This window comes from Panthera pardus, unplaced genomic scaffold, assembly GCF_024362965.1.
Source record: "Panthera pardus isolate Hobbes unplaced genomic scaffold, ASM2436296v1 HiC_scaffold_6, whole genome shotgun sequence".
In the NCBI taxonomy this organism is placed as follows: domain Eukaryota; kingdom Metazoa; phylum Chordata; class Mammalia; order Carnivora; family Felidae; genus Panthera; species Panthera pardus.
Genome location: NW_026526991.1, coordinates 93,174,002 through 93,276,291, shown reverse-complemented (window position 1 = coordinate 93,276,291; position 102,290 = coordinate 93,174,002). Strand labels below are relative to the sequence as shown.

At 39.2% G+C, this 102,290-nt stretch overlaps 1 protein-coding gene and 1 pseudogene across 4 annotated transcripts; one reads left to right on the top strand and one right to left on the bottom strand.

Moving 5' to 3' along the window:
* Window positions 1-18,360: 18,360 nt before the first annotated feature.
* Window positions 18,361-100,598, bottom strand: GUCY2C (guanylate cyclase 2C). 4 transcript variants are annotated; one of them, XM_019452049.2, is made up of 29 exons: window positions 100,486-100,596; window positions 88,947-89,153; window positions 86,736-86,900; window positions 80,150-80,262; window positions 78,726-78,790; window positions 75,951-76,166; window positions 74,737-74,858; window positions 72,954-73,050; window positions 70,792-70,909; window positions 68,478-68,613; window positions 61,817-61,902; window positions 59,255-59,366; window positions 52,668-52,749; window positions 49,442-49,547; window positions 46,513-46,575; window positions 45,870-45,941; window positions 45,299-45,403; window positions 40,642-40,728; window positions 39,423-39,555; window positions 37,216-37,353; window positions 36,370-36,458; window positions 34,597-34,688; window positions 31,692-31,850; window positions 27,582-27,774; window positions 25,918-26,092; window positions 23,367-23,465; window positions 21,622-21,716; window positions 20,107-20,183; window positions 18,361-19,006 (listed from the first exon to the last, which is right to left on the bottom strand). In XM_019452049.2, the coding sequence occupies exons 3-29, from the start codon at window positions 86,893-86,895 to the stop codon at window positions 18,832-18,834; spliced, it is 3,165 nt and encodes a 1,054-aa protein (XP_019307594.2). In that variant the 5' UTR covers window positions 86,896-86,900; window positions 88,947-89,153; window positions 100,486-100,596; the 3' UTR covers window positions 18,361-18,831. The 4 variants fall into 4 exon arrangements, with proteins under 4 accessions (XP_019307594.2, XP_019307593.2, XP_019307595.2 ...); XM_019452048.2 differs by lacking the exon at window positions 88,947-89,153 and having other exon boundaries at window positions 100,486-100,598; XM_019452050.2 differs by lacking the exons at window positions 86,736-86,900; window positions 88,947-89,153 and having other exon boundaries at window positions 100,486-100,597.
* Window positions 29,635-29,751, top strand: LOC128775207 (5S ribosomal RNA; annotated as a pseudogene).
* Window positions 100,599-102,290: the final 1,692 nt, after the last annotated feature.

Sequence of the window (102,290 nt, the reverse complement as noted above, 5' to 3'; positions counted from 1 at the left end):
GCCAAGTTCCTGACAAATCTCCATTCACTGTAAGCCAAAGGATAGTTAAAAATCAAATCTACTACACCGGAGTTTCATTTCACCAAATATGTGTGAAGTGCCTACCGTATTCCAGGCTAGGCTCTGTGATGCGGAGATGAATGAACCATGGTCCCTGCCTTTGAGTTCATGGTCCGAATGCACCTAGAAAGTAAACAGTTCATCACAACAGTGTGGTGAGTGCAACGATACAGGTAAGCACAGGTGTTTGGGGGGCACAGATGATGGACGTTAAGCACATGTCGGAGAAACTTTCCTTCTACCCTTAGTAATTAAACGGACACAAAACAGGTTCACAAGGGAAAAAACAAATTTAATTTTGTATGTATGGGGCGTCAAAGATACAACGCCCAGGAAGTGACCCAAACAAGATGTTTATATGCCTTGTATACAAAGGAACAATAAAGTGGTAAAGAACTACAAGACAAAAACTTTAGCTTGGATAATAATTAATGAAGACACTAAGCAGATGTTGTTTACACAACCCTCTTGGCCTTGAACTCCCTATCTCTGGCGATAAGGATGTCTCTCAACTTCTGGAGGCAGAAAGGAGCGGGGGACAGACAGGAGGGCCTTCTTGCACTGGCTGTCCTTCTTGCACTGGCTGTTTCTCAAGTAACTTGAATTCAAAATAATCAATATGCCAAAGTACCATATTGTGGGGTGCCCTGCCCTGAACCCCAAAACATAGTTTCAAAACATGGAAGGAAAGGGGGAGGTCAAGGAGTCCTTCAAAAGGAGGTGGTATCTGAGGTGAATCTCAAAGCATAAGTGAAGAACGTGGGAGAGATTTGAGAACAGAAGACCCCACTACTAAATTAAATTATGACTTGTTATTCTTATTAAATTATGATTATTACATTATTATTTATTAAATTGTTCTTTTATTATTACTAATTACTAAATTATTATTATTATTTAATGTTTTATATATTTTTGAGAGAGAGACCGAGCATAAGCGGGGGAGGGGCAGAGAGAGCCGGAGACACAGAATCCGAAGCAGTCTCCAGGCTCCGAGGCATCAGCACAGAGCCTGATGCGGGGCTCAAACTCACGGAGTGTGAGATCATGACCTGAGCTGAAGTTGGACGCTTAACCCACTGAGCCACCCAGGAGCCCCATAGTTTTTTGTTTTTGTTCATTTTCTTCCCCATACCAGTTTTCTTCCCATTGGGGCGCTCACAGACCGGTTGGTGGTGGCATATGGCATGCACACATGCAAATGAAGCAGATAATCTGGGAGCAATTTGAAGGGGCGGCCATGTTTGGGGAGATGGTAGTTTTGATGTGCACATGGCAGAGACCTTTGGTCTGTCAGGGCAACGGGAGTGGGGCTTCTGGCCATCGGTCCTTGAGGGCATAGGGGCCGGGCAACAGGACACTGTGGTGTTTTGCTGAAATAGTTCTCTGTTGTGACAATCCAGGTATCATTCCTGCAGTCTCTTGGTTTTGTGGCCTCCTAACTCATTTCTTGTGCTTTTTCAGGGACCAGGAAAGTCTCCTAATAAACTCCTTTCTTTTTAACTGGTTTGAATAGACTTTCTTCCCTGTAACTGAGAACATGACTGGTTAAAAGGGCTTTCTCACAGGGGAAGACATTCACAAGCAACAAGGCAGGAAGCTCTTTCTGGGGTGACCTGGAAGGCCTTCCTGAGAAGTCTGGGTGGGGGGCTATGGGGCTCCTTGCTCTCATGGTAAGTGTGAGTCATGTGCCCAACTTGCTGCTCGGGACTCACTTTCTCGTCCAAGAGGGACCTGTGCATGTCCAGGCATAGCAGCCTTTGTTCTGATGTCTTTCTGTCAGTCACCACACGCCTCAGGGAGAGGAGCCACAGATGGTGAGACAGGTCAGGACAGGCACAATTCCCTCTATGCCCAGTTCCCTGGAATCCTATGAACGCTGCACTGTAAGGACACACTGTCCATGCTCTTTGAGCAAGTGCATCAACATACAGAATCATTGAAGTACTATTGTAATAGCACTGTAACTGGTCTTAAGGGCTAACTTGCTTCGAGCTCATGCACTCCTTGCTTGCTGACCTCAGTCCCTTGGTCTGCAGCTGAACTAACCTACTTTCCTCGAGATTTGCAGACTGCTGACCAAACTTTCCCAGCTGATGAGGCCTGCCTACGCTTACAAACAGCTACTGCAGATGCCAGCAAGTCTGTTCAGGGTCATGTCAACATGCGACTAACCACCTGGGTACATGCACCTCCTGGGTAGCTCCCTACCCCGCCCCATTTTCCCCATGACTTCTCCTCTAAAACCCTCTGGATTCACCTGGACAGGGAAGATGGTCCTGGAGACGTTAGTCCACCATTTTCCCAGGTTGTTGGCTTCCTGAACAAAGCAACCTGTCCTTTCCTACCATCACTTATCTCTCAAGTGTTGTTCTGCGAGTGGTGAGCAGTTGAACCTGAGTTTGGAACCGGTTCTCTTTCTGGTAACGCTCTGAAGATCCCTTCATTCAACTCTCTTCACGTCAGATTGAAACCAAAGGCTGGAGAAGTTAAGAATAATTACTATGGATATAGTTCTCTTCTGTTTACAAAGCTTTCATCTATAAAAAGTTCTTTGGTCCTCACAGCACTCAGTGAGTTTAAGCGACTGACCCAAAGGCTGCGAACTCTTGTTACCAGTCCCCATAAAGTACAAAGTTGAGAGTGTTTAGAAACTTTTATGGCAAGTGAACATTGTCGCAACATCCAAGCATGTGATTTTGTGTTCCGTAAAGGTATTCTGAGATCGATTTGAAATGAAAAAAAAAAAAAAAAAAAAAAGTCCTTTTACCACATGAGAAATACTGCTCTGTACTACTTTTGTTCCCAAGCTGAAAGGGTGATTGGGTAGCCTAGGGTCTCTTTAGAGGATGCAGAAGGCTCTTGGGCAATTCCTACTCTTACAAAACATCCCTTCTTTCACAAACTACAAGATCTGATTTATTCGTTTTCAAAGCAATATAGAAGTAAACTCAGATTTAGAAATATAGAAGATAACTCATATTTTTGGTAACAAATGTAAATTGTGATTCATGAATCTGCCAGAGAACAAGCCAGGAGCATATCACTTGTGTCTCCGTCATGAGCCCTATCTACCCATGGTGTTGGGTTAACACATCAAACAATTCAATATTGGAATAATCTCCACAAGGTTAAATTGCTACTATTTAAAAGTATAAGAGGGGCGCCTGGGTGGCGCAGTCGGTTAAGCGTCCAACTTCAGCCAGGTCACGATCTCGCGGTCCGTGAGTTCGAGCCCCGCGTCAGGCTCTGGGCTGATGGCTCGGAGCCTGGAGCCTGTTTCCGATTCTGTGTCTCCCTCTCTCTCTGCCCCTCCCCGGTTCATGCTCTGTCTCTCTCTGTCCCAAAAATAAATAAAAAAACGTTGAAAAAAAAAATTAAAAAAAAATAAATAAATAAAAGTATAAGATAAAATGTATTTGAACTGGGATTGCAGTGTATGGTATATGTGTATGTGTAGGGACATGCATAAAGCTTTCTTTTCTATAAAAGTCCAGGAGAAAGATAATGACATTTTTAGCAAATGTGAAAACAATGTGCTGTGTCTGCAGATACAAGTCATTCTCCATGAATTCTAGACTGGAAATTCTTTTTTTTTTTTAAATGTTTATTTATTTTTGAGAGAGAGAAAGAGAGAACACGAGCATGGTAGGGCAGAGAGAGAGGGAGACAGAGAATCTGAAGTGGGCTTTGCGCTGACAGCAGAGAGCCCAATGAGGGGCTCGGACTCACGAACCGGTGAGATCGTGACCTGAGCCGAAGTCAGATGCTTAACCGACTGAACCACTCCGGCACCCCTAGAGCGGAAATTCTTATCTTTCTGGAATGGTTATCACCACTTAATGGAACAAGGTTATTTTTAGAATACATCATCCAACACTGGTTTGTCATCAGCTGGGTGAATAAAAATTCATGGGACTCGGGCACGAAAGGAAAATTTTCCCACATTACTTTTTTTTTTTTTTTTTTTTTTCCAGTTACAAAAACAAAAGCTATGTGGTCATTAAAAAGATTCTCTCAGAAAGACAGAAGTGGATTAGGAGGGTAACAGGTTTTTTCATAAAAGCGAAAACCTTTGAATTTCCTTTGGTGAAAACAGGAAGTAATATGGGAAGTCTTTTGTAAAAGCAAGTAGCATTAACTCAAACTTTCAGGAAGTGTGGGATGCCTGTACTATTGTTTCTTGTTTTATCAACTCAGACATTATCTGATTTCCTACTAACATAGATGGAAAATTTGACTCACTTAAAATACTGTCTTGTTCTCTTGCCTCCTATTAGCAGTGATATCAGTGCCTGTGTTGGTCATCACTGTAACTTCAAACATATTTCGTTTCTTAGTCCTTCAACCTAAGAAAGAGTTTCTTATAAGGTACATTTCTTAGGATTTCACTCTTTCCTCCCATTTTCTTTCTAGCACTGATTAATGTCCCTCTAGAACTGAAAACGTCCCTCGGCTTGAGTTTGTGTGATGTGTTTCTCATGATTAGATTGAGGCTATACTTTAGGGAAGAATATCGTCTATGTGATGGGACTCTCAGTGCATCATATCTGGGGGTACATGATGTTAATGTGTCTTAAGACTGGTGAAGTTAGTCTTAATCATCTGGTTAAGGTGGGGTCTGAGACTTTTCCACTTTAGATCACTATTTTTTCCTTTGTAATAATAAATACTTAAAGGGAGATACTCTGCAACTATGCAAATACTCTATTTTTCTTTAAATTTTCACCCATCAGTTTTAGCATTAATTGATAGATCTTGCCTGTAACAATTATTACTCTGGTGTTCTCATAGTCATTTTTAATTTTCTTCACTTCTTCTACATTTATTAATTGGATTCTCTTATAAGGAAGAATTGTCTCTTCTCCATCATTTATTTATATATTTAGTCACTTATTTATAGCAGTATGGAATTATGGATATTTACTTTATTCTTTAAGTTATAATCAAAATCTTCATTGTTTATTTTAGTGCTAAATTTCTTGCAGGTTTGACTATTGGGAGTTCCTTTATGTTGGTTGCTGTGCCATTTTGACTTGCCCACAACTTCTTTTTTTCAACCCCCTGAGCATTTCATTACTTCCTGGCAACACAAAGTCCTCTAGGCTTATTTTATATTTTTTCTGCTCTACATTTGAAATCACTCACTGCTCCAAGAAGCCCTGGTACCTTTTGTGAATAGTGTTTACAACCCATTATCTGGACACTAGTAGTGTTCATAGTTATTGGGGTGTCACTACTTCTAGGTCCTATCAGTTGGTTAATATATAGACACATATACATCTATCTATCATCTATCATCTATCTATCTATCTATCTATCTCATCATTATCATCTATCTTAAAAATCAACATGATTCAGGGGCGCTTGAGTGGCTCAGTTAGTTGAGCATCCAACTCTTGATTTTGGCCCAGGTCATAATACCAGCATTGTGGGATTGAGCCCCATGTTGGGCTTCATGCTGAGCAAACAGCCCGCTTAAGATTCTCTCTCTTTCTCTCCTCTGCTCTTGTCCTCTGCTTGCAATCTCTCTCTAAAAAACAAAACAAAAAACCCCCACAAAAAACAAAACAAAACATGATTTGTAGTGATACCTCTGATCCAATCTAGCTCTTCAAGGTTAATTCTAACATTCCCTCCTCATTTCTAACTTCTTTCTCTGAATGTGAAACCTGTTGTTCATATCTAAAATATATTTCCTTGTTTATTTAACCTTAGTATCCTTCAAAGGAGTTTCAAAATTTCTTGCCCATGCTTTTCTAGGGAAAGACTGATCAATTAGACTACAATGTTTTGTACAATCTTTTTGTTTTTAGCCTTAGAATATCCATTCAAAACACTGTTTTCTGAAGTTACTCATGTAAGCTCCTTTATTTACCACCTTCTTTAGTGAGATTATGCCATTCTGTGTAACAGATTCGTTTGTCTCAGTCTGCATTCACATATGGTTGCTTTTTAAAAAATTGCTCATAATAAAAGTCTTTCCTTTGTGCAACATAGTCCTAGGGTTTTGACAAATGCATAGAGTCATGTATTTACCACCACAGTAGCAAATAGGACAGTTACATCACCCTCGCCTTCACTCCAGTTCATTTGTTCTATCTCTTTGTGGTCAAATTCCCTCTCCACACAATTGACAATCACTGATCTGGTTTCTATCCCTGTAATAGTCTCTTTGTGGGGCACCTGGGTGGCTCAGTCGGTTAAGCGTCCAACTTCAGCTCAGGTCATGTCCTCACGATTTGTGAGTTCAAGCCCCGCTCCGGGTTCTGTGCTGACAGCTCAGAGCCTGGATTCCGCTTCGGATTCTGTATCTCCCTCTCTCTCTGTTCCTCCTCCAGTCTAACTCTGTCTCACTGTCTCTCTCTGTGAAAAATAAATAAAGAATAAAAAAATTTAAAAATAGTCTCTTTGCCAGAATATCATATGAATGAAATCATATAATAGTCTTTTGGATCTAGTTTCTTTCACTTAAAAAGTTGCACTTTAAATTCATCCATGTTGTTATGTGAAATAGTAGTTCATTATTTCTTATTGCTGGGTGCTATTTCATTGAATGGCTTTTCCATAGTTTCTTAATCAATCCACCTATTGAACAAATCTCAGTTGTTTCCAGTTTTGATACTTATGAATAAAGCTAATAAAAACATTCAGAAACATGTATTTGTGTGAATGTAGTTTTCATTTCATTGGTATAATTATAAATTACGAGTGGGATAGTTGGACCCTATGGTAAATATTTAACATTATAAAACCTGACAAACTATTTTCCAAAGTTTCTGTACCATTTTACATTGTTTCCAATGTGTGAGAGTTATATTTGTTCTGAGTCTTTGTCAGCACTTGACATTGTCATATTTTTAATTTTAGACATTTTAATAAGTGTGTAGGGTTATTTCATTGTGACTTTAAGTAGCTTTTACTAACGACTAATGATGTTGAATATCTTTGCATATACTTTTTAATTTATATATTTCCTTCAGTGAAAAGTCAAAAAGCAAATCAAAACAAAGTGGCAATTTTTCTAAATCTGTGCTATCCAATAGATCCAACAGAAAACTGAAAACAGAAGGTAAATACAAGAGTTTTAAAACAATTAAAAATAGGAAAAAAATTATGTACTTTTATATATTGCATTTCCAATACTCCTCATTTCTTTTTGAAGATCCAAGTTTCTATCTGGTATCATATTCATCTAACATGTATTGTAGAGGAGAAGAGTTTGGATGGTGGAGTAGTAAGCGGATCCTGGACTTGTTTTGTCCCTCAGACCCAGCTAGACCAACATCAAACCATTTTGAACACCTAGGAAATAGATCTGAGGATTAACAGAACAATCTGCATAATTTAAGGGAGAGAACATGGTAGGTATGTGGTGTGGAGAGGTAAACTGGGGGAGAGAAGAGCTGCAGTGCTGCAGAGGGGAGGGAGCCATTTTCACAGAGAGTAGAAAGAGTTGGGGGGAGAGAGAGCAGTATATCAGGTTTGTGCAAGAAAGCACCCCTCCTGAAAGCAGATAGAGAGAAAGAGTGAAAACATGCACAGGGGACTGACTGCACAAGAAAACTGATCCCCAAAACCATTGATGCAGAAAAAGGAGAGGGTTTCAATTCTGCCAGGTTTTTATAAACAGTGGAACACAGAGTTGAAGTTTTAGAAGTCAGCCTCTGGTGGTGCTCTGGCAAGGAAGCAGGGCCAAGCCCCCCCGGAGTGGGCAGCATGGTCTGAAGATCTCCTGGGGCATATGGGGAGAAGCGCTTCCCCTGCTTGGAGGGCATTTGGTAGAGGTGATATGGCCTCTCTACAGGCAAAAGACCCAGCAGGTGCCATCAAGCCACCCATATAGGAACAAAGACACCAGCTAAGGGCAGCAAACCCTGGTGCCGGCTGTGTGTTGCAATTTACCATAAACTCGGAGCTGTTGCTGCTATGTGGTGGTAAGACTGGTTACTGGAACAAGCCAGCCACAGTGAGGCAAAATCCTCCACCAGATCACTGTGGGTCTAAACTGCAAGACTGTCTGAAGTGTGAGGTTTTGAAACACAGCCGTACCTGAGATAAAACTATGGAGAAAGGCGCTCCCTGGTAGGCAGATAGCTCAGACACAGATGGGGAAGACAGGGAGCTGATGGAAGTTGGGGACACAGGAGGAGTGATTGGGCATCTGTGAGGGTATGAACTTCCTGCTCTGGAGACTAGAGAGCAAGGTGAAGCCATTTTCACTATTAGCCCAGCAACATTGACTGACCCCAGTGAGCTAAACAGCACCACCAAGTAGAGAATGGAATCCTTATTATACCAAAGCCTTCCCCCCACCTCCTCCCCCCCCCCCCCCCCCCCGCTATTTCCAAGAGGGAAAGTCTCCTGGGAATCAGAGCAGCAGGCCACTTCCTCAGCCAACCGGTACAAATCCCTTCCGCTGGCTTAGTCTAATGATCATAGAGTTGCTGCAAAGTTTCAGTTCTAGGGGAAACTGGATCTAGTTTTATTTGGGTTTTTGTTCATTTGTTTTTTGTTGTTGCTTCTGTTTTGTTTTGCTGTTATTGATTTTTTGTTTGTTTGTTTCTTGGATACAGAAAGAGCAAATTTTTAATTTCATTTAATTTATTATTTATTTTTAATTTTTAATTTTTTTCTCTTCTTTTCTCTTTTTTCTATCCAGGTTCTCTTAACAAGAAGACCAAAACACACCTAGGATCTGGCTTCCTTTATTTAATTTTTAAAATTTTTTTAAATTTTTATTTCATTCTATTATCATTATTGTTGGATTTGTTTTTTGTTCCTCCAAAATGACAAGATGGAAGAATTCACCTCAAAAGAAAGAACAAGAAAAAATGACAGTCAAGGATTTAGTCAATGCATATATAAGTAAGATGTCTGAACTAGAATTTAAAACAACAATTATAAGGATACTAGCTGGGCTTGAAAGACAGTATGGAAGACACCAGAGAATCCCCTTCTGCAAAGATAAAAGAACTAAAATCTAGTCAGGGCAAAATTAAGAATATTATAACCAAATGCCATAAAAACAAGGATAAATGAGGCAGAGGAGTGAATTAGTAATATAGAAGATAAAATTATGGAAAATATGAAGCTGAAAAGGAGGGAAACAAAGATCGGGGATATGAAAGCAGACTTAGGGAACTCATTGATTTACTAAAACATAGTAACAATTGCACCATAGGAATCCCGGAAGATGAAGAGAGAGATAGAAGGGGCAGACGGTTTATGTGAGCAAATTATAGCTGAAAACTTCTCTAAACTGGGGAAGGGCCTGGTCATCAAAATCCATGAAACACACACAACTCCCATTAAATTCAGTAAAAGCTAGCCATCGCCAAGATATATCATAGTCAAATTCACAAAATACACAGACAAGGAAAGATTCCTGAAAGCAGCAAGGAAAAAAAAAATCCTTAACCTACAAGGGAAGACAGATCAGGTTCACAGCAGATCTGTTCACAGAAACTTGGCAGGCCAGAAAGGAGTGGCAAGATATATTCTACATGTTGAATGGAAAAAATATGCAGCCAAGAATACTCTATCCAGCAAGGCAGTCACTCAAAATAGAAGGAGAGATAAAGAGTTTCCCAGACAAACAAAACCTAAAGGAGTTTGTGACCACTAAACCAGCCCTACAAGAATTTTAAGGGGGACTCTGGAGGAAAAAAAAAAAAAAAAGACCAAAAGCAACAAAGACTAGAAAGGACCATAAAGCATCACCAGAAACACCAACTCTACAGTTAACACAATGGCACTAAATTCGTATCTTTCAATAATCACTGTGAATGTAAATGGACTAAATGCTCCAATCAAAAGACATAAGGTATCAGTATGGATAAAAGAAAAAGATCCATCTATATGCTGCCTACAAGAGATTCATTTTAGACCTAAAGACACCTGCAGATTGAATGTGAAAGGATGAGAAACCATCTATCACGCTAATGGATGTCAAAAGAAAGTCAGAGTAGCCATATTTATATCAGACAAACTAAATTTTAAAAGAAAGACTATAACAAGAGATGAAGAGGGCATTGTGTAATAATGAATACTTCAAGAAAAGCTAAGAATTGTAAATATTTATGCCTCCCCCACTTGGGACACCCAAATATATAAATCAATTAATGACAAATATAAATAAATTCATTGATAATAATACAATAGTACTAGGGGACTTTAATACCCCACTTACAACAATGGACAGATCACCTAAAGCAGAAAATCAACAAGGAAGCAATGACTTTGAATGACACACTGGACCAGATGGACTGAACAGATATATTCAGAACATTTCATCCCAAAGCAGCAGAATACACATTCTTTTTAAGTGCACATGGGACATTCTCCAGAATAGATCACATACTTGGCCACAAATCAGCCCTCAACAAGTACAAAAAGATTGAGATCATACCATGCATATTTTCAGATCACAACGTGATGAAACTTGAAATAAACTACAAGAAAAAATTTGGACAGCCCTCAAATACATGGAGGTTAAAGAACATCCTACTAAAGAATGAATGGGTTAAAGAAATTAACAAATTAAAAAAGAAATTAAAAAACTCCATGGAAGTATATTTAAATGAAAACACGACAGTCCAAAACCTTTGGGATGCAGCAAAGGCAGTCCTAAGGGGGAAGTATATTGCAATTTAGCCCTATCTCAGGAAGCAAGAAAGGTTTCAAATACACAACCTAATCTTACAGCTAAAGGAGCTAGAAAAGGAACAGAAAGTAAAGCCTAAAGCCAGTAGAAGAAGGGAAAGGAGCTAGAAAAGGAACAGAAAGTAAAGCCTAAAGCCAGTAGAAGAAGGGAAATAATAAAGATTAGAGCAGAAATAAATGATATAGAAACAAACAAACAACAAACAAAACCCCAGGAGAACAGCTCAATGAAACTAAGAACTCGTTCCTTGAAAGAATTAACAAATTGATAACCCCCTAGCCAGACTTATTAAAAAGAAAAGAGAAAGGACCCAAATAGATAAAATCATGAATGAAAGACGATAGATTACAACCAAAACAACAAAAATACAATTACAAGAGAATCCTATGAAAAATTATATGTCAATAAACTGGGCAATCTGGAAAAAATGGACAAATTTCTAGAAAGTCACAGACTACCAAAACTGAAACAGGGAGAGATACAAAATTTGAACAAGCCCACAGTCAGCCAAAAAAATTGAATCAGTAATTAAAAATCTCCCAACAAACAAGAGTCCTGGGCCAGATGGCTTTCCAGAAGAATTCTACCAGACATTTAAAAAGAGTTATTACCTATTCTTTTCAAACTTTTCCAAGAAAATAGAAATAGAAGGAAAACTTCCAAACTCATTCTATGAAGTCAGTATTACCTTGATTCCAAAACCAGACAAAGACCCCACTAAAAAGGAGAATTACAGGCCAATGTCCTTGATAAAACTGGATGCAAAAATTCTCAACAAGATTACAAAATCCAATTCAACAGTATATTAAGAGAATTATTCATCACCATCAAGTGGGATTTATTCCTGGCCTGCAGGGATGGTTCAATATTTGGAAATCAATCAGTGTGATGCACTATGTTAATAAAAGAAAGGATAAGAACCATATGAGCCTGTCAAAGATGCAGACAAGGCATTTGACAAATTACAGCATCCATTCTTGATAAAAACCCTCAACAAAGTAGACATAGAGGGAACATAACTCAACATCATAAAGGCCATATATGAAAAACACACAGCTAATACCATCCTTGATGGAGAAAAGCTGAGAGCTTTTCCACTATGGACAGGAATAAGACAGGGATGTCCACTCTCACCATTGTTATTTAACATGGTACTGGAAGTCCTAGCCTCAGCAATCAGATCACAGAAAGAAATAAAAGGCACCTAGATTGGAAAAGAAGAAGTCAAACTTTCACTATTTGCAGATGACATGATACTCTATTTAGAAAACCCAAAAACGCCACCAAAAATTGGTAGAACTAATCTATGAATTCAGCAAAGTCACAGGATGTAAAATAAATGTACAGAAATATGTTGCATTTCTATACCCCAATAATGAAGCAGCAGAAAAAGAAATCAAGGAATTGATCCCATTTACAACTGCACCAAAACCCATAAGATACCCAGGAATAAACCTAACTAAAGAAGTAAAAGATCTATAATCTGAAAACTATAGAACACTTAAGAAAAAAATGGAAGAGGACACAAAGAAATGAAAAAGCATTCTATGCTCATGGATTGGAAGAACACACATTGTTAAAATGTCTATACTACCCAAAGCAATCTACACATTTAATTCAATCCCTATCAAAATACCAGCAGCATTTTTCTCAGAGCTAGAACAAACAATCTTAAAATTTTTATGGAACCACAAAATATCCTGAATATCCAAAGCAATCCTGAAAAAGAAAAACAAACTGGAGGCATCATGATTCTGGATTTCAAGCTATGTTACAAAGCAAGAGTCATCAAGACAGTATGGTACTGGCCAAAACACACAGATCAATGGAACAGATTAGAAAATCCATAAATGGACCCACAACCATATGGCCAACTAATCTTTGACAAAGCAGGAAAGAATATCCAATGGAAAAAAGTCTTTTCAACAAATAGTGTAGGGAAAACTGGACAGCCACACACAGAAGAATGAACATGGACCTCTTTCTTACACCATACACAAAAATAAACTCAAAATGGATAAAAGACCATTTGACCCCAGAACAACGACCTCTTTAACCTCAGCCACAGCAACTTCTTACTTGACATGTTGCTGAAAGCAAGGGAAATAAAAGCAAACATGAACTATTGAGACTTCATCAAGATAAAAAGCTTCTGCACAGAGAAGGAAACAATCAATGAAACTCAAAAGCAGCCTACAGAATGGGAAAACATATTTGCAAGTGACATATCTGATAAAGGGTTAGTATCCAAAATCTATAAAGAACTTACCAAACTCAACACTCAAAGAACAACCCAGTTAAGAAATGGGGAGAAGACTTGAATATATACTCTTTCAAAAAAGACATCCAGATGGCTAACAGACACATAAAAAATGCTCATCCATCAAGGAAATACAAATCAAAACTATGATGAGATACCAACTCACAATTATCAGAATAGCTAAAATTAACATTACAAGAAAAAACAGGTGTTGGCAAGGATGCAGAGAAAGAGAACCCTCTTGCACTGTTAGTGGGAATGCAAACTGGGGCAGCAATCCTGGAGAACAGTGTGGAGAGTCCTCAAGAAACTAAAAATAGAACTACCTTATGGTCCAGCAATTGCACTATTAGGTATTTACCCAAAGGATACAAAAATACAGATTTGAAGGGGTACGTGAACCCCAATGTTTATAGAAGTATTACTGACAATAACCCAATTATGGCGAGAGCTCAAATATCCACTGATTGATGAATTGATAAAGAAGATGTGGTATATATTATACAATGGAATATTACTCAGCCAATAAAAAGAATGAAATCTTGTCATTTGTAATGACATGGATGGAGCTAGAATGTATTATGCTAAGTGAAATAAGTCAACCAGAGAAAGATAAATACCATCTGATTTCATTCATATATGGAATTTAAAAAACAAGACAGATGAACATATGGGATAGGGGAGGAAAGAAGAGAGGGGAAACAAACACAAGAGACTCTTAATGATAGAGAAAAGCTGTGATAGAACAAACTGTGGGTGGATGGAGAGAGGTGGGTAGGAGATAGGCTGGATGGGTAATGGCTACTAAGGAGGGCACTTGTAATGAACACTGGGTATTGTATGCAAGTGACGAATCACTAAATTCTATTTTGTGAAACCAGTATTATACTGTATGTTAACTAAAATTTAAAAAAAAAGAAAAAAGAAATCTGTAATGTAGAGTAGGACTACTGGCAATAAATTTTCACATTCTTTTTTTTAGAAAGTCTATTTTTTATTCACTTTTGAGTTTTGGGGGGGTACAGAATGCTATTTTTCTTCCTTCGACACTTTAAAGATGCCATTTTATTGTCTTTTAGTTCATGTAGTTTCAGAAGAAAAGCAGGTTGTATGTTTAAACTTTGTTCTTCCGTGTGTCATGTGTGTTCCCACCTCCACCAACCACAGGCTATTTTTACAATTTTTTCTTTATTTTCAGCAGTTTGAATGTAAGTGTAGTTTTGAGCATTTATCCTGTTTGATGTTCTTTGATATTCTTGGATCTGTAACTTGGTGTCTGTCATTACATTTGATCGATTTTTCGTCATTATTTTTTCAAATGTTTCTTCTGCATTGTTCTATAACTGGGATTTTACTTACATACCTGAGGCTATTTGATATTGTCCCCCAGTTTTTAGTAGTTCTATTTCAGTTTATATACTTCTTTTTCTAGTTTGCATGATTTCTTTAGTGCTACAAGTACACTGATTCTTTCTTCAGCAAGTCTAATTATGAGATATTAGGCATTCTTCCTCTCTGTCACTATGCTTCTTATTTGTAGTATTTCCATTTGATTATTTCCTTTTGTTTCCGACAGTATGCTGAATTGCCCATCTGAAACATGTTACCCATGTTTTCCTTCAGAACTTTTATTTTTTTTTTAATTTTTAACGTTTATTTATTTTTGAGAGACAGAGAATGAGTGGGGGATGGGCAGAGAGAGAAGGAGACACAGACTTTAAGCAGGCTCCGAGCTGTCAGGACAGAGGCTGGCACGGGGCTCGAACCCACAAACTGTGAGATCATGACCTGAGCCGAAGTCAGACGCTTAACCGACTGAGCCACCCAGGCGCCCCTTCCTTTAGAGCTTTTTATATACTAGTTACAGTTGTCTAAATTTCCCCATTATGTAGTTTCAACACATATGTCATGTGTGTATCTGGTTGTCTCTTAAGAGAGTGAACAAATCCTCTTACTCCCTCTCTTAATCTATAATTTCCTTTCCCTTCTTTGAAAAAGAATATCCTCCAGTTTGTGGCATTCTAAAGTGGTGCTGCCCAATTAGTAATGACTAGTGGTATGTGACTATTAAGCACTCTAAATATGACTAGTTTGAATTGAGATGTTCTGTAACTATAAAATATAGACTGTTTTTAAAGACTTACCACAAAAAATGAAAAATATCTAATAATTTTATATTGATTTCACGCAGCAATGATAACACTGGTTTACACTGGTTTAATTAAATATATTATTAAAGTAAGTTACCTGTTTCTTTTTACTTTTTAAAAATATAACTATTAGGACATTTAAATTGCATATGTAAAAGGAGAAATAAATAAATGGCAAGATATACCATGTTCATAAACTGGAAGACTCAACATAGCCAAGATGTCAATTCTCCCCAAATTGACATATTGGTTTGATGCAAATTATATCAAAAACCCTAGCAAGTTTTATTATAGCTATATACAAGCTTATTCTAAAACTTATACGAAGAGGCAAAAAACTGTAATGGATGAAACAATTTTGTAAAAGAAGAATAAAGTGGGATGAAGCACTCCACCCGATTTTAAGATTGATTATATAGCTACAATAATCAAGACTATGTGACATGGGAGGAGGGATAAATGCCTGGATCAATGGCATAAAATAGAGAACCCAGAAGTAGAATCAGCCATGTATGGACAGCTGATTTTGACAAAGTTGCAAAGTAGTTTTGTTGATTGGTTAAAAGTCTAAAAATGCTGGGCCTGGCTTGCCTCATTTTGTTGGGTAGAGGGAAGCAAGACACTCTGTGGCAATGTTGTTCTGTCAGTCTTGATGTCCCTAACAAGTCTGTTTTCCTCTTCCCATCCTACTGGGTTCTCCTTTGATTGTGACTTGCATTATATTACGGATTTACATAACATTTAGAGAGGACATTTACATGTATTTAGAGAGGAAGATCAGGGAGAAATGTGTCTATGCCATCTTGTACTGTCTCTTGTACTATTTTTGCAACTTCCTATGAATCTGTTATTTTTTTTCAAAATAAAAATCTAAGAAATGTACATGTGAGGCTGACATATTTCTATTAGACTGCACTGAATGTTTCCATTGAATGGTTAATGTAATTCATATCTGAGCCTTTTAAAATTGCTACGGAAATGATTGTCTCCCCCTCCCTCCTTCCTCTGCTTCACTTCTGGCATCTCCTTCCAGTGGAATGGAAGGTCTTCAACATAGTTGAAGTTGAAGATCTTATGTCAACATAATTTCTATTTTCTCTGCCATTCTGAAGCTTTCAAATATTTAGGGTCATTTCCTGCTTGTTGGCCTAGATCTGTCTTGAGATCAGCCTTTTAGGATGTAATGTTAACTTTGAGGGAAATCTCTTTCCTGCTTGAGGTCTTGAGGAAGTAAGAGCTGGCTCAAGGTTTCTCCCTTATTTTTTTCCAGATGACAGTTATTGAACAGGTATGCATTTATGTGTTATATATTTTAAAATTGCTCATCTTTAATTGAAATTGAAGTTTAAAATCTTGAGTATTTCTTGCTTCTTTAGTTGTCTCCTCTATAGTCTGTTATTTTCATTATTTTCTAGGGGGTTATAAAAAAGGAGAATAAGGTAAAATTGCCTTTCTCACTTAAATCCTAATTACTTTTTTGATACTGGATAGCTGGTACTAAACAGACAAAATGGATAGCTAATTGATTTAGTTGTATTATTATTTCAATACTTGTAAGTCCTATCTTTAGTTTTTAAGAGGAGTATACATCAAAGGTATAAAAGCATTGATTTTAGCATTTCCTGTATTCCTCTTGAATTTCTTTCCTGTTTAACAGAGTACTTCCTTTTGTACTTTTTTTCACATGGAATTCATGGATGGCAAACTTTCTGAACTATCTTGCATGTATGAGAATTCTTGCTTTACAAGCATACTTTTTTGTAATTGTAAAGCCAATGAGGTAGAGTGCTGAGACACAAGTTGTAAAACTCCAGATTCCAGGTTAAGGACCCATGCTACATATGAAGTGCTAAACATATAAATCAGAAGACTATATATTTTACTATTTTTGGTTTTATGTTTTTCCAGGTGATGGAGAAGACATAACATGTTTCCTAATCTCTGGAGTGGTTTTTGTGGTAGAGGCTGGGGTAGGAGTAATATGGTCGAAGCACTTGATTTCTGAAGGTTAAGTGGCAGAAGTGTTACATACTTGTTCTTGCCTTTGCCGATTCTACTCTACTCAACACCAGCTGTCTTTTGTCTTTCCCCCCGAGATTTTAAGCAAATGAGTCATGTTGGGGTGCCAGGAAAAGGGGGGAGAAGATGGCTGCTGGATGGCAGGAAGGGGATAGTTGCAGAGTTTAAAGTACAGTAAAACTTTGGTTTGCAAGCATAATTCGTTCTGGAAACACACTTGTAATCCAAAGCACTTGTATATCAAAGAGAATTTCCCCATAAGAAATAATGGAAACTCAGATGATTCGTTCCACAACCCAAAAATATTCATATAAAAATGATTACAATACTGTAATATAATACAATAAAGAAAATACAAAATATAAATAAACTTAAATTAACCTGTTCTTACCTTTGAAAACCTTCGTGGCTGGTATGAGGGAGACAAGATAGAGAAAGCCGATTGTGTAGGACGATTTTCACTATCAATAATGGATTCACTGCTATCTATTGGCTCAATGGAATCTTTTTCTTTGTATGTAACTTTAACAAGAAACCTATCCAATGACCTAGAATAAAGCAAAGCATTCCTAAGTTTACTCTTGTATGGAAAAGCAAAGGACTGTCCAAAGGTGCTTTGAAGTGACAAAAAAATATACTAGTGCCAGTTGTGGGCACCTTCCAATGTTCTGAAAAAGTCACTGATTTCTGCCAAACACTGAGGCCTGAGACTGAGCATCCAAGCATGGGGGACGGTCACCCACAATCCTGCAATGAGAGAGAGAGAGAAAAGAACCGTTGGCTCAGTTGTGATCAGGTGACATTGGGTGTCACGTACTACTTGTATTGCAAGACATCTCTTGTTTATCAAGTTAAAACTTATTAGAAATGCTTGCTCATCTGGTAGAACACATGCAGAACAAGTTAGTCACAATCCAAGGTTTTACTGGACTTTGTGTTTGCCGGGAAGTAACATTTGATCTTTGTCTCAGACCGGAGACAACTGTAGGTCCCGCCTCCCGTGGTAGAAGGCTAGATGTAAAATCACCTCATGTGGAGCAGGTGATACTAACATCAAGGTTTTTGGCCCCGAGCAACAGTGCTAGTTTTGCCTGACTTCAGTGCTGGGGAATTTAGCAAGCACAGTTTTTCAGCAAGCACAAGACGATGGCTGTAGCATTTCAGGGAAATGGCTGGAGCAGGTGGAAACACATTCACAGACTCAGTAAATTTTTAACTTTTATTCCTGCCTAACATGTAGCATACTTTCTGCAAAAATTATGAGTTAAATATAGTTTAATGGAGAAAAGTTATTTAAGATATAATTGTGACAATTTAAAAAACTTCTCTCATGAATACAGAAGGAAAATGAGTCAGTAAACAAAACAAAAACGAAAACAAAACAGATGAAGAACACAATCTCTTCAACCTAGAGATAGTACATCCATTCCTCTTCTTTCCCAGGTGGAAGCTCCCTGGAGTCACTGTTGAGGTCAGACTCCAGAGTAAAAGGTAATTTTTGTGCTGAGAGCGCACATCTGATTCATAGAGGCAAGTCTGTGTTCCAGACAGGGCAGCCAAGGCGAAGCAGAGTGTAGTATCTAAGTCTTCTATTGCATTAGGTCTCTGGGACACTTGAGGCCGCTGTCTAAGTGAGGCTGTACTTAATTTGCGGAGTCCTGGGACTTCATTTTGGTTTAAAAATGGGTGCTCTCCTTGTCTGTTGTGTTCAGTTGCAAGTATTCCAGAGTGCCTTTTTTGTAGCTGGCCACCCGTGTTGGTTTTCGGCTTCTTATCCCCGCCGCCTGTCTTTTCTGCAAAGAGTTGGCAATCATGTCGGAAAATTCGGCTTGCAAGCGCTGCTGATTCTCCCTGGAAAGAGAGTGGGGAGAAAAAATGGCACTTCTCAGCAATTCACACAGAATATTCCTTAGCTCCAGAACAATCAGTTCAGTTTACACAAAAGAATGCTTATTTTATCGAATTCTTATTCGGAATGCTTATTCTGCACCAAACACCGGGAGTCCGGAGAATACAGAATGAGCCTTGCTTTTGACAAGTTTAAAAGAGCTGCCATCCCTGCTCTGTGTAATTGGAGAAAGAGCAGAATATATTTTGAGCGGAAAATTATATTTCAACTTCAAACTGAAACAACACGCTGCTTGATTTGGAAGTGCAGTGAGGTTTACGCAAGCCACCGCAGGGAGGAGAAAAGAAGCCACGACAATGCAAGGCCCCTGCAACATAAGCCTGAGGACTTGGTCCCACACATCCTGGAGCGTGGCTCTTGTCTGAGGAAGGCTTAGAAGGGATGGTGGGTTTCAAGACTTTGAAATGGACCTGGGGCCCAGAAAAGATCTGGGTTGTTTTGGCTTCTCTTCAGGCTGGCCGTCTATGTGGGTCCAGCATCTAGGGGTCTGCAAGACAGAGTCTCTGTGCCATAGCAAAAGCCACAGTAACAGCTGTATGACTTATTGCAGCAACGAAATGTGCAATTGGATGGTCATTTGAGTCATCTTCAAGGGAACTGAAACCTGTTCGTTAGACCTGAAACCTCATCTTCCTCCTCTCTGGGAGAACCCAAGCTCCACCTGAAAACGCAGAACTGCAGTCCTGGGGCTGGGAGAGGGCCCGTTTCCAGCAGCCCAGCAGAGAGCCGTTGGCAGTCGTAGAGAATAGGGTGCCTCTTTGCCCCAGCAATGCTCCACTCATGCCTGAACCTGTCATGCAGGAGGTGAGCGGTCAACTACCCTCTGTTCTGAGCATGCCTGAAACACCCCATTTCTGGCAGCCAGAGGGGGAGGTTTCTAAACTTCTCGTGTATGTAGTCCCTGGCCTCTTGTTCAATAGATCATTGCCACTAGCCAAGCTTTTTGCCCACAGTGAAATTCCTTGTATGTGGCACAGCTGTCAAAGCCAAGACTTCCACTCGCCTGTCCCCTCCCCACCACACCCACCCCCCAGCAGCTTACACAGTAGGAGGTGTTGGCAGGTTGTACTCCCGGTCCTTCACCCCCGTCAGCCAGTAGGTAGTCTCGGTTCCTCTTCCCTAGGGAGGCAAGCAAGGTGAGTGCCACAGAGGCCAGGGAGACAGGTCAGTTCCAGCCCACCATTCTGACAAATAGTCATTTCCAAGAGACCTTTCCCTTCCATGTTTCTTATCACTGCCTACATTTCAGCACAGCACATGTTCCCGATGTGATTCTCATCCTCTCTAGACAGATCTTCATTTCCAAGTGCCTTTTTGAAAATAAGCCTCTCACCCCCTAGACATGTTTGTTTTTTCCAAAGAAGAGTTCTCTTTTTTTCCCAAAGACATTTCAAAATGTCACTACAGGAACATCTTAAGAAGTCTAAATTAAAAAAGAAGGAAATTGAGGTACAATCCTGCTTCACCAAGAAATTCAACTGGTTTTCATCACCTACATTTTCTTCTAGCCCTTTTCGCCACAAGATTTTGTCACAAAAACTAGCCCTTTGCTAGTTACCCACCTTAAGCTTAAAAAAAATTAAAAATCACTCGTCTTTCAAGCCAGTAGTTTGCTGGCTGTGTTTGGACCACAGTAATCTAGACACCGCTTCTACTTGGGTGGCAATGTTCTGTATAGAAAGTGTATTTACGGAGGACTCAAAAAGTAAGTGTGATATTAGGACACGTCTACACGAAAGGAGGCTTTTCCAAGTTGCAGTCACAGTGTAAAGGCCAGAAGCACTAGGGCTCCTGGAGACAGATCATTTTAGAGTTGGTAGTTGGCTTCAGACCAATCGTGAAAAGATTCTAAGGACCTTTGAAAAGTGGCCTGAGAGCCAAGTGGAGACATCTGGTGGCTCTGGAGGGCAGCTGTTCTGAATGTGAGGAACATCGTGGAGAGGAGAGACGGGTGGTTCTCAAACTTTGGTGTACGACCGGATCACTGAGCACACTCATTAAAAATACAGATTCCTGATCTACATCCACAGAGGCCCTTCCGCAGCAAGCCTGGTGGAGAGTCTGGGCATCTATATTTTAGAAAGCACCCAGATGACACTGGATCAGAAGTCTGGGGACCACAGCTGGTCCACAGCTTCAGAATGGTAAAGCAATTCCTGGAGAGGTGGTTTTAGAGAGAAGCAGCATCTTGCAGTGAAAGCCTGGAAGTGAGTGAGGAGATGGGGGCTTTGACTTAAGTTAAATAAGTCCCGTCCCACACCTTAGCTCTCGGCTTTGCAGGAGGACTTGGGGACAAAAGTTGGATGCATGTGGAAGAAATGATGGTGACATTTTATAACATATTGGCCCTAGTTCAAAATATTTAAAGGGTTCTGAGTTCACATTCTTTGGTGGTGGCTTCTCCTACAGGGGATCATGGGTGATCACTCTGGGGAGGGCAGAAAAGGATTCTTCATCTTCATTGAAGATGACATTATTGACCACTGGATGTCCATTCTCCAAGGAGGTGGGCCAAAGTGAGTGCTTTTTCTGGGTCTTCTGCCTGCGGATCCCTTACCTTTAAATATGTTTCCCCTCTCACTTCATATAGGAACTGGCATTCAGTTCTCTTCAGGATGGCTATTGTGGAGCCGCTCACATGAATTCTCAAGGCTGGAAATGCAAAACTGATCAATGAAAATCTCAACCATTTTAAAGAATATTATACAAACACATTTGTTTCCACTTGATTCAGGACATTTGTTACAGATGTTCTTGACAGCTGAGATGGTTTAGTGAAAGAACACTTAAAAATACAATCAGTGAGATAAATATCACACATGGGATGAAAGAGGGTCTGGCACTGCTTTTTGGGGTGCTGAGTGACAGGGTTCCTCAGGTTGTGCTCCACAGGTTCTCACTCTAGCACAGAGAGGTAGTCCCTGCACCTTGTCTTGGGTTTAGTTTGTGGTACGGAACTTGACAGCTGGAATTTGGTTTTGGGTCCCTGTGTATAAGTTCTAATAAGCAGCTTAAGTGTGGGCAGCAAGGTAGAGACTCAGGAGGGAGTTAGAGGGTCATGATTTTCTTAAGTTTTACCCTTTGAGGATACTATTATCCTTCTCATAAATAGTTGGTGAAGACATTCCCCGTTGTGGTCCACCATTGGTGCAGCACTTTCCCTCAATGGGTGCCACAGACAATGACAATAGTACGAATAATCGCAATCCTATGTTGTCTGCCATGTATCAGAGGCTTAGCATACATCACATCAACTCCTTCCAGAAACCCTCCCAGCAAGCTTGGTATCCCATCCTCGATTTATTTCTTCAGCCTTCCGATGCCTAGAAAGATGAGGTAGATTCCTCCCCAGCTTAGATAATGACTTCTGTCATTATAATTATAACCAAATCCGTCTGGCCCCAACCTTATTCTTTCCTTTATACCATGATTTTCTAGTACAAATCAGTAGCAGGCTGTCGGTGGACTGCCCAAATACCACTCTACCACCTGTGTTTTTGTAAGTTCCACCCACGCCTATCAAAGCTTTCTTTCTCTCTTTTTTTAAATTGTATTTTTGAATACTTATTTATTTTTGAGAGAGAGCATGAGTGGGGGAGGGGCAGAGAGAGAAGGAGACACAGAATCTGAAGTAGGTTCCAGGCTCCAAGCTGTCAGCCCAGAGCCCGACGTGGGGCTCGAACCCATGAACCGTGAGATCATGACCTGAACCAAAGTCGGATGCATAACTGACTGAGCCATCCGGGCACCCCTCTTTCTCTCTTGTATATGTTTCTGTTACTATCGCTGTCACCAATATTTATGGAGCATCTACTGCATGTAGCTCATGGTGTCTCTGCCCTGCCAGGCAAATGCAATATAGGCTTTTGCATATAATAAATACTTACATTTTTCTTTACGAAAACCAATTCTTGGGAAAACTAAATTGGAATAGGAAAGTGAACCAGTGTATGCTCCATATCTAGCCCATTGAATCTTTTTTTTTTAACTTGCATGGATCTATGCTAACTTTCATAACTATTCCAAGTAGCGCATACCTGAATGCATTTCAAATGAACCAAAACTAATGAAATAGCCTACCACTTAGCTAAAAAGTAAGAATACAATAATTCTCAGTATATGGTAACAACAAAAGCAAATGCAGCAAGGACTGTATTGACACAGGCTCACGTCCAGTCATTGTGAAAGGTCATTCCTTCATCTCCCTTGTACTTTGTATGTCCCTATTGTGCATTTTATTTTGTAATTCCCCTCTGCTGGAAGCCACAAGCTTCCTCTAAGAAAAGCAATCTCCTTTCTTACGGAGGCCAGTGGATTCCATCCTAGAGGCTGTGTTGACGGTATCTCCAAATAGGCAATAACGAGGCATCTTGATTCCCACAACTCCAGCAGCACAGGGACCTGAAATGCACAGAAAGCAGGAAGTGGAAGCGGCAGAAATCACAGTGTGGAGTTAAGGTGGGTAAGCCTCTTTCTCAGGCACAGTGCCGAATCCTTCATTTTACGTAGAAGTGGATGGCAGTATGAAAAAGGAGCTGTGGCTTTTGTTTTAAATGGATGTATTCAATGAGGAAAATATGGTTGGAACAAGACAAGCTTCTAGAAGGTGTTCTGCCCTAGCACAGAAAAGTACATTTGCACAACACAAGAAGATATCCAGAGATCCAGGCTGCAAATGTGGGAAGTTGTTTTTAGTATTTTCAATAGAAGGCTCTCAGGAAGAATGGAGACTCTCCCACACCACACTTCCCTGAGCTCTGAAATGCTGGAGGGCCTGGTACACTGGAAGGCTCAATGGCCAAATTTTGTTTTAGTTTATTTTTATTTACTCAGAGTAGCATTTCTTGGCCTGGTGAGCCAATGATGGAGAACCCGGAAGACAAGGACTTGGCATAATCATCTCTGAGCACTTCACACATCACGTGAAATGCAGTGGGATGGGGGTGGGGAGGGCTGTGGCACAAGGGCATCCTGACAAGAACAGAACCCAAGGCAAGACTGGGCACAGCAGGATGTTAGGCAGGGAAGAAGGGTTGTTCATGAAGCATTTGTGTGAAATGACTGAATGTAAGGAGTTACACATTTTAGAAGTTCAAGATGAATCTAGAAACTGCAAAACTGGATTTTTGGATAACGGTAGCTATTGATTTTCTAGTTGGCTTATTGGGTTTTGATCTGTATGAGTTCCTTTGTAGATTTATCCTACAAATTCTCTGACCACACACATTGAAAGAGAATAAAAATACTGGATCTTCCTTTGAGTGCCGAGCCCTTCTTTGTTAGGTTCAATGCAAAACAGCACAAAATAGCCAACCGAAAAACAAACAAAAACACACGAAAACAGAACAACCTACAGAAGGCAAGGAGCAACAGAGGCTGCGACTTGGTCAGGAGATCTCTGATCTGTGCCTTCGGTGTGCTATGTCTAATTACAGGTGACTCTTCACTTCAGAAATGGAGTAGATAAAGCTGGGGAAGGGCCTGGTAGCAGGAAATTCCTGCAGATATTAAGTCTTGTTTTCAATTATCAGTATTTAACCACAACCTCCTAATTTCTTAGGCCTAAACCTCTCCAGGTATGTGTGCCTAATATCTATTATCATTCCAGCCCAATGTGGTGGCATGTGGGCCCAGGCGCTGAGCTCAGACATTGAGTTGGTCACAGGGGAAAAGAGATTGGGCCAGGAACCAGACTTGGTTGACTTGGTTCAGTCAGCCTCCTTGACTTGGTTCAGTCAGCCCTGCTGCTGTCCCTCAGGCCTGGCATTTGTGATGGGTCAGAAAAGGGACCCCGTGCTGTTGCTGGCTAGGGAAATGCTCGAGAAGTCCCCTCCTGTGTACACAGAAACATCCCTAATACATGGTTGTGGACATGATTGGGGAAGAGTGAACATGGCAGAAATTTTTAACTTCCATTTACTGTTACTTTGAGAATATCACTCGTTCATTACTAAATCAAGAAATATTTACTGCCAGGCTCTGTGCTAAGCACTGTGGATACAGGATGACATTCGCAAATGCAGTGGTCTGGTTCTTGCCACAGAGTCTGGAGTGATCTTGGGTTTTCTGTAATTTGAGTCTTCTGTGAGCCTTGGAGGGCAGAAAAAAGCAATAGCAAGAAAGTATAGGGAGGTGTGATTTAACACAAGGAAAGACTGTTAATCATTTTAACTATTTAATGATGGAGTGAGTTGGCTTTGGAAACTGAGTTTTGAGGGACTCCTGGGATTATTCTAAAAGTAGCTGTATTATTACTTGTCTTGGAACGTATAAAGATAATTTGTGCCCAATAAAAGATTAATCCAGATGACTTCTGAGTCCTCTCCAACTATATTTTTCTATAACATTTATAGCTCATGTTCTCAAATCTCTACATTCCTGGCTGAGTATCTTTCATGGTCTTTGAAGTGATCCATGTACTTTCAGTACTACTGAGGGGGGTGAGGCAGACATAAATGCCTTTCATTATAGGAATTTTACCAGCTATTTTTTCCCTGTAGATAATCTAATCCATGAAAGATACTCTAAAAGTTTAGTGGGAAAAAAATGTGCAGAAGTTGGGGGCAGGAGACGGGAGGGATGGGGAGGAAATAAATAATATATATGAGGACTTAGGAAGAAATCTGGAGGCTGTTACTTCAGTCTGTGGTTGGTGTTTAGCATTCCAGGAGTCAGAGGTGCTGTAAAAGGTGGTGTTCCCTAGAACTCTCAAAGGATTGTCTCATTATATGATATGTCACGGGATGAACTTCATGTGAAAATCAATCACATCTTAAGACCCTTTATCCTTTCTTATTTAGTTGGTGCACAGAGGTTTATATGTTCCCATTTGCTACAATGCTTAACTCCATACCAGAATGAACGCCAATGCGAATCCATATTGGGAGACCGGGAAGATGCTCCAGCTCGAAGGTCCCCATGAAGCTGAGGATATCCAAGGCCATCTTGGCAATGTCTATTGCGTGCCTATTGCCATTCCTCTTAGGCAAACCACTGGCCACCATGTAGGCATCACCAATGGTTTCCACCTGTGGAAATAGTTTCTCATTAGTGATTCTATCCCTTCAAAAGGCACAAGAAATTAAAAACAAGTAGTTGACTACGTATCAAAACAAAAGCTTTTGAGAACCCAGTCGGAGCATAGCCCTATACACTTTTTCTGGGACTAGTTCAAGACCAGATCTATGCAAATTTCTTCACGGTTTTATAGTCTAGTTAAATGAATGATAAGTAATTTTGACCATATGAGAGTACTTTATAATAACATAAGTAATCTAGATGTGGTAACAATTCTATAAAGTTTACATTATAATCTGAATGATGGCGTATAACATTTAATTACCAGAAAAGTCACCTTTAGCACTTAACATTTTATTTTTGATATCCTTTTGGACAAAAAAAAAATTAATTGTAGGTTCCTCCAAGATGTAATGCACATTCTTATAGCATGGTGATTCTAAACACTTTTCTTGTAATAAGCAAATTTGTATCAGCAGTATCCTACCAACATTATTCTTTGTAAATGACCTCTCTTTTAATGTTATTGTCATGGTCATATAGTTCACATTTGTTGACTAGTTAACTTCTCTTTGCCAACCGTCTCTGCAAGGCATAACCATTTTCTATCCAACAAGAACTGTTGTTAATATGGCTTTCTGGCCTACATAGGGTGAAGATGGGGCTAGGACAGACCCTAAAAGGGACACCTCTATGTGGGTAATAACCATTATGACAGACTGTCACATGAGTGACCTTTAAACTTTACTTGTAAGGATACAGTATTTCAGGCATATGGTTTATTTCAATAGTCTTCACAATAACCCACTGAGTTAGGTGTTAGTATCATCCCGTTTTACAGATAGGTAAAATTAAATGTATTTTATGAGGTCGCAGTTAGGTAGGGCCAAGTGGGATTTGAATGAAGAGCTCTATTTCTAAAGTTATTTGCTCCATATGCTCTGCTACTTTTCCAACATGAAAATGGGGGAATTCAATTGTCCTTTACTCTTCTGACTCAGGCAGTATTAGCCCGAAACTGGTCAGCCCACTAGTCAGGTAACAGATCCAGTTCTGAACTTACAGGGTGTTCTCCCTGTTTTCCTTTAATCTTCTTTGAATGATGCTTGTTCTTTCAACAACAGCAACAACAACAACAACAAAAACAGATTCCTATTCTACTTGTTGTAACTCCAGTGTCTTCTCCGCTTCATTTGCAATCAGTCTAAACACTGTCCATTTCTTTAAAAGGTGATTTGAGAATACTAAATTTATTAGCTAAAATTCATTCCTGATGACCTTTATGTTGTTTCCTTCACAGTGCTTCTTAAAGTCATGTGGGCATTTTGACTTCTGACCCTTCTTATTCTTTCACTTCCCTTCACTTTTAGCTCGTGTTCAACCACAAATTCATTAAACCTTAGAGAGGATAAGAGCTGAGTAATAATAGGAACCAATCAACTCGGGCTCTGCTGACATGGGGTGGTACAATCATTTCAGCCTGGGAGGTCATGTGGTTACCTTGTACACATCGTGGTGATCAAGAATGTGGTCAAAACTCTTATAGATGTCATTGAGCATGTCCACCACTTCCATGGGGGTGCTGTATTTGCAGATGGTGGTAAAACCTACAATGTCACTGAAGTAGATTGTAACTTCCTCATACAATTCAGGCTCCACAATGCCTTTCTCCTTCAGAGACTTGACCACCAGCCTAGATGAGAAAGGGAAAAAAATGCCTTCAACTTCAGTAATTTTTTTTCTTATCTCGCATAAATCTGTGAGACAGTAGTAATTGTCCACAAAGCATCCTAGGATTTGGGATTTCCACTGAAAGGAGTGACTAGGAAGCAAAGATAGGCTGCACATACTGAATATAGGAATAGAATATATACATACACATATGATACATGTATTTGAACTCAGATGTATATATGCAGGTTTAGCATTAACTTAGTACTTGGCTATTAACCCTTATATGCATGTACATATAACTCTAGTACCTATGTAACCCTCATATGTATACATACTTGTCCACTTTTTACCACTTTGTTGATTGTCAGCTTCTTCTAGATGTTGCTCTACATCCAGAAGCTGAGGAGAGTGTGTCGTTAATGTAAGAGCTTAAATCACTACAGCTGTCAGATCTGGCTTTTTCATCAGAGCCAAGGGTTTTGCATCCCAAGCATATTTAACATGGTATTGTTTCATATCACTATAAAGGAACAATGCACTTAAAAATTAACTTTGATATGTTCTGAATGAGAACTTCTTTGATATATTTTTGGGTCCTTTAAAAAGCAAAGTCAGTCACCATGTAAACACATGTTAAAATTATGGCAAAACTGCAGAAGTCAAATAAAGCAACTTAGAATACCTCTGTTGCAGAGATAGAAGGAATGGTATATCAGACTCAGAATTAAGACAGAACCATAAGAAGGAACTGCACTTCCTTGATGTGCCAATTGCCTTTTCACTGAGAAAATGGAGTAGGACCGACATGAGGCTGGGTGCTCCCTGTCTGCCCTTGGGATGGCTCTGTAAAGGACTCAAGTATGGAACCATTAGAATAGAACATGGCTGCTGGGAGGTGCCATAGAGGTCACTGATAACCCTGAGGCTTAAAAAGTATGACTTTCACAAGGTCCCACAGCCAGTAATGGCAGAAGCAGTATTAGAACTCAGCAACATCCTCCCGCCTTTCAGTCTTTTTATTGCACGGCATCTCCTCCACGACCCAGACCTTGGATATTCATGGAGATGGGGATGATCTGGAAGCATGCCAATTGTGTCCAAATAGCAATGTCTTCCATTCCCCCAGAAAACAGCTCATTAACCACAAGGACAGGCAACATTCCTTTTGAGAACCTCCAAAGCATCAAGGGAATTTTTTTCTATTGGTGTGATGACAAAGCCTGGGACCTTTAAGAAACACCCCTTTGGTGTGGCTGATTGGATTCTCAGAGGTCACTTCTGGGGTGGTTTTTCTTGACATGCCCAATATAAGGGTGCAAATTTTTTGAAGGATACATAAATGTAATCATAAAATTGGATATTTCACCGTTTTTGCCCTTCATATTACTGCTTATATCTGAAAAGTCATATAAGCTTGGGAAATAGTACGCAAAGAGAGGAACGAATGTTGGTAGATAAATGAAGGGCTGTGAGTTTTGGTAACAAGCTGTTGCTGACACAGATTAGCGAACACAGTAAATGTCTTAGAAAGGCCTCCCACAAGAAGAAAAAACTTCTATTTTAACATCTCAAAAGCCAAGAGGCACTGTTTAAGTAAGCAGTTAAGTAGAGTCTGGTTCCTACGTGCAGTCTTAGTTTATTGACAATCTTGCTGTAAATATTTCTTTTTGATTCTTCTAGGTATTGTTCATGTACATTTTAATTTTCTTTTACAAATATATTTTTACATAAATTACCAGACAGTTGCACTGGAATCATGGTGTACTGCAGCTAGTGAAGAGATCTGTGTTATATAACCTGTGGCAATCCGATAAAACATCTACCCCTGGAGATGAAAAGTAGAGCATAGGGAATATAGTCAATCCTATCGTAACAATATGTCTACGGCCATACCACCCTGAACGCGCCCGATCTCGTCTGATCTCGGAAGCTAAGCAGGGTCGGGCCTGGTTAGTACTTGGATGGGAGACCTCTCGTGACCATAACGCTGTATGGTGACAGGTGGTAACTTCGCTTACTATGGTAAGCACGGAGTACTACACAGAATCTCAAATCACTCTGTCCTACACCTGACGCTGGTATAACATTGTACGTCAACTATATTCAAAAGTTAAAACTACCATCTAGTGATCAAAGTGGCACATTACAGCAAAGGTGAGATAAAAATCTGAGGCAGCGAGCCAGCCGTTTCAAATCATTTGAGTAACAGTATTGGTTAAAACCACGGATGATGACACCCTGGGAAAGGCAGCCAGATTGTCTGGATGTTGTTTTTGTTACAACTCAGCACTGAAGGCCAGGCAAGGAATTATGCATCTTAAACCTAGCATTTATGAAGCTCTGACAGAAATTGCAATCTCTGATGGGAATATTAAGGGCTCCAGCCTATTACCGGGGCACCATTTCCAGGCTGTTCTTTGGCATTCTGAGGGCACACAGGTCCTGCAGTAGGCCTCCTTCAGGCACAGATGACTGAACAGAGCATGTTGGTAACTCCTACCCTCGTCACTCGGGTTTGTCAAAGAGAAACTGTTCTATTGAGAGAACAGCTCATACAATCTCAAAATCATCCTTTTACTAACATAGAGCTGATACTCTAAATGAAGCATGGGTTCAAAATAAAACAATAATGAACACAAGTTATATTTAAAAGTCATGGCTATTATGTATGATAATAACAGCCATGGACATTCCAGACTCTGGGCTAAGTACTTTATATCCTGAGCACTATTTCAGGAAATTCTTAGGGCTAGCCTGTGAGGTACAAAAGAAACTGAGGCTTAGATCATGTAGGTAATTGTCCAAGACTGTACATTGGTAGTCAGTGGTGGGAACACAGTTTGAATTCAGGCCTAGCTGACCTCAGCTTCCATGATTTCACCCAATGCTGGACTGTCTAGCTTAGGCTTCCTCTAACAAAAGTTTATTCTACTTGAACGAGAAGAGAACATTACCGCTCACTTGTGACAGTTAAGGGCCCCTTGGCCAAAGTCTGTTTTCTAGCTCCATATTTTAACTTCTTGCTTCTCTTAACATTTCTTTGTTATTATCTGAGTACTAACACTCACAAAACTTTAAGCTGTATAGGGATTTCAACCTTACTTCCTTTCTCTTTATGTCATGGCTGTGATACTGTTTCACAAAACAGACGCCAGCCCACAGATGCCTCTGTGATGAGGCATCTGATATGTGGCCCCCACCTCCTCCACTAATGACTGTTCCTACTCCTTGTAATTTGGCTTCTACTTTGAGGTGAAAAGAAGAAAAGAAATGGGTAGTTAGTGCCTACAAGTGCCTTATGGCTCACAGAATCCAGAGGAAAATTTTAATTTCCATTTTGAGATTAGGGAGAGACAGACAGTGACCTGCCACAGGTCCCAGACTTAGTAAAAGTGGCAAAGTGTTAGAACCTTGGCCGTGCTAACTCCACTGCCCATGCTCTTTCTGGGGCAACACACAGCCGCTTGCAAATAACTTTTTTTGGGGCGCCTGTGTGGCTCAGTGGGTTGAGTGTCCAACTTTGGCTCAGGTCACGTCATGGGTTTGTGGGTTCGAGCCCTGCATCAGGCTCTGTGCTGACAGCTCAAGAGCCTGGAGCCTGCTTCAGATTCTGTATCTCCCTGTCCCTCTGCCCCTCTCCTGCTCACACCCTCTCTCTCAAAAATCAATAAACGTTAAAAACAAAATTTAAATTTAAAATAAAATAATCTTTTTCTTCTAGATATTTACAGTACAAACCAGAACAAGTCTTAGCAAGGTATGTGTATTTTTTTTAACCGAATAATCTGTTGAAGAATGTGCAAAAGGGAACAATCTTATGTAGATACAAGGGAAACAAAACAATACTAGAAGAAAATGCTGACGCTTTCAGCTATAAGAAAGAAGGCATGGCTGTGGAATCATGAGAAACTACACCAGCAAGAGGACCTGCCTTACCTTGGAAGCAACATAAAATTGAGTCTGTCAGCTCTGTCCCTCTCTGCCTTGTACAGCTGCGTCCTTTCCTCCACCAGATGTTCCAGGTTTCGAGAATACAGCTGTAGACGTCGGATCAAGGTGTCCATATAACTTTCATTTTTTTTGTCGTGAAATAGGCTGTAGGTAGTAATAAAGAGTTGCTACAAATTATTAAAGCATAAACATCCAGTAAAATAGTGGACAAATGTGATTAAAAAGTTATAAAGCAAAAAATAAAATAAAAACGGTCAACACACGTTAAAAAAAAAATTAGCCTCAGGAGAAATTAAAGAAATAGAAAGAGACATAAGATATATTTTTAAAGTTTATTTATTTATTTTGAGAGAGAGAGAATCCCAAGAAGGCTCTGTGCTGTCAATGAGGAGCCAGACGCGGGGCTCAACCTCATAAACCGTGAGATCACTACCTGAGCTGAAACCAAGTCGGTCGCTTAACCGACTGAGCCGCCAAGGCGCCCCTAGAAATAGACACAAGATTTTTAAAAAAGAAAACCAAATGTTAGAGTAATGGTAATAGTGGAGGTAAGGAGGAAAAACATCCACTATGATCTTCCTGGAGGGCAGTGTGGCAAAATGTGTCACAAGCTTTAAAAGTACACACACTGATCAGTTCACCAGCACTTCTTCTAGGAACTAGCCACAGGAAACCACAAGAATGTGCTGAAAGGTAACTTCAGAAAAGTCACAGCAGTCTCTATAACAGCAAGTGTTTGAAAGTAACCCAAACGAGTAACAAAACGTAACGAAAATATTACGACACGAGGGAATATTCATGCGTTGTATAAAATACAAATTAGAACAGTTAAAGATACAGAAAGACGCTACCTCTATATTAAGTAGAAAAGTTGATAAAACAGCAAAAATTATAATTTTAATTTTTGAAAACCAGTAGCCATCTATTGATAAATAGGTGATGTTTTTCCTTTGTTTGCTTATTCCTATTTTCTAAAATTAAAAAATTTTAATAACGATTTACAATAAAGGGAGAATCTTTTTTTTTTTAAGGCGCTAGAAGTGATAAATACAAGTATAAGAGAAGGACTGAGAAAAGCAAAGCTGAGCCTTCTGTTTTCTCCTTAGAACAGAAAGCTTGGGTCCTCTGCTTTGGATTCTGTGTCTCCCTCTGCCAATCCCCCTCTCACATTCTCTTTCTCTCAAAAATAAACAAACATTAAAAAAAAAGAAAAAAGAAATGAAAAAAAAAAAAAAAAAAAAGAAAGACTGGGTCCTAAAGCACAAAACCTAACTCTGGATGATCTTGTTAGGCCAAGGACACTTCGACAAGATGCAAGCTTTCTTCGACGCTGGGACACATTGCAAGCCTTGGTGCAGAGCTCAGTCAGGAGGTACATTGTCTGTCTGTAAGGTTGTTCAGTATCGAGATAATGTTTATACCATCTACAGCACCATAGAAGGGGTTGAATAAATACTACTATTGCATTATTACAACAACGATTTAAGTTACCACTTCTGCCCTCAAGGAGAAGGAGGTGGGGAGGGATGTTTGTTAAAATTTCAATACAATTCTGAGTCTACCTCAGACCTACATAACTGGAAACCGCTAGGTCTGGGATTATGAAACAGTATTTTTTAACAAGTTCCCCAGGGAGTTCTCCTTGAAGCCACCAGTATAGAGTCTAGTTGGGTGAGGGAGCAGGTGTAAGGAATAAAGATAGATGATCTCCCTTTGTGATGAATTGATTCAATTAAAACAGTTTTCTCAACCCTGACTGCATATTCTAATCACCCAAGGAGCTATTATCAACCCCTATGCCAGCCTGCACCCCAGACCAATTACATCAGACTCTCTGGGGCAGGACTCAGGCACTGTTGTTGTTTTTTTTTAACATTCCTGCCCCACCCCCTGCTGCCTGGTGATCTCAATGGACAGCCAAGTTTGAGAACCACCCTATTAAAGGCTATGTATCAGGGGCCCAGTTTATCTTCATGAGTTTACATTTCACTTATCACATATACAGTCTCATCGGATCTTAGTAAAATGTCTGTGAAAAAATAAAAAAATGAGCAAGAATTACATCATTTGTTATTTTCTGCTCCTTCCACACAAATGACAGATTAGATGTACCCTTCAATGACCACTTTCATGATTTCACTTGACCTCATCTCAGCCCTGGGCTTTTAGGTTCAATAAGTATCTGAATCTTTGACTTAATGAGAAGTATGGAAAATAAGAGCTGGAAGGAATTGCAGAAATCATCCTATTCAAGTCCAGTTTTAATAAAAAGAAAATTGACATCCAGTTAGGGTAAGCATTTTGCCCAATGTCCTACAGCAAGCTATTATCAGACCCTCGTCTAGAAGCTGGATCTCCTAATCTCTTCACTGTTATTTTTTTCACTCTAACTGAAAACACGGAAAATCTAGAATTCAACCTTACTGGATAATTGTGTGCTTTTTTTGTTTTTTTTTTTAAATTTTGGATCCTGAATTAAAATCTGATTCATGGCACAAGGCTTAAGCACCTAGGGCCAAAGTTTCTGATTTTAAGAGCTTCTTGATCTTAAGAATGATCGAGTGGCTTTGCAAATACTCAGGACTCGTGCTAGACTTCTAATTACCTCCAGAAGGGTCAGGGAACTAGATTTTTAACAGACATATTTATGATCAGCCAGAGTTTATATATTAATCAGGCAAGTTTTGCCCTTGACTGTTTAACTTTTCAAGTGATTATTCCCTAAGAAAATGGTCTGTTGGTCTCCATCTCATTTTAATTTTTTTGAGACAGGGGTTGCAGTCTGGGGTTTTTCATTAGAACAGGCATTCCATTCTGAGGTGCCACTGGATGTCAACTATTAATAGAAAAATCTGAAATAAGTGAGGAAAAGCAAAAATTTCAGCAATACCCAAATATCTTGGCCAACGTAGACTCAATTTTCTTGAAATCTGGTCTCTTCTCTGGATCTTCCTCCCAGCAGTTTTTTACAAGTAGATAGACCTGGAAGAAAGAAGGGGTTTGCTCAGGGGGTGGTATCCTCTCCTATTCTCTACCCTTGATGGGAGTAATTGAGGCAGGGACTATTTTTTTTTTTAAGTTTTTTTACTTTGAGAGAGTGAGAGCCTGAATCCAGGGTGAGGGGCAGAGAGAGAGAGAGATGGGAGAAGAGAATGTGAAGCAGGTTCTACACTGTCCGTGAGGAGCCCCACGCAGGTCCGAAACCAACAGTAGGCCACTTAACCCGCAGAGCCACCCAGGCGCCCCGAGGTAGGGAGTATTTTTAAAACATCTCAACTCTGACAATGAGGCTGAGATTGCTTAGTTCCCCTCAGTCTGTCTCCACACCACCTTGCCTCACCCGTCCCTTGGGCCCTAAATTAATGAAAAATGTGATATGGGTTTGGATCGGGCTGGACTGTCGGCAGAAAATGCTTTACAGAAGTTTGCAGGGTTTATGTGCAATGGGTATGAGGCAGTGACTCTAATGTGAATCTCTTCCGCAAGGGCTTCCAACCACAGCGACCAGCGGAATCACCCCGAGAGGTTTCCAGTTTCCTGTGCTCACGCTCCACCCCAGAAGATTCCAATTCCCAGCAGTCCCGACTTGTCTGAGTCAACCATGGTCTGGAATCAAACGATCCTACTGCTGACAAATCGTCAGAAGGTCCATAGTAACCTAGTGAAACCTCACAAGGCCTGTGCGTGTGTCATTCACCTCACTTCATCTCGTCACGTGAGCACTTGATCATCTCACATCATCACAAGAAGGGTGAGCACAGTACAAAAGGATATTTTGAGAATGAGACCATGTTCACATAACTTCTATGACAGTATATTGTTATATTGTTACAGTTGTTCTATTTTATTATTATTCTTGTCAGTCTCTGACTGTGCCTAATTTAGAAATTAAACTCTCTCAAAGGTATGTATGTCTAGGAAAAAGCCTAGTATATAGAGGGTTCAGTACTATCTGCAGTTTCAGGTATCCACCGGGGGTCTTGGAATGTATCCCCTGTAGATAAGGGGGGACGACTATATACTTTTCTATTATTTTTAGATGTGGGCATATTCATTTTTTAATCAGTAGGTGGTATTTATAAGCCTAAGAAGTATATGACATGGACATCTTAATCTTTTAGCTCCTAAGAATTGAGAGGGCGATATGTGCTTCAGAAGCCAGATCTTGAGTTGGGAGAGGTGGAAAAGGACATGGAGCTGATGACGGTGCCCAAAGAGAATGTCTGAGTCCTGGCCCCTGGATCCAGTGCATGTCACCTTATTTGGAAAAGAGGTTTGTGCAGATGTGATTCAGTAAAGGACCTTGCAATGGGAACATTATTGTGGACCACCTTGGTAGGCTCAGTGTAGTCTCATGAATCCTCATACAGGAGGGAGGTAGAGGGAGAATAGACAGAAAAGATGAAAATGGAACCATGGAGGCAGAGATTGGAGTGTTGTGGCCACAAATCAAGGGAAGTCAGTAGCCATCAGAAGCTTCTGGAAGAAGCAAGAAATGGATTCTCCCCTAGAGCCTCTGAAGGAAGCATGACCTTGTTGACAACTTATTTCAGACTTCTGGCCTCCAGAATTATAAGGCATAAATTTCTGTTGTTTCAATCCACCAAGTTGCTGGCAATTTGTTATGGCAACACACAAAACTCATGTAGGGAAATGCACTCACTTCCAGTTCTTTCTCCTCTGCCGTTTCCAGGAACAGATCTGGGCGGAAGGGTTTTACTCCATTGGAATTCTCTACTCTGAAAATCTTCTCTGATGGGATAAGAATTATGCAAATTACAAGAAAGAATACAGCATGAACAAATTTTAGCAGCAGCCAGACCCTGAATTGGTTCACCCACCCTGGATGGGTACCCAGTGAGAATACGGCAGAGAACAGGCAAGCACTCAAAGAATGAATGACCACCAGGCGAGGGGTCTTATACCCACTTATACCCAGGGGGTTATTAGCTTAAGTTAAGGTTACTATGTCTCTGAAACTTAACTTGAATACCTTTAGTACGTTTCCTCCAAGAGTCTAGCCTGCCCTCTCTACATCCCTTAGACTCCCACCCTCCAGAGAGTTAAGACCTGGGACATAATAATTACACAGTAAGCAAGGGTTGGATGACTGGAAGGAAGCATTTCCCCCTTGAGAAGACCTGTGACAAAAACTTCTCTCAGTAAGAACTAAAATACAGATGTTGTGCCACTAGAGTGATGTTGCTCAGGTGTTAAATAGACACACATCTTTTCTTAGAATCAGAAAGGAAGGGGGGAGACCGTAAGGCAAGAGTCTTCAACCGACAATAACACTGACAGTAACGACACCTGGTATGTTATATGCTTTTCAGAGCATTCTAACATTCTTACTGTCAACCCCTCCAATACCCCTGTGTGACGTGCAGTGGAGATATGCCATTACTTCTGCGGATGAGGGGACTGAGCTGTGGTCACAAAGAGATGAGGGTCTTGGTCAGCCTAGAATGCAGGCTCCCAGAGAGGGCAGATGGTTGAGTCCAACTCTTACCATTCTCATCCCGGCAGCTCAACGTGTAGAAGGTTTCTCTCCGCAGGATGATCTCCTGGGCAATGATCCCGTAGCTGTACACATCTCCTTTCTGGGAGATGCTGGCCTGGCGGAGGTGCTCTGGGGCTGTCCACAGGTCTGTGAGTTCAGCATTGAGATTGCAAAGTTGAGGGAGCTGAGTGGCTCGTAGGTCTCCAACCTGTTTTTGTTCTTTAAGTCCCTATCCCATGCACCCTGAATATGAGTGGCCCTGAACTTAAACGTCCCAAACTTTTGAGGGGTTAATGCTAATGCTGGTGATAGGGAGAGAATGCACACTTGCCTCTTGAGCTGACTATATAATGCCAGGATTTGGGTGAGGTCACATGGCAATGTGGTCCCTAAAACTTCTAGAATCATAGTCCTGAAAACCCTCGAGCCTACCTAGAATAGCACTTGGTGTATAGGAGTGCTCAGCAAATATTTGTAGAATGACTACAGTAGAATATGAAAGGCTGAGGATTTAATAGCTTGTGGTACATATGGCATAAACCTACGAAAGCCTTCATAAATAAAAAATACATAAATTTATATTTTTATTATAAAATATAAAATACGTATACTATATGTATATTATGCAATATGGAACATATTATGTATAACATATATGCATACCCATTGAAACACATTTAAACAAAGAGCCTATCAGTGATATTTTGCAGGTTGGACATACTCACAGCCTCCAAATCAGCTATTGGCCACAGATGTGTTTTCTTGTGTTCCCACAGTATTCTTGAAAAAATAATGCATACAGTTTTCTCGCATTTTACTCTGTGCCTGCTACTCATTAATGCTTCACACAAGTGAAGTGCTCCTGTGTTCTGTGCTTGGTTCCTAGAGACACTTGGGTTTTGGACCCTATCACCTAACTTAAATAGTAACACCAAGGGCATACATTCAATTTCTCTCCATCCCTTGCAAGTTTTCTAGGATCACCTAACTCCTTCTAAACTTTCTGAGATTTTCTTTTTCAATGAAAAAAATCTTTAAATTCATGTTTGAGGTATGATACACTTATGCTGAGGCACATTTCCCTTGTTTGGTTTTCCATCCAAATTTCCCTTGTTTGGTTTTCCATCCAAATGTTCATTGCCTTTTTGAATTTATGTCTTGTTAATTTGTGTGATTTGTGATTCATATACAATTGATCCTTGTTGGTTTGGGGTAGAGGACAGGTAAGTAGATGAGCTTACATTAAAACTTCAGGTAACTGACAGCACAGATTCGTAGGTATAACTGAGTGATGTTTAAGAGGATAGCATTTGATCGGCAATTTATCTGATTTTGTGTCGTGGTGAGTCATCTATTAAAGGAGACTTGTTCCACCACAGATGAACCATGCTTGACACATGGTAGGTCTTCATCAAGCACTTATTGGATTGAGTCCAATGTCATCCTACGCTTGACGTGACTGAAGAAGTAGGGGCGGAATTGTAATTTTACTTTTATTGAGAGAAAATGAAAGGATTGCAAAGTAGAATTAGAAATCGAATTTAGGTTTTTCGATCTAGGTGGTATTTTGAGGCTTTTTGGGAGTGCTAGATTTCTGAGGCTGTTTAACCCCGAGTTATAGTAAAGAATGGGTAAATGTTCAACATGAAAAGCTCTTTATACAAGATAAATCACTTTTCTTTGTGTTTCTCTTTTGGCCCTTATAACAATCCAGAAAGGGATAGGTAAGAATATATTTTACTAATAAGAGTGGTTTTTTTCCCCATTATCATAATCACAGATAAATGAATGACAATTTGGAAATAGGTCTTCTGCCTTGTATTCTATCTTCTTGGGCAAATCTCAGCCTCTGAGCCTCAATTCTGACTTATACAAAGGAAGAGAGTTAGACTAGATGATTTCTAAGGTCTCTCACTACCCTCACCTTCTCTATTTTTTCACCCTGTTCTGCTTCCACAGTCAGTAAGTTCTTCATGATTTCCTCACTGATATCAAGAAACACATGGATGAAGGAAACCCACAGAAGAGTTCAACTCAAGAAGCACTTGTTGAAAACTGACAAAAACTGACAAGGGTGTAGTGCTGGAGAACGAGCCAGCTGTTTCCTCTTGTGGCTCCAAGTGTTCATTTTCTGATCAGTATCACCACTCCCTGACCACTTGTGAGAATTTTTTTTTTTAAGTGGGGAACTAGTAAAAATGTCATTCCTTACAGACCTTTTGTTGGAGGCAAAATGGAACTGCAGCCAAAATCAGTGATCTTTACCACCATTCTACTGTCTACCACACAGTTGGTGGATTTCAGACGGCCATGGACTTCAGTCTTACTGGAGTGCAGGTATGACATGCCCTGTAATTTTTCAGATGGCAGGGAAACAAAGAGATATGACACTCTTCAGCTGCTTGATTATTTTAAAGAAAGTAATAACATTTTGAAAGCATTTCAGCATGCAGACAGGATCACACCACTAGAATTTAAATTTAGTTCCATTAATTCTACTTTAAAAATACTGTTAATGCCCTAATACTTGCCTAAGTACTGTATCTTAAAAGGCAACTGTCTAAAGACTCTGGTTAAACAGTTATGCAGAATATGAAACAAAGGGTTGATTCTAATTTTTTAAAAAGTGTTTCTGCTTACCACTTAGTCTGTGATCTTGGGTGTATTTCTGGTTTTCTACCTCAATAAAAATACAGACTTGCCCTTCTGAAGGAAGGGGCAATTGAATTACGAAAGGGCAAGCCTCCCCAACCCCGACCTTTTTTTTTTGGTGTGGGGGGGGGGGGGTGGGGTGGGGTGTGGTGCTGCTGTGCTTCCCTCTGGTGGCCAGAGGTGTCACTGCAGAAATTGGTCTTCAGCCTGGATCACAGGAGTGAAAAGTGGCAAAGAGGGTGGGTATCGTACAATACTTTTTAAAACCGATTCTGGTCCTAGATGACTTTCAGGCTATTTAAGGCTGTATCAAACAGCTCAATCTTGGGATTGACTTGTCTTCGTTCTTGAATGAGGCCGCTGGCAGCCACTTCCTTTTTCATATACTATCTGGGAATACACATGTCCAAATTCATTAGTGCCTTGAGCAAGAGGGTTGCCTGTCCTGAACATTTTCTCTTAAAAAGATTGTTGTCTTGCCTGAAGCGTAATATGATTTTGATTTCCAGCAAGTCTATGAAAATGTGTACCCCAAGCTCAGAGCAGGAAAAACATAATAATAAAAAGTAATAGCTTGGATATCGAACATTTATTTATACCAAATATCACATGAAGTACGTGCATTATTTATGAAATCCTCACAACAACCCTCTGACATAGGTACTATTTTTATTATCATTTTATGGATAAAGAAACCAATGCTCAGAGAGGTTGAAAACTTGCTAGACCTGTTTTCCTATGTTTAATTTTCATAAATGTCTCTTTTGTTTGTAGGTCTCTTACCTTAGCAATGTCATACAAGACCGAGATCTTAAACTCCCAATCCATGAATGTACCATCAGGGTAGGAGATGGTGTCATTTAAAACTTCCTGAACAGCAGAAAAAGAAAAGGAAGAAATTGTTGGAAGGAAGGATCCTGTGGAGATTGTTATAGGCTAATAATGATCTTCTAATCATGAGGCCTGGGGCTCAGAAACAAACTGAAATGCCATTGTCCTGTTTTTCCTGAACATGTATTTCTTTCCTTTCCTATGAAACATCAGGTGGCTGTCACCATAATAAAATGAGCAGGAGATAACTCATCGTATTCCAAATCCTGGTTCTTCCGCCAGACAGGGGGAAAGGAATGAGCAGACACCTGCCTGGAGAATGGGCTATCACAAGTTGTGGGCTGCAGGTTCTGTTTCTCCGAAATCACACTGGTGATTAGCAGGAATTGCTATTAGGGAATCTCGTCCTCTTTTTTCCCTCACGGGATCAATTGCGTCCATTGGCTGACAGCTCTGAGTTTTCTTTACATTTACCAAGTACTCTGTCAATAAGAGCGAGTTCTTGGATTTTGTGTGAATTGTACCACCTAGAAATTTGAACTTACTATTTTAACACGATGATGGTTCTATGAAGATGCAGGGTTGTAGCTAAGCAATAACTATTCTTCACAGTAAAACTCTAATAACCTAATAATAGTTTCCTGTTTGGGGAAAAAGCCCAATTTGACCTTTAGTTTTAACTCAGGAACTGTATTAATGATTTCCAGTGAAGGGTGTGTAGTCATTAATCATTTCAGATAAGGCTGGTTTAGCTGCGGCTATCAGGCCCGGTTAAGGGAGGGAAATTATGGGCAGACAGTCTCTGAAGTAATTCTTTCCCTTAGCACATGATATATTTTATATTTTTTATTTATTATCTCTTCTCCCTATGGAAATGTAAACTCTGTGATACTTTTTGTTCTGTATCTTCAATACCTAGTACAGTATCTGGCATATCTAGATGTTTCATGAGTATTTGTTGCATAAATGAATCAATTGTTCCTAAACAAGGTTAGCCAAGGTTGTTATATATTTATAAGATGGGAAGCATATTGTCTTTTATCTAGGGAAACACTTGCCCATTTGTTTCCTTACAATAGTAGGTTCTAATGGGATTTGCCAGGGACTGAAGCCTGGGGGCAGGAGGGGGATGGGACTGTAAAGTTTGCCCTGGCACAGCCTTTGCTTTGAGATTCAAGACACAAAGGAGCAGTTTCCTGTAGAAGCTTCTGTCCAACATGATGCTAGAAGGGGGCCCCAGAGCACTCAGATAAATGAAGTTTCCTGTCTTACACCAGAGAGCCCAAAACACTATCTAAACATTGACTGGGCATGTTAGGGATTAAAAGGCCATGTGAAACCCTTTGACCAGGCCCTATTAATTGGTATTCTAAAATTTCCTTTCACTGAAATCGAATGATCAGATTTGGTCTAGGCTTCATATGAAAAACCTTTCTTTTTGTTGTTGTTGGTTGTTTTAAAGTTTATTGATTTTGAGAGAGAGAGAGAGAGAGAGAGAGAGAGAGAGAGAGCACGTGTGCACATGTAAGCAGGGGAGGGCAGAAAGAGAGGGAGAGAGAATCCCAAGCAGGCTCTGCACGGTCAATGTGGAGCCCAAGGCAGGCCTCAGTCTGCAATCATGACCTGTGCTGAAATCAAGAGCTGGACACTCAACCAGCTGAGCCACCCAGATGCCCTGTCCGGAAAAACATTTCTATAGATGGCTCCTGACTTAAGATGGATTGACTTGCATTTTTTTTTTAACTTTACAATGGTGTGAAAATGATACGCATTCAGTAGAGATAATACTTCAAATTTTGAATTGGTATCTTTTCCCAGGGCTGGCAATTATGATGCTGGGTGGGCAGTGAGGCTCAGCTCCCAGTGAGCCACTGGATCAGGAGGGTAAACAACCAATATACTTACAACCATTCTGTGTCCAAACAACCACCCTGTTTTTTACTTTCAGTACAGTGTTCAGTAAGTTACATGAGATATTCAACACTGTTGTAAATAGGCTTTGTGTTAAAAGATTTTGCCCAACTGTAAGCTAATGTAAGTGTTCTGAGTGTGTTTAAGGTAGGCCAGGCTAAACTCTGCTGTTTGGTAGGTTAGGGGGATTAAATGCATTTTTGACTTAAAGATTTTTTTAACTTATGGCTTTATGGGGACATAAGCCCATTGTAAATTGAGGAAGATCTGTAATTTTGAAAGACTTGAGATTTTATTATTAGGAATGTGTGTTTATTTTATATCAGCACCAATTTGAATGATAATTTTCAGCATCAATTACAATGATTATGAGTTTTCTATGACCTTTTGATATGATGCATTATAGTAATATTTTTTCCTTTCATAGAATTAATCCTATATGATTATATTATGGTTTTTATATACAACTGGCTTAGAGTTACTAGTATTTTATTTATATTTTTTCCATGTAATTTCATAAATATAGTTAGTCTTTAATCATATTTTACTATCAACTTTATGCTACCTTGTTGAATGCTAAATGAATTTAGAAGATGTTCATTTTTCATTTAACATTGCAATAGTATTTACGTAGACAGTAAGGATTATTTTTTGAGGCTTAAAACAATTAAGCTGATTTGGTATTATCTGTAATGGAAATTATAATTTCTTGTATCATTATTGTCCTATTTAAGTTTTTGTTTTTTGAGTCAAATTTTCATGATTATATTGCCTCTGAAAATATTCCTTTTTTAAGATTTTATAATTTAAGTCAAATGAAGTATTCTTTTACAACTGAAAATATCTTTTTCACAGCTTTATTTTTTATTCTCACTTTTTTGTATTTTTGTTTTAAAAGTTTTAATTAGAAGTATGAGAGGCTTTTATTTTATATTTTAAAAACCTAATGAATGCACCTTAAAATTCTACATTTTTTAAAAAAAATTTTTTCATGTTTTTATTTATTTTTGAGGCGGAGAGAGACAGAGAATGAGCAGGGGAGAGGCAGAGAGAGAGGGAGACACAGAATCCGAAACAGGCTCCAGGCTCTGAGCTGTCAGCACAGAGCCCGACGCGGGGCTCGGACTCACGGACCACGAGGTCACGACCTGAGCCGAAGTAGGACGCTTAACCGACTGAGCCACCCAGGCGTCCCTACATTTTTTAATAATAATTAATTTTATAAATTTCCTTTCGTTAGGCCATCGTTATTCTTTTAAATTTTGGCATTGAATACTTAAATTATTTTTTTTTAAGAGAAAATAGCACTTAGAGCTAGTATTTTTTTTCCCCTGGAGGATACATTTGAGTTTATGCCGTACATTTTGAAAGCTACTATTCTTTTAATTGAAGGCTATTGAAAAAAAATCTAAGTGATTAATTTAAAATTTTTATTATTTTAAAATTTTATTGTATTATGAATATTTAGATTTTTGAAGTTGCTACTGCACCCAAACTTGGTAGTTTGGCTTTGTTATAGGGAGGATATGGAGGTGATTAAGAAATACTGGGTCTGAAAGTAGCCCAAAGGCAGAGTGACCACACATCCTTCTTGATTGGATCCAATTGCTTTCTATATCTGCTATTCTGACCTAATTGTTACAGTACCCCTTTCCTTCTCAAAATACCGTGATAAATTATATGCTCATTTCAAGGCATTTCAAGGACCAAAAGCTCTCATAACATATGCCCAGACAGTGCACAAGGTGAGGTGCAAACATTTCAATGCTCTTTGAACCAGTTGCCCTGGACTCCTTTCTGCTCCTGCCCATTTCCCATTTCTAGTCCTGTTTCTGCTTGAAACCTCACTTTGTTTCTTGTACTTAATGGTTCTGTGTATGCCTGCCCTTCTGGATGACCCAGTGATTTGATATTCCTAGCTTGATGCTTGGTTCTCCCTAAGAACTCATCCCTATCTTACTTTCTCTTTCTGCTGGACTTGCTCAGCCAGAATGCCCGGCCACATCTGGCAACACCTGGGCCAGTCTCAGTCTCTCCCAAGGGAGAGAAGGGCAGGAATTTAGAATGTAGCAGAACCAGGACTATGGACAAGTCTCTAATGCTTATTTGGTGCTATCATAAGGACTATCCATTTTTCTTTTAATGTTTATTTATTTTGAGAAAGAGAGGGAGAGTGTGTGTGAGGGGCAGAAGGGCTGAGCAAAGGAGAGAGAGGGAGAGTGAGGGAAAGAGAGAGAGAGAGAGAGAGAGAGAGAGAGAATCCTAAGAAGACTCCATACTGTCAGCGCAGAGCCTGACATGGGGCTCGAGCTCACGAACTGTGAGATCATGACCTGAGCCGAAATCAAGAGTCGGATGCTCAACTGACTGAGCCGCCGGGTGCCCCTCCATTTTTCTCTTAACACAAAAAGAAGTGTGCGAGTAAAATAAAGTGAATTTATAAGTTATCACTCACTTTTCCACATCTGTTCTCTGTTTTTTCAAGTCTATGCTCTTGACTATTTTTGTGTTTTTTTTTTTTTTTTGTAAAATTGTAGTTAAGTTTGGTTGACAAAATCTAAGTGATCTAGTTAGTAAGCATATGGACGTAATAATTCTCTGATGTTGTTTCACGGGTAAACATTTAAAATTTCTATGAAATCTTTTTTTTCCCATACGGTGACCAGTTAGGAAATTGGAAATGATCGTGGCTCCTTACCCGGAGGGATCCTCTCTCACAGTACTCGATCACCCCAAAGATCATGGTATCAAGCTTCACGGTGCCGTAGAACTTGGTTAGGTTGTAATAGTCCATCTGAAGCAACTAAGATAACATGTTTATTTACAAAGCAAGTCAGGCAGGACGGAGCCCCACAGTACAAGTAATATGCTAATAAAACATGTCATGTTTTAGGTCTTTGGGAAGATGTATTGTTCTTGATACATTTGAATGTCAGTACATTTCTTACTGACGCTACATCGTACTCAACAGTTTTGCTTTTTTCAGCGAGGAGACTGGAATATGAACCTTTGACTATGCTCAAATCCTATCAGGGCCATTTTCCAGGACATGCTAATAGATTTCTAATATGTTTTATGCCATCAAACACCATTCTTCCACTTCTGCTGGTAGAATTTTCAACCAAGAGGAGTATAGTCACCCATTTCTTGGTCTGAGGGCTTATTTGTCACCATCCCCAATAACATCTTGTGCCACTGGAGACTTTGGTGCTTAGGCAAGATGGAGTGAGCTATTTCTCACTTAAGGATTTCAAGTAGGAGACACATACCTTGTTCAATTCTATCTTCTGTTTCTCAGTGAAATTGCCATCATTGTGCTTCAGATCCTTTAGAATCACTCGCTACAAAAATCAATTGAATTAAGGAGATAATGTTGTAGCATGACCACCAATATGCATATTATAATAATTTGCTGTGGGTCTATCTTCCCAGCATACTGTAAGCTCTTGGGAGCAGTGACTATTTTATTGATATTTATATCTCAGGTGCCCAGTGCCTGCCTTAGGCTCAGGTTTGAATGTTTCTTTAAGAATAACTAAATGAAAAGGGAGGGAGGGAGAAAGGGAGGAAAGAAGATACAGAAGTCCCACATGGGACTGTTGTATTCCCACTGCAATGCGCCAAAGTAGAACACTAGGGTAGTTTGGACTGCTCTGAACTCTTCTATTTTTTCTTTTCCTTCTTACACTCTATCACCTCTTAAAAATTCTATCTGTCTTTCAATTTTCCCACCATTGTGAGTTTGGTACCCTTGAAGCAGAGCCCTGCCCATCCCTGTGATAAGCTCCAAGAAGAGCCCCTTGGGCCAGCCCCCACCATTGCACTGCTACCATCAGGAGCCAGGGGAATGCTGGGCAGCAGGCCTGGAACATAGCCTATTGAGAGTTCAGAGAAGCAAAGGAGACTAGTCACCTTCTTGTCGTATTTGCACTGTCGGAGTCTCTGAATTGTGTCTCGTCTCTTGTCATCATCGATCTGGCACAAGAAAAGGCTAATTATTATAGAAACTTCGTATCTTGTCCCATCTACTGCCAAAGGCAGAGTGACTCTACCAGGTGGGCCCTATCTATTGGTTCACAGCATGCTGGGCAGGCTCCCTGTCACTACTCACATTCACTCTCCAACAGGGTCTTCTTTCCAGGGATCTGCTTCTCAAGCTTAACTCTGGGTCCTCCACCCTTTACCTCCCTGCTTGTGGCCTACTGCAGCCAGGGATTTCCTTTGCTTCCTTCTCTTCTGGCCCATTCTACTGGGAACCTTGGCCTGTAGCTATAGACTGGTGCTCTTAGGGAAGTGTGTTGTGCACTTGAGTTGCAAACTCGTGCCTCAGGCCCAATTAGCAATGCAAGTGAGGATGCTGGGCCGGGGGTCTAAGGAGGGCAGCTCTGGGTTCAGCCTAGAGTTGCCAGATCATCGATTTGTCAAAAGAAGCTGGTAATGTGGATTCTCCTGTCCCATTCCAAAATTTTTATATTTGGAAACTAATTTGAAAAAATGTTAAATATTAAATGAACACACACACACACACACACACACACACACACACCCCTACAGGCTAGATATGGCTCTTGATCTGCCAGACTTCTGGTCCAAGGGCAGAAGAAAGATTGAAAACTATTGCCTCTTTCAATTTGGTTTCCATAAAAACCTGTGATGTATTATAATATTGGTTACAACCTATCTCATAGGACCTTTTGAAATGTGAGTGAAATAAAGTACATCAAATTCCAAGCATGATGCCTGGCACAATGTAGATTAATAAATGTCAGTTGTCTTCTCTTCCTCTTCTTATTTTACAAATGAGCTACATAAGGGTTAAATGGCACTAAGTGTCACATACGGACAGACAGCAGTATGTGAGCTTGCTGTCTGGTGTCATATTCTTTTTACTGAGCCCTTGATTAGGTCACTTAAACTATTTGAACCTTAGTAACTTATCTGGGAAATCCTAACTGACAGGGATACTGGGTATCAAATGCAATAAAGTTCGTGAAATTGTCTTACAAGCTTAAGTGTTTTATCCTCAAATGAATTATCATCATCTTCATCTTTTTTTTTTTTTTCATCTGTTACTCATCCCTTTGACTTTCCTGATTTCTCTTTTTGTCTGGCTACTTTGGTTTTCTCTTCCTTTCTGTTTTAGTACAGGAATGTGCTCTTTCTCATCCCGTCCCTTGGTCTTGTTTCCTTATCCCTGCCTTCAGCGCATATGCAGGATTTGAACCACCGCCTGTGTGGTGGTGTGGCATTTTCCCCTCTTGCTGACTTTGGCTGACCACCTGGGGCTTTCTCCCTGCTTCACATGACTCACGGCACTGGAAGACCTCTCCTTACAGCCAGTTCCTGGCCGCCTGCTCCCCAGCCTTCCTGAAATTCAGAGTGACTCTGACTCCCCATGCCCTGAATCACCTCTATTCTGTCCCAAAGACTTACTGTCCCAAAGACTTACTCCTTAGCCAGATGAGTGGGCTAATCTGATTGAATTAACACATAAAAAATTCTGTAATGTCTGATGAGGGATGGATGGGTTATATTTCTAGGAATACTTACGCCTCAAGAAGACAGAGACACGATATTTTAGGCTTCGTCAAGAAGAACAAACATGAAGCGTGGGGTTTGAGACAGTGGGGGAGGCTTGTGAGGAGTGGAGGCATGGCTGGATGTGTGCAGAGGTGGGCCACGTGGCAGCCTGTGCTGGTGTCATGAGAAGCAGAGGAGTACTCACTCCTTCTAGAAGTCTCCTCTCCCCTCCGGGGGTCCTGCCAATTAGTCATGTAGGTCCAAAAATTCTCTCTTGGGAAGCCCAATAGTCTTATGATCGTCTGTACCTTTCTGTGAATTACTGCAAGGTGGATTTTTATCCTGACACTTGCCTGTGACAGAGTGGTCTTTGCGAATAGAAGTTTTATGTGTGAGCTTCTGAATGCAACAGGAAGGATGTTCAGAGAAGGAGCATTACTGGAGGCAAGGGAGACCTAGTCCTCGTATAGTGTGAGGGGGTCCTAGCTCTCGGAGACAACATGCAGGAGCTGGGTGGAGTGACAAGAGCTGGTAGGGTGGCTCCAAGGACAAACCTGACCCCGCCCAAGGCTGAGGGACCCCACTCATCTCTTCATGTGGAGGTTCTGGGTCTCCTTCTTCTCTTAGTATGCTTTGGTATAAAAACTCTGATAAAAATATGGTCAAAGATAGGTTTTAGGATCTCAGCCTTCACAGTGAGATAGACTAGGTTCAAACTGTGGCCATGTTCCTGAAGTTAACCTGTTAACCTCACAGGACTCGGGGGAAGATGAAACGGGTCAATGCATCTGGCACAGGAGAAGTGCTCAGCGTCAGCTCTTATTGGCAGTAATCCTGCTCATTAGCTGTGTGTGTTCTTGCACCTGTTTCCTAACCCCACATCGTTCAGTTCCCTCATCAGCAAAGTTATGATAAAGTTTAACTCTTGAGTTCCTTGTCAGAAACATTGTGGATGAGATAATATGGATCCAGCATTGACAGCACTCAAGGGGAGGCATTATTACTGGCTGCTGTGATATTTGCTGGCTGAGGGAGAGGGCAGGCAAATATCAGCAGAGGCCTCATTCTTCAGCAATGAGCAAGATAAGCCATACATCCTTAGGATGGGCAGAGTAGTAGCCAAGGTTACGTGGAACTCAAATTCTCTATCCTGACGTCTATGTTAGGGCAATGGAGGATCAATGAAAACATGGGAAGCTGAGAATTAGAAAATGTCTAAGTTCTAGACTCTCCAACAAATGATCCCTGCTTGGCCCATTTCTTACCACACTACCAGTCTTGTCAAATATCTGGCAGGTTGCACTAGCTCTAGCTTTCATACCTTCAGGCTAACATGGTTGGTTTCATTGGTCTCCAGAGGAAAGATATTTTCAGGAGGAATGTGGGACCATTTTTTCTGACGAAGTTCATATTCTTTCTTATATTTTCTGTGAAAGGAATAGAACCAGTCAATAGGTTTTTATTAACATTCATGCCATTTAGCTTCTGAACACTAAGAGAAATTTAGAACACTGATATTCTCAGGTAGATATGCAGTGAGACAGGTTAGCCCCATGGTGTGACTCCATATTCTTTAGAGTGGTGAATTCTGGCTATTAGTGGAGCTATAAGGATTTCTGAGTTTCTCCCTTCCCTTCCCTTCCCTTCCCTTCCCTTCCCTTCCCTTCCCTTCCCTTCCCTTCCCTTCCCCATTGTCCCTTCCCCATCTTCCCTTCCCCACCTCCCCTTCCCTTCTCTCCTCTTCCCTCCCCTCCTCTCCCCTCTCCTCAGGTCCTTCACTAAGGCAGCTCTTCACTATAATGAAGAATCTGAACTGATGATATGGAAACAGTAAGGAAAAACCAAAAAAAAAAAAAAAAAAATTAAGCTTGAAAAGCAAAAATGGTAATTTTTAAGCCACCAGAGAATATACCAGATTCCTAAACAAGCCAGTTCCTCTTATGCATTTGTGCCTTTAAAAAATAAATGTATAAAGAAAATAGAAAAGCATAGAGAAAATGCAACACGCATTTCAGCATTCAAAATGTCACCTTTTTAAAGTGTTTCTCCCAGACAGTATAGATAAAGCAGAATTCTTGGGTTATAGGAAACACAACTTTTTGTAGATATTGACAAATTATTTCCCAAAGTGGTTACACCAGCTGACCCACCCATCATTAGAATTCCTGTTTCCTCCATATTCTTAACATTTGGTATTATTAAACTTTTTTTTTTTTTTTACCATTATGATGTATGTGAAATGGTATTTAATTGTTGCTTTGTGCTTCATTTTTTCAAAATATAAGCTTTTCTTTTTAGAAAAAAAGGTGTTTATTTAATTTGAGAGAGAGAGCACATGCACACATGTAATCAGGGGAGGCACAGACAGGGAGAGAGAGAATCCCAAGGAGACTCTGTGCTGTCAGCATAGAGCCTGATGTGGGGCTCAAACTCACAAACCATGAGACCATGATGTGAGCTGAAATCAAGAGTCGGACGCTTAACTGACTGAGCCACCCAGGAATTCCCATTTTTTTTGATTACTAGAGAGATTCAATGTCTTTTCAAACACTAGTTTATTGCTTATTTTAACTTTGTTGTATAGAAAGTTTAGTTTTCATTATGGCCACATTCATTTTTTTTCTTCTGTAACTTACCTTAACTGAGAAATATTTTCCTAGTTGAGATCACAAAGTCATATTCTATTAATTTCTTCTAAGTTTTGAAGTTTGAGTTTCACATTTAGGTCTTTATTCCATTTATAATCCATATGGAATGAACTCTATATTTGTGTATAGTTTCAGGTAGGATTTTAATTTCATTTTTTTTTAGGATTTTAATTTCATTTTTTCCATGTTGCAAGCCTACTGTGCCAGTATCATTTCCCAATTGACTTGTAATATCACCTCTATCGTATTCCAAGTTCCATTGCTTGCTGTGTCTGATTCTAGAATCTGAATTTTTTCCATTGAGCTATTTGTCCTTGAGTTTGTCTTTGCTTGTGGTCATTTGACAAACTTCTACTCACCTTCTTAACCTCATCCGTGTGCCCTTATTAATGTCCCTTAAGCAGAAATGATTATTTTCTCCCTATGCTTTTCTGAGTATTCCTCTATTAAGTACATATAAAATAGTATATTACTGACCAATGATTATGATCCTAAGACCTGGAGGCAAAGTAGTCTTATAGCCTTGAAGGCTCTCATCTCTGCATTCCCAAAGACTCTTGGGACCCAAGAGAGCCAACTGTCATCCATATTGAATCAGAGGATGCCATAAATCATTCACTACTTTTCTTGTATAGGCAGCTGTAATGGAGAACTATGTGAATAACATCTGTCTACCAGATCTCATTTGGACACATCACTGCTCTGGCCATTGGGAAACCCTATCTCTGCCTCCTGTGTTTAAAGAAAATGGAAAATGCCTGTTCTGCACGTTATTGTCTCTTACCTTGTGATTTACCCCTATCTTAAGCTGACAATCATTTGGACTTGGTTTCTGAAGGACAACTGCCACATTGTGACCTTGCTATTGACTGGATTTATTATCCTCAAATTGTGGTTTCTGGTTACCTTCAACTAAATGACCGCAATACACTGTATATGTGTATATACATCTCAAATTTGGGGTAATGCAGTTACAGGACTCAAATTCTGCCTTCAGACTGAACAGAGAAATCTACTTCCTTTCCTGGAGAAAACTTTAACTGATATGGAACAGTTTGGATGCTCTCATAAGAAAGTATAGTGACACACAGATCAACACGTGTGATACACAGAGAAAAATTGTTATCTGGTTCAGTTGGGAAATGGGGATGATTCTGACAATATAATATGATAGAAAGTTTTGTGTGTTTAACATACACCGATTAAGAGGTAGTGTGATATTCACTCATTCATTTATATGTTCAACAAATATTTCTGAGTATACATTATGCCTCTGTCACTGTGCGAGGCAATTCATATGTCCAAATTGAGTAGAAAAACCAGGGAACTGATGGTCAGAAGGCCTGGCTGCTAGGCTTGGCCCTACACACTACCTGGTGGTATGATTAAAGACGAGCCATTAGGTTTTCTGGGTCCCTTTCCCCATGCGAAAACAGGAGGAGGTAGATGATTTCAAAGGACTCTTCCAGACTGAACACATAGAGACTTTGAAATTTCCCACAAAACGCCAATAAACAGCAGAATAGCTGTCTCTACCTATAGAGTGCCCATTATATGGTTGTCACTATACACACCTTATTTCAACTTCTCATAACAGGTCAGATGAGGATACCGAAGCTAAGTAACACATCATAATGCACTCAAAATCACACAACTAGTAAGTCACAGAACTGAGCTAGATAGGAGTTCAGGTCCCTCTGACACCAAGCTGTAAGTGATCTATTCAGTACCATTCTGCCCGTGATGTGGTCTTTGATGCAGAATGCCTTCATGATCTTCGATCTGTCTAGAAACCTTCTTGTGAATGTACATTATCATTGATGGCATCAGACTTCTCCCTCTCCCGCTCCCTCCCTCTCTGGATGGTGAGCACAGTGAGACAAAGAGGGTGACAGGTACCTCAGCACCAGAAGAGCGATGAGGAGGAGCAGAACCACAGCTCCTGTGAGGGTGAAGACCGCAATCAACAGGGCTTGAGGGCCTGTGGCAGAAAAGGCAGTGAAAAAATGCATTAGTAAGGATCTTTGAAGAGCGAATAAAAACATTTCAAAGACTCTAGTTGTATAATCTGATTTGAGGAAAGGGAAAGGAGAAACTTTTAAAAAATATTGATCTTTTATTAATCTCTTCATTGGTAGTTCAGGTCCTGCATCTGTGGTCTCTGAAGAAAATTATCTGGAATGTGCCAGGGGAAGTGGTTTAATTCCAGCTATCCTTATAATCTGCTCACTGTACTTCTTATGGGAATCACCAAATGTTACAAGAACATAAAATAGTTTTCAGTGCAGAGATAATTTTGGTAGGAAGCCCACCTAATCTCCTTGGAACTCCTATACCTAAGGAGGACTCATAGAGAAAGAGACAACTATTTTTTAAGAACAAGCACAAATCAGAAGAAAAGTCAGTCACTGTAGAATACCAAGTGACAGTGTTGCCTGCTGGTCCTTCCCAAGCACTACCAGGTCATTGAGGGAAGTCACTGAAGAATGTAAGTGACTTTATTTATTAGAACACTAGTTGTAGGTGGAGCTGTAAGGATGGAGGGATTTAAGAGACTCACAGAAGGGTAAGTGAAACCCAGGAAAATGTGGATCTAACCCAAGGAAGCATTGAAGCAGAATCTGAATCTACAAAGGAACAAGGCTTTATTGAGAAGGACAGCAGCAATAGTAAAACTGTGCAAGAAAGTCATGGTTCATATATGCCACAATGGATTCAGTTCAAGAAGGGGAAATGGAATGGATTCTAACCAATAGACAGAGTGCTATTTAGCTTTATATAAATAATGATGAAAATGTTTACTAATTTTCAACTTTTAGAATCAAATTGTAGGTAAATGGCAGAGGGCTTCATAGAGGTACAAAACAAATATTATCAACTATGAAAAATCAAAGAGAAATACAGGAGACTCTGGGAGATAAGAAGGAGGTAGAAGGAAGGATAGGGTCACTAGTTGGGAAGCAAGAAGTTTTGTATATAGTTGATAGAATAATACTAGAAACTTACGTGTATTAATTAAAACTACAAAGGCATCCAATAAATGAATTGACAAAAAATATATAGCTATAATGAGAAAAGGTTAGAAAAAAGTAGGGCTGGTGAAGATGAACCAAATCTTTCATCAGTACAAGAAATAAACAGATAACCTCTAATATTTATAAATCAAGAAAGATATTCATATTACTTAGAAATATGCAACAAACTAAAGTCAGAAGTGATTGAGAGACCAAAGTTGACAGAGACGGGACCAGGCACACTCACTTTCCACTATGAATATCTCTACTATTGGGTTTAAAAATCACATGAATGAATTTTTCGTCACTAAAATTTTCTCCGTGCTTTTTATAAGGGGTGGTGTTGAAGAATTTATGCTTTGCTGCTAATGTAGGATGTTGCCTCTGCTTGTTATCTTGTTTTCTGCTAAGGGAAAACCTACAACAAGTGAAAATTTGAGCGCTGGATTTCTGTTCTCATCAGGGAAGAAACTGATTAGTACTCTGGATTTGGAGTTGCAGTATGGGCATGTTTGACTGTGTGAATTCTGCTTATTACTGTGATCATCACTTCCCTCACCTAGCCACCACTGCCATTGCCATCACTCTCCAATTCCACACAAAAAACGAAGTCAACACAAGAAATACAATTCTACTCATCAATGATTCTACTCATCAGTCTACTAAGATTACACATCCCCCTAGACTAGAACATGAATTGGAGGGACTAGGGGGAGCTTCCGCTGGGTCATTGCCCATCTCAATTCCTATATGCCCCCTACAGTATGAACATCTCACTGCACCATATTTAAATATACTATATACTATTTAACTATAGCAGTTGTTAATTCAACATACTTTTCAGTTTTGCTTAAGTTAGTCAAGTCACAGTATTACATTAGTTCAAAGGTCAAGCTTCTGCTGCTGTGGTTATCACATTCTATTTAATTCCATTTACAGTGAAAGTAGAATGATTTTATAAGCCCACAGTCATATGATAGTTAGAAAGAATCTTAGAGTTAGTTAACAGATGTCCTGATTTGAAGGAGGAAGAAACTAACACTTGGAGAAGTAAATTGATTGAAATTAACACAGGGTGGATTAGTGCTGAGTAGAAATGAATTTATAGTTATCTCATATTGTTCCTTCCTTCCTTCCTTCCTTCCTTCCTTCCCTCCCTCCCTCCCTCCCTCTCCTTCCTTCCTCCCTCCCTTCCTCCCTCCATCTCTTCTAAGGCACTAAGTTGGGCAAGCAGACATGAATAAAGAATAGACCCTACACTCACACAGTATATGGTTTAAAAAGATGTGTAAACCAATAAGTGTGATATAAATTCTATGCTAGAAGTCTGGTGGGATTTGGGAAAGATCAATGGGAAGCTAAGAAAAAGCTTAGAAAAGATGAAATTCAAATTAAATGTTGAAGATGAGTGGCTGTTTACCAGTTGTATGGAGGAGTGATACATTTTAATCAGAGCGAGTAGCATCACTGAAGACACAAGGGCACGAGGTTGCAAGACCACCTCCCACCATTTTTTTAAGGAAATAGGAGGAAGTTGAGGGAGTAGGGAAGGGATTTCAGGCAAGATGAAAGAAAGATAAGTCTGGAGAAGTAAGAAGATAAATGGACATTTTGTGCTGTAATAAGTCATTTAGACTTTATTCTATGGGTAAGGTAGAGCTGCCAATTGAGTGTTAGCAATAATGCAACAATATGACTGGATCCACGCTTTCATTCTGGTGGCACTGTTGGTTAGACTAGAGGTGGGCAGGAAGCAGGACTGAAGCAAGAAGTCAGGTGGATGTTATTGTAACCCAGGAGGCAGATGATGATGGTTTAGAACATTCCCTGGCATTAAGTAAATCTTTGTAGAATGAATGAAACCATAGTGATAATGTTATCTCAGTTGAAACATTCTGACACTTAGTTGGCAGTTGTGTACCCAGATAAAAGACCAGATGAAATCTCTTTTACTATTTGAAAGATTGAATTACTTTATTTATAAAGTTTGAAGTTAAATGTAGTAACAGTTGAGTAATGAAAAGTTCTGGCTAACTGAATTTTCTGGCTAAATGAGGATGAAGTGAAGTTGCCCAGGATGATACAATGTCCCTGTAATATGAATATTTAATGTGATGTCTCTTAGGTAAATAATGAGAGTTCTCTCAAAAATTACTTTTTGAGAAGTTGAGCATTTTATAAAGCATAGATCCTTCTATTGAATAACCCAAATACCCCAAAACTCTTAAAGAAATATATTAAAAATACAAGCTGACATTGTTACCACAGGCTATAATTAAGGGAAAAGAAAAAATAGTTGTAACTCAAAAAGTTACAAAGGAAAGAAGTAAAGAGTTGCAAAAATCCATGAGAAAAGACATACATTTTAAAAGTTAAGTGTGGTTAAACCTAGGAAGCTTGCAGATGGTTCTAGAGATAATTTTAAAAAGCTTGCTCATGAAAAGAAATCAACTTTAAAAAGCAATGATAGTATGGTTTTACTTTTTCAAGATTGCTTTGGGTATATGGGGTCTTTTCTGCTTCCACACAAATTTTAACATTGTTTGGCCTACCTCTGTAAAAAAAGCTGTTGGTATTTTGACAGCGACTGCATTAAATGTATAGACTGCTTTGGGTAGTAAAGACATTTTAACAGTATTTGTTCTTCTAATCCATGAGCATGAAATGTCTTTCCATTTCTTTGTGTCATCTTGAATTTTGTCATCAGTATTTTAGAATTTTCAGAGTACAGATCTTTCACCTCTTTGGTTAAGTTTATTCCTAGGTATCTTATCTTATTATTTTGGGTAGGATTAAAGACCTAAATGTGAGACCGGAAACCACAAGAATCCTAGAAGAGAACTCAAGCAGTAACTTCTTTGACATCAGTCATAGCAACTTCTTTCTAGATATATCTCCTGAGGCAAGGGAAACAAAAGCAAAAATAATCTATTGGGACTATATGAAAATAAAAAGCTTCTGCACAGTGAAGAAAACAATCGACAAAACTAAAAGGCAACCCTACAGAATGGGGGGTGAGTATCCAAAATATATAAAGAACTTATAAAACACCCAAAAAACAATTAATCCAATTAAAACTGGACAGAAGACACAAACAGATATTTCTCCAAAGAAGACATCCAGACGGCCAACAGACACATGAAAAGATGCTCATCATTACTTATTATCAGGGAAATGCAAATCAAAACTATAATAAGATATCACTTCACATCTGTCAGAATGACTCAAGTCAAGAGCACAAGAAACAACAAATGTTGGTGAGGATGCGGAGAAAAAGGAATACTGATGCACTGTTGGTGGGAACGCAAACAGTATGAAAACAGTATGGAGGTTCCTCAAAAAGTTAAAAATAGGACTACTTTATGATCCAGCAATCACTTTACTGGGTGTTTACCCCCCAAAATATAAGAACACTAATTCAGAGGGATACATGCAGCCTTATGTTTATTGCACCATTATTTATAAGAGCCAAGATATGAAAGCAGCCCAAATGTCCATCAATTGATGAATGGATAAAGAAGTGGTATTTTACAAAGGAATATTTAGCCATCAAAAAGAATGAAATCTTGCCATTTCAATAACATGAATGAGGCTGGAGAGTATCATGCTAAATGAAATAAGTTAAGAAAAACAAATGTCATATGCTTTCACACATATGTAGAATTTAAGAAACAAAATGAAAAAGCAAAGGGAAAAAATGAGAGAGAGAGAGAGAGAGAGAGAGAGAGAGAGAGAGAGAGAGAAAGAAAGAAAGAAAGAAAGAAAGAAAGAAAGAAAGAAAGAAAGAAAAAGAAAGAAAGAGACTCTTACTTATAGAGAACGATCTGATGGTTACCAGAGGGGAGAGACTGGGGATGGGTGAAATAGGTGATGGGGATTAAGGACAGCCCTTGTCATGATGAGCACAGGGTGATGTTGGAAGTGTGGAATTATTATACGGCACACCTGAAACTAATATAACACCGTATATTAACTGGAATCAAAATAAAAACTTTAAAAAAGAGCAATGATAACAGTAAATCTGAAGTCAGTTCGGGATTGTTTATTGTTTAGAAGAATGGGATCCCCACTTCCCACATCCTTCTTTGCTTTAGTCAACTGCATATGGCTACTGAATAAAAACACAGGGATCATTTTTAACCATATACGACTCATGGAACACAAGAGGACTAAAAATATAGCAAGAACTTTAACACAAGCAAGTGCATCAAAACACAACTTTTCTCTTTAAGTCCTATTGACCTCAGTTTCTGGTTATTAGAACAGGGCTGCGAGACAAATATTTATAGTTTATTCTTTAGTATTTAAAAATGGTAAATTAATACAGAGTCATGGGAAAAATTGGAAAATTAAGAAAAACATAAAATGGCCAAAAAAAAATTCTCCTAGGATCCTACTATTCAGAAGCTATCACTGTTAACATTTTAGCATATTTCTTTACAGTCTATTTCTAACATAGTTTTACAAAGAATAGAATCTTATTAAATAAAAATTTGTTCACTTTCCTGTTAATTTACCTTGTGAGTTTTCCCATGTCATTTAAAATTCTTTGTAAATATTTTAATTGGTTTATGATATACCATTTATGAATGTATCACTTTTTTCTAAATTATTTTATACATTTATGAATGTATCACTTTTTCTAAGTTATTTTATTAATTTTATTAATTCTAAATTATTATTATATTAATAATAAATTTAATAAAAAAATTTATTATTATTATTATTTTTTGCATCTTGGGCATAAATATTTGTCCAAATTTAAACTTTTTTCCCTAAAAATAGATTAGTAATGTGAAATTACTTACTATTTATTGTAGTAATCCTTGGCTAAGCCAGACTGTCCTGAGACTTTGTTGCCCAGGAGATACTTAGCTGACCCTATACAGTGATGCCCAATGTTATATGGTCACATCGGAAGTTGCACGGGTGAAGTTATAGTCATGTTAGGGCTTTCCATGATATTATAGGATCTCATCTTAAGTAGATGGGTAATCATCATTATAACCCAAGTATATATCCTGTGAGGAAATGGGGGGAGACTTTTGAAGCCATGCTCACTGATGACTGACGGCTGCTGGCATCATGTGTTTCTTGCTGAAATATGTATACTTTGAGTTTATTGCAGTAAAACGGAGTAAGTGGCATTAAGAATATATGTCTTTGTGTTCACTTTGCCAGTTGTTGCAACTAATTTTCTATAGGTTAATTTTTGTCAGTGATTAGGTAGGACACATATTAAAGAGAGGTATAGCTAAATTAGAATAGGGATAGCTACAGCATTTAATTAGAACTGTAATATCATTCATTGGGAAGGGAAGTCCACATTTTACAAGCCTAGCAAATCTAATTCAGACAACAGACAAAATAAACAAAAAAATAAAAGCAGGCTAATTGTATAAACCATAGAATGTGCTTACCTTACCAGAAAAGCCATTTCAGGGAAAGAAAATTCACCAAAGGATATCTTACCCTCGCCTGGGATATCATTAGGAAGTTTGTGGTTCTTCCAGATGAATGTGGGGGTTTCTTCCTTTGGAGTAGTCCTATTTACATGGGTGTCATAGGTCAATAGAACGTTGTACTGTGCCAGGGCATGAAAAAGAAGAAGGATGAACAGAAAAAGACATTTTAGAATGACTTCTGATGAGACTGTCCTGCCCATTGACATTTGAATTTCATAGTAACACTTCTCAATGAAACAAGGTAATGTTTTGCAGCCAGGAGCTTAGCTAGGTAGCATCCACTTATTGGTTCACAGCATGAAGGTAGCTTTAAGCCCCATGTGGGTCAATTATTTTGTTTCTTTATGATCATACATCGTATGAGTAACTCCTACCCAATATAGAATCTTTGCATCTTTAGAGAATTAGTTCAAGCCTCTCATTTTACGAATGTTAAAAGAGAGACCAAAAGAAATTAATGGCTAACTCTAAGTCACATGACAAGTGAAGCACCAATGTTTTCCACAATATTAAGTTGCTTTGAAAACAATATATTGAGAAAATGCACCACAGGTAAAATCCATTATCTATTTTGATATAGGTCAAGGGGCTCTGAAATAATGCTACATTTAAATTCTATCAATTACATAATTTTCAAATATCTTCTATCCTTTTGCTCTAATATGCTGTCTTGTACATGATACTAATTAGACTTCTAAAAGAAAAGGTTTTTTTTTCAAGCAATCCACCAATGGATTTTACATTACATTACATTACATTACATTACAATCCACCTTACAATATTGCTGCATATATTGAGTCGGTTTTGTAAAAGACATCTGAAAAATGACCATCTTTCTAAATTCAACACCATTCCCTCAAAACTTTCTGGACAAAAGTTTTATATCTTTAGAAATATACTTTTAATTTTTTTAATGTTTATTTATTTTTGACAGAGAGAGAGACAGAGCATGAGCAGTAGAAATATACTTTTAACTTGAAAGTATGATCTATAATTGCATATATTGAGGATAGTAAATATCCTAACATTCGGGTACAGTACATTGACTTTCTATTGAGGCTTTCTCTGGATATAGAATAGCTTATCTATATCTCTGTGTTTTGAGAATTAATCCCTGGTTGCCTGTATATACATATTATACAGCACAACTGCTGGCACTAGATTATTGGAAAATTCAACTAGATTTACCTTTATTGAAAAATTCAGCTAGATTTTCCTTCAGAGAGAGTAAGTGTACAGAATATTTTTTATACTGAAGAGCAGTTATGAGGATGATATAGGATCGTCATGTATTTGCTTCTCTCCAAAGGAATCATTAGGTGCAAATGACTTAGAGGGGAGTATAGTTATCTTTGTAGTTACTATAATAACTGGAGCATTGGTGACACTTTTCTAAAGGTACTCCCATGAAATGTATGTGAAATATAGCATTATATTAAAGGTTTATATAGTAACTGTAAACTATGGAGTAGTTTTCTGAAATGCCGCCCTCAAATTTCTGGTTTAACTTTCTCAATCTGGACATCTTTTCTCTAGCTTTCCATATTTCCCATTACAGATATCTTTTACAAGGGGGGGGGTCAACATATATGCCAAATGTATGACTTAAAGATGCCATAATGATCACATTGTAAAATTACATGAAAAAATGAATAACTCTTTGTCTTAGATTCCTAGTTATGTGAGGACACAATGTCTTAAAGAAAAATACTTTCTACTGACCATTTGGTTGGCTAGAACAGTGGCTTTCATAGTTTGCGATGGGCACAATTTTGGGTGACATACAGATAGGTGTTTTGATTTTAAATTAAATGCTGATCAGCCATTAATTATATTCCAGATAAGAAGCTAAGCAAGCACTGGAAACATGGAAAAGTAAGACCCATTCCCTTTCTTTAAAGAACCTACATGGGGGTGCCTGGGTGGCTCAGTTGGTTAAGCTTCTCACTCTTGATTTTGGCTCAGGTCATGATCTCATGGTTTGTGAGACTGAGCCCTATGCTGTGCTGACAGGGTGGAGCCTGTTTGAGATTCTTTCTATGAATCTCTCTGCTCCTTCCTCTGCTCCCTTTCAAAACAAATAAACTTTAAAAAATAAAGAACCTATATGTAGGTGAGGAGAAAAGATACATGTAATGTGAATAAAAACATGACATTATAGGATGGCTTGTGCCAGAAATATTGCACAATTAGTGATTTTTATGAGTTCAGATGGAGAGAACAGGGAATGTTTCATTGAAATTTTTAGCTGTGGAAATGAATAAACAATTCTTAGGACAGAAGTGTCATCCTATCATTGATATCCCATCAACAGTCTGGTATTTATATCAATATATTCTGGCTAAGTATCTTATATAGAGTCAATAGAGTATGGATATTCTAAATAAGGTCTATCGGTCAAAATGCTTAAAGAATAGTCTCAAGTAGGGCATAATTGTGAATTTGAAAAAAATAACTTGCAGATTTTTAAACACAACTTCTCTAATTCCTTTTTTATCACTTGCCTTGTAGTTATCCTTCCTCACCTAGTCACTTCACCCCAAATTCCTGATAAGAAGTCAGACATACTTTGTTGGTATCCACGGAGGTATACAGAAGCATCATAGTGTTGTCAATATCCCCACAGTTGTCCAAAGTCACAGGACCTGCATGCCCTAGGGTAAAATCAGGAAAAGTTAGAGGTTATTTTTGACTTTTTGACAGAAGGTATGAAATAGGTTCAAATTGCTCTATTTTACTGAAAGATTGTCTTAATGAGCTAATCAGAAGGAATCTCCATTGGCTCCTAGCCCTGAGATCTCTGATGGATATTTATTTTAATGTTTATTGATTTGAGAGAGAGAGAGAGAGAGAGGTGGGGGGGGGGGGAGAGAAAGAAAGCATGAGCAGAGGAGGGGCAGAGAAAGAGAACCCCAGGCAGGCTCCATGCTGCCAGCACAGAGCCCAATGTGGTGCATGAACTCAAAAACCATGCGATCATGACCTGAGCTGAAATCAAGAGTTGGATGCTTAACCGACTGAGCCACCCAGGCACCCCTCTCTGATGGATATTTTTGAGAGAAATGCTAATTAGTATTTAGTTAGAAGGGAATTTTTTTTCATTGCATTTAGGATGAAATAAAATATAATCAGCCAATAAATCCTTCTAATTATTAGTGAAAAGCTTTTGCTAAGAATATTTACTAAAGTAGTGAAAATTTCTCATATACCATGTGATTTCCTGTATTATCACATTATTAACTTCACATGTCCAGTTTTCAACAAAAATATCACAAGGCATAGTAGGAAACTGAAAAGTGTGGCCCAAATCAAAAGAAAAAATAAATAAGCCAGCAGAAACTAACTCTGAAAAAGACCTGATGGTGGATTTAATAGACAAATGCTTTAAAACACTTGTCTTAAAGATATTCAAAGAATTTAAGGAAGAGATACATAAATCCAGGAGAATAATGTATGAACAAAATGGAAATAGCAATAAAGAGAAGGAAAACCTAAAAAGGAAACCAAAAGCAAATCCCAAAACTGAAAAGTACAATCACTGTAATGAAAAATTCACTAAGGAAATTCAAATGCAGATCTGAGCAGGTAGAAGAAAGAATCAGTGAACTTGAAGACAGGACAATGAAAATTATTAAGTCTACAGAACAGAAAAAAAAATTGAAATGAACAGAGCCTAAGGGACCTGTGCAACACCATCAAACAGACCACCATATGCATTGTGGAAGTGCCAGAAGAAGAAGAAGAGAGAGAAAGGGGTAGAGAAAGGGGTAGAGTCTAATCAAACTGACAAAAGCCAAAGACAGAATTTTGAAAGCAGCAAGAGAGAAGTGATTTATCACATCCAAGAGATACTCAATAAGGTTTTTAGCAGACTTCTCATTAGATGCTTTGAAGGCCAGAAGGTAGTGGGCTGATCAAAATGCCAAAAGAAAACCTTTCATCCAAGAATCCTTTATCCAATGAATCTGTCTGTCAAAAGTGAGGGTGAAAGTAAGACATCCCAAGATAAACAAAAGAGTTTGTAACCACTAGAACTTGATCTGCAAGAAATGTTAAAGGGAGTCCCATAGGTTGAAATGAAAGGACACTGTACAATAACTCAAAGCCATATGAAGAAATAAAGATCTCAATAAATGCAAATGCATGGGCAATTATAACATTTAGCATTATTATAACAATGGTGTGTAATTCCACTTTTTATTTTCTACATGATTTAAGGGATGAATGTGTTTTTAAAAATTAGTCCCCAAACTAGCATTATTATAACTGGTTTATAACGCTACATTTTGTTTTTGACATAATTTAGGGCACTAATGCTTAAAATATCCACAGTTTATATTTTTGGACACACATGTATAAAGATGTAATTTTGCAACATCAATGTCTGAAAAAGGTGGGGATGGAAGTATTAAAGCTATAGAGTTTTTTTCAAACTTTATGTATTTATTTTGAGAGAGAGAGAGAGAGAGAGAGCACTCAAGCTGGAGAGGGGCAGAAAGAGAGGGAGAGAGAGAATTCCAAGCAGGCTCTGTGCTGTCAGCACAGAGCCCGATGTGGGGCTCGACCCTACAAACTGTCAGATCATGACCCAAGCCGAAATCAAGAGTTAGATGCTTAACTGACTGAGCCACCCAGGTACCCCTAAAACTGTAGAGTTTTTTAAAAATGTGATTGAAGTTAAACTGGTATAAAGTCAAATTAGAATGTAATAATCTTAGAGTGTTAACCATAATACCTATGGCAACCACAAAGGAAATAGTTAAAGAATATAAATAAAAAAATAAGACAGGAATTCAAACATTTCACTACAAAATAAATCAACTAAACACAGAAGAAGAAAATAATGCAGAAAATGAGAAACAAAAAAAAAACAAAAACAAATGAGAAACAAAAAAACAAACAAATCTCTTCTTCTCAGTAATTACTTTAAATATAAAATAGATTTTATTTTGACTGGAGAATCAAAGATAGAGATTTGAAGACTGTATTTTTAAAAAAATGATTCTATATGATATCTATAAAAGACTCATTTTAGATCCAAAAACATAAATAGTTTGAAAGAGAAACAATGGAAAAGGATATTCTATGCAAATAGTAACTGAAAGAGAGTGGCGGTGGATATACTAATATCAGACAAAATAGACTTTAAATTAAAAATTTTATAAGAGAAAAAGGATAGTGTATATTAATAAAGGTTTCAATACAGCAAGAAGATATAACAATTATAAACATCTATGCACTTAATAACAGACTACCAATATACATGAAGCAAAAATTGGCAGAATTGAACAAAGAAATGGACAGTTCTACAATAATAGTTGAAAATTTCAATACTCCACTTTTTAAAAAATTTGTTTATTTTGAGAGAGAGGGAAGGAGGGGCAGAGATAGAGGGAGAAAGAGAATCCCAAGCAGGCTCTGCACTGTCATCACAGAGCCCAGTGTAGGGCTTGGACACACAAACTGTGAGATCATGAACTGAAGTGAAATCAAAAGTCAGACGCTTAACTGACTGAGCCACCCAGGTGCCCCTCAATATTCCACTTTCAATGATGGATAGAATAACAAGACAAAAGAAGTTTGGAAATAGAAGACTTGAACAAATACATCAACTAGATCCAATAGACAAACACAGAACAATATAATACACATTGTCTACCCGACAATAGAATACACATTATTCTTAAATGCACATAAGGCATTTTCCAGGATAGATCATATGTTAGGCCATGATTAAGTCTGAATAGATTTAAAGCGATAGATGTTTTACAAAATATCTTCTCTGACCATAAAGTCAGACTTCAATAATAGAAGGAAAGCTGGAAAATTCACCAATTTGTGGACATAAAAAAATCACTCTCTTAAACAATTAATGGATCAAAGAAGAAATCACAAAGGAAAAGTTTGAAAACCTAAAGACAAATACAAATGAAAACATAAAATACCAAAGCTATGGGACACAGCAAGAGCAGTGCTAAGGGGGGAATTTATAGATGTAAATGTTCACACTAAAAAACAAAAACATATGCAAATCAAAAATCTAACTTTACAACTTAAGAAACCAGAAAAAGAAGAACAAACTTAACCCAAAGCTAGCAGAAGGAAGGAAATTATAAAGATTAAAGTAGAGGTAAATGAAATGCAGAAGAGAAAAACAACAGAAAAAAGTCAATGAAACTAAAAGTTGGTTCTTCAAAAACAGCAACAAAATTGACAAACTTTTAGCTAAGTAGATAAGAAAATGACTCAAATTACGAAAATAAAACATGAAAGTTGGGGACCTTATCAATTCTACAAAAAAAAATTATTATAAGCAATTCTATAGCAACAAATTGGATACCTTAGATTAAATGGGAAAATTTCTAGAAACATAAAACTTACCATGACTAAACCATGAAGAAATAGAAAATTTGAATAGATCTATAAGTAGTAAGGAGATTGAATCAGTAATCAAAAATCTCCTGACCAAACAGAAAAAAAAAAATCTGGATCTAATTGCTTTATTGATCAATTCTACAAACATTTAAAGAATAATTAACACCAATACTTCTCAAATTCAAACTTAAAAAAAAAAACCTGAAGAGGAGGAAACATTCCCTAACTCATTCTATATGGCCAGATATCTGATATCAAAGCCAGAAAATGACACTAAGAAAAGAAAACTATATCAATATTCCTAATAAACACTGATTTAAAAGTCCTCAACAAAATACTGGCAAACAGAATTCAGCAGCATATTAAAAGAAATATACACTAGGACCAAGTAAGATTTATTCCTTGAATGCAAGGATAGCTCAACATATAAAAGTTGAGAAAGTTGATATATTATATTGATAATATACCACAAATAACAGAATGAAGGAAAAAATGCATGACCTTATCAATCTGATGAAAAGAAAGCATTTTACAAAATTAAATACTTTTCATGATAAAACATAACAAACTAGGAATAGAAGGAAACTATCTCAACATAATAAAATCCATCTATGAAGAACCCATAACCACATCATACTTGATGGTGACAGACTGAAAGCTTTTCCTGTAAGATCAGGAACAAAGCAAGGATTCCCATTCTTGTCACTTTTATTAAACGTAGTACTAGAATACCTAGCCAGAGCACTTAGGCAAGAAAGAAAGAAATATAAGTATCCAAATTGGAAAGGAAGAAGTGAAGTTATCTCTAATCACAGATGATAAGACCTTATATGTTGAAAATTTTCAATATTCCCCAAAAAACTGTTAAAACTAATAAAAGAGCAAAGTAGCAGGATAAAAAGTCAACAGTCAAAACTCAGTTGCATTTTTATACAGTAACAATGAACATTCAGAAAAGGATATTAAGAATACAATTCCAGTGGCAGTTACAGGCTTCCATTTATGGAATGAATAGGTCATACCGAAAAACGATACAGGAAATATAGTCAATGTATAGTCAAAGGTATAGAGAATATGGTCATTGGTACTGTAATAGCGTTGTATGGTAACAGATGGTAGGCATACTTGTGGCAAGCATAGCATAAAGTATAGACTTGTGGAATCACCATGTTATATGGCTGAAACTAAGGTAACATTGTGTGTCAACTATATTTCAATAAAAAAGAATACAATTCCATTTATGATAGTATCAAAAAGAATAAAATACTTAAGAATTTACTTAACCAAGGTGAAAGACTTGTACAAAAAAAAACCTCCAAAACATTTCTGCAAAAAATTAGATATAAATAAATGGAAACTTCCCATGTTTATGTAATAGAAGAATTAATATCATTAAGAAATCGGTATTACCCAAAGCAGCCTATAAATTTAATGCAATCCCTGTCAAAATCTCAATAATTTTTTTTGCAGAAATAGGAAAAGCCATCTTAAAATTCATATGGAATTTCAAGAGATGCTAAATAGCCAAAACAATTGAAAAAGAAGAACAAAGCTGAAGGACTCACGTCTTAATGTCAAAACTTACTACAAAGCTACAGTAATCAATAGTATGGTATTGGCATAAACTCGGATGTATACACAAATGGAATGGAATAGGATGTTCAGAAATAAACCCTTACATATATGGTCAAATAATTTTCACTAAGGGTGACAAGACCATTCAATGGGGGGAAAGAGTCTTTTCAGCAAATGGTGCTGGGAAAATTAGATATCCACATAGCTCAAAATCCATCCTGACTTAAATGTAAGGCCTACAACTATAAAACTTAGAAGAAAACACAGAGCAAAAGTTTCATGACATTAGATTTGGCAGTGATTTCTTAGATATGATACCAAAGGCAAAGGCAACCAGTGAAAAATTAGGCACACTGGAGTTCATGAAGATTTAAAAACTTTGTGCATGAAGACATTATCAACAGAGTAAAAAGGCAACTCACAATATAGGAGAAAATATTTGCAAATCATATATCTGATTCACTATTAATAGCTAGACAAAAAAAAAACAATTCAAAAAGGAGCAAAAAGACTGAAGAGACAATTTCTAAAGAACATATGCAAACATACACATTATCAACAGAGTAAAAAGGCAACTCACAAAATAGGAGAAAATATTTGCAAATCATACATCTGATTAGCTATTAATATCCAGACAAAAAACCCAAACAATTCAATTCAAAAAGGGGCAAAGGACTGAAGACACATTTTCTAAAGAACATATACAAATGGCCAATAAGGCCAATAAGCACATGAAAAGGTGCTTGATATTGCTAATCATTAGGGAAATGTAAATCAAAATTACAATAAGATGCTACTTCACACTCAGGAACATGTGTTGGGAGCTTTGGGATGGTGTTGTTATGAGAGGTTATGGTAGTTTGAGTGGTGACACAGGGTCCCAGATCCCTAAATGATAGAAAGGAGATATGGAAGGACCAAAATCAAATGGCAGAGATTTCTCTTCTCCCTAGTCTCTAAGCATTTTCGGGACATCACTGCCCAAAATGCCCTGTGATGAGCCTGTTATAAATACAAAGTCCAAGCCATTTGCCCTTTCTTTGGGATTGAAAAATTCTGAAATCCTAAAGCATCACCTGGGGTCCAAGATATTGAGAACAGCAACCCCAAAATTTATGCAGTGATGTTTGCCTCCAAGTTCAAAGTTATTTAGCTGTTGATCCATCTATTGCCAAACCCCCTCTTTGTTTCCCTAAGTCCATCCACAAAGCCCATATTTCTCCAGCTTTCTGTAAAGTGTAAGTTTTGTTGCTGTTGTTTGCTCTTAGGAGACCAGTACCTTCAAAAGTGAGGTTCTTGAAGGCATGAGCAAATTTGGGGGTGGTAATAGCTTCTCCATTTTCAAGAAATATCTTCAGCATGTGTCCAAAGAGCAAGATTCCATTCAAGTAGGCAAGAGCAAAGCCATTTTTTGCCTGAATGAGAAAGAAAAATCTTTTGAGTCCCAAAAAAGAGATTCTGGTCTTGAACCTGGAACAAAACATTCTTGGGGTCAGCAGAGTAACCGGAAAGGTAAAGGCATATTAGGAGAATTATAGGGATGGTAGTAAAAGTAATCTTTTGGAAAATATGTCCTTGAACCAGGGTTCTTTTATTATCCTTGTGTCAAAATTTTGCATTTCCTTGGGATCAATAAACCTGAAACACTTCCTTTAGGGAGGTACTTCCTTCCCATGATGGTGAAATCTATTATTTCAACCAGGAAGAACAACAGACAACATTTTCATAATTCTTATGGGATTTTATACAGAAAAGAATGCTTGCTTGTACTTTAATGTTTTCACAGAGAGTAAAAGAGAACAACAGTAAAAACAATTCCCTGCCCTTCAGTACCCTGAATAGAACAGGAAGAGTTTTGATTGGATACCAATGAACCTGCTTTAGAAACGATTCTCGACAGTTGCGATCTTCAGAGTTGGGCTATGGATTAAAAGTCTTGTGCCCCCTGAGACTAAGTGAATTCTGTCAGCTTGGGCATTTTGGACTGTCCACCTGTTAAGAATCACACTTTCAACAGAGCCTAGAAGCTGCGTGAGTGATATCTGAATATTACACACAGAAGTGCATTTGCTGGAAAATATAAAGAGAAAAAATAAAACGCCTCTCATTGGTTTCAGTGTCTTTTGCTGAAATCATCATTTGATGAGATAAAAAGAATCCAGTTAAGACCCAATCCCCGGGGGGTCTGGGTGGCTCAGTAGGTTAAGCATCCGACTTTGGCTCAGGTTATGATCTCGTGGTCCATGAGTTCAAGCCCTGCATCAGGCTCTGTGTTGACAGCTCAGAGTCTGGAGCCTGCTTCAGATTCTGTGTCTCCCTCTCTCTCTTCTCCCCACTCTGCTTATGCTCTGTCTCTGTCTCTCTCAAAAATTAAAATAAAGATTAAAAAAAATTTTTAAAAAACCCAACTTCCAAAGTGGTTGCAGCTCCAAATTTTTGCAGCATTGTGAAAAAGAGGGTTTAGAATTTCTAGTCTAGGAAAAAACCGTTGTACTCCCCAAGGTACCCAACTTCCCTTATAGCTCTTCAGGTCTGGCCCATGGCTTGCCATCCCAAGGTTGTTCAGGGTCCTCGGGACTGCTTCTTCCCTCTTCTTCCCAGTCCTAACCTGCCCTCAACTGACTCTGAGGGCAGAATACATTTGATGAATTTAATCAAGCTAAGGTATAGTGACTGACAAGGCCTAATGGAGTATTAGGGTCAGGGGCCCCTGTATTATAATAAGGTGGCCATGATTTAATGTCCAATTGGAGGTTTTCTTTTCTTTCTTTCTTCCTTTCTTTCTCTCTCTCTTTCTTTCTTTCTTTCTTTCTTGCTTTCTTTCTTGCTTTCTTTCTTTCTTTTTTTTCTGGAATCAGTGCTAAACCAGATGAAATGCTGGATAAGAGGAATAAACATGACTCTCCTGGACAAATTTAAACAATGGCCAACTTAATTATAATAGAGGACAATGTCTTAACCTAGGAATATATATCTTTAAAGGTAGAATTTTGATATCGGCCCCAGCGGAAAGTTGCTTTAGGTACATTGTTTAGTTTCTACCTTCCCTAAGTTAGTGGGGCTTCTTCCTGTCTTCCCACATTGTCACTTCCATTCCAATATTACAGAGTGTGCATTGTCGTGCTGGTCCAAAGCCCAGCACAGTGACCTATAGTAAGAGAGGTTTTTGTTTGTTTGTTTGTTTGTTTTAATTAAAAAAATTTTTTTTAAATGTTTTTATTTATTTTTGAGACAGAGAGAGGCAGAGCATGAGCAGGGGAGGGGCAGAGAGAGAGGGAGACACAGAATCCGAAGCAGGCTCCAGGCTCTGCGCTGTCAGCACAGAGCCCAACGCGGGGCTTGAACTCACAGACTGTGAGATCATGACCTGAGCCGAAGCCGGACGCTTAACCGACTGAGCCACCCAGGCGCCCCTATAGTAAGAGTTTTAATATCAGTAATCCTGCTATTGCATGTAGTTGGCCTCAGTTAATATCTGTTGAGTGAATGAGAGTAAAAAAAAAAATTGCTTACTTTAGAATTTGGGTCCTACATAGGAGAATAATATATTACCCTTGACAAAGAAAAGAATAGTATATACCCATGAAACTTACCCATGATAAACTTTTGGAGAAAGAGCTATTTGAGGTGGAATTCTCAGGATGCAATGTCAGGACAAGGACATTTTTCATATAGTCTGGGGCGGTGACATTATCCGCAAAGTATACGTTACTGTATTAAGAAGCACAAGTTCCTCATGAAAATTAGGTTCCTCCAAAACCAGATATGGAGCTTCCACAATTCCCACAAACTATAGCATCAGCCTAGAAATAGTTTAAACATTTTTTTCCAGTAGCCTGAAAAACTTTCTGCTTTCCCCCAGATAGGTTTATTTTCTCCTAACATGCTAAGTTGAGTAAGAGGGCTTAGGCAGCTGTCATTCACATACACAAGTGGAAAGGAAGATCAGAACACAGATACCTCTTTGAAGGAGTTTTTTAGGCTCTGGACATGCGAGCTAGGGCTCACTTTCAAGGCTTACTGACCTTTGGTTTATGTGTGGAGTCTTTCTTTTCTTTAAGAAAGACTAAACATTTTCTCTAACACTGTCAGCTCCTTGATATTAGTGTATTGATCCTCGTATCCTCAGCTCCTAGGTGATATTTGGCACATTGTGGACCCTCAATACTGTCTGAGATTGTGCTGCAAGTCGTATGGTTTCTAAGCTTCCAAATCATTTGAATGTTTTAATATGCAAAGAATCTAACATGTTGGAACTGCTATAACTAAGATGACCATCATTTACTATTCAAACGGTAGGTGAACACATCTATGCACTGAGGACTAGGTTGAATATTTTCCTCATATTATCACATCTAATCCTAAGAGCACTCCTATGAAGTGAGTATCTTTATTCTCAGTTTACAAATGAGAAGATTTAATCTCAAGATTAAGTAATACCCAAGAGTCAAATGAACCACAAGTGTCAGAATTAGAATTTGAGACCAAGTTATGTCTATTTTCAAATGAAGCTCATGATCTACCAAAAACATAGCCAGGTGTCCTTAAAGACCAGTGACAAAGGAAGGCCTACACTTTTGCCCTGGGTTGAGGATTCGCTGATAGTAAAATCACACCAGCTTGGCTACATTGAGAACTCCTACCACAGAGCAAAGCAACTGCCAGAGGAGCTGTCGATGTGGTTGTAGGAGTGAAATGTTGATAACTTTGTCCTCTTTCCTGTATTTTGCAACTAAAAGGCTAAGTTGATTGATAAGACTATCTTCGTGAACAAATAGTAGTCAAACAGACCTGCAGTCCCTATGTTTCCTTCCTCTTAACACTGTGACACGTACATTTAGTGTGGGTGAAATGACTAGGCAAATATGGGAAATATGCAGTGCAGTAACATTGTCTAGGCTAAGTACAGACAGGTAATGATTAATGGTGCAGGCAGATAAGTGATGTCATACGATCTAGCTGATGGGGCAAGAAGCACAGGTGTACCGGTGACAACTTCTATAAGTTTAATCTGACTCAGATACTACCTTGGCAAGGTTTGTAGGGTCTCCAACCATATTAGAAGATGAGTGGTAAAATATAACACTGCATATTATTTATATTTGAATTTAAAAAATAAAAATTGAGAAAGAAAGAAAGAAAGAAAGAAAGAAAGAAAGAAAGAAAGAACAGTATCTCTGTACTACATTTATGTTTTAAAGAAAAAAGAAAGAAAGAAAGTATCTATCCTCCAGAATTTTCTCTCCTTTGCTCTAGAGAATTACAGAGAATAAAATTGCCACCCATGACTAAACCACACAGGGCAGAGAAGCAGTCATTTAATTGGAACTTTCCTCTTACAAAGGTGGCAAAGGATAAGTCATCTAGGATCAAAGGCCATTAGCAAAAGAAAGCAGAGATATGTCCCACATTCCTGAAAATAATGCTATTGGATTGGGTTATTAGTTGATTTATCACGGCCTGGAAAGACCTTAAAATCAGGCTGGGGACCAAGATCCTTGTAGATGAATGGACATGTAGATTTAACGGGTCATGAAATTTCTGTATTTAGACATGATAGTGATATCAAAGATATGCATATCTGCTAAGGTTACAATCAATTAAACAAAAATGAGGCTGTGATGCAAGAATGAAACTTGATCATACCGAATCCCATGTAAGTCAGTGCAAAACCAGAGAAAAGAGAATGTCTCTTCTGGAAATCCTGGGAGTATTTCCTTTCTGAAAAGAGAGTTCTTTCCAATATTACACCTACTTGAATAGATCCACTAGAATAATCACAATATCTTCAGCCACTGCCCGGTCACCCTTGAGGGAGTTGATCGTGTCTGGTGTACCACACACAACAATCACTAGAGAAGAGACAGCAAAACAAGGAGAGAAATACACAATGGTCTACATTCAAACACATGGGAACCAGGCGCCTGAATCTGAACCCAGTAAGTCTGTGCTACATTTATGTTTCAAGGTTAACACCAATTCCTCAATTACTCTCTCCCTTGCTTTTTTCCGTTTACAGTCATAGAGTCTGAGTAGAGCTGCATGGAATCTTAAAAAGAATCCTCTAGTCCATTCCCTTAACTTTATTGATTTAAAGAGCCTGGAAGACAAGATGTTAAAGGGTTAAAGAACTAGTAGATGGCAGAGCCCTAATATGCAAGTTTATGAATCCAGCTCAGTGTTTATTCCATTATACCAGGTTACAGGAGTTACATAAACTATTTTCATTGATAAGTGCACCTCACCAATTGTTAAGTGCTTCAAAAAGTTATAGAAAAATTAATGGGTGAATTTATGTCATGTTCCTGAACAAGCCCATGTTCCTTGGGTTTTGCTTGTAGCTTCTTAACTCAGAACTCAGTCTTAGTGATTTCAGTGGCAGGGTTCAATCTGTTCTGTGAGCTCTCGTACTCATTGGAATCAGATTTCCCAAATGCATGACTCTATGAGAAAGAGGAGTTGGGGTACATTGGATCTTTTTATATACTATGTTGTCCAATAAACTCCTTAGAGACATGAATACTTCTTTTTAGGGACATCTATACTTCTTTCTCCCCACATCTTGCCAATGATTTGTACATGGAGGGTTCTGATTATGGCAAATACTTAAATAATGACAGTAGATGATGATTTGAGTGATGCTAGGAATTCTTACCACACAAGCACGTTCCCTCATAAGAAATGTCCGCAGTTGATCCCTTTGCTTCTGATTTATTCTTATTTGTAAAGAGAATTCTTGGAAAGTGAAACAAATCACCTCACAGCTTAGTGAGCATGATTTTACCCACATTTGACCTGTCACTGGGAGATCACTAGGCATGTGGGATATACATTAGAGGAAAATGAGATGATATGCTAACCTTGTAGTTTTGCTTTAGGCCAGATAATCAGTAAACATATCCTCTTGGTCATCAGGGGACCAGGGTTCAGAATGTGTGAGGATTAGTCATAAATCCAATAATAGATTAGATTGAGGTGAATTTAAAAAGCAGTTTATCGGGGCACCTGGGTGGCTCAGTCTGTTAAGCGTCCGACTTCAGCTCAGGTCATGATCTCACAGTCCGTGAGTTTGAGCCCCTCATCGGGCTCTGTGCTGATGGCTCAGAGCCTGGAGACTGCTCCAGATTCTGTGTCTCCCTCCCTCTCTCTCTGCCCCTCCCCTGCTCATGCTCTCTCTCTGTCTCAAAAATAAATTAAAAAAAAACATTAAAAAATAAATAAATAAAAAGCAGTTTATCGATGGTGGGTCATGATATCATTTTGGTTTATACAAGCTAGACTTTAGCATCATTATTACTTTCATGATGCTAATGTATTTATTCAACACTACTTTTCTCCTTTCTCTCATAGGAAAAGGTTTTAATCGGCAGAAGGACCAATATAATGGAGTTGCATGCAACTGCCGATCTCCCCAGATAAACAAAATATATAGAGGTAATGATGATAACTCTGTACTCGTAGATTTGGCAAAATGACTCTTAAAGATGTAGTAGTTGTGAGGAAGAAGTTGGCAAAAAATTATCTCCATGTCCCCTTACCATTGCTTTTCCTGTTCTGGTTCATTAAGATATCCTGAAACTGGTCATTTCCCCTCAACATATCCTTGAAGCTAAGTTCCTGAGAAAAATAGGAAACTCCAGCCTCCAGAGCATTGAGGTACCTAGAACAGAGAAAAGAGAAACTCTAAGAAACAAGTTTGGTTTCTGCATGACCTTCCATGTTGTTTGCTCATTGTTTACAGATCTGTTGTGGGACTTGTTCATCTAAACTTCATTTCCACAATCAACGCAACCGATGATACACATCATGATATCAATAGTTTGGATGGTGGGATCTAGTTTGGTAAAGATATAAGGATAAGTTTTAGGGCATCTTCATGTATATATACAAATAGGAGACATTTGGTGGGTTGTTTATAATAGCTTCCTGCTATCTGCAGAAGGAAGGCTACTTTGTTCTATAAACCCCATTATCACAGATAAGTTGAAACCTTTGAGTCGACAGTGCAAAAATTCAGAGTTGATAGGAATCATTTATCTTCCCAATGAAATGGACCTTTATGGGCTCTAAGCTTACCTCAAAATTTCCAGGATGAGGCCTTAAGGTTGACTTTTTAGGTCCCTAGATGTGCATTCCCAGTGGTACCCTTACTATTCCACATACTTCGGTGGAGAGAGACTGCAGAAGCAAGCACCATCGTGGTGGTGTAGACAGTAACACAACCAAAAGATTCCTTCTGCCACCTGTGCTGGAGTTGTGTGAACCTTGTAATTTTATTTTAGCAATGGTGCCTGATATCCTGCTCTCCTCCCGCTCCACTTATTCCTCTGAGCGATCGTGAGACAAATTATTTCTAACTAGCTGTAGGTATTGGCAGAATGCATATTCTCTGGTATCACATCTTTCACAGTAATGTGAAAGCAGTAACCATTGTTTTTCACTTTCCTTATCTGTAAAATGGAACTTGTACTTGTTTTCCTTTCTTTAGAGGATTTACTATAGGGGATCAATAAAAGTAATGTGAAAGTACTTTGAAAGCTAGAGTGCTGCAAATGTGATACATGTTGATTGTATTTATACCATGTTTCCTTTGGCCCTTTTGCGTTTATTTGTGTGTTAGAAAGTGGGCTGGTGTCCATTCCCAGTGCTGCTTCAGATGGAAGGTGCATCTGATAATAACCGGATGGCCTGCCAGGATTCTGTGGCCTCTCTCTATGGCAAGTACCAGAAGCATATTAATGGTCCTGCTCACCAGAAACAGTCCTCAGTCTCGGTGCCATTTTTGAAAACATACGCAGTGTTCCAAGAAAAATTTTTGAATGGCAAATTATTGGCCTTCCAAAAGTTAACCAAGAAGTATATCAGCTTCCTAGCTGGAGACAGCAGCCTGGTTAAAGTCTCTTTGTAGTCACAAGATAATCCAAAACTCCCAGCTGAAATCATGGGATAGTTCAAATCTGTGTCAAGGCTATGCCAAGAAGTGAGAAAGAAACAAACATCAGGATTAACTTCAGTAGCACAAATACAATCCCTCTTTAAACTGTTTCAAACTGTTTCCTGTGGTTGGTTATAAGCGGTAAGAATGAAATAGGGTCACTCAAGCAGGTTTCTAACTTAAATAGGTGTCCCTCCCACACAGGTAAATTTTAAAACGTTTATTGAGCATATGTTATGTTTTAAGATACTCTGCATATTTTCATGTATAATGTGGCTTGGTTCCAATTTATTCTAAAAGGAGGGGGTGGTCATAACATCGGGGCTGGGACATATGGCCTTTGGGGAGTAGGGCTAAGAAAACAGAGGATGGGCCATCATCAGGGCCTTGACATATGCCAGAAATGCTGGTCCCCTTGGCTCTTTGCCTGGCTGACTCTCATTCATGCATCGGGTCCTGGATTAAAGATCCCTTCAGCCATCAGAAAAACCTTTCACTGACACCTGCGACCAGGTAGTTTTTGGGTCAGTATGTGTTTACTATCTGCCTCCTCCACTAGACTGCAAGCTCCATGAAGGCACAGATCACGTCTGGCTTATGCACCTCCATATCTCCAGTCTGCCTGGGTCATATGTGCACCGTCAATGTGCACTTGATAAAGGAAGGAAAACAAAACCTCCCTTTCATCTTGAGCGCTAGGTGTCCTGCTTGCACTTAAACTCCCTATGTTCACAGTCAAATGTATCTTTTCTTTTCATTTTTCAAAACCATTCTTCATTTCTTTTAGTGTTTTTTGAACACTTTCCATCCCTCACTCTGACATCCAATCAGGTATCAAATCAGTTGTCAGTTATTCTACCCTTAAATATCTTTAAAGGCTCTCCTTCCTTTCCAGGTCAACTGTTTGCATGCTAATTCAGCTCTCCTCCTCCCCTGATGACTTTCCCCATCAGTGTCTCCTGTGTGCTCTAGTCTTTCCTGTACACTGTTATCACTTATTCTTCCCGAAGTTGAGCTGCTTCTTATGGCACTTCCCCGCACCATCTAAGTTGTTTCTGATGCAAATCTAATTAAATCTGCTTCCCTCGCCTGGAACTCGTGACCTCCCCAATAGATCCCTACTTAATTTTTCTAGTTTTATCTGTTATCCCCCTACTCATCTCTTGCACACTGGTTGATACTGACTTTCACAAAATGTCTACACTTCTCTGCTTCTTTGCTTTTACACCCACTTACCCTCTGCCTGGCTGGGATCCTTAACTCCTCATCTCTACTCATTAAAATCTCACCTATGCTTCAACACTCAACTCGTATTCCATCTCCTTCAAGAAATCCTTCCCCTCTTGAGCTAAACTCTTCCAACCAGAGGGAGCTCCTTTCTTCTCTGAACCCCACAGCTTCTTGTTTGTGTTTCTTCAATTGAGCTTATTATACTCTGCCTTGTACTGGTTACCAATGCTCTTGTTGTCTTCTCTATTTTACTGGGCAGGGGGCTGTGTTTTACTTAATTTCTCTACTCAGACAAAACCAAAGTGCTTCTTTGCACACAAAAGGTTTCATAAATAGTCAATCAATTTTCCTACTCCTCCTTTCCTTCTGAGCACATTCTATGGCAAAGCAACAAGTGGTCAGATTAGATGACGACTGGGAATGAATGGAAGAAGAATCTGTATTTGCCTGTATTTTAGTAGGGAAGATGAGCTGAGAAAGTGCTTCCGTGGCATGCAGTGGGTGTGAACATCTCAGAGTATTTGTACAGCTGGTAGGAGGTGTCAGAGGCAGACTTTGCAACAGAAATTTCAGAAATTTAATGTGACCTTCCAAAATCTATTGCATGGGGGTCCTTTAGTGTAGTTTTCTCTGTGTAGACAAAGGTGATCCTTGATTCAGGGGAAGACTGAACAGATGAAACATAGGCAAAGAAGAGGGCTTTAGATTTAGGGAAGGTGTGATCCGGCAGAACAAAATGTTTCATGGTGGCGAGAATTACACTGAGTAAAATGAATGGAAGAATGAGGGTGATTTTCGCCAAGGCAGAAAAATGTTTTTATTATAGAATATATTGGAAGTGTTTTTTTTTCCCTAAGCTGAAAAAGGCACTGTGCAAGGTACTTTAATATGTTAATTATATAATCCTCAGTGCTGTGAATTGAGTACCTTTCTACTTCCCTTATTCTGAGGACCTAAGGATAGAACCAAGCCCTGCTAATGCCCAGGGTGTTGTACTTTCCTGTGTGTTTCCTCTGCTCATACTTTAGTAAAGATTTCCTTCATTAACTCCTCAAATTATCCAAGTTAATTGTCTTCTCTGTTCCCTGTCAGGACTCTTTTTACCTATACCATGTTGCCTCTCAGGCTCAGATGTTAGTAACTGGATGTGAATAGCTACTGTCCTTCACCTCATGGTAAGCAAAGGTAGAGCTACCTGGACAAGGGAATGACACTTACAGAGAAGTAGAAAAATGTGAGGGTTCCAACACCTCTGATTGTGTTGCCTTGACTAGACTTCTGTTTGATAAATCATTTAAATAGTGATACCATGTCCTGACTTCAACTTACGGTGGCATTAAAACAACAAACCAAACTACTTACTACATCTGGAAGGTGGAATATGTACACGAGGGCCCCACAAGGACACAGCCCATCTGTTTTTTATTCTGTAGGGGAAAAAAAGAAAAAGAAAACTCAGTCTCTGAAATAAAAGCAATGAGTAAATGGACAGGAAAGAAGTGGCAATGAAAAAGGCCTCTAGAAGGTTAGAAAGTAGGCCTCTCAAGAAAGGAGCAACTCATGGTGCCTTGGGTTGGGCACGGGACACTAAGGGATAAAGAAATCTGAGAAAGAGAAGGTGCTGCAGGTGGAAGGAAGGGTATTCTGCTGAAGGTAAGAAGGATGAAGGTGAACCTGGGTTCTTTGTCAAGAGGAGGATGCAGGGCGGGATAGGAAGGACTGATAGACTGTACCATGAGACATACCTGTGGGCCAGACTGAGGAGAGGCTAGATTTGGAGGCGCTTTGGGGGATGAGGCAAGTTTTACTTTTAGGGAGGGCTATGAAACAGGGCTAAAGAGAACAAAATGCAGTGTGACCAGTTGGGTGACTATAGATCGTGTCTTGTACTATTTATCAAGAGGAACGTGATTAGGAACATCCCATCCCTAGTCTTAGAAAACCAGGGTATGCCTCCCTCTCAAGAGGTGGAAGGAAGAAATGCACACTCCTAGCATCATAAAGTGGAGTTTGTTAAACTCCCCTCGCTCATCCCTGGCCCTCCCAAGATTGAGAATGACTGCTGTCATCAACCACTCTTCCCCATGTGAGTCTACCTGTCTGGTTGGTGTAATGCTATCGATTAAAGATTTAGAGCCATGGTTCTATGTCCAGTGCTCTGCTTCTAGAACCTTTCCCTGGGTTTCTGGTAGTAAAAAGGTCTTCTCACACACCTTGCGGCCTCTGGAGAGGTTAGGACATTCTTTTGCTCCATAAAGCCCGGGCTGAGGTGGGGAGCTAGGAGGAGGGAGTAGGCAAGAATCTTTCCCCTCCCATTTCCACCCTTTAACGTTACAGTTACTACTTTAAAATTAGGTTTCAGATTCAGCTCTTAAGCAATTAACCCGTGACTGCATCTACGGTTATGACCTGAAACAGAGACCTCTGGTACAGGGCTTTAGAATCCCTCAGGTATTTCCCGAGGGACACAGAAGAAAACCAATTAATGCCAACATTCACATTTTTAAAAGATTTTGGAAACAATTTAAAACAAAATAAGTCCCCTCCATAACACTGAAAGTGTAGAGCTAGAACACAGTAGATTCTCCCGACTTTCCTGTATTCCCAGAGGGCCCTCATCTCTTGGGAAATATACGGGGATAAAGTCAGATTACCCTGTCTCCAAAACACTCAGCTATGTGGCTAGAGATGACATAAGAAATGCTCACAGACGGGTGCTCAAGTCTCACACCGTGATCTCCCTGTACTAAAAGGTGTGAGCTACACCTACAAAAGCATTTACTTACTGAAATTTCCCTGAGTAGGTCAAGACCTTCACAGGTGCTACTCCGGCAGTCACTTGACTTGTAAATCAAACTATTCGAATAGATAAAGGTAGCATTCACAGTCACATTTATGCCTGTTATCCAGAAATGAGGGAAAAGAGAAAACATGTTATTTTTCGGTAGTTTATAGCCATGAGATTTACCTTTTGTCAGCTGATCCCGGGAAAAAAATGGATATGCATCTTCAGGCCCAGGAATATTTGAGTTCTGAGTTCTTATATCACTACCTGTCACTTCTTTCCTCTCTCTGTCTCTTTTATTTCTGCCTCTCTGTCTCTGTCTCTCTGTCTCTCTCTCAACAGCTTTATTGAGGTATAATTTACCCTCCATAAATGCCACCCATTTTAAGTGTACAATTGAATGATTTTTAGTAAATGTGTATTTGTGCAACCATCCCACAACCCAGCTTGACAACATTTTCATTACGTTCAAGGCTCTCCTCTTTTCACAACTGCAGACTCAGCAAGTTTCATATACAGTTCTGGAGAGTGTTAGGAAAACAAAAATGTAGCCACTACAATATCTGTTCTTTCATGTTCCAAGGTGCTTGTTCTGTTTCCTGCCAATGTGCACACTGGAACCTCTGTGCTCTGTCCCCAAAGCCAAAGTGAACTGTGTACATCATGGTCTAGGATCTTGGGATAACAGATCGCCTTCAGATCAAGGCAAGAGCCTTGGTAATATCCCTTGGTATTGCTAGATACCATATTTTGGACGAGAATAAAAAGACAGCGGAACCATGTGACCAAGCTCTATCCCTTACATTTTGTCTCCTTCCGATAAAAAATATTCCACAGAAATGTTTGATTCCTAAGAGAGGCATCCTAATAGTGCCAAGCCCTTATACAGGAAGTCTGGAAACCTCAGCTGCTAGTTATACTGCTGGTTGCAGGGAGTGACGTTCTGAGTGTTCTTGCACCAGCCATTTGAATTTCTCTAACTTGGTTCCCTCAAATGTAAAATGGGATTAAAACCAGAATTATCAAATGTAATAATGTTGATACTTTTAAAAGAGTAAAGCATGTCAACAACAGAAGTTATTGTTCTTCTGAACATCCGAATAAGAATGTTTATTTAAAAAAAAATATTTATTTTGAGAGAGAGAGGGAATAAGTGGGGGAGGGGCAGAGAGAGAGGGCGAGACGGAATCTCAAGCAGGCTCCACACTCAGCATGGAGCCCAGTGCGGGGCTCAACTGGAGAGATCATGACCTGAACCGAAATTAAGAGTCTGCTGCTTAACTGGCTGAGCCACCCAAGCACTCCCCAAATAAGAATATTTTTAAAGACAGAGACCTGTTCTTTCAAAGAATGAAAGTATCTTTGCATGTCTATAGCCACCTCAGAGGTGGGTCTAAGACTAGGAAGCATTTTACTTCTTGTCTTTTTTTTTGGGTGCGGGGAGGGTTAATTCAAGAACACTTTCCTGAGACTGTTCAGTAAGAGATCTAAATAAGAGTTGCCAAGTAGGAGAGGTCAATGTAATAAGACCAAAGAAAATTAATAGAAGAGGTGGGACCAGTGAGGGATTTAATAGCAACTAACACTTGCGAATAGCCATATGCCAGTCGTAATACTGCACATTTTACACCCTTTTTGTTACCTAATTCTTACAGCGGTAGGGAGCATATGGGGTCAATGAAACCAGGAAAATAGTATGAGTGAGGCTGTTGGGGACCCAGAAGAAAAGGAGAGGGCATGTGGGCACCAGGAGAAAATAGGGCTTGAGCCTGTCTTAGAAAGCAGCAAGAGGACTCAGGGAGTAAAGTGCAGTCTCGTACACAGTCACATGATGAAAACAGGGCTTTCAGAAGACGACCACACCTGCAGCTGTTAATGTATACATTAGCTCCTCCTCCTCAACCTCTGTGAGGGCTCTGCTCCCTCTTGCCACCATGAGGAGCACTGAAGATGACTCACTTAAAAATCCTACTGTCCAGGCAGCCCATGCTGGATGGGCACGGCAAAACCCAAGTATAAATCCTGCACAGGACCTAGGAGAAGGGAAATTCACATCCACTGAGTGTGATCTCAGACAAATGACTTCATCTATGGGGCCCTGGTTCCTCATCCATTGGTTGGTAGAACAGAACGGGATGATCTCTGTCACTAGATGCCTAGCATCAGGCTGTGTTTTTCGGCATGCATTATTTCAATCCTTAATCCTCCCCTGAATCCTATGAGGTTAATTGATATTTTGTCTTCCTAGTTTAAAAATCAGAAAATGGAGGTCTGGAGAGGTAGACTAACTTGCTTAGGGGGACACAGCTGGGGTTCTGAACCTAGGACGGTCTGATTCCAGAATCTGATATGCTATAAAATAGCAGTTTGCAAAGTGTAGACCATAGACTCCAGAGATAACCTGCAGGAGGGCCAGGAGGCCAAAGCTATTCTCATAAGCGTATTAAGACCTTCTTTGTTTTTTCCACTCTCCTCTTACGAGCATATAGTAGAGTTTTCCAGAGGCTACATAATATGTATTATTGCAACAGATTAAATGTAGAAGTAGATATGAGAATCCAGCCATTTTTTTTATTAAGGCTGACATTAAAGATGTACAAAAATATAAATCAATACCATTTTCCCCACTATTTTTGTTTTTTTGGTTTGAGAAATACAGGTTTTCTTTAATAAGAAATTTTATTTTATGTTACCAGATAAAGTGTTTCTAATTATTTTAAGTGAATCAATAAACAACTATTTACAACATTTCTCAGCCTTAATTTCCAATATAGTAACTGTCGATACATGTAACCATGTAAACAAAACTCCACAGAGCTCACAATTATTTTTAAGAGCATAAAGAGGTCTTGAAATCAAAAAGTTTGAGAGCCACTTCCGTAGAACATGCTGTACAGTATGCTGCTGCCTCTCAACATTTTATGGCTAAGTGAAAACTGTGTTTGCTTTTGTTTTTTAATTTGGTAGAGGAAGAGGAGGATCTCTTCCTCTTTATCTCCCCAAATCCCAAGTGATTTCTCAAGAAAATACTGAAAAATTTTCAGACAACATAGTGACGTCATATCGAAGCTCAACTTTTAAACTTAACAATTCCCAAACCCAAGTGCTGTTTCTCATCTTTCTCCTGCCTGCACCTCTACCCCAGCATGATATCTCAGGGCTGGGAAGATGGATGGAATGCCAAGGCATACAGAGTAATCTCAGAACCTTTGTCTTCTACCTAGGGCTTTGAGGAAGGAGTTGGACCAAAGGGAATCTGAATATAGGTGCTGGAGCCTAGGAAAGCCTCCCCCTTGGCACATGAGATCATTTGGAGGGTATGAACTGGGTGTGCTTAGCCATGAAACATACATCCTTGAGAAGGTGATGTCCTAAGGTGGAAGGAGTCTCTTTTTGCATGTTGTCTATCAAATCCCAGGTATTCTTCAAAACTCACAGACATTTCCTAAGTACTAGGAAAAAATATTGTTTTCTTACATTTGGACATCACCCACAACATTTGAACTCTTAATTTTCTTCAGTTTAGCCCTTAAGTATATGTCTTAGAATTTCCCCCAAATAATAATGCTCAGTATGTTTAGAACATGAACCTATCTTTCCATCACAACCTGTACTTCTTGAGTTTCTCATGCATGAACATCCATCTAACAAAATGCATCATTAAATACAAAACTCTGGGCATCACTGTTTATTCTTTCATCCCCCTCAAAATTGTCCACTCATTTAATCTATTCAGCCACCTCACCACTCATCCATTCATGACTCTATTATATATGAGTATATGTATTATACATATAATATATATGGTTTTTATTTTAGAGTGAGTGCACACAAGCAAGGGAGAAGGACACAGGGAGAGGGAGAGAGAGAGAGAGAGAGAGAGAGAGAGAGAGAGAGAGAGAGAGAGAGTCTTAAGCAGCCTCCACACTCAGCCAAGAGCCAGATGCAGGGCTCGATCCCACAACCCTGGGATCATGACCTGAACCGAAATCAAGAACTGGACGCTCAACCAACTGAGCCACCCAGGTGCTCCATGAATCTATTTTATAAATGAGATGAGTAGAACTTAGAATAAATAACTCACTTGATAAAGTGTTTATAATTAAACTAGTGATAGGTGGATCAGGAATTCAAATTCAGGTTATATGAGTCCAGAGATCAAAATCTTACCACTATACTACACTCTTTATTTTATATCCTGGTAACTTGTTCAGGTAACAGTGGCAACAGCACAGTAATAACACAACTTTAACATCCTCAACAAAAACGACAACAGGGATGACAATAAAACCACCGCTACTTATTGAATTCCTAATTATGTTTCAGTCTGTGTACTGGGTACTTTATATGAATTTCCTCATTTAATTCATACCATATCCACACGAGGTAACTACTATCTATCGGGATTTTATAGCTAAGGGGATTGAGGCTCAGAAAACTTAAGTAATTTGCTCCAGGTCACTGATGATAAATGGTTGGACACAAAGCTGGAATATGAACAAAGAGCTGTCTGGTTCCAAATCTCTGCTTCTCACCATCGTGTTTCACTGGCTCATTTTAATGAGAAAGTTAGTTCATGGTGGGTAAAGATTATACAGCATCCAGACAGCTGGAACCAGACAGATAGGGGTTGGAATTTCGTATCAAATAGACAGCCTGTATGACTTCAGCAAAGTTATGAAGCTTCCACTGTGAAACCGTGTCAATAATGCCAATCTTACAGAGCTGTGGTGACAAAGGACGCTATATATCTTACCTGGGACATGATGGGTACTCAATAAACAAGGAAGCCAAAGCTCAGAGAGACTAAGGGAAAAAGCTCACCCAGGGTCACAAAAAGAGAAAGGTCTGGGGCCAGGACTCCAATACAGGTCCCCAGAATTCAAATCAAATTTTCTTCCCATGATGCCACAGTCTTGGTAAATAAGGGGATTTTATTAAATCCTTCTAGTTCCATTACAGCTCTAGATCAGATCTAGCTATTTACATCTGAACTGGTCTCGGACAAGATTGAAGAAATGTATACTGCACAGCAAAAAGGTATCACAGATATGTGATACATGATACCTCTTGCTATATTACCAAAGAATTTTACTGTATTTTTCATGGTCATATGAATTTTATTTGTGACAACTTCTTGGAACACACACATCCAGTCTAGGAACAGAAAGGTACAGTATGAAGCTTAAATAACATCCATAGACAGTTGTGCAGCCTTCGGCAGAGGTACCAAACATATATATACCTTGTGTTGGCCACATGGGGAGGAGAGCATGAACCTAATGAACCGGTGCAGCTTGGGCACTAGAAAAGAGCTTATTAGCACAGAGTTTTACATGGAGAAAATCAAGACATACCCTCTTTAGAACCATAAGTAAACATTAAGACGTATGAAATAGTCCTTGACTCAGTAATTATACTTTCGGCAATCTAGTCTCAAAGAATGGAAAAAACTGTATATTTGAAAATGCTTATTGTAGTAATTTTAAATAACCATGAGAAATTAAAAACAATGGGAAATCAAACAGTAGGGAATAACTGGATGATTTGGGAGGATATCTACTCCAAAGAATATTACATATCCACTCACATCACATATAGATTATGCAGTTATAGGAAAGTCATTTGCAGAATAATGTGAAGTAAAATCGGGATAGAAAATTGTTTCTTTTTTTTTTTTTAATAATTTTTTTAGTTTTGGTTTATCTTTTTTTTTTAAAGTTTATTTATTTAATTAGAGAGCATGAGTGGGGGAGGGGCCAAGAGAGAGAGGGAGAGACAGAATCTCAAGCAGACTCCCAGCATGGAGCCTGATGTGGGCATGAACTGTGAGACCATGATCTGAGCTGAAACCAGGAGTTGGAAGCTTAACCACCTGAGCCATCCAAGCACCCCTAGAAAATTGTTTGTATGCCATAGTGATCCTAATCGTGTTCTTAAAAACAAGAACCTGAGAGCATATGAAAGACACTGGAGATATCCAGGCGGCTGAAAATGATCAGGGGTGATTTTTTCTCTTTATTCTACATATTTTATCTAATGTTATAAAGTTTATTTTAATAATTAATAGATACAATGAAGAACTGTAACACTGAATTTGGTTGCAAATTTACTGGACTATGTCTTATGTAATAGCCAGCCGAGATGTCAAGAGTGAACAGATGGATTAAAAATCCCAGAAATAGATGCAGCATCTGTCTGAATTTAACTCTCTTAATTCATGTTCTTGACCGGTAACCCTGTGAACTCTCAGGTCCAGATCAAATATTGCCTCTGAAGAGTTACAGAAAGGAACATGATGCCTCCCTGAAACGGAGCCATCAATCCAGTTGCGTGTGGGGCATTTCACTGCTGGGAACATCTGGCATTCTCTGGACTGGGGTCATTCCAAGAGCAGGGTGAATTATGACAGAGCATAACGCAGTAGGACTTAAATCCTTCTCTCTGAGGACCTACTGCCTTGCAATAGAAAGGGGTTGTCTGACAAGCCCGTAGAGGAGAGTGGGTGATTAGGCAAAGAATGCAAGCGACCCTTTGACCCCAGAGGGGTAACAGGGAGGAGGTGGATCCTGTGACCATATTCTTACCGGCATTGAGCAGACGCTGTCTCACTATTTGCACTCCCTCATTCACCGCTTCTTTCAAGGTATCCAAGGTCTCTGGGAAGGCCGAGTTGTTCATCATCAGGACGCTGATCTCATAGCTGCCATTGTTGCAGTTCTGACTGATCTGGGAGGTCCAGAACATCAGCCCTGGATGGAGGAGCAGTGACCACAAAACTAAGCCCAGCAGTGTCATCTTCATGACTTTGCTTACCTCAGAACCATACTCCTTGTGCTTGCTTGTTTTACTCTGCACTTTGAGGGAGGCAGGAACTCTGGCTAGACAGCCTCTAGCTGGGTCCCTCAGTCCACTCTTCCCCACGCTCCTTTCTGATCATGCCCCACTGGTCACGTGGCCCATGGAACACAGCCTGCCTGCCAGCAATTAGCAGCTACATTATGGTAGGAGATAAACCAAAGTTCACTTTGTGTGTTTGCTCACAGAAAGGCCAGAGTTATAAACAGGGAGATTACCTGGGCCTCACCCAATAAAAATACATCAATTTGTGACACATCACTGGGAAGAGAAAAAAGGGGAAGAGGGAAGTATAGTATATACATAAAAAGATTTGTAAAATGAAAAATAAAGGTCAAAGGGCTTAAGGATATAGTGGACTATGTGGTGTTTAGGTTATACCTGCACACTGGAACTGAATCCTCAATTAGAAGAACTGTTTCAATCACCCAGTCAGCAACTATTTGTTGAGATTTGACGGGGTGTTAGGCATTAGCAAAGCACTAGGTATACAGCTATAAGTGGTGTGAATATATTAGTGTCCTCATGGAACATGCATTCTGGCGACGAAGACACACATTAAATAAATAATTGTGATGTCTGACTCTTGATTTCAGCTCAGGTCATGATCCCAGGGTCATGGGATTGAGCCTCACATGGGGCTTTGCATTGAGTGTGGAGCCCACTTAGGATTCTCTCTCTCCCTCTGCCCCTCTGCCAGGCTCATGGGCTCTGTCTCTAAAATAAAAAAAATTGAAAAATAAAAAAAAATTATGAATAAACTCAACCATGGAAAAAAGTACAGAGTGCTGTGTGGCACATGGCAGATTAATATAACCTATTCTAGAAAGTTGAGGAAGCTTCCCTGAGAAAGTGTCTTTGAGCTACCCAGAAGGATGAACTGAAGTTAGCTGAATGGAAAGAGAAGAGAAGGAGTGTGGGAGGCAGGGGAACAGCTTTTGTAAAGGCCCAGGGGTGGGAAGTGACATGAATGTTTGTGGAACTGAGAGAGACACAGCATGGTTGGAGTGGAGAGAGCTAGGTGTCTAGTGGCAATAAAGGTTGACAATGGAGTAGACAGGGGTAGGCCATGGGGTTTCCTATATGCCATCAGGATTTGGAACTTCACACTAATGGTCAAGAAAGGAACATGATCAGATGAATTTTGTAAAGACTACTTAAGCTGCCATGGAACGAATGACTTAGAGAGAGTGGGGACACGTAGCAAATTAGGAGGGTATTTCTGTGGTCCGAATGAGAGGTAAAGGAGACCCAGATGAGGGCAGTGGCAGTGGATATGTGGGTTCAAGAGGTATCTAAGAGGTAAAATAGATGAGACTTGACATTTTATTGGATTTGGGGCATTAGAGAGTGGGAGAAGTCAAGGGTGACCCCTGAGATGCTCAGTTGGGTAGATGGGAAAGCTGTTTACTAAACTCTAGAATTCTGGAAGAGCAGCAGGGTTAATGAAGAAGATCATGACTTCTGTTTTTGGACATGTTGATTTTAGGAGCCTGTGTAGGTGTGGGAATAGCCAGGATTTGGGGGGAAGAGGACCTGGATCTAAATGGAGATTTGGAAATAGAGATATAGTATGACTAACCAAATAATGTCATTATTTACATCATTGGCTTGATGACCACTTCAGGCAAAATTTCTGTTTTAAACTTAAAGTGAGTGACATCAACAAGATGGAGGGCTAGGGGCCCCAGCTTTCATCCTTCCTGGAAAACAACAAATTAACAACTGCCCACTGATGAAAATAGCTCTGGGAGAGCTTTGGAGTACAATGAAGATGCAGTGACCCAGTGGAGCACAAAAACCAAGATGGCCCCACAGGAAAACACAAGCATTTTATGTGTGTCATTCCATCCCTCGGTCTGGCACTGCGCCACACCAACAGGGATCCCCATTGGCCATGACCTCCCACTGTGGGGCAAGGAGGGCAAGAGGACCCTTACCACTGCAGTTTTTGCCACTGAGGATCTCTATAGTCTTTGCCAACACTGACTCCAGCTGACAGAGTTGCCTCGGGTAGTGCTGATGTGCTTTATTTGAGAAGGAGACGCTGGTGCACCTTCTTGGACTGGAGACACTGCACCACCCTGCTCCAGTGCCTCAGTGCCTGGAGCCCAGACCAAGAGGGATCTTGTTGGCCAGGACTTCCCCTGTGGGGTAGAAGGAGAGCAGGAGGAGGCTAGCAGCCCCTGCCATCAAGGACTGCGGCAGATCCTGCCGCTGCCACATACACCTGCAGTTTTGGTGCCAAGGGTGCTTACAGTCTTCACCAACACTGACCTCAGCTGACAGAATTACCTGCTTTAAAAAATTTTTTTAAATGTTTACTTATTTTTGAGAGAGAGAGACAGAGCATGGGAGGGGAGGGACAGAAAAAGAGGGAGACGCATAGTCTGAAGCAGGTTCCAGGCTCTGAGCTGTCAGCACAGAGTCCTACGCGGGTGACAAACCCACAAATCGCAAGATCATGACCTGAGCCGAAGTTAGACGCTTAACCAACTGAGCCGCCCAGGCGCCCCCAGAATTACCTGTTTTTAATGAGTACATGATATAAAAAGAAGCACTCTGACTATAAGGACACAAAATGTAGGGAGAGGAGAATAAAAGTATAAAGTTTTTTATCCAAATAAAATTAAAATAAATCAAGAAAGAGAGGGAAAAATAAAAGCAAATCACTACCAAAAAAAGCATCAACTAGCAAAGAAGAAAAAAAGAGAGGAAGAGAGGTACAGAACAGGAGCAAAACAACAGAAAACAAAAAACAAAATGGCAATAGCAAATCCTCTCATATCAGTAATTACTTTAAGTGTAAATGCACTAAACTCACCAATCAAAAGCATAGAGTGGCTGGCTAAACAGATAAAAAAACAAAACAAAACCCAAAACACCTATTAACACACTATGTACAAGAGATTTGCTTTAGATTTAAAGACACAGGCTGAACGTGAAGAAATGGGAAAAGATATCCCATGCAAATGGTAACCAAGAGAAAGAAGGGGGCTATGCTTACATCAAACAAAATATACACAGAAGGACATCATATAACATACAAGGATCAATTCAACAGGAAAATATAACAATTATAAATATATATGCACCAACATGAGAGCACTTACATATATAAAGCAAATACCAATACATCTGAAGGAAGAAATTGACAACAACTGCCAAATTGACAACAATACAGAAACAGTTGGGGACTTCAACACTCCACTTACAATAATGGATAAAATGTCCAGACAAAAAAAATCAATTTAAAAAGCAGCTGATTTGAGCAATACTACAGAACAAGTGGATTTAGCAAACATATACAGAACTTTGCATCAAATAGCAGAAAAATCCATATGCTTCTAAAGTGCACAAGGTTCATTTTCCAGGATATATCACATGTTACATCACAAAATAAGTCTTAACAATTTTAAGAAGATTAAAACTATTCCAAGAATTTTTTCTGACCACAGCAGAATAAAACTAGACATCAATAACAGCAAAATAAATGCATACATACATGCATTCATAAATAAATAAATAAATAAATAACAGAAAATTAATGAATATGTGGAAATGAAACAACACATTTTTAAATAACTCTTGGGTAAAAGTGGAAATGATAAAAGAACTTAAAAAGTATTTTGAAACAAACAAACAAAAATGAAACCTATACCAAAACTTTAGGGATGGGGCAGAAGCGTTGTTAAAGGGGAAATTTGTAGCAATGAATATCTACATTAAAAAAGATCTCAAATCAACAGTCTCATTCTATACATCAAGAAACTAGAAGAGAAGAACAAACTAAACCAAATTTTGCAATCAGAACAAAGTATTAAAGATTAGAGGAGAAATAAGTCAAATAGGAAGTTAAAAAAATCAATAAAACTAATAATTGTTTTTTTTAAAAAAAATTTTTTTTTAACGTTTATTTATTTTTGAGACAGAGAGACAGAGCATGAACGGAGGAGGGTCAGAGAGAGGGAGACACAGAATCTGAAACAGGCTCCAGGCTCTGAGCTGTGAGCACAGAGCCCGACGCGGGGCTCGAACTCACGGACCGCGAGATCATGACCTGAGCCGAAGTCGGCCGCTTAACCGACTGAGCCACCCAGGCGCCCCAATAATTGGTTTTTTGAAAAGATAAAATTGACAAACCCTCTTAGCTAAGGAAACAAGAGAAAAGACCCATATAAATAAAATAAGAAGTGAAAGAGTGGGCATTACAAAGGATATCTCAGAAATAACAAAGATCATAAGGGACAATTATACACAATTATACATGAACAAATTGGGTAACCTAGAAGAATTGCATACATTTATAGAAACATACAACTTTCCAAAACTGAATGAAGAAAAAAATTAAAAGCCTGAAAGAAATAACAAATAAAGAGATTGAATCAGCAATTGAAAACCCCAACAAAGAAGCCCAGGACCAGGTATCTTCATGGGTAAATTACACCAAGTATTCAAAGAATTAATACCAATCCTTTTTAAACTCCTTCAAAAAACAGAAAATGAGGGAACACTTCCAAACTCATTTTATGAGTTTAGCATCATCCTAATATCAAAACCAGATAAAGAGATCAAAAAAGAAAATTATTGGCCAATATTCCTGATGAACATAGGTGAAAAATCCTCAATAAAATAAGCAAACTGAGTTCAATATCATAAAAGGATCATACCCCATGATCAAATGGAATTTATCTCTGAGATGCAAGGATAGTTCAATATATTCAAATCAATGTGATATACCACATTACCAAATGAAAGGAAAAAAAATATGATCATCTCAATAGATGTAGGAAAAGCATTTGACAAAGTACACCGATTCATGACTAAAATTCTCAATAAAACAGGGAAAGGGAAGCCTACCTCAACACAATAAAGGCCATCTATGAAAATCCCACAGCTAACATATTCAATAGGGAAAACCTGAAAGCTTTCCCTTGAAGATACAAGGCAAGAATGCCCACTCTTGCCACTTTTTTTCAGAATAGCAATGGAAGTCCTACAAAGAGCCATTAGGCAAGAAAAGGAAAGAAAAGGCATCTGTAAAAGGAAAAACTCCCTTGTATTTCTCCTTTACTTGCACAGTACTCCCATACTTCACTTCATCTGATACCAGATCTGTGAGTTTTCCATACATCAAGCAATTCTCTAATATCAGATAGGTGCCCTATAATTTAATTCAATTCTGGCACTGTCTATCTGGAGAGAGCATCAGATTCCACAGGTTAAAAGCTCAACCCCACAAGACTGCTGCCCCAACTTCATATACCAGTCATAAGTCCCATGTTGTCACCTGTAATCCTGGCCAACTAGCTATAAATTGGGGTTCTCATAACCCTTTCCTTCGGTTTGATAATTCGCTAGAATGACTCACAGTACCCAGGGAAACACTTACATTTACTGATTTATTATATAATAAAGAATATGACAAAGGATACAGATGAACAGCCAGATGAAGGGATACATAGGAGAGGTCTGAAAGTGTCCTCAGTGCAAGAGCTTCTGTCCCCATGGAGTTGGGTTGCACCACCTAATTCACATGTAGATGTGTTTACCAACACAGACACTCTCCTAACCCTATACTTTGGGGATTTTTATGGAGGTTTCATCGCAAGTTCATTAACTCAATTTCCAGTCCCTCTCCCCTTCCCAGAGGATGGGGATTGGGAAAAAAATTCCAAGCTTCTAATCATGGTTTTGCTTGGTCTGTTTGGTATCAGCCCCCATCCTGAAGCTGTTCAGGAGCCCACAAAGAATTGTTTCATTAGAACAAAAGCCACTCTTATCACCCAGGAAATTCAAAGTATTTTGGAGCTCTGTGTCAGGAACCAGGGGATAAAGATCAATATATATACACTATTAATGCACAACATCCAAATCAGAAAGGAGGAAGTAAAATGATCTTTGTTTGTAGATGACCTGATCATATTTCTAGAAAACCCTAAAGACTAAAAAAAATAAACAAACAAACCAAACATCAGAACCAAGAAATTAACTCAGTAAAGTTGCAGAACACAAAATCAACATACAAAAATAAGTTGCATTTTTATACACAAATAAGAAACTATCTGAAAAGAAAATTAAGAAACAACCCCATTCATAATAGCAACTAAAATAATGAAATACTTAGGAGTAAACATAAACAAAGAGGTGAACAATTTGTACACTGAAATTATAAAACATTGATGAAGGAAATTACAGAGACACACATAAATGGAAAGACATCCCATGTTCATGAATTGAAAGAATTAATATTGTTAAAATGTCCATACTACCCAAATTATCTACAGATTCAATGTAATCCCTATCAAAATCTCAATGGCATTCTTTAAAGAAATAGAAAAGCAATCCTAAAATTCATATGAAACAACATAAGAGTAAATAGCTAAAGCAATCTTGAGAAAGAACAGAGTTGGAGACATCATACTTCCTGAATTAAAAATATATTACAAAGCTATAGTCATCAAAACAGTGTAGTACTGGCATAAAACTATCTTTATAGACCAACGGAACCCAATAGACAACCGAGAAATAAATTCATGCAACTGCCATCAATTGATCATTGACGAGGGTGCCAAGAACATACAATGGGGAAAGGATGTGTCTTCAGTAAGTGGTGTTGGGAAACTGGATTCCTACCCATAAAGAATGAAATTGGAACCTTACCTCACATCATCTCCAAAAATAAACTCAAAGTGGATTAAAGACTTAAATGTAAGACCTGAATTGTAAACCTAGTAGAAGAAAACATAGGGGAAAAAAATCTTTGAATTGGTCTAGATAATGATTGTTTGGATGTGACACCAGAAGCACAGGCAACAAAAGCAAAAATACATAAGTGGGATTGTATCAAACTAAAATGCTTTTGCATAGGTAAGGAAACAAGAGAGGGAAGAGGCAACTTATAGAATGGGAGAAAATGCTTGCAAACCATATTGTGTGATAAGAGGTTGCTATCCAAAATACATAAAGAACTCCTAAAACTCAATAGCAATAAATATATAATAATAAAATAAAATTAAAAGCCAGATTAGAAAGAGATCAGGCTGCCATTCATCCACAGAAGGCTGCCTTTGAGTAAACTGAAACAAGATGCTCTCAGTGGACTCTGCAAAGCAGAGGGGGCCAAAGGCTTGGTCCTCAATCTCCCCCAGAAGTGCTAGCCCAATGAAGGGAATTTACTGTATTCATTATTCAGCCCTGACTCCGTATCTCCTTGTCTACAGTTGGCAGTTTTTCTCTATGACAGGATAAATGGATTAAAAATATTAAATCACATCTAAAAAGTGTAGGCAAACAATCTGAATATAGAGTGCTTTAAAAAAGGCATAAAAATGGCAACCAGGGGCACCTGGGTGGCTCAGTCGGTTAAGTGTCTGACTTTGACTCAGGTCATGATCTCACGGTTTGAGGGTTTGAGCCCCACCTTGGGCTTTGCACTGACAGTGTAGAACCTGATGGGAATTCACTCTCTCCCTCTCTCTCTGCCCCTCCCCCACTCATGCTTTCTCTCTCTCAAAATAAATAAATTTGTTTAAAAAAATGGCTAACAGTTATAAGGTTCCCAACATTACTAATCAGGGAGATGAAAATCAAAATCACATTGAGATTCCACTTCACATCTTTATAAATGGCTACCACCAAAAAGTCAAAAGGTAACAAGTGTTGGGAAGAATGTGGAGAAAAAGGGAATGCTTGTAAACTGTTGATGGGAATGGAAATTGGTACAGTCATGAGAATTGGTATAGAGCTTCCTCAAAAAATTAAAAGTAGAAATACTTGATGATCCAGCAATCCCAGCTCTGGGTATATATCCAAAGGAAATGAAATCAGCATCTCAAAGGGATAGTTGCACTACCATGTTCTTTGCAGCATTAGTCATAATAGCTAAGATATGGAAATGACCTAAATGTCCATCGATGCATGAATGGATAAAGAAAATGTGATAACACACACACACACACACATGTGAGTATATATATATGTGTATATATATATATATGTATACACATATATACACACACACATATATATATACATATATATACACACATATATGTATGTATACACACATATACATATATTATTACATTATACATTTATATATAAATAAATGTATAAATGTGTATGTATATATACACACACAATGGAATATTATTCAGACATAGGAAAGAAGGAAATCCTGCCATTTGCAATAGTACAGATGAACTTAGAGGATGTCATGCTGAGTGAAATAAGCCAGACACGGAAAGACAAATACATGAACTCACTTATATGTGTAATCTAAAATAGTCAAACTCATAGAAGCAGAGAGTAGGATGGTGTTTTCCAGGGACCAAGGGAAGGGGGAAATGAGGAGCTCTTGGTTGGGAAACACAAAGTCCCAGTTATCCAACATGAACAAGTCTTGAAGATCTCATGTACAGCAATGTAACTACAGTTAACAATATAGTATTGTATACTTGAAGTGTGCTAAGAAGATAAATCTTTTAAGTGTTCTCACCATACACACACACACACACACACGCCCACACACAAAGAAAGAAAATGATTATTACGTGTGGTGATGGATATGTTAACTAGCTTGATTGTGGTGATGACTTGACAATGATATATCAAAACACCACGTTGTAAACTTTAAATACATATACTTCTTATTTGTTAACTATACCTCAATAAAGCTGGGGAAAAAAACTTCAAGTTTTGAAAAGTAAGTGTTAACTAGCACTTCTGTAACTTTTCACCAGAAGTAACACTATTTACAGTTTAAAAGTCACCAAATATAATATGTGAATTGCTGACAAATTCAAAGTAGTGGTGAGCTTCCCCCCTCCAAAATTTTTTTTTTATAAAATCTGAAGTGTAGGTAACTTTAGGTAAATGGAGTGGTCCTCTAGTCGAGCTGATGATACCTTAGCACTGGGAGTTAATCCCTATTGCACAGGCTTATAGGGAGCATGGACTTCCTCCAGACATGGCTTGAGAGAGATCCTGTGAGTGATTATGAGAAGAATGTCTTCAGACCTCCTTGGACAGGACAGGGATTGCCTGGGGTAACACTCTGGTTCCCTTGAGTTAGCCTAGCTAGTTCCACTGTTCATCCCGGGTAAAATAAGAAATGCATTTTGGGTACTCAACGAACCAAACCTCAATAGAAGGGATTAGAAAAAACTGAATGGTTCAGTAGTCATGATTTTCATCATTTTATAGGAGACTGGAACCCAAAGGTTAGGCTGGTTCTAGAAATCTACTCAGTTATTGAAAACAACCAATAGTTATGCTTCCCTTACCAGAGGCAGAGGGAAGAAATAAGAGTGGTAACCAGAAGAGGGTAGGGTTATGGGAGGATCTATTCATGGAACAATAAATGAGGGAGAACAACCAGGACTTCAGCACTTGACAGTGGCTGACAAAGAGGGATGAAGGGTACCATGGCTGGATGGTGTCTGCCTCAAAGAAACAGGGGTCGTTTTTTTTTTTAAAGTTAAATTATGAAGTAGTGCATGTAAAGGCATATCTGTAATGAATATATACAAATTAAAAGAATGATAAAATTGGGGCACCTGGATGGCTCAGTTGGTTGAGCGTCTGACTGCTAGTTTGGGCTCAGGCCGTGATCTCATAGTTCATGAGATCAAGCCCTGCATTGGGCTACACGCTCACAGTGTGGAGCCTGCTTGGAATTCTCTCTCTCCCTTTCTCTCTGCCCCTCCCCCACTTGCTCTGTCTATCTAAATAAATAAATAAACTTAAAAAAATAAGAAAAAGAATAATAAAATGAATATTTGTTTTAATCTACGTTATAGCGTAAAATACAAGATATTACTAAGGACTTTGCACCTGTGTGTACCCCATCCCTAAGATATCACCCCACCTAATCCCAGGATAGCCAGGAGATGGTAGCGAAGAGCCCATGAAGACATCGAAGATATTGAGGCATTTGTTGATCATGGCATATCAGTATGGGGATTGAAAAAAATGCTGGAGAAGATAAAACACCAAAGGCTCATGTTGGTGGGATGGCTGATGTGGAACAGGACAAGTTCAATCTTGGTGTCTCCTGGAGGGGTGATACTCTGACTTCACAGAAGTCAGCTTTGATTATTTTGTGGGGTGGGGTAGGTGGTGGTGCGTGACTCAAAGAGGTCAGGAGTGGGTATTCCCTGGAGGCCTAGTGGATGTCAGGAAGAATGGAACACGGGGCTGCAGAGAGGCACATGGCCACCACAAGGGTGATTAACCCTTGCTACAGGTAACGATTTTATATGTTGCACATTTGGTAGCCAAGCTTGGACTCAACAGTGGTTTTCTAACTGTTAATTTGTTGCGACTGCTACTTCCTGCGGTAGCAGAAAGCGTAGACTTTCTGCTTTCATTTAATTTGGTCTGGAAATGGTAAACGTGAAATTAAGCCAGGCCAGGGGTGTGGATGAGGTAGATAACTGCCTGGTGCTTTTAATTCAGATATGAAGCCAGAAGGTACATGCAGTTCTGGGAATCCTCTGATTATGGCATGTAACCAGGAAAGGACTTCCAAATGTGAAGACCCAAGATAATTGCCCTTCCCGGATCCTAAAACTAATAATAGCATGTAGATCATAACTAAAGGGAGGCAGGTTTGCTGGGAGAGTTTCAAGGGTCAAAAGCAAATAATAAAACACCTGAGATGGCCGATTTAAAGACACACTCCTCAACAAAACCTCTCAGAGGAGGAAGGCAAATTAGTCCACATGTGAAGGGGTGAGTGAACAAGCTGCTTGCATGGGCCGGCCACTCTTTCATTTCTAGCAATACTTTGGGTCTCCTTGCACACTTCCTAATAAGCTCCCCTTCTCCCTTTCGAGCCTGGAGGAGCCCTGCATCTCTGTGCCCCACAGCAGCCTGAGGCTTTCTCTGCCTTGTTTTCTCTCTCATGGAGATGGAAAAATGAGTTTTTCAAAAAGAATTTTACCAACTAAGGGAACTAAAACGTGAATTTTTTTTGTCTTTTTTTTACTAAGCACAAAGTTAGAAATTCTGACCTGGATTTATTGAGGAAAAATGGCTACAGTGAAGTCTTTCTTTTAACTGATGACTAAATGGACTCCTCAGATAAACTGAAACTAAAAAAAATTGCTGTGGCAAGACTGCTATAAAACACTGAGGAATAACATAAAAAATATAAAAATAGTCTTCCCTTAGACACTTTGTCAATTGTCTTCAGACGGCAAACACCAAAAATAGTAGAAAATACTCTAGGGGTTTGGTTTACTTAAGAAAGCTGATTCAGAGCTCCATGCAGGGGACTCTGCTCAAAGAAAATTCCTTGGCCTAACATTACCCAAGTGGTGAATAAATGAAAATGAATATGCTTTGACATAAAATTAAAAATTTAAGGTGTAAGTATATAATTTTTAATGATTCCTGCCTTCTCCAATTTTTTTTTCCTGCACAGCAAATACTTCCTGGTCCTATTCACAAGGGATAACAGAATGCAGGAGGATTCCAGTAACTAAAAGGCTAGGAGGTTTTGTTGAGTACTCGGATAGTTTTGGATATACAAACCTTCTGAGTTAAGCATAGAGAAATATAAATTGCTTTGCATAATATAATGAGGGAAATTTGAAGTTCCCAGGGCCAATCCAGGAGGTGGAGAGTGAGGAGGAACCATGGAAAGAAAAGAGGGAAAGAGGAACCAGAAGATGGCAAGAGGCTGGAAGCAATATAGAAAGAAATGGCTAGTGAGAAAGCCTAGTGCGATGGGGCTGAAGACTTTTCAGAACAAAGATGTACAGGGGAGCCTGGGTGGCTCAAGTCAGTTAAGCTGAGGTCATGATCTCACGGTTGGTGAGTTTGAGCCCTGCTTTGGGCTCTCCACTGACAGCGCGGAGCCTGCTTTGGATCCTCTGTCTTCCTCTCTCTTTGCCCCTCCCCCACTCATTCTCTCTCCCTCTGTCTCTCTCTCTCTTTCTCTCTCTCTCCCTCTCTCAAATAAACACTTAAAAAGAATAACAAAGGTGTATAAAATAGAGGTTGCTTGTATTTTCTTTGAGGAAAGGATGCCTTATTCTATCCATACAACCAATATTCACTGAGGGTTCTCTCAGCTGTTTTCAGCACTGGAGCTATTGCATGACTGAACAAATGTCTGCTTTTGTGATAACTGTATTCTACTAGAATACAACCGATGCAACTGGTTAAACTCTTCCCGAACCTTCAGTCAAGTCTGTGCCATAGACAGCTTGCCCAGTTTGTGGGAATTACGGAAAGGTGCTTGGCTCTGCGGCCAGAGTGATGGGGTAAGAACAGAAACAGGATGGTTAGATGATCTGCAGGTGCAGGAGTCTGAAGTCAAAGATGATCACAGCTCAAGACTTCAGGATTTCATGAAATATTCGGGAGGAATTTTGGACTTTCGACAAGTATGAGATTCAAAATAATCTCATCTAGATCACATGGTAGGGTGACCCTACTGATAACCTGAATCACTATTGTAGACTAGGGCTGCATATCCAAATCTAGCACCCGTGCCTGGGATGCTTCAGGCTGACCAGTTTGTCTCTCCTTCCATGGAGTCTTCCCCCTTCCCCATTCTAAGAGAAACTCTGTTTAATCCTTGAGTAATGTCTTCCTCTTCTGCCTCCCCAAGCCCATTTTGTACCGTATTCCTCTGTGCTCAGGAAGGACTGGAATAGGTTGTTATATTCCTGCCAGGGGTAGTTAGAAATCTGTTAAATTTCCTCATGACGCCTGGATTTGCATCTCTGTCCTGGGGGCTGTGTTTGTATACTAAGGGAGGTAAGTGTTGGAGACAGCAGTAGTGTATCTCAGCTATAATAAAGTCCTCTGTGTCTGCAAACAGCTTGATTTGTCTTCTCTTACCTCAAACACAACCAAAGAAAAAAAGGCACGGTCCATTATCTAGGCTTCCAAAGAGGGGTTAATGGGGCTGATGTTTTAATCCTGAAAAAGGAACTGTATTTTTCTATAGAGAAGTCAAATATTACTCGTTTTTTCTCCCCTTGGGTGGCTGAGGGATTACTTCCTCATTGTTATATAGGTTAAAATAATAGCTTGGGGAAGAAGGAAAGAAGAGAGTGCTCAAATCCCTGAAGTGTAAACTCCTAATGAACAGAGACTGCCAGTTTCATTTATTGGTGCCTCCTTAGCAGGTAGTTGGAAAGGCAGGAAAAGCATTGCAAGAACAGAATGGTATATCTGAGGTAAAGAAGAGCTTCTCTGAGTTCCAGGAAGTAGCTTGATATTGTTAAACAAAAAAACCACAAAACTTGCAGCTGGATTTTGAATCTTGTTTTGGTTATGTGCTATGCATCTGAACTTGGGCAGATTACCCACATTTGCTGATCTTTGTTTTTCTCATTCCTAAAATAAATTTAATTTCTCTTCTAGCAAATAAGCCCAAGCTGCGACCCTTGTTGGAGTTTGGACGTGGATAGATAGGCCAGATGATTGATGGGGTTTGCCCAAACAATATCCACTTACCTGGTGTTGAAGAGCCATGTTGAAGGGAATTCCTTCCCAGGGACACTGCCAAGCTTTGAAATGTAGAGCTTAGTTGCCATATTACTCAAATCCGTTTCTGGTCTGGCCCAGAATGCATGTTTTATTTCAGGGGAGAAAAAGGCCTGGAATGAAAAAGTGAAACAGTGTGGCAAAGCGCTTAGTAGAATATTAAGTCACAGATATCATTGCCTAGTGGCCCTCGAATAGACTCCATCACCGAAAGGGGAGGGATGCTATTCCCCACTTGGTCGAAGATTGGCACTCTGCTCTGGCACCTTAAGGATCCTGCATGGTTGTGTCAGGGCCTGCTGGAGCTGTGGAAGCACCCAGAGAGGGACTTCTGTGTACTAGCAAATTGCACCTGCTAGAGGGCAGAACCCTCACGCACCGTGGGCCTGTAGCAGCACCCAGCACAAGCAGGCTTATTGGACAATATGCAAGACATGACCAGCAACTTTTAGAAACACTCACAGGAGCAATAATAAGTAAAAATTCAGCTACTGTTGCTGTGAACTTTGCAGATTCCAGTGTGGAGACGTGTGGGTTAATTAAAATGGTATTAGGAAGTTCTTGTCACACGCTCAGTACTCAATAGCTGTTATTGTTGTTCCTCTATGCCTTCTCCAAGTGGCAGAATTGATTGCTCCTACCTTTATGCTGCTTTTGTGCGCAGTAGGTATTTCTCCTCTAACTTCAGTTAAAACCGTATTTAACTGGGCTGCCTACGGGGCTCAGTCAATTGAGCGTCTCTTGATTTCTGCTCGGGTCATGATCCCAGGATTGTGGGATTGAGCCCGATGTCAGGCTCTGCAGTGAGCATAGAGTCTGTTAAGATTTTCTCTGTCTCCCTCTCTCTCTCCCCACTCCATCTCCCTCTCTGTCTCCCTCTCTCCCCCTCTGTCCCTCTCCCCTGCTCATGCACCTTCTCTCTCTCTAAAAATAAAAAAAAAAAATTTTTTTTAATTGTACTTAAATGCAATTAACTGAAAATGTTAAGCATATGCCAACTTTACTATATTAGAAAAGAATGGCAGTGGGAAGAAATTCCAGTTGTATCCAAGACACTACGGTAGAGCTGAACATGATTTAGAAATTATCCCTAAAACAAATTTATGGAAATCTACCGGAGGAACAAAAGTTTAAACTACATCTATTTAGATATACTTCCTTATTGTCTGCAGTATATTTAAAGTGGACCCAAAGGATATGTGTGAAAGAACGAAACAGAAGTTATGAAATGTAGAGTGGTAGATATTTCTTTTCATGTTATATATGAGGAAAAATTAATTTGCCAAATGTTTAAGATTTGGCAAAATTATTTGAAGGATGACCAAGTGTCTGAGGAAATAGGATTGGATTTAAAGTGATAACAGAAGATCAAGGGGGAAAAGTGTCTTCTTAATCCTTCAAGAATGTAAAAATTAGTTGCCCAGTGACACAACATATCAAATTTGTTAAATGGAACCATGTTGCACACATATCATTTTTCTTTTTTTTGTTGTTAATGTTTATTTATTTTTGAGAGCGAGAGAGAGGCAGAACGTGAGCAGGGGAGGGGCAAAGAGAGGGAGACACAGAATCTGAAGCAGGCTCCAGGCTCCAAGCTGTCAGCACAGAGCCCAACGCGGGGCTTGAACCCACAGACCGTGAGATCATGACCTGAGCCGAAGTCAGACGCTTAACCGACTGAGCCACCCAGACACCCCACATATCATTTTTCTTTTAAAACTGGAAAGAAGTGGGGCACCTGGGTGGCTCAGTCAGTTGAGTGTCCGACTCTTGAT

Bases quoted from the DNA above. Each gene is read 5' to 3' on its own strand.
- GUCY2C (XM_019452047.2), bottom strand. From the start codon at position 86,952: ATGAAGATGACACTGCTGGGCTTAGTTTTGTGGTCACTGCTCCTCCAT. The intron at 31,851-34,596 runs GTATTGCTGAAA...TACTACCTACAG, and splicing joins ACGTTGGCCAAGATATTTGG to CCTATTTCACGACAAAAAAA. The intron at 20,184-21,621 runs GTAAGGGATCCG...TTGCCTCCCTAG, and splicing joins GAGGGGAAACATATTTAAAG to GGAAGAGGAACCGAGACTAC.